Genomic DNA, 144179 nt, shown 5'->3' on the forward strand with positions numbered 1-144179 from the left:
AGGTGGTCAGAGACTGGGGACACGGTACAGGAGGTGGTCAGAGACTGGGGACACGGTACAGGAGGTGGTCAGAGACTGGGGACACGGTACAGGAGATGGTCAGACTGGGGACACGGTACAGGAGATGGTCAGACTGGGGACACGGTACAGGAGATGGTCAGACTGGGGACACGGTACAGGAGATGGTCAGAGACAGAGGACGTGGTACAGAAGATGGTCAGACTGGGGACACGGTACAGGAGATGGTCAGAGACAGAGGACGTGGTACAGGAGGCATCCCCCATTGCAGGCCAGTGTGCCCCATTGCAGCCAGTGTGCCCCATTGCAGCCAATTGCAGCCAGTGTGTCCCATTGCAGCCAATTGCAGCATGTGTCCCATTGCAGCCTGTGTCCCATTGCAGCCTGTGTGCCATTTTGCAGCCTGTGTGTCTCATTGCAGCCTGTGTGCCATTTTGCAGCCAGCCTGTGCAGGGAAGAGAGCCGCCTCCGCCGCCTGTTTGATCACAGCGCCGGGAACATCACAGCTTTCATTTCAATAGCTGTGTGTTCCCGGCCGCGCGCCGTCACACGCAGCCCCTCCCCCTTGTCCGGGCACTTTGATAGACAGATCATCCGTCCAATCCTGCTATATACACCCCCCATGATGGGCGTCACCAGGGGCGGGGGCGGAGCCCCGTCCCCACCCAGGCCACCCCCCATTTTCGGCTCCATTATCGCCCGTTTTTCTCTTTCGGCAAATTGCCGAAAAGGGCATTTTCGGCCGATATGTTTCGGCGGACGAAATTTCGGTGCATCACTAGTTATTACCAGAGGGACTGCCCCCTGGGTGGAACTAAAAAGTTCTGTTGTTTTTCACATGTATTACCTGTTATGCCAAGCCCAACAAGAATTCTCTTCCCTTTGTGGCTGTGTGTGTAGAAGAGATGAGCTCGGGTGTGTTATTTGGATATACCGTATTTATTGGCGAATAGCACGCACCTTCACTTTAAGAGGGAAGTTTCAGGAAAAAAACTTAAAATTTGAAATAAATAAAGAACTGTGAAGCAAAATAAGGGTCAGTGCCCATCTGCGAGCCCACCATTGCTGGGAATGCAGCACCCACCATTAGCCGGGAATGCAGCACCCACCATTACCCAGGAATGCAGCCACCATTAGCCAGGACTGCACCCACCATTGCCAGGATTTCACTCGCTATTGCCAGGAATGCACCCACCGTTAGCCAGGATTTCACTCACTATTGCCAGGAATGCACCCACCGTTAGCCAGGATTTCACTCACTATTGCCAGGAATGCAGCCACCATTAGCCAGGAATGTACTCACCATTGCCATCAGTGCAGCCTTGGAGGGGACGTGGAGGGGGCAGGACGAGTACCAAAGAACACCTCCTATCTCCGAGGCAGCCAGACTATACAGTGATGTGAAAAAGTGTTTGCCCCCTTCCTCATTTCCTGTTCCTTTGCATGTTTGTCACACTTAAGTGTTTCGGAACATCAAACCAATTTAAACAATAGTCAAGGACAACACAAGTAAACACAAAATGCAATTTGTAAATGAAGGTGTTTATTATTAAAGGTGAAAAAAAATCCAAACCATCATGGCCCTGTGTGAAAAAGTGATTGCCCCCCTTGTTAAAACATACTATAACTGTGGTTGTCCACACCTGAGTTCAATTTCTATACCCACACCCAGGCCTGATTATTGCCACACCTGTTCACAATCAAGGCATCACTTAAATAGGAGCTGCTTGACACAGTAAGGTCCACCAGAAGATCCTTAAAAGCTACACATCATGCCGAGACCCAAAGAAATTCAGGAACAATTGAGAAAGAAAGAGATCTATCAGTCTGGAAAGGGTTATAAAGCCATTTCCAAAGCTTTGGGAATCCAGCAAACCACAGTGAGAGCCATTATCCACAAATGGCGAAGACATGGAACAGTGGTGAACCTTCCCAGGAGTGGCCGGCCGCCCAAAATTACCCCAAGAGCGCAGCGACGACTCATCCAAGAGGTCACAAAAGACCCCACAACAACGTCCAAGGAACTGCAGGCCTCACTTGCCTCAGTTAAGGTCAGCGTTCATGCCTCCACCATCAGGAAAAGACTGGGCAAAAATGGCCTGCATGGCAGAGTTCCAAGGAGAAAACCACTGCTGAGCAAAAAACATCAAAGCTCGTCTCAATTTCTCCACAACACATCTTGATGACTTTTGGGACAACATTCTGTGGACCGATGAGACAAAAGTGGAACTCTTTGGAAGGTGTGTGTCCAAGTATATCTGGTGTAGAAGGAACACTGCATTTCATAAAAAGAACATTATACCAACAGTAAAATATGGTGGTGGTAGTGTGATGGTCTGGGGCTGTTTTGCTGCTTCAGGACCTGGAAGACTTGCCGTGATAAAAGGAACTATGAATTCTGCTGTCTACCAAAAGATCCTGAAGGAGAATGTCCGACCATCTGTTCGTGTACTCAAGCTGAAACGAACTTGGGTTCTGCAGCAGGACAATGATCCTAAACACACCAGCAAGTCCACCACCGAATGGCTGAAGAAAAACAAAATGAAGACTTTGGAGTGGCCTAGCCAAAGTCCTAACCTGAATCCTATTGAGATGTTGTGGTATGACCTTAAAAAGGCCGTTCATGCTCGAAAACCCTCTAATGTAACTGAATTAGGACAATTCTGCAAAGATGAGTGGGCCAAAATTCCTCCAGGACGCTGTAAAAGCCTCATTGCACGTTATCGCAAACGCTTGGTTGCAGTTGTTGCTGCTAAGGGTGGCCCAACCAGTTATTAGGTTTATGGGGCAATCACTTTTTCACACAGGGCCATGATGGTTTGGATTTTTTTTCACCTTTAATAATAAACACCTTCATTTACAAATTGCATTTTGTGTTTACTTGTGTTGTCCTTGATTATTGTTTAAATTGGTTTGATGTTCCGAAACACTTAAGTGTGACAAACATGCAAAGGAACAGGAAATGAGGAAGGGGGCAAACACTTTTTCACACCACTGTATATCGTTTGTGGCCCTGGCGCTGGGAGATCGTCGGGGGCCACAAAAGATATATATGTTTAGATAACCAGGCGGGCTGCTCAAAACCGGGCCGCGATTGGCCCAGGGGCCAGACTTTGGACATGCCTGACCTAGGTTCTCTCTGCAAATAGGAACATCTCTGCTAATACAGGCAAATTGGTGGCTCTAATGTGTATCTTATGTAGTAAGCAGTATACCGGTAGATGGTAAATCTAGTGTTTGTATCTATAAATAACAAAATCAAAAACAAATATTTTTGTGGGCTTTAAACGTAGAATTTTATTGAAAAATGTAAAACTGCATTGCATTTCATTTAATAGTTAAACAATTCTTTTTCACAGGATAGCAAGAGTTTATTGATCACACCACAACCATATCTCTCACTTATTACATATACTGTGCCCTGACAAAACCAAATATGGCAGTGTAACTATTGCTACGATCCGTGACGTTCCTCCTGAGACAACATGGACTTCTGTCTGTTATCAGCCTGTAATGCCGCGTACACACGAGCGGACTTTTCAACATCCAAAGTCCGACGGACTGAGTCCGTCAGACTATTCGATCGTGTGTGGGCTGCAACGGACTTTTGACTCGCCAAAGTCCGAAGGACTTTAGAATATGGAACATGCTTCAAATTTTCCCGACGGAACTCCGCCGGACCCGGGTCCCTTCGAAAACTCCGCTCGTGTGTATGCTATTCCGACGGACTAAAACCGACGCTAGGGCAGCTATTGGCTACTGGCTATGAACTTCCGTATTCGAATCCAGTCGTACGTCATCACGTTCGAATCCGTCGGAGTTTAGTGTGATTGTGTGTGGCCAAGTCCGCTCCGCCGAAAAGTAAGTCAGAACTCCGTCGGAACTCCGACGGAACTCCTTCGGAAGTCAGTCGGACATAAGTCCTCTCGTGTGTACGGGGCTTTAGTCTTCCATCGTCTACATTGATACTCTGCCTTTTCCAGCACATTGGTTTAAATGCCAAACGGAGCAAGTTTTATAGCAGAACAAATTCCCCCGCAAACGGGGTTTTTAGGCAGCAAGAGACAATGATAGATGCAGGTAGAAGTAATATGAAAAATATTTTAATATTTGGTAAAAAACATGAGCTCCACCTAAGCATTTAAAAAACAAACTGATATGTACAAAGTACAGTAGTATCACATGGAAGTATACTAACAGACACAGCTATAAATTACACTGTATAATATAATGACAGTAAGAATATATATCTAATCCTAACGCGTTTCAACCCCCTGGGGGGTCTTCTTCAGAGAAATGGTGGTCTGTTGATAAAACAAAATTGCACTAAATAAATATGTGTATCAAGTGTTATTCATATTGGGAATACCTCATATTAATTAATATAGTTTACCCAATGGTGTACTTCCAGCAAGGCAGAGTGGGTTGTAATACTTCTGATGGAGTTCCCCCATAGGGTGGTGCCTCGATTTCCTTGATACAGTTAGAGTGTTCCCTGGTCCATATATATCGCCAAAATGCCAAGGGGAAGAAGGGCAGCGTCAGAGACCCAATGGCGTGGCTCGCGGGAGGTCACACACATGCCACACCCCCCATAAATCTGGGGGGTGGGTGCAGATATGGGTACCCGGATACTGTGGTGAGTCACACCTGCAGCAAAATCCCGACAATAAATAGAAAAGTTATATGTTATTTAATATTTGAACATAGGGTGTGTATATGGCATGAAATTATGAGCGTCATGCCCTTACTCTATGTGTATAGAGAATACACCCCTAATAGTCTAAATACCTATATAAAATGCTTTATAAGAAAAAAGCAAAATAGGAGAGAAGACCTTACCCGGATGGTGTCTGAAGTACCTGGAAGGGAACCAAGAGTGTGTGCGTGATACTGGTGGGGCCAGTGCATAAGAAATTGCAGACATGGTGTGATAAGTGAATGGCTAACAGGAAAGTGAGTGTGTGATAGATAAATGCAGGGGCTGACAAAGAAAGTGCACAAAAGGATGGCAAGAACTATAAAAGGGGTGCAAATAGTGAACAAGTAAAAGCTACAAGTGAGAAAAATGAAAAATGGAAAAAACACAAAAACTACATGCAAAAAAAGGATAAGTGGGAAAAGGGGAAAGAGAGGATCAGTGAAAGAGTGATGTAGCAGACACAGATCTTTTTTTCGTTCCCGTTTTTTCTTTCTCATTTTTTATTTCTAACCATTATGATTATACAAGTTTTTGATAAGGTGCCATTCATGGCTGCTTTGTAATATAATGTATCCCTATATTATCAGTTACACAGAAATGTCATTCATCTAATTGTTATATATTTGCTGTAATTGCATACCTACTATGTTCGTGTTCTAGATAGAGACATGCACCTGTATGTCAATAGATGCATGCTAATCAAGTGAAGTACTATATAATTATATAATGTGATTGGTGAATTTGTTGTAGCTTTTTGTAATGGTGTACCTTGACCCGCCGCCTGCCCTCCTTTTCCCCCCCCCTTGGACTTCCTTTTCCCTTTATCCCCCCCTTTTTTTCATTTGATTTATTCATTTTTTTTTTCCCCCATGTCCCTCACTCCCGCACTCCCCATCCCATTCAAGCCTTGGTGGCCCTTGGGAGGGGTTTTGGGACGGACGCGGCGTGTCTCGGGATTTGCATCGCATAAGTTTCTTCCCCCCTGGATAAATGCTTCCCTTTAACCAGTATGGTCCTTCCGCCAGTTACACTCAAATGGTGGGGGGGAGATGGCTGGGTCGGCGCCCTGTCGTGACTCCCCGGCAAGGGTAGGATGGGCTCTTGTGTGCTTTACACACGAGCCTCTCCGTAGGTCCCTCCTCGTTTCAATGGGCGGGCTGGTCCCGCCCACGGATGGGGGATACTTATTCCCTTGCCGGCGGCATCCTTGGACACTTCCGGACGCATACCTCACGCACGTCCGCATATTTTGCGGACGTGCGTGACGCATTGACGTCACGCATTTGCGACGGAAGTGACGTCATTTCGGGGCCGCTCTGCGGCCTTCCAGGACGCCGGGGCGGCCACACACGGCTGACCAAATCAGGCGGCCAGCGTGATTGGGTACATACCGGCTGAGGGGTGGGTGGTGTGCACCTGCAAGCAATCCACAGGCTTTATATAGAAACACCCTTCCTTACAGGAAGTACACATTCACTTTAGGTGAAAGGATCGTTTGAATTTCCACCTGTCGGATGGTAAGCATGGCTATTTCCCTTTTGTCTGACCTGTATTTGCTGATTTATTGCACTCAAGTAAGTCCTCGAAATTTGTTGACCAGCATTCTGATTGACTTACTAAATTACAGATTGGATGACTCTAGAGATTACGAGTCATTGACTGCGCCAGTTACTCCCTTTGGGCTAACCTTTTGGTCGCTGTCTTTCCCTTTTTTACTTGGACAACCTCTGATCGGGTCCAACAATTCAGGTAATGGCCGCTAATCTTACCACTGACGCGGTCTATCTAATTAGGCTAGCACACCTGCTCGGCGGTGTCTCACGCAATCATCATCTACATATACTTATTTTTCACGTATGCACATCAAGGTAGGCACATGGTGGTTTGTGTCTGCTACATCACTCTTTCACTGATCCTCCCTTTCCCCTTTTCCCACTTATCCTTTTTTTGCATGTAGTTTTTGTGTTTTTTCCATTTTTCATTTTTCCCACTTGTAGCTTTTACTTGTTCACTATTTGCACCCCTTTATAGTTCTTGCCATCCTTTTGTGCACTTTCTTTGTCAGCCCCTGCATTTATCTATCACACACTCACTTTCCTGTTAGCCATTCACTTATCACACCATGTCTGCAATTTCTTATGCACTGGCCCCACCAGTATCACGCACACACTCTTGGTTCCCTTCCAGGTACTTCAGACACAATCCGGGTAAGGTCTTCTCTCCTATTTTGCTTTTTTCTTATAAAGCATTTTATATAGGTATTTAGACTATTAGGGGTGTATTCTCTATACACATAGAGTAAGGGCATGACGCTCATAATTTCATGCCATATACACACCCTATGTTCAAATATTAAATAACATATGCCTTTTCTATTTATTGTCGGGATTTTGCTGCAGGTGTGACTCACCACAGTATCCGGGTACCCATATCTGCACCCACCCCCCAGATTTATGGGGGGTGTGGCATGTGTGTGGCATGTGTGTGACCTCCCGCGAGCCACGCCATTGGGTCTCTGACGCTGCCCTTCTTCCCCTTGGCATTTTGGCGATATATATGGACCAGGGAACACTCTAACTGTATCAAGGAAATCGAGGCACCACCCTATGGGGGAACTCCATCAGAAGTATTACAACCCACTCTGCCTTGCTGGAAGTACACCATTGGGTAAACTATATTAATTAATATGAGGTATTCCCAATATGAATAACACTTGATACACATATTTATTTAGTGCAATTTTGTTTTATCAACAGACCACCATTTCTCTGAAGAAGACCCCCCAGGGGGTTGAAACGCGTTAGGATTAGATATATATTCTTACTGTCATTATATTATACAGTGTAATTTATAGCTGTGTCTGTTAGTATACTTCCATGTGATACTACTGTACTTTGTACATATCAGTTTGTTTTTTAAATGCTTAGGTGGAGCTCATGTTTTTTACCAAATATTAAAATATTTTTCATATTACTTCTACCTGCATCTATCATTGTCTCTTGGTGCCTAAAAACCCCGTTTGCAGGGGAATTTGTTCTGCTATAATCTGTTTGGGGTGAGCAGCACCCTCCTAGCTCTGTGCAGCAGTGTGTTCTTCTTAGATTGGTAACGGAGCAAGTTTTTGGCCTGACCACAATTATTGCCAAGCCCAACATTTTATTCTGTAAAAGGGACACATAAAAAGTTGTGAAGGCTGAAATTAGACAAGTTCTATATTTCACAAAAAATATTTACCTCATAAAATAATATACAAAGGTTCATACGCTCCCTGGCGGAGTGAGGCTCGGGGTTAAAATTTCAGTACCATTGGCGGTAACCCCCGAGCTCCACTCAGGATTGCATTGCAGGATCCTGGTTCAGTGTACTTACCTTGTCCCCAGGATCCTGAGCTTTCCCCCCGCTGTGTCCCTGGGCTCTGTCCTCTGTCCGATGCCTCTCTGTGTCGGGCTCTGTTCCCTGTGAGCATCGTGACGCACGGGGGCAGAGCCTGGCGGCAAACTCAAAAAAATTTTAATTCATAATACATAGAGATTACTTTATGAAATTATTTCACAACCCTTTTGTCCCCAGTGCTTTTTCCAGTGCTCTGCATGCAATTTTATATTAGATATACTGTTCTTTCTGCCTGGAAACTTGAGATTGTCCATAGCAACCAAAAAGTATCCCTTTACGTCAAAAGTGGTTTTAGACCAGCTAGAAAACAGCGATAGTAAATTAGAACACTTGCAGAACTGAGCGATAGTGAATCATGGGGAAATTAATTTTATTATTATTTATTATATTATAATTTATGATTTTGTCTTTCAAACTTTATCATACCCGGGATGTCTTTAAAATTTGGGGTCAAGCGACTCATATCGCTTTTCAAAACTATTTTTGCAATTTACAAAAACATGCTACTGAAATACCGCATGCAGTATTTCATCAAAATATGCAGCATTTATCTCATGAGATATCCAGTGGAATGGATACAGTGGAGAAGAATTAGAACCCCTGTCAATTTTTACTGCTAATAAAAGGGTAAAATGGTTTAAAGCATAGAAATATACTAACTCACTATGTATGTCAGTGCCGTCCCTGCAACATATGTAATAATACAAAATAAAAAAGGAGACTGGAATACCAATCAAGGCTGGATGTGTGTCTATCTCTCTGAAGATCATACAGGGTAAGTCCCCTCTCCACACTCGTTTATGACACTATGTATGGATTTGTATCCATGTGTATCCTGCAATGGCAGTCATCACGGTGGATATACATGTATCCCACATCGCTGTTCATATACACATATTTTCCAGTGTGGACTCGCTTTTTGAGCTTGGAAATACTGATCACCTGGCATCATCATCACCAAAAAAGTTACTCAGGACTATGTTCAGTCTGGACTATGTCGGTGCAGTATTTTTCTGCACTATACAGTGTTCCTACTGCTAGGTACTTGTTGAGTCATGGATGATTTTTTTTATGGTATACATGTTACCATGCATCTGCATATTTGGGTGCATTAACACATACATTTACATGCCATTTCCCTTTAGATCCAACTTCCCATTTGGGGTTATATCCATCTTCTATCATCATACAGTCCCTGTCTCTTCAGACCGCATCCTGGGGGAATCTCTGTGGGCCTGTTCCGAGTGTTCACATCGGGCTGGGTGTCAGGGAACAACAACGCATGGCCCACTGATGCATGTTCTTAAGCTTCACGATATGATTTATCACTCAAAAATCTGGTTGAGTTCAGTCGCATTATGTTTCTGCTCGTGTATATGCCGATATGCATTATATTATATATAGATCTATATATATATATATATATATATATATATATCTCTATCTATCTATCTATCTATCTATCTATCTAGATAGATATAAATATGTACTTTTATCTTGCAGAAAGTTGTATGCACTGTATATTGAAGACACTCTGAAGACGTCCCGAAACACATTAGTTGTCTGTATCTAATCTTTCCAATGCTCATGTATGGTTGTTATACATCATTTAGTACCTTTTTGACTTTAATCTACCACTGCCGCTATAGTCCCACCCCTTGAGGGATTTCCTCATTACCAATTAAAGGGAAGCTGCTTTCACAGGACACACGTGGTGTATCAAACAACTAAGGCTCCTTTCACATTAGTGTGACTTGGGACTGCAAAGTCACATGACAAGTCGTACTCCATGATTTCCAATGAGTACCATTCATATATCTGTGCGACTTCAAATTAGTCCCTGTACTACTTTGGTCCAACTTTGATGCGAGTTGAGGTTCATAGATCTCAAGTTTACACAGGCATTCCCTGAAATCGTGGCCACAAAATCGTGTGACTTTCAAGTTGTGGTAGTGTGAAAGGGGCCTAAGTTCAATTACGTAAATACAAAATATCTTTAAAAATGTCAAATATTGAATGAAAATAGTACCAAAATTACACACCTACAGTATCCCACAAAAGTGAGTACACCCCTCACATTTTTGTAAATATTTTATAATGTCTTTTCATGTGACAACACTGAAGAAATTACACTTTGCTACAATGTAAAGCAGTGAGTGTACAGCTTGTATAACAGTGTAAATTTGCTGTCCCCTCAAAATAACTCAACACACAGCCATTAATGTCTAAACCGCTGGCAACAAAAGTGAGTACACCCCTAAGTGAAAAATGTACAAATTAGGCCCAATTAGCCATTTTACCTCCCTGGTTTCATGTGACTCGTTAGTGTTACAAGGTTTCAGGTGTGAATGAGGAGCAGGTGTGTTAAATTTGGTGTTATCGCTCTCACTCTCTCATACTGGTCACTGGAAGTTCAACATGGCACCTCATGACAAAGAACTCTCTGAGGATCGGGGGAAAAAAAAATTGTTGCTCTACATAAAGATGTCCTAGGCTATAAGACGATTGCCAAGACCCTGAAACTGAGCTGCAGCACGGTGGTCCATATAGACCATATAGCGGTTTAACAGGACAGGTTCCACTCAGAACAGGCCTTGCCATGGTCGACCAAAGAAGTTGAGTGCACGTGCTCAGCGCCATATCCAGAGGTTGTCTGTGGTAAATAGACGTATGATTGCTGCAGAGGTTGAAGGGGTGGGAGGTCAGCCCGTCGGTGCTCAGACCACATGCCGCACACTACATCAAATTGGTCTGCATGGCTGTCGTCTCAGAAGGAAGCCTCTTCTAAAGATGATGCACAATAAAAGCCGCAAACATTTTGCTGAAGACAAGCAGACTAAGGACATGGATTACTGGAACCATGTCCTGTGGTCTGATGAGACCAAGATAAACTTATTTGGTTCAGATGGTGTCAAGCGTGTGTAGAGGCAACCAGGTGAGGAGTACAAAGACAAGTGTGTCTTGCCTACAGTCAAGCATGGTGGTGGGAGTGTCATGGTCTGGGGCTGCATGGGTGCTGCCAACACTGAGGAGCTACAGTTCATTGAGGGAACCGTTAAAGCCAAAATGTACTGTGACATACTAAAGCAGAGCATGATCCCCTCCCTTAGGAGACTGGGCCACAGGATAGTATTCCAACATGATAATGACCCCAAACACACCTCCAAGACAACCACTGCCTTGCTAAAAAAGCTGAGGGTAAAGGTGATGGACTGGCCAAGCATGTCTCCAGACCTAAACCCTATTGAGCATCTGTGGGGCATCCTCAAATGGAAGGTGGAGGAGCGCAAGGTCTCTAACATCCACCAGCACCGTGCTGTTGTCATGAAAGAGGACTCCAGTGGTAACCTGTGAAGCTCTGGAGAACTCCATGTCCAAGAATATTAAGACAGTGCTGGAAAATAATGGTGGCCACACAAAATATTGACACTTTGGGCCCAATTTGGACATTTTCACTTAGGGGTGTACTCACTTTTGTTGCCAGCGGTTTACACATTAATGGCTGTGTGTTGAGTAATTTCGAGGGGACAGCAAATTTACACTTATATAAGCTGACATTGTAGCAAAGTGTAATTTCTTCAGTGTTGTCACATGAAAAGATATAATAAAATATTTACGAAAAAGTGAGGGGTGTACTCACTTCTGTGAGATACTGTATACAAATACCCTTCTTCCACAATAAAAAAGACAATGTTGTAATTTTTAATGGTGGAAGAAGGGTATTTATATTTTTGTGGAATTTTTTATACTATTTTCCGCTGGTAACCACTGGAGGATCCCCAGGCTTCCATGAAACCCTGGTTGAGAAACCCTGCTTGGGCCCTGGTTCACACTGAGCTCTGGAATGAAGCTGTGCGAGTTCAACTGAACTCCCGATTTCAGAGGCGATTTCAGACATCTGTTGCGGGTTTCTGCACAGATGTCAATGGAAAACGCAAAAAGTAGTACAGAAACTACTTTTTGAAATCGGTGCGGTTTCGCAAATGCAGCTTCGCACCGATTAGGATGGTGCCATTGCCGGCAAATCCTGCTGATTTAACATGTTAAAACGCACCAATGTGAACCAGGGCTTAAAGTCATTTTTGCTGTGATATTTGGCAAAGACATTGCTATATCTTTGAACAGGTCTGTTTTTTTCTTGTTAGAGAATAGCCATTGTCATTCTCCGATGTTCTTGAAAGTGTCACTCTGGTATCCATCTGTCAAACCTTCAAACTGATAACATCCCTCTCAGCTCAAGTTCCACACCCTTGTAAGAATACTTGTCTATTCAGAATCCCATCCTGCCTTGCGAATATTTGAGCCAAAGATATCTATAAAAATAATTGTGAATAAGCAAAGTATCCCCACTACATAGGACATATGTTTTAACAAGGGATTAGACCATAGTGATATGATATCTGACCTGAGCTGGCAAGGATGAGCAGTTTTGCATAGGCACCAGTGAAGCGCAGTACATTTGATGATTCGGATAAGAAAAAAATTTACCAACCATAATAACTCAAGGGCATCTGCTTGTCCGTGATATTTACACTTTACTATGTACAAAGGTGTAAAAACAAATTGCATGTCTTTGTATATGAGCACTTAAAAAACCAACTTCACATAGGAATGTTCTAGGTTACAGATAACGCCATTACTAGTGGTCAAAATGGTTTGTGGTCAGTGGCTTTAATGCAGATCCAGTGGCTTTATTTATTTCACACAGAACCTCATTTTCTTTATCAAACATCTGTTGGTAAAAAAAAAATAATATTTGATTGGTATACTATTAAAGGTTTGGATTGAACACAGAACAAATACAAAAATATGCAGTATAAAATCACTTGTCCCAGATGACTGTGCAGCTTATCACGGCGCCCTGCGCAGTGGTAGCCCGGCTGTGAAGCCACAGCTGGGTGCCCATAGTACGAATGACGGCGCCGCAAGCAGAGTGGGGAACGAGGGGGGGCTTCGTTCCCCCGTATCGCTGGACCCTGGGACAGGTAAGTGTCCGATTATTAAAAGTCAGCAGCTGCAGTATTTGTAGTTGCTGACTTTTAATTTTTTCTTTTTTTTTTCTTTTAGGGACACCCCACTTTAAGAGACTTTTGTGGCCTAAGTTGCTGCACATAACAAGCAGGCAGAATGTACTTCTAATGAACTAGGATGTGCAGAAAAAAATAAAATAGGGTTCAACCTGAGCTACAACAAAGTGTGTATCAAGCTGGCTGATATCATAGTACACTGTGTACACATACACTTTTTTTGTGCTGTAAATTGTTACATTTCAGGATGTGCCATTTTCATGCTTTTTGTATTTTTGTGTGCATACACCAACCTGTCTCCAGTCTTCTTGTCTGTCGTGAGTATAGCCAAGAAGATGACAAAGGCCATGTACTGCTGTCACCTGACAGAAAAAACACCCAAGAAGTATCAGTCATATGTCATGTATTTTTTTTTTTTTTTTTTTTACGTATATGTGAACCCTTACCCGTTCAATTTAAAATGGCAATGAAAGACAAAACATTTGTGTATAGATAAACAATTTTATAAATAACTTTTTTCCTTTTTATAAGTGATCATATAACCTCTGTTCTTAGCTGCATAAGGAGCTTAGAGGTGGAGGTGGAGAAAGAGCAGTACACTGATCTTCTCAGTGAATTGCTGTGCAGGGGTGGGGCATGTCAGCACAAGTTTGATTACTGGAGGACAGGCAGGCTGAGCTCCTGGCACAGTCAGCAAACTGACCATGCTGAGATAGGTGTGCTCTTATGTCTAGCGTGGTCAGTTTGAGATAGGAAAGCAGGGGGACTGGCAGGAACACCAGGTATTTCACACAAAGGAAGAAATACAAAGAGAACAAGGTACTTTTTTCATAGAAGTAGACACATACCAGGTATATATGGGGGTAGCATACTCTTAAATGACTCCAAATTACATTTAGTAACATGTTAGAAGTAGTAGTATTTACATTATACAACCCCAATTCCAAAAGGGGGGGGGGGGGTGCTGTATAAAATCTACATAAAAACAAAATGCAATGGTTTGCAAATCTCATAACCCATATTATATTCATAATAGAAAACCTATAAAATGTTTCAACTGAGAAAATTGAATTTTTTTTTGTAATTCTTTATTTAGACATTGTGCATTTACAAAAGAGTGTGCCATTACTACAATAAACAATAAGGCCTCATGCACACTGGACACTTTTACAGCAGCTGTTTTTGGCAGTAAATATTTTTTTCTACAGTTATTAAACTCTCCATCATGTTATCCTATGTGTCCATGCACACAGGCTGTTATCAGCAGTTTTGGGCAGTGGCGTTTTTAAGCACACATAGGCTGTTATCAGCAGCTCTGAGAGACGTTTATCAGCTATAAAAAACGCTCTAACGCTGATAAACTTCGATAAACACTGAAAAACATTGCACAACAGCGTTTTTTTACTTTTTGGACCAGTGGAAAAATAAAAAAATAAATAATGTTTTTCTTCAAATAAAAAAAAAACACACGCTAAAAAAACGCTAATGCAGAAAGATGCTAAAAAACTCTAAAGAACGCAGGAAAAAAAGTTGAAAAACTCACTGCAAATCTACTGGCGTTTTTATAATGTTATATAATGTTATATTTTTAACATCCCGTGTGCATGAGATCTAAATGTGAGCAAGAGTTCTACAAAGAACCAGCAATAGCTCGCAAGAGCACAACCTGACGGTAATTTTCCAGTATCTTAAAACACTAGACAAAGTACATATTGGGGTTTATTTACGAAGGGGAAAACCCTTTTGCACTACAAGTGCACTGCTGTAAATTTAGCTTGCACATGATTAGATGATAAAATCAGCAGAGCTTCCCCTCATTTCAGATCTACCCCTCAGATTTACAGCGACTGCACTTCCAAGTGCACTTGTAGTACAAAGTGGATTTGCCTTTCGTAAATAACCCCCAATGTCTACATAACAGACTGGCAAGATAGCAAACAAATAAACTGAAAATGAGGGGTAATGATCCCAAAATACATAATGTACGAGGTTGAACATTTTAAAAGAGACCATTTTAAGAAAAGAAAAGGTAGGTAATTTAGAAATTGATGGCAGCAACACATCACAAAAAAGTTGGAAAATAAGTTTACCATGGTGTAGCATCCCCTCTTCTTTTAACAACACTCTGTAAACATTTCGGAACTGAGGAAACGAATTGCTTGAATTTTGTGAGAGGAATGTTGTCCTATTCTTGCCTAATATAGGATTCTAACTGCTAAACAGTCCTGGGTGTTCTTTGTCGTATTTCTGTTTAAAGATGAGCCAAATATTTTCAGTTGGTGAAAGGTTTGGACTGCAGGCTGGCCATTTAAGCACCTGGACTCTTCTACAATGAAGCCAAACTGTTGTCATAGATGCAGTGTGCAGTTTAGCATTGTGCTGCTGAAATATGCAAGACCTTCCTTGAAAAAGGCATTGTCTGGATGGGAGCATATGCTGCTCTAAAGCCTGGATTTATCGTTCAGCATTGATTGTGCCTTTGCAGATGTGGATGCTGCCCCTTTCATATGCATTTATGCACCCCCATAGCATTGGAGAAGCAGGCTTTTGAACTGAGCACGGTTAATAAGTTAGAAGGCCCCTCTCCTCTCAAGTTCGGATGATGCGGCGCCCATGGTTGTCACAATGAATTTCAAATTTTGATTTGTCTGACCACAGAACAGTTTTCCACTTTTGTAACAGACCGTTTTTAATGAGCTTTGGTCCAGAGAAGATGGTGGCATTTCTGGATCATATTCAGATTGACCCCTACTGAAGAAGTCAAGGCTTTGACGATACGCATCTAGGGGACGGAGCCTGCGTATTGAGGTTACATCAAGGCCATCTTGAGACATATTGTATCTGAAATGTGTTTTCAGCTTGCAAGGCTTACAGTGCCATCTTTGTGAGTTTTATACCTTACTTTTTTTTTATATATTAAACATTTTAAACGGAGAGCACTAGATTCTGCCTTCCTACTTTTGAATATCAATCCTATCCGGTGAGATGATTAGGGTTTTTAATCCATGGAAATAAGCGATTTGAAGGAGGAAAGTGATTACCAGCACCACGCCAGCCCTCTATTATCCCCAGAGGGGAACACTGCTGATTTGACTCAGATTGAGGTGAGCAGCCTGTGAGACTGGTGGAGGAAAGCACAAGTATTTTGGATTTTTGCACTGTTGATGTATTGATTTTTTTAAATTCACTTCAGTCACAGATATACTATACAATTTTTCAGCAATATCAATGACCATTTTTAGTTCCACTTCTATCATTATTGATTTTTTTTATAGCGTAGCACTATTGATTATTTGCACCTTTTGAGTGAAGTGAGCACACTTGCTAGTGATAGCAGCTATTATTAATTATTCAAAATGTGTTTATACCACTTCATTTCACGTGATTGGGCAGATTGATATTCACTTTATACTCTATTGTAGTGAGCCCTTGTAGAAAGCCAACTTGGCATTAACCAGAGCACGTGGTCTAAGCCCCAGCCAGCTTTATGACCGGGGCTCTTGATGGTGGTGGTGGACTTGCAGCAAACTGGGTTGCGGCACCCAGGTACGCCCAGCTGATAGTGTGAAGATCACTGGCGTGTGTAGAGTACAGATGGCATGAGACAGAAGGGGATATGGAAAATGAGCTGAAGTCAGAACAGACAGCAGGCAAGTGAAAACGGTAGACGAAGCAGAGGTCAGTACTCGGGTAATCAGGCTCAGAATGCAAGTAATACAAGGCAAAACGGGAGCACAGAGAATCTATGAAGTTGCGAAGGCAAAACAGGCTGCACTAAGCATGTCTATATATTGGGAAGCATACTAGGAGGCAGGCCTGGAAGCGATAGAAGGGAAAGGGATACAAATCCACAATAGATCAGGCGATGCCTAGAGGTGAACACAATGGCCAGAAGCACATGTGAATGGAACCTCTGCAGCACGGAGGTAAGAGTTAAGCAAACAGAAACCCGCAGGCTAGACCATGACACAGAGATGTCCTCATCTTTGCAAGACAGAGCTTTAACTTGCACTTTTGGATGGTAATGTGAACTGTGTTCACAGACAGTGATTTTTGGAACTATTCCCGAGCCCATGCAGTGATGTCCATTACAGAATTAATTTAAGTTTTAATGCAGTGCCATCTAAAGGCCCCAAAGATCAAAAGCATCCAATATTGTGTTTTGTCCATGTCCTTTGCGCACAGAGGTTTGTCCAGATTCACTGAATCTTTTGATATTATGTACTGTAGATGATAAAATATAAAGTCTTTACAATTTTACATTGAGAAACATTATTCTGAAATTGTTTGACAATTTATCTATGCTACTTTTCACAAATTGGTGAACCTCTGCCCATCTTTACTTCTGAGACACTCTGGGGATTATTTACGAAAGGTAAATCCACTTTGCACTGCAAGTGCACTTGGAAGTGCAGTCGCTGTAAATTTAAGGGGTAGATCTGAAATGAGGGGAAGCTCTGCTGATTTTTATCATCCAATCACGTGCAAGCTAAAATGTTGTTGTTTTTTTTCCTTACATATCCCCCTCGGATCTACAGCGACTTTACTTCCCTTCCAAGTGCATTTGCAGTGCAAAGTGGATTATCCTTTAGTAAATAACCCCCTCTGACTCTCCAAGATGCTCTTTTTATACCCAATCATGTTACTGACATGTTGCCAATTAACTTAATTAGTTGCAAAATGTTCTCCCTTGTTAGTACCACTTATGCCGTGTACACACGATCAAACAATCGGGTGGAAAAGTCCGGCAAACTCAAGTCCGCCGGACAATCCCCCCGTGTGTAGCCTCCGGCATACTTTTTTGACCTGAAAGTACGGCGGACTTATAAAGTAGTTTTGCACTCCAATCTTTCTGCCGGACTCGCATTTCGGTGGACAATCCGGCCGTGTGTATGCCAGGCCGCCGTACTTTTGAAATGAACTGACTCGCCCACACGCGCGGAGGAAAGTCCGCTCATTTCGAGTGGGTCTCCAGGTAGGCGGGGCCTGCGAAGGAGATGTCACCTGGTATGGACTTAAAGGGGAACCCCAACGCCGAAAAAAAATCGGCGTGGGGGTTCCCCCCAGGTCCACATCAGACCCTTGTCAGAGCACGCTACCCGGCCGGCCAGGAAAGGGGGGGGGGGGGCGAGCGAGCGCCCCTCCTGAGCTGTACCAGGCCGCGTGCCCTCAACATGGGGGGTGCCTTGGGAAAGGGGTGGCCGCGTGGCCCCCCCACCCCAAAGCACCTTGTCCCCATGTTGATGAGGACAAGGGCCTCTTCCCGACAACCCTGGCCTTTGGTTGTCGGGGTCTGCGGGCGGGGGGCTTATCGGAATCCGGGAGCCCCCTTTAATAAGGGGGCCCCCGGATACCGGCCCCCCACCCTATGTGAATGAGTATGGGGTACAATGTACCCCTACCCATTCACCTGTAAAATAAAGTACAAAACAAACACAACACACAAGATAAAATAGTTTATTGCACAGCTCCAGGGGTCTTCCGGGGTCTTCTCGCCGGACTCCTCCGCTATCTTCTTGTAGCTCTTTTGCTAGCGGAGGAGCCCAGCTTTCTTCCTCACCGCCCCCTCTTCTTCCGACTTCGGGGGTCTTGTCCCCCTCTTCGGTTCTTCTGCCGGGCCACCGCGCCTTCTTATAGCTCTTTTACAGGCGGTGGCTCGGTCTTCTGTTGCCGCCGCCTTCCGTTCTTCTTCTCCTGGAGATGTTGACTCGATGCTCTCTCCGGCCACAATGCCAGGGACGCGCTGCATGGCGACTTATATAGGGACAAGGAGCGGGGTCATCGGTTGATGTCACATGGGTTGATGTCACATGGTGACCCCGTCCCCTTACGATGTCACAGTCCCGGAGGATGCTGGGACTGTCGCCATGTGACATCAACCCATGTGACATCAACCAATGACCCCGCCCCTTGTCCCTATATAAGTCGCCGTGCAGCGCGTCCCTGGCATTGCGGCCGGAGAGAGCGTCGAGTCAACATCTCCAGGAGAAGGAGAAGAACAGAAGGCGGCGGCGGCAACAGAAGACCGGGCCACCGCCTGTAAAAGAGCTATAAGAAGGCGTGGTGGCCCGGCAGAAGAACCGAAGAGGGGGACAAGACCCTCGAAGTCAGAAGAAGAGGGGGCGGCGAGGAAGAAAGCCGGGCTCCTCCGCTAGCAAAAGAGCTACAAGAAGATAGCGGAGGAGTCCGGCGAGAAGACCCTGGAAGACCTCCGGAGCTGTGCAATAAACTATTTTATCTTGTGTTTGTTTTGTTCTTTAATTTACAGGTGAATGGGTAGGGGTACATTGTACCCCATACTCATTCACATAGGGTGGGGGGGCGGTATCCGGGGGCCCCCTTTCCTGGCCGGCCGGTTAGTGTGCTCGGACAAGGGTCTGATGTGGACCTGGGGGGACCCCCCACGCCGATTTTTTCGGCGTTGGGGTTCCCCTTTAAGTCCATACCAGGTGGCGGGGCCAGCGTCGTCTCCTTCGCGGGCCCCGCCTACCTGGAGACGCGCTCGAAATGAGCGGACTTTTCTCCACGTGTGTGGGCGAGTCCGTTCATTTCAAAAGTAGGGCGGATAGGACGGCGGACTTAGTACGCCGTATTAGTCCGCTGAAAAAGTGCCGTGTGTGGGCAAGTAGCCCGTTCGGAAAGTCCAACGGACAGTCTGGCGGGAAGTCCGCCAGTCTAAGTCCGTCGGATAGTCCGCTACGTGTGTACGCGGCATTACAAGCTTTTTTTTTGCCTTGTTCCAGCTTTGAGATGTGTTGCTGCCATCAATTTCAAAATTACAATTTTTTCTTAAAAACAGCACATTTTCTTAGATGTAAACATTTTATGTTTTCTATTGCAAATAAAATATGGGTTTATGAGATTTGAAATCATTGCATTCTGTTTTTTTGCATATTTTACACAGCATCCCAACTTTGTCTTTGAATTGTGTTTGTATATCAACTACAATTCAGTCACCTTGCCTTTCTAATATCTTCTTAGATTAAACGGGAGGCCCCACTTTTACAGCAGCTCTCAAGCAGCACTGTACTAATGCCCAACAATTTTTGTCATGGGGTGTTAAGCAACACTGCATAACAATGCATGTATGAAAATGTATGCAGAATCAAAGGAAGCGGGGGATCAAGTATTTAAAGTGAACCTGTGCTCACACTATGCACAATAAAGCATTTACATTTTCTTAACAAGATGTAAAAGCATTTCAAAACAAGCTCTTATTAGATGTGGTTGTAACCCTAAACAAACAAAAAAAGGATTCTGTTCCTTTAAGGCATGCTGTATACTGTAGTACAGTGCTTGTGCTTTGTAATTTTTCTCTTCCTAACTTGTAAAAAAAACCTGGTTGATCCTGCCAATTCCCATGTCCCTTGGCCTCTGCTGACCACGGTAATCAGGGCTGCTGAGCCCCGATTACCGTGGTCTGTTTATGTGTCTCCATAATCCGCTGCTGTGCTCTGACAGTCTCTCCCCTCTCCCCCTCCCTCCCTGTCATCATGAGAGTGGCTCTCCTGCCACCCCTCCAGCTGTTATTCAGCTGCATATTGCAGCTAATATACATGGATCTATGGAGAGAATTGGGAGGAGGGGAGATCCCCCTGTGCTGGCCGGCTGATGTCAGGGGAATCTCAGCCCCTCCTGCTTCTCTCCATAGATTGAGGCTGGCCAGCACAGGGGATCACGTGACCACACAGCTGCAGTGTGACAAAAGGTATTTAGCCTTTTAATAAAAAAAAAACAAAAAACACTGTAGTGTATTGCAGCAGGGGATACATATAAAGTCCACATAGTGACTTTAAAGTGGATGCAAACCCAATTCATGAATTTCAACCAAGGCACATCTATCTGTAGTGTTTACTTGTCTCTCTCCAAAGAGTCCTGTGTCTTTCTGCCGATTCATTCCTCTGTTATCAGCATGATAACGTCTGACAGGAGATAAAATTAATCTGAGATTTGTGTCGGGAAGGTTGCTTGAAATAGATTAGCAGAGAGTTTGTCTTGTCAAAGCACAGCTCTGAGTATCTTCGTTCTTCTGCCTATATGGGGGAGGGGGGGGGGGTGTCTTTCCTCTAATCAGCTGTCACACAGTGTAAGCCAAGAATCCACACCCAGTGCTGAATGATGAAGTAAAAATTTTAACACAATGTAGGAATTCTAAAGAATATATAAAGTTGAAGACAGATATACATGTAAAACTTTGGTAGGGAGATTTGTTTCATCCCTGTGTATCCCTCGGAGGCTGTTCACTTCACTCTGTATGGGCAGGGCCGGTGCTACCACTAGGCATACTAGGCAGCCGCCTAGGGTTCACTGCTGCCTAGGGGCGCCCAGCCACTGGTGTTTCTACTCTCTTGTCTCTGCAGCAAGCAACCAAGTCTCAGCATCAGCAGGCAGCCGCCACTCCGTTCGCACATACTGTCAGAGGTGCAGCAGCGGCAGAGGACTATGTCTGTGTCCCAACTCCCAAATTAATGGAAGCAAGCAAACATTCATTGATGGGCACTGGTGAGGCTGCATTGAGGGGCGCTGGTGAGGCTGCATTGAGGGGCGCTGGTGAGGCTGCAAATTGATGGGCGCTGGTGAGGCTTCATTGGTGGGTGCTGGTGAGGCTGCATTTGATGGTGCTTCATTAAAAAGGTGGGGTATACATGGGCAGGGCAAAGGGGGTGGAGTCAGGGGTGGAACCAGGGGGGGTGGTTTCAAGTTAAAATCATTTTTTGCTAGAAAATTACTTAAAACCGCAAACACACACATTATATAGATATATATTAGTAGACACCCTAGAGAACAAAATGGTGATTGTTGCATTATTTTATGTCACACTGTATTTGCGCAGTGGTCTTTCAAATGCATTTTTTTTTATTACTTTAATGAATAAAAAAAAAAAAAAAAAACTAACCAGTAAAATTAGCCATTTTTTGTATAATGTGAGATTTTACATCGCAAGAATCGTGATCTTTTTATTCTAAGCAAAAAAAAAAAAATTGTGATTCTCATTTTGGCCAGAATCGTGCAGCTCAGCTACAGAGGCACTGAAATCTTAGCTTTTTTCTATGGGGGGGGGGGGGGGGGGGGGGGGGGGGTTTCAACAGCCTGCCAACCTTATATTGTAACAATTAGCAGGTGTTTCTAATCTTTGAGAATGAATAACTTCATAATACAGGCAGCTAGTGATGGCTTCTTTGAAACTCTTAGTACTTGTTAAGAATATGTAAATAAGTCAATATCCACAAACTGGGCACCGGTGCAATTTAAATTCAACCGTCAGCCAAAATGGTTTATTTTTTTCTATTTATGGACCTTCATCCAATCCTGGAGACTGAGGATGGCCATATTATACATACATGCTTGATTGACCTGTTAGGTCTTTGGGTGGCCTTAGGTTTTGCTGGCTATAATGCTGTAATAATCCCTTCAGTGTTGGCAAGTGTTTCCATTCACATCTTTATCAAATGCTCCCCATTTATGAATAACACATTAAATATAATTCACCGTTAGGATGCTGTTAAAAGCCTCTTGTGTTTCTTGACATTGTTTATATATAAATTCAACACCGAGGTAGATATCGCCCAGATTATATTCATCTTGAAATGATGGCTTGGGCAGAAATTCAGGATGGAGATCCTACAAGTGTGCAAACACAAAATACATATAGTATAGAACAAAAATGGAAACTATCAAAATAAAATGTCTGTGATTCAAGAAAATGTTGCTTAGTTTTGTACCTCGTGAAATGGGAATGACAGTACATCTGTTGCCGTGTCTTTTTTTCTATAAGTTTTATTCAGTTGTCTAATCTTGGCATCATTGACACATATCACACCCACATCAAAATGCCTCACACTAAGGCAACTTCTAGCAATCTCTAGATTCTTACGCAACGGAGCTCTGTGAACATGGACCACGCGCTGCAGATTCCGGATGAGGAGAGACATCTTTCTATAAGAAACAAAAAAGCTTATTGTAGAATAGCCACACTACATACTCTACTAAGTAGAGTAGTTGTCACAATCTGAATGCTACTGACATTGACAACACCTTTTGAACGTTTATGGTCCTTGTGGCCCGAGTGCGCCTCTCGAGTGGGCATCAACTGAGACCCATACAAGTCCATAAAGAGTTTTTATAAACTAGATATAAAATTGTGGCACAGGCTTCATTTTTAAAACAAACAAATACAAGCTTCCTAGCACACTAAAGCCCGCCATAGACGGTTTGAATCTTGGCCGGTTCAGCAGGAACTGGCTAATGCCGGGTACACACGACCGGACTTTTTGACAGGAAAGGTCCGACGGAACGAATCCGTTGGACAATTCAACCGTGTGTGGGCTTCATCGGACCTTTGCTGTCAATAAATTAGATGAACTTTAGATTTAGAACATGTTTAAAATCTTTCCGACGGACTCAAGTCCAGTCAAAAAATCAGTTTGTCTGTATGCTAGTCCGATGGACGAAAACCGACGCTAGGGCAGCTATTGGCTACTGGCTATGAACTTCCTTATTCTAGTCCAGTCGTACGTCATCACGTTCAAATCCATCAGACTTTAGGCCCATACACATGATCAGACTTTTTGACAACAAACATGCAAATTAGCTGTTTTGGAGCAACATCCGACCGTGTGTACGCTCCATCGGACAAACTTTTTTGGTTTTCATCAGATTTTTGTTGGCTGTGCGGACGGACAAACTTTCTGGCAACAAAAGTCAGATGGAGCAAAGTCTGATCGTGTGTACAGAAAACCATAGGACTTTTGTACAAAGTACAAACAGGCATGCTCAGAACCAATGCAAAAGATCAGACAACAATACAGAAGTTGACCAAAGGTGGCGATAAAGAGCAGAAAAACCACATGATTTGGTGAAAATTGGCTGAAAAAGTCCTGCTGTGTGTATGCAATACAAGTTCTCGGCCGACGCCCTTTGTACAAAAATCCACAGGAAAGTTTGTACAAAGTCCGATCGTGTGTATGAGGCTTTAGTCTGTCGGAAAGTCTGGTCGTGTGTACATGGCATAAGATTCAAACCATGTATGGGCAGGCTAATTATACCTAAGTTGATTGATTGATCAACTTAGGTACAACCAGCCTGCCAAATTTTACATGTCATTATTGCTAGTGGCTGTTATAGCAACTGTCATTGTTTTTATTTTTTTCTACTTCCAATACTCTATTGTCACCTAGGTGAGAATGATGTATTTAGAACCTGCGCATGCACAGAAACAGCCCAGTTCTCTGCCAGTAACATGACGGCGACCACACCGCACAGCCACAAGATCTCACAAACTGTCCCCCAGGACATCCCAGGAAGCAGTTCACAAAATCTTGCACATGTGCACCCCTGTAGGGCATCCGTTGTATTGCTGCTAAGGACCTGAGCCATTTCTACGCATGTGCAGTAGATAGGGCGTATGTGCCAAAATAGGACTTTGGGACCTGGTGGAGAGACCAGCAGCGTGTCTGCTCCTGCATCGGCTGCCAATTTAAGTTGGTGGCATGCGAGGAGGGCAGACAAGGGAGAACTCTACCTATAAGCAAGGCAATACTGGACTCCATGACTATGGAAATATTTTTGCATATAGGGACAGGTGATGGGGATTTAAACTTTCCTCTTTAACACAGTTGATGGGGTGCAGCTACACTATATTATCAAAAGTATTGGGACACCTGCCTTTACACGCACATGAATGTTGATGTCATCCCAGTCTTAGTCCGTAGGGTTCAATATTGCGTTGGCCCACCCTTTGCAGCTATAACAGCCTCAACTCTTCTGGGAAGCCTGTCCAAAAGGTTCAGTAGCATGTCTATAGGAATCTTTGACCATTCTTCCAGAAGTGCATTTGTGAGGGCAGGCACTGAAGTTGGACGAGAAGGCCTGGCTCACAGTCCCTGCTCTAATTCATTCCAAAAGGTGTTGAAGTCAGGACTCTGTGTAGGCCCCAAACTTGCACATCCATGTCTTTATGGACCTTGCTATGTGCACTGGTGCGCAGTCATGTTGGAACAGGAAGGTGCCATCTCCAAACTGTTCCCACAAAGTTGGGAGCATGAAATAGGGGATGCCTAAGAGCTCCCTTCACTGAAACTAAGGGGGCAAGCCCAACCCCTGAAAAACAACCCCACACCATAATCCCCCCCCTTCACCAAATCATTTGGACCAGTGCACAAGCAAGGTCCACAAAGACATGGATGAGCATTTTGAGGTGGAGGAACTTGACTGGGCTGCACCAAGTCCTGACCTCAACCCAAAAGAACACCTTTGGTATGAATTCGAGAGGAGACTACGAACCAGGCCTTCTCGTCCAACATCAATGCCTGACCTCACAAATGTGCTTCTGGAAGAACGGTCAAACATTCCCATAGACACACTCCTAAACCTTGTGGACAGCCTTCCCAGAACAGTTAAAGCTGTTACAGCTTCAAAGGGTGGGCCAACTCAATATTGAACCCTATGGACTAAGACTGGGATGCCATTACAGTTAATGTGTGTGTAAAGGCAGGTGTCCCAATACCTTTGACAATATAGTGTATGCCATTTGGAGGCAGTACACAGATCCTGAGCTTTAGTCACTGGAGCAAAGAACACAGTGACAGAAATCATGGAGCAGGCTAGTCATGCCCAGACTGTAATAAGGGTATGTAGGCATTTTGTGCATGCACCTATGATGTGCAGCACCAAGATTTACACACATCGCTCACCATGATCTACATGAGCGAAGATGGGGGAGGGGTGGTACAAAAAGGTGGCTGAGCCGACCCCCACTTCCCATCTAAATATTAACAATACAGCCTGATAGGCACTGTGGCGTGATGCTTGGCACTGCCTGCCAAACTCGCTCATGGAGGTGAAAAAGGTCACACCACAACCACGAGTAAAATGCTTGGCTTGCAGTTGCGGCACAATTCTGTAATGTAAAATTCGCCAAATAAGGTGTTCCTGCTGGCTTTACATATACATGTGGCCTCTGGGTGGGCTTTAATATATGCATCCATAGGGAAGCATTTTCTGTGATGAGCGCACGCTCACTGCATGCTCCCAGCACAGTCACTAAAATGTCACAGAATTCCCCTGAAGCATACATGCTATTGGCAGCTTCCAATCATGTGACTGCTCTGTCAGCCAGTCACAGAGGTCACATCATTGGAATGCCCATCTCCTGTCATTTAGGTTCTCTTAACCCTTTAAAGTCCACATTTTTCAATGAGTTAGCATGACTCAAAATGTGCTCTACCAAACGGTGGAGCAGAACATTAAAGGGTTAAAGTGGTTGTTAAAAAGGCAAAAAGAAAAGATAAGATTGCGCTATGGACAAATTTACCCGTTTGCTAGACAAGTTTAAATAAGTGAATGTTAAAATGATTATAATAAAGTGAACTGTGAAGGGTTAAAGCTGCCTGTGCTTGAAACCTATCCCTCTAGATGGGAATAGATTAAAAAATGTGAAAAGTAAAATAAGCTTTGGCGCTAAAACCTAAATGGTGTACTAAAAATGCTAATACTCTACAAATTACATAAAAATTACATAAAATGAAGCCCAATGTGGGAATTTCACCAATACACTGTATACGTGATATTAAAGCTATATGTAAATGGAAATGTGTATCCGTTATCCTACATAGTAACTATGCACAAGTGTGGTAAAAAATAATGACTATGCACAAGTGTGGTAAATGATATGATAAAAATTACAACTAATCTATCACAACTAAAAATGTAGGTGCTTTGACAAAAAGTGCTTTAGCTCACGTAAATGAGCCAATACTTATATTCTAAAAAGTGACAATCAAAAGGACATTGTGAAGATACCAAGTGAAAACATCAAAAAAATTAAAAAAATCATATAATGTCCAATCCAAAATATGTTATAATGTCCAAAAAAATAACAATATTTGTTCAGAGTCGCATCATCTAGTTGCTGAAAAAACGCATAAGACTTTTATCAGATAGGAAGGTGAAGCAAGGTGACTGGTGAAAACAAGGGTTAAATTCCTCTCCGGTGCGCCACTCTGTGTTAGAGAAAAAATGTATATATGCGCTCACCAGACATTAAACCCTCAATGGGTTAACCAAGCAGTCACAGTATGAGCCACTGTCACATGTGAGGAGAGGAGGAGAACAGGAACCCGGGGACTGTGGAATGGGAAGGAGGGCAGCAGACAGCCTGGTGCGAGTGTGAGCCAACCATCCTCCGCTCCGAGTGTAAAATATCCCCACAGCTCAGCGGTGGCAGAGCCTCGAGAGAGCTGCACAGTGGCTCATACTGTGACTGCTTGGTTAACCCATTGAGGGTTTAATGTCTGGTGAGCGCATATATACATTTTTTCTCTAACACAGAGTGGCGCACCGGAGAGGAATTTAACCCTTGTTTTCACCAGTCACCTTGCTTCACCTTCCTATCTGATAAAAGTCTTATGCGTTTTTTCAGCAACTAGATGATGCGACTCTGAACAAATATTGTTATTTTTTTGGACATTATAACATATTTTGGATTGGACATTATATGATTTTTTTAATTTTTTTGATGTTTTCACTTGGTATCTTCACAATGTCCTTTTGATTGTCACTTTTTAGAATATAAGTATTGGCTCATTTACGTGAGCTAAAGCACTTTTTGTCAAAGCACCTACATTTTTAGTTGTGATAGATTAGTTGTAATTTTTATCATATCATTTACCACACTTGTGCATAGTCATTATTTTTTACCACACTTGTGCATAGTTACTATGTAGGATAACGGATACACATTTCCATTTACATATAGCTTTAATATCACGTATACAGTGTATTGGTGAAATTCCCACATTGGGCTTCATTTTATGTAATTTTTATGTAATTTGTAGAGTATTAGCATTTTTAGTACACCATTTAGGTTTTAGCGCCAAAGCTTATTTTACTTTTCACTTAAAGTGGTTGTTAACCCACTATTGTATAAGCGTGCCATCCTCTCTGTTATATAATGCTATTAGTTCCTGTGCTGTATAAAAACATTGCCGATTATACCTTATATCAGAGCGTCTCCCGACGCTCACGCGACTCCTGGGCTCTCTCCGGCTGACGGCTATAGTGGGCGGGGCCAAGCACTGCCACTGACTTCAGCCAGGAGGAGGGGAGGAGAGAGATCCGAGGAGTCGTGTGAGCGCCAGAAGACACTCTGATATACGGTATAATCTGCATTTTTTTTTTTTACACAGCACAGGCACATAGCATTATATAACAGAGGAGATGGCATCCTTATACAATAGATATGAGAGCAGCAGGAAGGGAGGATTGCGGAGTGGACGGAGCGGACAGGCAGGGAGGGGAGGAGGACAGAGGAGAGCAGAGAGGAGAGCTGCGGATGACAGAGACACATAAACTGACCACGGTGTCAGAGCTCAGCAGCCATGATAAACCGTGGTCAGTTTATGGAGGGGAGGGCATAGCCAGGCAGGATCAGACAGGTATTACAGGTGATACAGGGAGGGGCCAAATTACACAGCACATGCACTGTGCTGTATAACATGCTTTAAAGTGGTTGTAAACCCTTACAATCCACTTTTTACTACAGGTAAGCCTATAATAAGGCTTACTTGTAGCTACCCCGGATATCTCCCAAACCTGCACGGTTTAGGAGATATCCCCATATCAGCATGTACAGACGTCATCGGCACATGCGCACTGAAGCAACGGCTCGTTCGTGTCATTGCTTCAGCTTTTGTGCCGCTACCGGCGGCTCCTGCGCGGGAGTGACGACGGGCAATCACAGCGCTGGAGCCTGCGATACCCAGAAATAACTCCAGGAGATATGTCGCCGGACGGACCAGTGTACGGGGGGCGCTACGAGGGCTTCGATCTAATGTGAGTATTTCATAATGAGCTTGTATGCTATGCATACTAGCTCATTATGACTTTGTCTTGCAGGTTTTTTGTTTTTTGTGGAGTGGGTTTACAGTCACTTTAAGGGGACAGGATCCATTTTTTTTAAAGATCCAGGGGGTGGTGGCATGAAGGGGTGAAAGGAAAAAAAAAAAAACAGGTGTCAGTACTGCCTCCTGAGTGTGGCTATGCTGTCCTCTGAAAAGCGACCCACAACAGATCTCTTTTCAGAGGGAAGTAAGCATTACCACTTGTCTGAAATAACATTAGTACATTTAGGAGTTCAGCTTTCAAACAAAATCTAGAACGTCTATATTTCACAGATCTCAGTCTAAAGACCACTATGACACACTTCTCACTGGATGAATAAGTGCATTATACATGTTTCTTTTGTATTTAGCTTATTATTTTAATGGTTGTCACTTAACTGTACAATAAAGACGCTTCAATTGCTCAGTGCTCCTCTCTCCGATCTGCGATCTGCAGGACTCCCTCCATCGTCTGCCAGCAGGAGGCGGGAACGTTCTGCCACCGGAACTTTTGTTGCAGCTCAGTAAGCGGGGAAGACTTTATCCAGATGGACAGGAAGTGTTTTTGACGGAAGAGGAAGCGAGGCTGAGCTTGTGTATGGGAATGGAGGTGAGTGTCAGTGAAGGGAGTTACAGAGATTTTGTTTTGAAAGTTATGAATGACTGGATTGTGGTGGCTGCAGTTTGAGTTGTGAGTCCGGGGAGTGTACTAAGGATGTTTTAGTGGCCTAAACATGGTATTTCTGGTAAGATAAACGGATGTTTTCTCTGCTTGTTGAAAATGTTCTTAGCCTGATCTCTCTCTCTCTCTCTCTCTCTCTCTCTCTCTCTCTCTCTCTCTCTCTTTCTCTTTCTCTTTCTCTTTCTCTTTCTCTTTTTCTTTTTTTCTCTTTTTTTCTCTTTTTTTCTCTTTTTTTCTCTTTTTTTCTCTTTTTTTCTCTTTTTTTCTCTTTTTTTCTCTTTTTTTCTCTTTTTTTCTCTTTTTTTCTCTTTTTTTCTCTTTTTTTCTCTTTCTCTTTCTTTCTCTCTTTCTCTTTCTTTCTCTCTTTCTCTTTCTTTCTCTCTTTCTCTTTCTTTCTCTCTTTACTCAGTGTAACATTATCTTTAACAATATTAAAAAAATTGGGCTAACTTTTACTGTTGTCTTATTTTTTTATTCAATAAATTATTTTTCCCCAAAAAAGTGCGCTTGTAAGTCCGCTGTGCAAATACGGTGTGACAGACCGTATTGCAACAACCACCATTTTATTCTCTATGGTGTTAGAATAAAAAAAAAAATATATATATATATGTATATGTGTATATGTGTGTATGTATGTGTGTGTTTAGGGGGTTCTAAATAAAGGGAAGGAAATAGGCAGGCAATAAAAAAAAACAGACAGAGGAAGCTCCATTAGCATTGCTGGTTGTCATACCAACGGCCACCACAAGAGGGCGCCAGATTCCAGAAGGAATCATAGGACCGCAGAAGGCCTCAAAGCCGCGGCCTCAATTACTGGCCGCCAGCGGAACGGCCCGACGCGATCACGCCGGGGGGGGGTCCACGGAGAAAGGATACCCCCCAGCTGTGCTGCCCCAGGTCGCTAATTCTAGTCGCAAATGCAACCTGGCGCCCAGGTTTTGTCGAGCCCTGCTCTAAGTGAATAACTGTTGATTTCTTTCTGCGTTTTCAAAGATGGTGCTCAATACTGATTAGACAGTTCTTATTGTGATTAATAGAGAAACAGCTTCCACCACACGATTCACCACTTGTGATTCAAACGATCCCCCTTTGGGTATGCACTCACCAAAACGCCTGAAAAAATAAGCCTTCAGTGTACCAATAATGAACTCTTCTTTGGCCACTAGATGTCTCTGTTATTGGCATGGGGCTCCTCACTCCTGTTTCACCACAACAGAAAAAGCAGGTTCCCTCTCTGGGATACAAACCTTTGTTGAAGCACCTTTTTGATTTTATTACAGCACTCAGTCTTTTTGGGTATAAGTCTATCAGCATGGCACTCTTCTTTGCAAAAACACTCTGAATCTGCCAGATTGCAAGGGCATCTCCAGTGCACAGCCCTCTTCAGATCCACTCACAGATTTTCAAATGGATTCAGGTCTGGGCTCTGGGCTATTCCATAGCCCAGTCTGGGCTATTCCATAGCCCAGACAGAAGAATACGGGAGATTGTTGTCACATGTACCACACAGCAAGTACTTGCCAGTTATTCCTGCAGCTCCTTTAATGTTGCTGTAGGCCTCTTGGCAGCCTCCCTGACCAGTTTTCTTGTCTTTTTTCATAATTTTGGAGGGACGTCCAGTTCATGATAATGTCACTGTTGTGCCATATTTTCTCCACTTGATGACTGTGTTAACTGTGTTACATTGTATATCTAATGCCTTGAAAATCCTTTTGTACTCTTTCCTGACTGATACCTTTTTAACAATGAGATCCCACTGATGCTTTGGAAGCTCTCTGCGGACCATGGCTTTTCCCGTAGGATGCGACTAAGAAAATGTCAGGAAAGACCTACTAGAACAGCTGAACTTTTATTTGGGGTTAATCAGAAACCTGACTTCTTAACAGGGGTGTGTAGACTTTTTATAGCCACTGTAAGTGTTAGTCAGTGTCCCTTACAGCCAGTGTCAGTTAGTGCCAGATTTCTCACCAAAACTATCAGTCGCACTAAACGCTGCTCACCGCCATAACTATTATAGTCTTTGTACAGATCTGTATCTTGATCACGATCAAAACTATACTAGTGTCCTCAAAAATGTTGACGTGGGATTTTCTTTTTCCGTTTTCACCATAGACATGTAGCAGAATATATTTTGGCCCAAATTTCTGGAAAAAAAAATGTCTGCATGTGTTTTCTAAAAAAAAAAAAAAAAAAGTGTGTGTGTGTGTGTGTGTGTGTTTTTTTTTTTTTTTTTTTTTTTTTTTGTAATAAAAAAAAATGGTGATTTACTACCACCAAAAGAAAGCCCTATTTGTACAAAAATATATATTTCCTATACGTACAGTGTTGTATGACTGAGCAATTGCCAGTGCTGAATAGCAAAATGCCCTGATCGTTAAGGGGCTAAAATCTTTCAGAGGTCAACTGGTTAATAATTAGAGGTCGACCGATATGGGTTTTTCTCTGGCCGATGCCGATATTTAGAAATCATGATGGCCGATATATATGATGCCGATTTTTTTTTTTTTTTTTTTTTTTTTTTTTTTTTTATCCCCCTTTATCTCAACTGGGCGTTTTTTTAGGCGCTTTTGGGCTAAAAATAGCGCCTGTAAAGTGCCTGCAAAACGGGTCCCCTGCAGTCTGTGTGAAAGACAGAGTGCTTTCACACGGAGGCGATGCGCTGGCAGGATGTTCAAAAAAAGTCCTGCAAGCAGCACGTTTGGAGTGGTGTATACCGCTCCTCCACCACTCCTGCCCATTGATATTAATGGGCACCACTGCCGAAGCGCATGCAATGCGATTTTGGCAGCGGTGCTTCACAGGCACATTTAACCTCTTCTTCGGCCGCTAGCTGGGTTATATGCGCCCCACTAGCAGCCGAATAGCACCGCTAAAACTAGCAGCATTTTACCATGAACGCCTGCCCGCTCCAGTGTGAAAGCAGCCTATAAAATAAAAACAGGTAGTTTTTGACATCCAAAAGTCAAAACTTTTGGACGAAAAAAAAATGGGCTAACTTACTGTTTTAGGGTGTTTTTTTTTTTTTTTTATCATTTAGTGTATTTTTTTTTTCCCCAAAAAAATGCATTTGAAAGACCTTTGTGCACATGCCGTGTGACATAAAATATTGCAACAACTGCTATTTTATTCCCTAGGATCTCTGCTAAAAAAATATATATAATTTTTTGGTGGTCTAAGTGATTTTCTGGCAGAAAATACAGGACATTTACTTGTAAGGCTGCATTCACACTTCAGCGTAGCGTTTTTACCGGCGTTTTGTCGCGCGTATTCGCGCGTTTGCATACAGCGTTTTCCGGCGTTTTTTTTTTTTTTTTTTTCAGCCAATAGGAAAAATATTCATCTCTTTTTTTCATCTGCTTCCTGGGTACTGTACTTGGTTATTGTACTTCCGGTTCAGCATTGTGCTCCCTGCTCCATATCTAGAACTAGATATGGAGCTAATACGCTGGCAAAGCGCCGCTGCAGCGGCGCTTTGTGTGCGATTGTGGCCCTTTGCCAGCGTTCTAGCGGCCGCTAGCAGGGCGGTTTTAACCCCCGCTAGCTGCCAAAAAAGGGTTAAAATTGCACCGCTGCAGCGGCCCTTTGCCAGCGTTCTAGCGGCTGCTAGCAGGGCGGTTTTAACCCCCGCTAGCGGCCGAAAAAGGGTTAAAATTGCACACAAAGCACCGCTGAATTAACCCTTTTTCGGCCGCTAGCGGGGGTTAAAACCGCCCTGCTAGCGGCCGCTAGAACGTACTCCTTCACCATTCTTATGAAGCTCTCCTGATCTAGGAGACATACTGTCTCATCCAGTTCTCCTTCCATATTGCTGGTCTCCATTTGAGCTAAAAATGGTGATCTGTGCACTTCCTGTGTATTTTTTATGTCATTTATGTCATTTCCTTATGTAAATTTATATTTTCTCTTGAGCAGATACAGCGACAAAACGCCCATAGAAACGCTCGTTGTCGCGCTAAACGCTTGAATCGAGCGTTTCCATTAGTTTCTATGGGAATAAAAACGCCCAAATCGGCCCGATTCGCGTGACAAAAAAGGGTCCGGAACTTGTTTGAGCTTCAGGCGTAGGGCTTCAGGCGACTTGGAGTGGAGATGTGAACCATCTCCATTGAGAATAATGGATTTTTTCCCCTCCAGCGTTTTGTAGCTTCAGGCGTCAAGCTACAAAACGCTCAGGTGTGAATGGGGTCTAAGCAACAAGTGTCAGAAAAGATTTAGTCTTTAAATGGTTAAACTGAGAACTCTACACACAGTGATGAGTTCATTCATTCAACTGTAAACATTGTATCTTTTTGCTCTTTTCTTGGCAGACTGCCCAGAGAGGAGACAAGTCGTTTCTGTGAAGACTAAGTGCCCGTTCACACAGGGGCGACACGACTTGCAGCGCGACTCACAGACGCGACCTGCACACGACTTCAACAGCGACTTGCAAAACGACGACTGTATAGAAGTCAATGCAAGTCGCCTGAAGTCGCCCCAAAAATAGTACAGGAGCCTTTTTCTAAGTCAGAGCGACTTGAGTCGCTCCTATTAGAACGGTTCCATAGTACAGAACGGAGCACGACTTGTCAGGCGACTAAGTCGCCTGACAAGTCGCGGTAGTGTGAACGGGCACTCAGGCAACTTACACTGACTTCTATTACAGAAGTCATTTCCAAGTCACGCTGTAGTTCTAAATCTGCCTTTTTATCAGCTCAATCGGGATTAATTAAAAAACGACAAATATCGGCCGATGTATCGGTCGACCTCTATTAATAATAAACCAGTCACTCCCATTCTGAAGGAGTATGCAATGATCTGGTGAAACGGAGAGCTATATCTTTGCAGGAAAAGGTAGGGATCTGCTACAAACACTGTTAAAATTCATGCAATTGGGTTTGTTCTTTTCTCAACAAAAGTAAAAAAATCAAAAAAAAATCATTATTTTATTGCACCTTACCAATCCTTAAATGTGGAGACTGTTTATCTCTTGTGGCTATTTCATTATTCCTGACAAGGTAGCTTAAAGTATATATTATTAGTTATGTTTTTTTTGCCAGTTTTTATTCTTAACTTTAATCTTGTTTTACTTTTTCTTTTAAAGGTTTTTAACATCTGTACATAGACCTGCAATACTTCTCTGCTTCAGACATGAATTCTAATAATCCATTTGGAGGACCTCAAAACACTGGTAGTGCCAGTCAGAGCGCTGCATTGTTTGGACAGACATCTGTATTTGGCCAGAGTGCTGGTGGACTCTCTGGCCCTTCATTTGGACAGTCTTCAACCATGTTTGGTCAACTCAGTACTACAAGTCAGGCTGCTCCTGTGTTTGGTCAAAATACTCCTAGCCAAACCCCTGCGTTTGGACAGACTACTGTGGCACAGCCTATTCCATCATTTGGCCAGACAAACAGTGGTTTTTCTGCTCCTATGTTTGGTCAGACATCCACAGGACAATCGGCCCCTGCATTTGGACAGTCTGGTCCTGTATTTGGACAGGCCACATCTGGAACATCTAACACTGTTTTTGGGCAGACCACATCCGAGCAGCCTGGGACCATATTTGGGCAGGCCAACTCTGGACAGATAGGATCTATGTTTGGACAAGACAGCTCTGCACAGTCTGGATCAGCATTTGCCACTTCGGGGCAGCCTTGGTCTGTATTTGGGCAGGTTGCTTCTGGACAGTCGGCACCTACATTTGGACAGACAGCCCCAGCATTTGGACAAGGAAATACTGGACAATCTGCCTCCCCTTTTGGACAGACATCCACTACCCAACCTTCTTCTGCATTTGCGCAGCCAGGTCCTGCATTTGGACATTCAAATTCTAACCAAACACCTTTGTTTGGACAGGGTGCTGGTAGCCAGTCAGCATCCCCCTTTACACAAGCAGCAACTAGTCAGCCTAATCCACTTTTTGCTCAGCAAGGTAACAATCAGTCCACTTTGTTTGCTCAGTCCAATATTAACCAGGCAGCTTCCCCATTTGCACAGACTGTTTCTAGCCAGTCCTCTACACCCTTTGGAAGTAGTGGCCCAGTATTTGGACAGGCAGCTTCAGGATCGTCTGTGTTTGAACAGTTGAGTAAACAGTCCCAGGGGGAATCAAGTCAAGGTTCAGTATTTGGACAGTCAGTGTCTGGCACTACCTTTGCTTTTAGCCAGCCAGCTTCTGGTCAGACTCCTTTGTTTGGGCAGAACACATCTGGGCAAAGTTTGGGACAGTCATCATCCACCCAGTCAAGACCAGATGGATCAAGTCAAAATGTTGCTTTTGGACAGACAACTACTGAACAGAATAACTTGTTCAGCCAAGCACCTAAATTTGGACAGCCTCCCTCTGGCCAGACATCATCCACTCAGTCTTCTAAATTTGGGACTGTATCAACCACACAAACTGGTAGAAATAATACATTTGGAGAAACAGGTGAAAAAATGTCAATCTTTGGTCCACCGCCAAGTACTTGCTCCTCTGAACAGACTAAAAGTATTGGTCTAGCCTTTGGAGCTACTCAAATGACTACCAATGCTAATGTTCCAGAATCCAAAGTGTCAACTAGCATGGCTTCTGCCCCCTTTGCACAAATGTCTAGTATAGCCTCATCCAATACAGCTTTCAAACCAATCTTTCCAGGTGCTGGTCAAACTCAGGAGTCATCGGAAAAGCCTTTATTTGGGAAACTTTCTGCAGCAACTTCATCAGGGGAAAGGCAGAAGAGCAGCTTATTCTCTTTCTCTACAGAAAATAAACTTAAAGATGAAACTGGGCCTTTTAGGCCTCCATTTGCAAGTGCGGATAGTAGTTTCACCAGTTTTAATGAGGAGGTTGAAAGACAGGAGACACATAAAGGATTAAAGCGAAAGGAAGACCCAGGCCACTCTGCTGGCAAACATGAGTATGTCCCCTCAGATAATACTCCTCCTGATCTGCACCGTGAAGACCCTTCAGGAAGGAGGTCTACCCGAATGAATAGAGAGATAAAAGCAAGTGCCAATATTTTGTATAAAAGTTTGTTTGATGCTTTAAAAAGTCAAATAAAATCCCAACAGAAGGAGTCCAAAAGAAAGGATACAGATTCTAAGTTGCCAGATCCGGACACACCATCAAGTCAGACAGCTGCAAGAAATCATCCAGCATCTGAACCTAGCCAGCATGGATTGGCTAAACCCCAATTGCCAGCTGTACCCATTCAGCTTCCACCGAACAAGCCTCATCCCCCTGCTGGCCTGGGAACACAGAGCAGGACTGTTACAGTTGTTGGACCAAACTTCCAAAGCACTGACAGAGACAGTTCTGTGGCTGGACCTAGTTCACTATTACCTGGCAGAATTCGACCTTTGATGGAACTAGTGATGCCTCAAAAATCTCCACGTATGTACAATAAATAATCCACATTGTCTTCTTCGTTACAGTTTCTTTAGCAGTTAGTAATGATCACAAAAAAAAAGGCTCAGGAAATATAAATAGTGTTGCTTCAGTAGAAGCATGCACTTGAGTGAGCCTAAGACACTTTACTGAAGTGGATTTCAGGTGTTTTAGCACTAGAAATAGTGACTAAAAACCACCTCCCATTTAATTTCAGTATGATATTTTTTTTTATTGATTTTCACACTGGGCGCTTTAGCTGGACTTTAGGAAAAGTCCTGCAAGCAGCATCTTGGGGTGGCAAAATGCCATGCCCATTGAAAAACGCTTTGCAAGCACCACAACACAGGCACTTTCAAGCACCCCGCCAGCGGCCGAAAAGCACCACTTAAAACAGCAGTAAAGCATCACTAAAAGGAGCTGTGCTTAACAGCTAATGCTCGGGCAGCTCCAGTGTGAAAGGGGTCTAACTCTAGTTTGTGGAGCTTTGAGCTATTAATGCTGATCTGTCATAGTTTACTTTTAAGTTGCAAAATAATCCAAATTCTATTTACTTTATTGCCTATTATAGGTCCTTATGTCTCTCTTAAAAAAACAAAAACAAAAAAAAACAAAGCACATATTTTTTATTTTCATCTATAGATCTACAATTATTCTCTGAGAAATGGGTATCAATGCAATTGTTGCCCATTGGCTTCTTATTCGATTTTGTTTATTGAGTTTTGAGTGTATTAGAATAAACCTGTACATCTTCAGGTGAGTTGTGCAGATTGGATGGCATAAATGCACATAGAGATTTTTTTACTTCTTCAAACATGATGCAGTATTACTGCAGAAAACCGGTGGGAGCCATAAATAGAATAAAGTGATCAACCTGATGGCTGGGGAGAAAAAGACTCAAATATTGTAGTCAGAATTAACAAAGGAGAAACTCTCCTATCCTAGATTTGACTAGAAATTGATATGGTCGGCAGAATGTGTGATGGGGGGTTACACTGTGGAAAGAAATGATTGTCTTAGTTAAAATATCAATCGAGGCCTGCACTAAATGACCTGACAAGTGTATAATGTACTTTTTATAGTATGTTGACTTTAACAGGTCCTCTATAAGCATGGTTTGCTGAAAATAACTCTTAATGTTTTGATGTTCTGTTTAGCTTCCTTTGCTAAGACGCCACTTCGCAGAACTAAGCGCAGTGACAGCACCGATAGTATCGGACCACTGTCTCCGAATGAACAAACCTGCATCCAGTTAAAGAATCTCCCTCAGGATCTAAATAAAAAACAGGTTTTGGAGAACTTCTTTAAGAAGTTTGGTAAAATTCAGCGGACGTATTGCAAGCCTGGAAACACAATGGCAATTATTCACTTTGCCCAGCATGTAAGTTTTGACCAAAAATGTACTATGTTTATATTGTTAAATGCGTATTGTGTGTGTGTGTGTGTGTGTGTGTGTGTGTATATATATATATATATATATATATATATATATATATATATATATATATATATATATATATATATATAAATTATACTTCATGCCCAAGAGGGTTAAGGCAGTGCTGGAAAATAATGGTGGCCACACAAAATATTGACACTTTGGGCCCAATTTGGACATTTTTAAATTTACACTGTTGTACAAGCTGTACAATCACTATTTTACATTGTAGCATTGTGTCATTTCTTCAGTTTTGTCACATGAAAAGATATAATAAAATATTTACAAAAATGTGAGGGGTGTACTTGTGAGAGATTTTTTGTGTGTATATATATATATATATATATATATATATATATATATATATATTTATATTTTTTTTCCCCACAGTTGTGCTCATAAGTTTACATACCCTGGAATTGGATTTATTGAATATGAATGATAACAAAAAAAACTTTTCTTTCATTTATGGTGTGTTTGATTTTTAAATCATAATAACAGAAACTACCCAAATGACCCTGATTAAACATTTACATTCCCCAGTTCTTAATACTGTGTATTGCCTCCTTTTAACATCAATATCATGAATGAAAGATGCAAGGGTCTGTGAGGAGTCCAGAAACTCATTGACCTTTTTATATACACACACATTAGTTACAAGCAAACAGATCGCAGTTGAGGTTGGTTACCTTTTTTAATTGCCATTCAAACTCCTTTGTGTGAACTTGTGTGCATGTTATCAGTCCAAAATCACTATGGTATGTAAAACTTTTGATTAGGGTAATTTGATTAGTTTCTCTAGATGTATGTTCGCAGACATTGAAGATGTAGCTAGTTCTAAAGGGGGGGGGGGGGGGGGGGGGTCACAGCTGCTGTGTCACTTATTGTTACTGAATGTCATGGCTGACGGAGGCATGCAAACTGACCACGGTGTCAGGGCTCAGCAGCCACGATAAACCGTGGTCAGTTTACAGAGGGGAGGGCAGAACCAGGCAAGGATCAGCCAGGTTTTTTTTACAGCTTCCAGAGGGGCAAGTTAGTGCAACACTGTGCTGTTTATCCTGCTATAAGGGAACAGAATATCTTACCTCTTATTTATTTTCGGGGGGTTGGGGGGTTTACAAACACTTTAAATGGCTTTTAGTTGTTTAGACGTCTAAGGTTCTTTCTTCTACTATTCTTTAAAATAGCATTTTGGATTATAATGAAATCCATTTTTTTTTTTTTTTTTTTTTTTTTTATTTATTCGGATAAATACTGTATTATCCTAATTTTGCTATTCAGAAGTTACCACGTTTGAGTTCTCATTGAGGATATACCTCAAATTATAGTGGTCTATACAGGTTAATACTATTCTGTTAAAAAAAATAAATTGATTTCCCTTTTTGTACAGAAAGCAGCAGTAAATGCTAAGAAAGCAGTGAAGAAATTCCACAAAATGTCTCTGCGTTTTGGTATCGAAAAAAGTCCAGTGAGTGAAACTTTATATTAGTTGCAGTTGTGAAGTGATTTCTATGTGGGTTTTTTTTTTTTTTTTTGTGTGTGTGTGTGTGTGTCTGCAGCATAGCACTATGGTGGTGAGTCTCTCCAGCCATTCGCAGTCAAGTGTGTTCTAATTTCCACTCATCTGGGTCACAGACCTGTTGTCTCTTTACTTGGTCTCTAGTAGAAGAAACTGTGTGCGTTGTGCTGTTGGTGGAAAATGAGTGACCGGAACCCGGAGCACCGGATTAACATCAAATTTTACGATTAGCAAAAGTGCGAGTGAAACTAGCTCTGTTGCAACAGTCCTTTATGGTGACCATTCCATGATAAAAAGTGTTTTTGAATGGCATAGGCAGTTTAAAGCGGAGTCCCGCTTCTCAGAATCCCCCCATTACAATCCCCTCTATCACATTTGGCACCTTGCAGGGGGAGGGGGAGCATATACCTGCCTAATACAGGTATTTTGATCCCACTTACGGGCATAGATACCCGAGTCACTTCCGGCGCCTCCCCCCCCCCCCCCCCCCCCCCCCCCCCCCCACACTGTCTTCTGGGAGACGCACAGGTCCCAGAAGACTGCAGGGCTTCACTTCCTGATTCCCTTACCGAAGATGGCGATGGGGACAGTTTCGGAATGGCCCCTTCCTGCTCCAACATGAGGTTCATGAAGACATGGATGAGCGATTTTGGGTGGAACAACTTTAGTCCTAATCTCAACACCTTAGGGATGAATTAGAGTGCAGACTGCAAGCCAGACCTTCTCATCCAACATCAGTGCCTGACCTCATGAATTTAATTCTGGACGAATGGTCAAGCATTCCCCTAGACACTCCTAAACCTTGTGGACAGCCTTCCCAGAAGAGTTGAAGTTGTTAGCCCACCCTCTGCAGCTATAACTCAATATTGAACCCTATGGACGGAGACTGATGCCATTGACTTTCACGAGCATGTAAAGGCATCTCCAATACTTCTGGCAATATAGTGTGTGTGTGTGTGTGTATAGATTTACATATACATATTTTAGTTTTTACATTTTTTATTATATATATATATATATATATATATATATATATATATATATATATATATATATAATATCATTTTTTTTTTCTTAGGTCCGGGCAAGAGAGAAACACCACTGCCCAAGATAGAAAATCAGCAGGAGGAAAGAATAGAAATGCAGAGTGAACAAGAGAGTAATGTGCTTGCTTCCCCTGTGCGCAAGCCTCTTTTCCGTACAATTAAGGGGTAAGGGCATGCACAGTTTGGTTTTTGTACCTGCACAATGAGTATATTGTGTTGCTTTGACCTTTTTGTGTTTGAATTTCCATAGATCTCCTCAAAAGAAATCTCACTTTGCGAAGACTCTTCAGTTTGATATTGATAATACAGATGCCCCAACAACTTCTTCTGACTCTGCAAGTCCATCTCTGCCACCTTCACTTTTGCTTCTTGTGGGAACTGTGGCAGAAACTCCTGAAGAAAAGTATCGCCTGCTGGACCAGAGGGACAGAATCTTGCGACAAGGTATAAACGGATCTTCTTTGGGTGCCCATACCAGGACATATATTAGCCGCACAGATTATTTCTTTTTACTAACAGTCATAGGTAGTGGCCCACCCAGACTCATCTAAACAATCACAACGCCTTGTCTCGTGGTGACTTTCCTTCCCAACCAGTCAGAGGTTCTGATGGACTGTACACAGACTAAAAGCTATGTTTTTATTAGAATCAACTTGTTACATTAACCACTTCAGCCCCGGAAGGATTTACCCCCTTCCTGACTAGAGCACTTTTTACAATTTGGCACTGCTTCGATTTAACTGCTAATTGCGCAGTCATGCAATGCTGTACCCAAACAAAATTTCCATCTTTTTTTTCCCCCACAAATAGAGCTTTCTTTTGATGGTATTTGATTGCCTCTGCGATTTTTTTATTTTTCTCTGTACAGATCGTGAGAGGAGAAAGGGAGAGATTGTTTGCAGCGCTTTGGGCACTACAGATCCAACCCACAGCACTGCTCACTGCCCATATTCTGCCAGTACTATGCAATGCTCTGCCAATACTCTGCAATAAATTTTAACCAAATTTTTTTTTTTTTTTTTTTTTTTTTACTGAATTTGTCTTTTTTTTTTTTTATTATTTATAGCGCAAAAAAATAAAAAACCCAGTGGTGATTAAATACCACCAAAAAAGGAAATCTCTATTTGTGTGAAAAAAAGGACAAACATTTCATATGGGTACAGTGTTGCATGACTAATTGTCATTCAAATTGTGAGAGCACCGAAAGCTGAAAATTGGTCTGGTTAGGAAGGGAGTTTAAGTGCCCGGTGGTTAAGCTATTTTTTGTGTAGAATGGTGAAAATGCATGTCTATTTTGGGATAGAGTAGACCCTCTGGGATGTTAACCCATTCCTAAAAATCTCACCTGGGACTTGGTGGGGCAAAAAAGTATTTAGTCAGCCACCAATTGTGCAAGTTCTCCCACTTAAAAAGATGAGAGAGGCCTGTAATTGTCGTCATAGGTATACCTCAACTATGAGAGACAAAGTGTGGAAACAAATCCAGACAATCACATTGTCTGTCTGTCTGTCTGTCTGTCTGTCTGATTTTTGAAATAATTTATTTGCAAATTATGCTGGGAGAATAAGTATTTGCTCAATATCAAAAGTTCATCTCAATACTTTGTTATATATCCTTTGTTGGCAATGACCGAGGTCAAACATTTTCTGTAAGTCTTCACAAGGTTGTCGCACACTGTTGCTGGTATGTTTGCCCATTCCTCCATACAGATGGGCAACACGGACTTTCAACTCCCTCCAAAGATTTTCTATGGGGTTGAGCTCTGGAGACTGGCTAGGCCACTCCAGGACCTTGAAATTCTTCTTACAAAGCCACTCCTTTGTTGCCCGGGCTGTGTGTTTGGGATCATTGTCATGCTGAAAGACCCAGCCGCGTTTCATCTTCAATGCCCTTGCTGATGGGAGGAGGTTTGCACTCAAAATCTCATGACATATGGCCCCATTCATTCTTTCATGTACACAGATCAGTCATCCTGTTCCCTTTGCAAAGAATCAGCCCCAAAGCCTGATGTTGCCACCCCTATGCTTCACAGTAGGTATGGTTTTCTTTGTTTGCAACTCAGAATTCTCTCTCCAAACACGATGAGTCATACACTAGGTTCCCCCGTGTGGGTCTGGGATTTTTGCCCACCATTCTTGTGATCATTTTGACCCCATGAGGTGAGATCTTGCGTGGAGCCCCAGATCGAGGGAGATAATCAGTGGTCTTGTATGTCTTCCATTTTCTAATTATTGCTCCCACAGTTAACCACACCAAGCTGGTTGCCTATTGCATATTTAGTCTTCCCAGCCTGGTGCAGGTCTACAATTTTTTGTTTCTGGTGTCCTTCGACAGCTCTTTGGTCTTCACCATAGTGAAGTTTGGAGTGTGACTGTTTGAGGTTGTGGACATGTGTCTTTTATACTGATAACCAATTCAAACAGGTGCCATTAATACAGGTAATGAGTGGAGGACAGAGAAGCCTCTTAACCACTTGCCGACCGCCGCACGACGATATACGTCGGCAGAATGGCACGGGCAGGCATATGGGCGTATATATAAGTCCCTGCCTGCCCGCGGGTGGGGGGCCCGATCGGGCCCCCCCCCCAGTGCCTGCGGCGGTCGGCATTCCTTCGAGAGCGATCCGGGATGAGGGGGCGGCCATTCATTCATGGCCACCCCCTCGCGATCGCTCCCGACGAATAGAAATCCCCCGTGACATCACTTCCTCTCCTGTAATGTAAACACAGGAGAGGAAGTGATGTATTCTCTCCTCCGTGTCGGTATTTTTCGTTCCGACACGGAGGAGAGCGGATCGGTGAGTTGCACCAACACTCTACACACACAGTAGAACATGCCAGGCACACTCACACCCCCCCTTTACCCCCCGATCACCCCCCCAATTACCCCTGCCCCCCAGTCACAGTGACACCAATGTCTTTTTTTTTTTTTTGCATTGGTGTCATTTGTGACTGTAATAACTGTTAGGGCAGTTAGGGTTAGCCCCCTTTAGTTCTAATGTACCCCCCTAACCCCCCCAATAAAGGTTTAACCCCGTGATCACCCCCCGTCGCCAGTGTCACTAAGGCTGGGTTCACATTGCAGCGGTTTATGATCACGAATGTGATTCGCACCGCACTGCAGTGCAAATCACATCCGATCTCTGTGCGATTCGAGTTCAGCCATTCGCCGCACCCGCCGCAAATTCGCACGGGACCCTTTTTTTGGCCCGCAGCAGAATCGGATCGCATGGGTGTTCACACCATGCGATCCGAGTTTGCAGATCGCACTGCGATATGCGAACTGATCTGGGGGTGTCAGTAACATTTCACTGACACTCCCAGCAGTTCGCATAGGGCAGTGTGAACTGCCGCCGGGAGGCATGCGATGCGGGAACCCGCCGCGGATTCGCGGCGTTTCCGCATCGCTCCAGTGTGAACCCAGCCTAATAAGCGATCATTTTTCTGATCGCCGTATTAGTGTCACAGGTGACGCTAGTTAGGCAGGTAGGTATTTAGGTTCGCCGCAGCTTTTTATAGCGCCAGGGACCCCCATATACTACCGCATAAAGCCCCCTGATTGCCCCCTAGTTAACCCTTTCACCTGTGATCACCATATAACTGTTACAGGTGACGCTGGTTGGTTAGTTATTTTTTTATAGTTTCAGGGCACCCGCCATTTATTACCTAATAAAGGTTTAACCCCCTGATCACCCGGCGGGTGTCATTTGTGACTAATAACTGTTAGGGCAGTTAGGGTTAGCCCCCTTTAGTTCTAAGGTACCCCCCTAACCCCCCCAATAAAGGTTTAACCCCGTGATCACCCCCCGTCGCCAGTGTCACTAAGGCTGGGTTCACATTGCAGCGGTTTATGAGAACGGATGTGATTCGCACCGCACTGCAGTGCAAATCACATCCGATCTCTGTGCGATTCGAGTTCAGCCATTCGCCACACCCGCCGCACCCGCCGCAAATTCGCACGGGACCCTTTTTTTGGCCCGCAGCAGAATCGGATCGCATGGGTGTTCACACCATGCGATCCGAGTTTGCAGATCGCACTGCGATATGCGAACTGATCTGGGGGTGTCAGTAACATTTCACTGACACTCCCAGCAGTTCGCATAGGGCAGTGTGAACTGCCGCCGGGAGGCATGCGATGCGGGAACCCGCCGCGCATTCGTGGCGTTCCCGCATCGCTCCAGTGTGAACCCAGCCTAATAAGCGATCGTTTTTCTGATCGCTGTATTAGTGTCACAGGTGACGCTAGTTAGGCAGGTAGGTATTTAGGTTCGCCGCAGCTTTTTATAGCGCCAGGGACCCCCATATACTACCGCATAAAGCCCCCTGATTGCCCCCTAGTTAACCCTTTCACCAGTGATCACCATATAACTGTTACAGGTGACGCTGGTTGGTTAGTTATTTTTTTATAGTTTCAGGGCACCCGCCATTTATTACCTAGTCTCACTAGTGTACCCCTAAATTTAGGGGTGTCTACTTTCCAAAATGGGGTCATTTGGGGGGGGTTTGTGCCATCTTGGCATTTTATGGCCTTCAAAACTGTAACGCCCTTAGAAAGCCTGAAGGCGGTGCTTGGTTTTCGGGGCCCCGTACGCGGCTAGGCTCCCAAAAAGTCCCACATATGTGGTATCCCCGTACTCAGGAGAAGCAGCAGAATTTATTTTGGGGTGTCATTTCACATATACCCATGGCATGCGTGAGCAATATATCATTTAGTGACAACTTTGTTAAAAAAAAAAAAAAAAAAAAAAGTTTGTAATTTTCCCGCAACTTGTGGCAAAATATAAAATATTCCATGGACTCAACATGCCTCTCAGCAAATAGCTTGGGGTGTCTACTTTCTAAAATGGGGTCATTTGTGGGGGTTTTGTGCCATCTTGGCATTTTATGGCCTTCAAAACTGTAATAGGTAGTGAGAAGTGAACTCAAAAATTTACGCCCTTAGAAAGCCTGAAGGCGGTGCTTGGTTTTCGGGGCCCCGTACGCGGCTAGGCTCCCAAAAAGTCCCACATATGTGGTATCCCCGTACTCAGGAGAAGCAGCAGAATTTATTTTGGGGTGTCATTTCACATACGCCCATAGCATGTGTGAGCAATATATCATTTAGTGACAACTTTGTGTAAAAAAAAAAAAAAAAATTTTTTTTTTTTGTCATTATTCAATCGCTTGAGGCAAAAAAATAAAATATTCAATGGGCTCAACATGCCTCTTATCAATTTCCTTAGGGGGTCTACTTTCCAAAATGGGGTCATTTGGGGGGGTTTTGTACTGCCCTGCCATTTTAGCACCTCAAGAAATGAGATAGGCAGTCGTAAACTAAAAGCTGCGTAAATTCCAGAAAACGTACCTTAGTTTGTAGATGTGACAACTTTTGCGCAAACCAATAAATATACAATTATTGACTTTTTTTTTACCAAAGACATGTGGCTGAATACATTTTGGCCTAAATGTATGACTAAAATTGAGTTTATTGGATTTTTCTAATAACAAAAAGTAGAAAATATCATTTTTTTTCAAAATTTGCGGTCTTTTTACGTTTATATCGCAAAAAATAAAAATCGCAGAGGCAATCAAATACCATCAAAAGAAAGCTCTATTTGTGGGAAGAAAAGGACGCAAATTTCGTTTGGGTACAACATTGCATGACCGCGCAATTACCAGTTAAAGCAGCGCAGTGCCAAAGTGTAAAAAGACCTCTGGTCATTTACCAGCAAAATGGTCCGGTCTGAAAGTGGTTAAAGAAGAAGATACAGGTCTGTGAGAGCCAGGAAACTTGCTTGTTTGTAGGTGACCAAATACTTATTTTTCACCAGAATTTGAAAATAAATTCTTAAAACAATTCAGACAATGTGATTTTCTGGATTTGTCTCTCATATTTGAGGTAAACCTATGATGACAATTACAGGCATCCACTGTATCTGACAGGAAGCAGACCCCACAGATGCAGTTTTTGTCCTATGAGATAAATAATTTAACTCTTTGCCACACTTATTATTCTTACTATGCACGGGAAAAATGAAAAACATTTAAACATTTTCAAAAAGTCTCCTTGTTACAAGACAGGTCAAGCATTTTGTTCCATTTATAAACACTTGTATGTTTTTTGTTTTTCTGTTTTGTAGCTAGAGTGAAGAGGACAGAGCTTGATCAAGCAAACGTGTTTGTAGGAACCTGTCCAGATATGTGCCCTGAAAAGGAAAGATACATGAGGGAGACACGCAACCAGCTTAGCATCTTTGAAATTCTTCCAGGGACTGACAAGGTATTATTAGATGTTTATAAATGTGCATCCCTGTACCTCCACTAAAGAAAATTTAGAGCGTTTGTCAAGGCAAAATGAAAAAATTAATTTCTTAATCATACTTTATGTATTCAAGTACATATGGTTGTGCTTCTCCCTTTCACTTGCGAACAAAAGCTGTGGTTCAGTATAACTACTCCCCATCATGCCTCGGTGTCCTTGGCTAAACAGATGTATTCTTTCTGCTATGTGAGAAGCAACTCCTTTCCAGTTTCTCTTTTGCTTTCGCAGGTGTGTGTTTTTTTTTTTTTTTTTTTTTTCTAGCAAGCTTTAGTTGCTGCAGTGCCACTGAGGCATGTTTTTGCGGCTTCCAGGATCGGCTACTTCTTGGCTTTGCCCTGAAGGGCTGTACCTGGATCCATCTAGGTAGAAGCAGGGCTGGCATGTAATGTTGGCCACTGAACTCTGCTTTAAGGGCTTACCTAGGCACATGGCCGGGTGCTGTAAAGGCCCAGGACTATGGTCCACCAATCTGAAAATCCCTTGGAGCGTCAAGATTGCAGAATGGGAGTGGAACATGTCCCCTATGCTTTTCTTTTCTACCTGGCTTGGACCACAGTAAGTCTTAGGTCCACCACTATGGAAAGTCAAGGCCGTGGCCGTTCTGGGAGCTTGGAGGTGCTGAGCTGAGTCCCCTAATGATTACTCTCAGTTGCTCCAGCTGTTTACTTTGATAACCTGTCAAGCAGTGTTACTGAACCACTGCCATTTTGATTTTGACACCACTTTTTGGATTGTCTACATAGTTGCATAGTTTGAATTCTGTGATGGTGAACCTTGGCACCCCAGATGTTTTAAAACATTTCCCATGGTGTTCATGCACCATCATGGGAAATGTAGTTCCAAAACATCTGGGGTGCCAAGGTTCACCATCACTGTTTTAGTTCAACCAAGAACACACTGACAGAGAAAATCCATATACACCATCCTATACACACAGTTGATCCATGGGAAAATCCCAATAAAGCATGATTCAACTTGCTCCAAGAGCAGTGAACAAATCCCTTTCCGATTCCCCAGTAGGTGATCTGATAGATATACATATAACTTTAAGTATCCAGTTATATTTTGTGCATTTATATGAATGCCGCTCCAGCGAGCCACATAAAAAAATAAATAAATAAATAAATATATATATATATACACACTCTGCACCTGACGCTGGCTCCTGCCAACTGACAGCTCTGCCGCAAAATCCACTAAGGGGTGGAGCAACCTGATGAATGGAACACAGTGGGGTTCGGGGGAATTGTCAGTCGGGAAAACCAGTGCCCTGTGTGTGTATTTTTTTTTTATTTAGTAGTATGCGACATACAATGCAGAGGTAACTTCACAGGATGTATGATACATATGGGTACATACTGACAAAAACGTAGTGTTTGGGAAACAGAGCCAACAGTAAGGAAACCGAGGGGAAGGACATATAGACAGTTGTGTGGGCTAAGTGAAATGGGGTGTGTATTTTTTTGATTTTATTTTTTTTTGTTTTTTTTAAGGAACTTGTCAAAAACGTATTTACCCTACTTTTTTTTTTTTCCTGTGAATGAGTAGGGGTGCTATGTACACTTATAGTTATTCACATATGGGGGGGGGGGGGGTGTGGGGTTTGTGAGATGGGATCTGGGGGACCCCACACCATTTGTTTTTTTGACGTGGGGTTCACCCTTTAAAACCCATTTACTTGTGGGATTTTTATGTTCCAGAGTGGGGCCAATTGCTTTAGAAGAAGGTATGGTTGAAATAATATTGGCAGTTACAGAGGTCTGTTGGTGGTTTTATGATAAAATGAGTTAGTTTCTATATTAGGATTATGTGGTGTTGAAATCAGGGAGGTTAATTAATCCGAAGTAGAAATAAATGGCTAAAGCTTCATGCACACAACTGTATAGGGGCTGTGTAATGTTTGTCCCGTTACTCGCTGATGCCACATGCATCTGCCTGTTAAAAAGCCTTAGATCAGGTGGCTATATGCAGTTGTGTATAGCATCCACATAGGCACTGACATATGATCCGAATGAAGGTAGTGTGCATTCGAAGCATATATCATACATGTAAGTGCTTACTGCAAACCCTGGCACACAACTGCGGACAGCCACCACTTCTATAGCATCTCAATAGACTGCTGTATGTGGTGACATAAGGTACTAGGAACGTCATTACGTAGACTGTGTGCACGAAGCCTAACTGGTTTAGTTATGTTTAAAAGTAGAACTTGGTACTAAATAAAGGTATAACTTGCATACTGCGCACATTTATATTTCCTTAGATTGACCACGCTACTGCCATTAAAGAGTACAGTCGTTCTTCAGCTGATCAGGAGGAACCACTCCCCCATGAACTCCGCCCTTTGCCTGTGCTGTGCATGACCATGAATTACCTCGTTACTTATATCATGGATAATGGGGAGAACAATTACAGAGATTGGTATGATTTTGTGTGGAACCGAACACGAGGAATTCGAAAGGTAAGAATGGACTAAGATTTTCAGTGACCGCATAAGTAAATATCACCAACTCAATTTTTTCAGATCAATAGGGTCTTGACTGTCATAAAAGAAATCCTACCTATAAGCATTGTTATAGGTTTAATTCTATTTTTCATTACATGTTTCCTTTGAGGATTTTGGAACATAGCAAAATCTCTTGATGATTTGGATGGTATGTTTTCTTATAGGACATCACACAGCAGCACTTGTGCGACCCTGTGACTGTATCCCTAATGGAGAAGTGTATGAGATTTCACATCCATTGTGCATATGAGCTATGTGAAGAGCCTATGTCAGCCTTTGAGCCAAAGATCAATAATGAGAACTTGACAAAATGTCTGCAGAGCTTGAAGGAGATGTACCAAGACCTGCATAATCGTGGGGAAACTTGTCCCTGTGAGCCAGAGTTCAGGGGTTACAGTGTTCTCCTCAACCTAAACAAGGGAGATATTCTCAGGTAAATCACTGCCATATTTACTGCTTCTAAAGTAGATTTAATCTTTGGCTGAATAGCATTTTCTTTTGCTAAAAACTTTGGCTTAAAGTATACCTGAAGGTAGAGGTGCATCGAAATTTCGGCAGAAAGAAAAAAAGGTGCCGATAATGGCACTGAAATGGGGCAAGTCTGCCCCGGGTGCTGCACATTGTGGGGATGTCATCCTGGCACACCACAGTCAGTCTTCCCCTCCCTCCTCCTCTACCTTGTGACACAAAGCAGCGTTCTCCCTGTCTCACAGAGCTGAATTGTTCAGCAGCTGCTATAACAAAGTCTCACCTTATGTGATAGACGGCACACTGATCCAATGCTGGCAAATTGAATCGGGGTGATGTTTATTATAGGAGTCAGGACTTTGTTTCTGTGGTTGCCTGGCCCAGGCAATTCAAATCCAGTTCCGTGACACAGTGGGAGGTCACTGCTCTGCGTGATCCAGGCACTGGTGAAGCTGCATCTGATGGGCACTGGTGAGGCTGCCTTCATCTCTTGTATCATGCCTGTAGTCTATGACCATTTCCTGTAATATGTCTACAGTCTCTGACCATCACTTGTATCATGTCTGCTAGATGTGCACCAAATTGAAATTGTGCTTGTACTATTAGCAATGTGTTAAAGTTTAAGAAAGAGATTGCAGACATGATGCAAGAGATGGTCAGAGACTGCAGACTGCATTTTTCTTGCACTAAAGGTGCCAATAATAGCCAACAATAAATTCATATTAATTTAAATTAATGAGATTAATAAAAAAGTCGAATATAATACAAATTTATATATAAACTTCTTTTTTTTTTTTTTTTTAAACACTTCAATACCGGGCACTTAAACACCTTCCTGCCCAGACCAATTTTGAGCTTTCAGCGCTGTCGCACTTTGAATGACAATTGTGCGGTCATGCTATACTGTACCGAAATTTTTATCATTTTTTTCCCCACAAATAGAGCTTTCTTTTGGTGGTATTTGATCACCTCTACGTTTTTTTATTTTTTGCGCTACAAATAAAAAAATACCAAATTTTGAAGAAAACATTTTATTTATTTTTTATTTTTTTTTCAGTTTCAAAACTTTGTAAATAAGTATGTTTTCTCCTTCACTGATGGGCACTGATGGGGCTACACTGATGGGCACTGATAGGCGGCACGGATGGGCAACACGGGTGGGCACTGATAGCTGGCACGGGTGGGCACTGATAGCTGGCACGGGTGGGCACTGATAGGCGGCACGGGTGGGCACTGATAGGCGGCACGGGTGGGCACTGATAGGCGGCACGGGTGGGCACTGATAGGCGGCATTGGTGTTATACTGTACTAATGGATGCCAATCAGTGATGCCCATTGTGGGCACTGATTGGCATCCATTATGGGCACTGATTGGCATCCATTGTGATGACTGGCATCCCTGGTGGTCTAGGGAGGATTACCTTTTCCCTGGTGGTCTGGTGGCGTCCCTGGTGGTCCAGTGTGGGCATCCTCGGGGGGGCTGTGCTGATAATCGATCAGCACAGACCCCCCCTGTCAGAGGAGCAGCCGATCGGCTCTCCTCTACTCGCGTCTGACAGACGCGAGTGAGGAAAAGCCGATCACCGGCTCTTCCCATTTACACTGTGATCAGCCGTGATTGGACACGGCTGATCACGTGGTAAAGAGTCTCCGTCGGAGACTCTTTACCGAGATCATAGTTGCCGGGTGTCAGACTGACACCCCGCAACAACGATCGCCGCGATGCGCGCCCCCGGGGGCGCGCAGCGGCTCATAATCCTGAGGACGTCATATGACGTCCGATCAGGATTATGAAACCACTTTGCCACCGTCAACTGCCTATAGGGCAGGCTGCAAGTGGTTAAACTGTCATTTTCGGCTTTTGCCTAGGTGCATCCCATATTTTCTATTTTGGCACCAACATATTCCTTCGGTACACCTCCATCAAAAGTTTTCCTTTTAGGTAAAGGGGGAGTGCTAAGACCTGAAACTCATTGGCTGTTGCAAAATATAATCTTTCACAAGACTAGACAAACTTGTGTGCTGTCCCATCCTTTCAGAACTTTGGCAAACTCCTCTGGGTGTCCAATAGGACCCCAGTTGCTGTTGAACAGCCTCCATGACTGCAAACCACCCACCACATTCTAATGTAACTCCATAAGGTTCAGCGCTCCTACATCACAAAGACTACTGCTGGGGAGTTATCGCACTGAAATCGAGATGTCCTAATCTCTGAATATTCCATTACTACTCCTGCCACTGAAGTCAACAGTGTAGTTTGGCTGTCAAATGTTACTTATTGTAGTGTTTAAACTGCCTTCATCTGAAAATTGTATATGTTGTAGAGCAGTAAATTATGATTTTGGAAAGAACTGTACATTCATTAACAAATGCATGGTCATGAAGTAAATTCTCTTGGCAAATCTGACAGCCAGAATAATTAGTTTTCCAGATTCACAGGCTCCGCCTGCTTAAATGGTCGAGCCACGATTATGTCATTCCCACGCATATGTACGGGAGTCACGGTCGCAGCACAGCACAGCACTCTGGATTAATGGCACATGTACTGTGCCCTCAATTCAGCATGCAGTGCAACGGAGACATCACCTGCTGCAAAACATGTGAATGTTTCCTAAACGGTGTACATTTAGGAGATAGTCATTTTACCTTCAGGTAAGCTTTACTTATATGAAAAAGTTACGCAGCAGAGTTTATTGCCACTTTAAGATCTTTGTAAAACAACCTAAATGAAGACTTGCCCTAATGTCTGTCATTAGGCAGAGATTCATATATTAAAACTAACATTGCATGAATGTGTGTAGGGGTGGGGTGAACATGGAATACTGATACTTCTACAGAGCACCATCCCAAGAAGATATGCAACTATGTTTTCAAACAATGTGGAACAGGATGGGACTTTAGTTGTGCCTCTGAGAAGTGTAGACAAATAGAATACAAACATTTTGATTATAGAAAAAAACAATTTTATTATAAAACAGTTGAAAACACATTACAGTCTGTACAATTAAGTTTGAATTCAGGATGTGCAGATCTCCAACAATTAACAAAGATTTGGCCTGCGTGTTTCGCGTATAGTACCGCTTCGTCAGGGCCTTGAAGATTGCACAATATGACGTGTGAATTCTACAGATGAAACCTCAATTAGTACTGCATAAATTATGTGATTACGTAGGAAAAAAGATGGATGATATGTTACAGGCATTGATGCATGGTACCTTTTTTGCATAAGTTTATATTGATAACCTAACGCTATACAAAATTATTAATAAAATCTAGATATTTATAAAACATTGACTGTACAAATGCAGTCACATTTGCCACCTATCAATGTATAGCGTGCTTCTTACATGCTGTTTGTTGTCTAAATATGTTATATATTAAAGCTTCCAGATATAAAACAGTGTTTCAGTAGCATGTATTCCTCACTCACCAGAAGGCTGTAATCTGAGGACACCGGCTCAGCAGGACAATGAGGCCTAGGACCCCATGGATATACTCCACCCCACCTCACCCAAGGAGAATAGGTGGGCCCCTATGTATACAAATGATAGAATTTACTAAACCAAGTGGTCAAAAAGGGGCCTCAAAAATCTAGAAAATGGCCAAAATAAAAGAGAAAAATAAGGTGGATGAAAATAGTGAGAAAAATAGGAAGGTGATGCAACATGGTGGGAAGAAAAAGGGGAGCAGGGGGGAAAAAGAATGGGAGCAAAGAGAAGAGAGGGAATGGGGGGGAGGGAAAGCACAAAAGGAAAAAAAGAAAAGTTTAGAAGGGGGGGGTTAGAAAATACAAAGGGAAAAGGAATGGAATAAAAGGGGAGGGAAAGGAAAATAAAAGGGGGGGGGGGAGAGAAATAAAGACCAGCATGTAAGAAGCACCGCTATACATTGATAATGAAACTTGAGTTAGTTGCACGCTAATATGGTGTGAAATGTGAAACTTAGAAAAATATATAATGGTGTTACTTTTTACTGCAGCTGTCACTAATTTGCTCCCGCAGAAATAAGTAAAAAAAAACAAAAAAAAACAATAAGTGATAGCGCTGTAAAGGTGAAATTAACAATTATGGTGATAAACACTGATATTGCAATAATATGAAAAAAGTCCAAAAACATAAAATGAATGAATTTACGTTGTGCAAAAAATAATATAAAAAATCAAAACAAGCTTGTGTGATATCTTCAGACAACCCCCACGAATGGAGTGCTCCCACCACCTCATGCAATGCTCGCTAACCTCCTTTAAGCGACCCTGTAAGGGGTCAAGTACGCCTTGCATCCCGGGGATTGTCAGAGAATCCTGGTGGCTGAAAGTAATCAAAAGAAGGAAGGTACTCCTTCCATTGTGCTGCTTCAAGCTTTAAATCTACAATGACTACCAGTAAGTTCAGCAAAACATGAAAAAAAACTAAAGAAAGTGCCTCCTATAGTGCAGTATCTGAGGGGTTAAAAACGAAACCACTCCACCCCAGATAGTATTGAACTCTCCTTTTTAAGGAAATTTTAAAAGCATTAAACGTGACATGACCGTCTCACTCAGTAGTAGTAGTAGTAGTCCCCTGCCAGGCTCCACCTCTACTAGTTTTACCACCTCCAACGTGGCTTCATCTGGAGGAATGAGCCCTGCGGCTATGGCGAGTTTCATTTATAGTGTCCGATATAAAAAAAATGTAAATTACCTTATTTGAATACAGCTGCGGCATTTGAAAGACGCCCGCACATGCTCAATGTAAGGCCTCATGTTAGCACTACTCATTTGAAAGACTTGCGTTGCGCTATTATGACACTTCCGGGTTAAACCGGAATTGGTCATTGGGCAACTACTTCCAGTCACAAATATAATACACACGCAAGAGCTTCAACAAAATGGCTGAATTTAGGGGACATAAAAATGAAAAGTAGAGGTAAAACCTTCAATGGAATATAAAACTCACCAGATAATTATAAAAAAACAGACAATAGCAATAAGATATGCTTAGCATCATCAACGGCTAAAAATATACACGGCATCTAGTAATATGATCCTAATATATAATAGGATACAGCATTGTATAGCAGGATCACCAATCAAAAATGTCCATAATCCCTATATTAAAATGTCCTTTTGTCTCTAGGAAATCAATTATAATAAAAAATCAGGATAATATGCAGGTGAAAAAACTTGTATATACATCCTAACAGAGAGGAAAATATAAAAATACCGATAGTAGAAATGCTGGTAATTTTTTTTTTTTTTTTTTTTTTTTTTTTTTTTAAATGCTTGTTAATTTTTTTAAAATATGACCTTAAAAATCGTTTATAAAGCAATTAATGTCAAACTCCATGTTGTGGCTGTAATGTTTGCATCTCATGTATCCAAAAAGACTCGCACTGACTCAGACCTGACCTTATTGGTGCCCCTCCATTGTGGGTGGTATTTTTCTATCCCCCAAAATAAGAGGGAGGAGGGTTCTTTATTATGGTGGGTTGCATAATGCCTGGATATGCTATGCTTGGGATACCTTTTAATTATATTTTGTACAATTTGGCAAGGACGTTGTAGGGGGTAAACTACACCCTCAGTACTGCATGTATTGCAGTCCCTTATTTTGTACTCCCTCCCTGTCACTGTGGCTAAAAATGTATCCTTTTTTGGTATTTAATCTTTTTGTCCAAACTCATGCATAACACTGTCTGCACATACAAAAGCCTTTACCTGAGAAGAAAGTAAAGGGAGGGTCTACTACATTCTTAGTGATTTTTTTTTTTTTTTTTTTTTTTTCCCTTAAAGTTGGAGCTCTTCTATATGTAAATTTTGGGTTAGATGGTAATATTTCTTTAAGATGCTTATCTGTGTTAAGTATGGGCCAATTTTGTTTTTTGAATACCTTTTCTACTTCAGCCTCATAAATTGACCTTTCGGTACATTTAGTAACCATGGAGCAAAATGGCAACTTTTCATAGGTATATAACCGTTCCTGTCCACCGTTTAAAAAAAAAAAAAGGTTTTAGTTTAGAATTTTCCTTCTGTCACCTGATATTGTGAGATCCAGGAAATGGATTTGCTTTGTATCGTGTTCCCATTTGAAAAATATGCTCTGATTATTCTGATTGAGCTTGTTAAAAATTGTATTGATGCATTGATAGGTGGCAAATATGAATGTATTTGTATATTCAATGTTTTATAAATATCTAGATTGTATTAATAATTTTGTATAGCGTTATGTTATCGATATAAACTTATGGGAAAAAATGTACCATGTATCAATACCCATTCATATTTTTTTTCTACATAATTTATGCAGTACTAATTGATGTGTCATTTGTAAATTCACACAACGTCATATTGTGCTATCTTCAAGGCCCTGACGAAGCGGTACTATCCGCAAAACATGTAGGCCACATCTTTGTTATTGGGGATCTACACTGTAATACATTTTCAACTGTTTTTATAATTGATCAAATTGTTTTTCTATAATCAAAAAACATTTGTATTCTATTTATGTATTCAGAGGCGCAATTAAAGTCCCATCCTGTTCCACATTTTTTTAAAACCTGGTTGCATAACATTGCATGAAGATGTGTATGAACATAACAGGGCAAAATAATTAAATGGAATTACTAGGGTATGAGAAGGAAACTCTATGCATGAGAGGTTCCAAATTCCTATTACATAGCTTAGGTCACATTTCGGCTTATAAGAAGGTCAAGTCTCATTGATCAAGTATGTCAAATCTGAAATAGACAGATTTGTTGTTTCAATTTAAAGAGGATCTCTTTTTATTTATTTATTTATTTATTTATTTTTTTATATGGTTTAAAAGATGAGTTGTTTCTTTGAAGTTGCATTGGAAGGGGGACACACACACACTTACACACACTTACACACACTTACACACACTTACACACACTTACATTTTTTAATTCAGTTTGTTATAATGCCATATCGATTTGTAATTGTTATGTTCATATTGCTATGTTTATTTTTTATTTTTTTTGTTTATTTATTTTTCATCTGTATTTAGAGAAGTGCAGCAGTTACAGGAGTCTGTTCGTAACTCAGCAGAAGTCAAATTTGCTCTACAGGTCTTCTCTGCATTCAACAGCACAAACTATGTGCGTTTCTTCAGACTGGTCAACTCTTCATCGTATCTTAACAGCTGCATATTGCATGGCTACTTTGGCCAGGTATGGAGAAAGCTTTTATTTTGTTCACACGTTCATTTTAATATATAATGTAAATTATGTTGACTAAATGAGGATATGTTTACATCACAGTACAAATATACTATTTTTGTAATCTGGTCACTTGCTTGAGGAGATTTTACTGGTTTCCTGGTCTGGGACTAGTTGAGTCAAGAAGGGTTACCCTCCTTAACCACTTAAGGACCGCCGTATTGCCATTATACGTCATCAGAATGGCACAGGCAGGCACAAGCACGTAGATGTACGTGCCTGCCTTCCAGCGGGTGGGGGGTCCGATCGGACCCCCTCCCGCTGGATACGGCGGTCAGTTTCCCTCCGGGACCGATCCGTGATGAGGGGATGGCCGTTGGTTTCTGGCCATCCCCTCTCAATCGCTCCTGGCCAATGACGAACTGCCTCCCACTGTGTACTGTTTACACAGGAAGGAGGAAGTGATGTCATTCGCCTCGGAGCGGTCTTTTTGACCGGACTACGAGGAGAAGACTAAAAGTAAGTGCACCAAAACACTACACTGACACATAGGTACACATAGGTACACAAACCCCCCCCCCCCCCCCCGATCGCCCCCCGATCCCCCCCCCTCCCCCCCCAGTCACAGTGTCACTGATTGCATTGATAATTTCTTTACTGATCAATGCATTCAGTGTCAGTTGTAAAAGTAAAAACTGTCAGGGCAGTTAGTGTTAGGTCCAGGGTAGCCCCCTATCACCCCCCAATAAAGATTTAACCCCCTGATTGCCCCTAGAGTTAACCCTTTCACCCCCTTTTGCCAGTGTCACTAAGCGATAATTTTTCTGATCGCTGCATCAGTGTCGCTAGGTAGCTAGTTATTTTTTTAGGTTCACCGCCAGGTTTTTATATCGCTAGGTACGCCGATATACTACCCAATAATGGTTTTAACATCCTGATTGCCCCTAGTTAACCCTTTCACCCCCTTTTGCCAGTGTCACTAAGCGATCATTTTTCTGATCGCTGCATTAGTGTCGCTACTGTCGCTAGGTAGCTAGTTATTTTTTTAGGTTCACCGCCAGGTTTTTATATCGCTAGGTACCCCGATATACTACCCAATAATGGTTTTAACCCCCTGATTGCCCCTAGTTAACCCTTTCACCAGCGATCACAGTATAAGTGTCACTGGTGACGCTGGTTAGCCAGTTAGTTATTTAGGTTCCCCGTCAGGTTTTTATATAGCGCCAGGGACCCCCATATACTACCTAATAAAAATTTGAACCCCCTGATTGCCCCTAGTTAACCCTTTCACCACTGATCACCGTATAAGTGTTACGGGTGACTCTGGTTAGTTTGCTTTTTATAGCATCAGGGCACCCACCATTTATTACCCAATAAAGGTTTAACCCCCTGATCACCCGGCGGGTGATATCAATTAGGTTTTAGGGTCAGGGTCTGCCCTGCGATCGCTAACAGTTTTTTTGGTAGCATTTTATATTTAAATCCGGAAGGCAGTGCTTGGTTTTCGGGGTCCCGTACGTGGCTAGGCTCCCAAAAAGTCCCCCACATGTGGTATCCCCGTACTCGGGAGAAGCAGCAGAATTTATTTTGGGGTGTAATTTGACTTCTGCCCATAGCATGTGTGAGCAATATATCATTTAGTGACAACTTTGTGCAAAAAAAAAAAAAGTTTGTAATATTCCCGCAACTTTTGGCAAAATATAAAATATTCCATGGACTCAACATGCCTCTCAGTAAATAGCTTGGGGTGTCTACTTTCCAAAATGGGGTCATTTTGGGGGGTTTTGTGCTATTTTGGCATTTTATGGCCTTCGAAACTGTGATAGGTAGTGAGGAGTGAAATCAAAAATTTGCACCCTTAGAAATCCTGAAGGTGGTGATTGGTTTTCGGGGTGCCGTGCGCGACTAGACTCCCAAAAAGTCCCACACATGTGGTATCCCCATACTCGGGAGAAGTAGCGGAATATATTTTGGGGTGCAATTCCACATATAACCATGGCATGTGTGAGCAATATATCATTTAGTGACAACTTTTTTAAAAAAAAATTTTTTTGTCATTATTCAATCCCTTTAGGACAAAAAAAATAAATATTCAATGGGCTCAACATACCCATCAGCAATTTCCTTGGGGTGTCTACTTTCCAAGATGGGGTCATTTTGGGGGGGTTTGTACTGCCCTGCCATTTTAGCACCTCAAGAAATGAGATAGGCAGTCATAAATTAAAAGCTGTGTAAATTCCAGAAAATGTACTCTAGTTTGTAGACGCTATAACTTTTGCGCAAACCAAAAAATATACGCTTATTGACATTTTTTTTACTAAAGACATGTGGCTGAATAAATTTTGCCCTAAATGTATGACTAAAATTTCGTTTATTCGATTTTTCTTATAACAAAAAGAAGAAAATATCTTTTTTTTTTCAAAATTTTCGCTCTTTTTCCATTTATATCGCAAAAAAAAAATCAGAGGCAATCAAATACCATCAAAAGAAAGCTCTATTTGTGGGAAGAAAAGGACGCAAATTTCGTTTGGGTGCAATATTGCATGACCGCGCAATTACCAGTTAAAGCAGCGCAGTGCGAAAAAGACCTCTGGTCCTTAAGGTGTTTATTGGTCCGGAGCTGAAGTGGTTAAAGTGGGACTTTACCCATAACAACTTGATAAAAAAAAAAAAATGTTCTTTTAGGAAGGAACATACATTCCACATTAATAATTGTGCTCCCAAAATAACTGTACTTTAAATTGTAGGGTTCCAACACTACTTTTTTTCCTTTTCATTGCGACTTGCATAAACTGCAATGAAATTGGAGGTGAAATTCGCACTGCTCTGCAGTTTTGAAATCACGCTGAAGTATCGCAATTTCAAAGCTGCACCAATATGAACAAGGGCTTAAGGCTGTCGGCAGATTGGCCTCTACAAACTCTGCAGTGTTTAAAAAATGCCTAAAAATAGATTGCAACTAAGTGTGTGCAGAGTGGGGTGAAACAGTGTTTTACTGGATAAATAGTACAGACTTTTTTTAATGTTTTACGTAGCTATACCTGCAAAAGGGGCCAGCCTAACGTGATCTAGCAGGACTTAATTTTCTGACTAAAGTTCCCTTTTAATGGGGGGGCACAGCAATTTAAAACTGACTGTTTTTAATGCCCTGTACACACAACAAATCCGTTGTTTTTTTTTTTTTTGACCGATTTTGTCCTAAACTGATGTTGCATACACACGGTTGGACAAAGTTGTCGGAAAATCCGATCGTTTGGAACGTGATGACGTACGTTCGTTAGGATGGGACTACGTTGAGGCTACTAGCCAATAGCTTTGGTCGCGTAATTTGATCTGAGCATGCGTGCCACTTTGTCCGATCGGAATCTCTACAAATGATCGGAAAAAGTCAGATTTGATTTTTTATTTTTTGGTCGGAAAATTTGTGATCCTGCTCTCAAATTTTTTTCAGTCTAAATTTCCGACGGAAAAAGTCCGATGGAGCCCACACATGATCGGATTTTCCGACAATATAATCCGAACGGACCTTTTCCGTCTGAATTTCCGACCGTGTGTACAGGGCATAAGTCTTCTTTCCTATACTAAAACAATGTTAAACTAGTTTAACCGCTTGCCGCCCATCCACCATCAAATGACGGAGGGACGATGTGGCTCTCGTTCTGGGAGGACGTCATATGACGGCGTCCCTGAATGGCTGCTATGGACGTGCAGCACGGCGATCGTGGCCATGTCGCGTTGCTATGACACAGCGCGGCCCTGATCTCTGTAAAGATCCACGGCTTTTTAACCAAGTGAAGTGCGTCAATCCGCTCTACTCACCTCACACTGACAGAGTGTGTGGCAAGGAGTGCCGATCAGCCACATCTCCTCGCAGGGGAGACCTGAGCAGATAATCGGCACTGATCATCAGTGCCCTGATTACAGGAAAGCCCCATCAGTGCACACCACTGCTGCCTATTCATGCTGCCTATCAGTTCCCACCAGTGCCACCTTTAGTGCTGCATATCAGTGCGGAATATTAGTTCCGCCTTATCAGTGCACATAAGTGCCGCCTTATCAGCATACATCAGTGAAGGAGAAAAAGAACTTATTTACAAAATTTACTGACAGAAACTAAAGAATTTTTGTATTTTTTTTTTTTTTTTTTTTTTTTTTTTTTTTTCAGTCCTTCTTTCTTTTCTTTTTTTTTTTTTTTTTTTAACAATAAAAAAAATCCCAGCAATGATTAAATACCACCAAAAGAAAGCTCCATTTGTGTGGAAAAAAAAAAGAATTCATTTGGGTACAGTGTTGCATGACCACACAATTCTCATTTAAAGTGCGACAGCATTGAAAGCTTAAAAATGGTCTGGGCAGGAAGGGGTGAAAGTTGCCAGTATTGAGGTGGTTAAAGCAGTATTTGACTCAAAAACAAAAATGTCATATATTGCAACTTACCAGTTAGATGTAGTAGCTGCAATTGTGTGTGTTTTTTTTTTTTTTCTTTAGGTAGGTATATATATATATATATATATATATATATATAATTTTTTTTTTTTTTTTGACATGGCAATTAAGCCAAGATGCACACTACAGTTTTTTTTTTTTTTTTTTTGGGGGGGGGTCTTTTCTTTTTTTTTTTTTTTTTTCATGCAGCGGGTTGCGTGAAAAAAATAAAACGGTTGGAGCCGCTGTACTAACCATGCGAGGTTAGTTTGACACCGCCCCCCCCCCAGAACACTTAGATCAGCACGCTCTGCCATTGGCTGAGGGTGCTGATTGGGAGTCGGTTGGCTGCTTGTTTTCCATCATGCACGTCCCGATAGAAGCTGGCTAGACCTACACACATGGGCAGAATGTCAGACATTTTTTTTGTTTGTTTACCGACAAATTTCTCCCAACGTTCTGCCCATGTGTACGGGGCTTAAGTCTGGCACTCTTCTTCGCCAGGTGGGGCCTGCTGTCCGAATACAATCGGCACCGTGGGAGATTTGTTAAACCGCACTTATACTTAGAATTGGTCTTTTAAATAGAGATGGCGTTCAGTAAACTCCGTCATCGGCTGGCTTTTATATATCTGTGTAATAGAACATAAGTACAAATAGCAGGTGGGCAGACCTGTTAAAACACGTGCATATCTTGTCACAGGAATGACCAGGAGTAATAAACTGTTGCTAAAGTGGTTGTAAACCTTAGACATCAAATATGAACAAAGTATATCCCTCTATAGTGTGTTCTTTGTCCCAATCCAGAGCACTGTCCTTTCTGTCAGCTGTTTTGTTCCTCGGGGAATGATCTCCAGCTGATTGACAGCCTCAACTCTGTTCCTGTGAAGGGGGAACAGAGTTCCTCCAATCAGCTCTCAGAGCTCTTTCAGCTCTCCGCCCCCTGCTTTTCAGAGTGCTGAGATTTTTTATAAATTCTTTACTTTGGATGTAGGGGAATATGGCGGTAAATAGACAGGTACAACTTATGTAGGAGCATTTGTTTAACCACCTCAGTACAGTGCAGTTACACCCCCTTCCTGATCAGACCAATTTTCAGCTTTCAGCGCTCTCACAGTTTGAATGACAATTACTCAGTCATCCAACACTGTATCCATATGAAACTTGCGTCCTTTTTTCCACACAAATAGAGCTTTCTTTTAGTGGTATTTAATCACTAGTGGGTTTTTTATTTTTTGTGCTATAAATAAAATAAAACGTAAATTTTGTGAAAAAAAAAATGCCTTTTACTTTGTTTCTGTCATAAATTTTTGCTAATTAGTAATTTTTCTTCATAAATTTTGGCCAAAATTTATACTGCTACATATCTTTGGTAAAAATAACCCACATTAGTGTATATTATTTGGTTTTTGTGAAAGTTAGAGTCTACAAACTATGGTGCCAATCGCTGAAAATTGATCACATCTGATCAGGCCTTCAAGAGGAAGTAAACCCTGATGGGTTTACTTCCTCTTTTTTTCCCTGCAAAGGTAAAGCATAATGGACTACTATGCATCGCATAGTAGCTCATTATGTGTCACTTACCTGACACAGGAGCCAGCGAAGTCGCCGCTGATCCCTGTAGTCCGCCGCGTCCATCTTGCTGGTGGCGTCTCGCAGCTCCGACCAATGACAGCGGCGAAGCCGCGATGACGTCACTCCCGCGCATGCGCACGGGAGTCGTGTCTCGCAGCTCCGACGCTGCCATTCGGCGAAGCCGCGATGACGTCACTCCCGCGCATGCGCACGGGAGTCGACAAATTAGGCAAATCCATTCTTGGACTTGCCGCATTTAGTGCGCCTGCGCGCCGCTGTCTACGGCGCATGCGCCGTAGACAGCGGTGCCCATTTTCGGGCAAATATCTCCTAAACCATATAGGTTTAGGAGATATTGCTTGGACCTACAGGTAAGCCTTAATCTAGGCTTGCCTGTAGGTCAAAGTGGTTTGAAGGGGTTTACTTCCTCTTTCAGTACATCAGGTGTATCTCATTTCTTGAGACACTAACAAGTCAGGAAAGTACAAATACCCCCCAAATGACCCCTTTTTACAAAGTAGACATTCCAAGGTATTAAGTAGCATGATGAGTTTTTTTAAGTTGTAATTTTTCCCCACAATTCTTTGCAAAATGAAGATTTGTTTTTATTATTTTTTTTACAAAATTGTCATATTATCAGGTTATTTCTCACACACAGCTTATGTATACAACAAATTTCACCCCAAAATACATTCTGCTACTCTTCCCGAGTATGGCGATACCACATGTGTGAGACTTTTACACAGCCTGACCACATACAGAGCACCAATATTGATGTAGTACCTTCAGACGTTTTACGAGCAAAAATGACACATCTCATTTCTCATCCACCTATTACACTTTTGAAGGCCCTGGAGTACCAGGACAATGTAATTTCCCATAAAATGACCCCATTTTGGAAAGCAAACACCCCAACGTATAATCTGTGAGGCATAATGAGTCTTTTGAATGGTTAATTTTTTTTTCCAGAAGTTTTTGGAATATGTGGAAAAAAATTAAAACGCATTTTTTTTTTTTTACACAAAATTGTCAATTTATAAGATATTTCTAACACATAGCATGTATATAGCAAAAATGACACCCCAAAATACATTCTGCTACTCCTCCCGAGTATGGCGATACCACATGTGTAGGACTTTTACACAGCCTGGCCACATAGAGGCCAAACATTGAAGTAGTACGTTCAGGCGTTCTAGGAGCATAAATGACACATCTCATTTCATTCCTACCTTTCACACTTTTTTGAAGGTCCTGGACCACCAGGACAGTGAAATTACCCACAAAATGACCCCATTTTGGAAAGCAAACACCCCAACGTATATTCTATGAGACATGGGCTGAAAATAAGTACTCGGGTACTCTGATGGCCTGGTGACAGGTACTCTGGTACTCTGATGGCCTGGTGACAGGTACTCTGATGGCCTGGTGACAGGTACTCTGATGGCCTGGTGACAGGTACTCTGGTACTCTGATGGCCTGGTGACAGGTACTCTGGTACTCTGATGGCCTGGTGACAGGTACTCTGGTACTCTGATGGCCTGGTGACAGGTACTCTGGTACTCTGATGGCCTGGTGACAGGTACTCTGGTACTCTGATGGCCTGGTGACAGGTACTCTGGTACTCTGATGGCCTGGTGACAGGTACTCTGGTACTCTGATGGCCTGGTGACAGGTACTCGGGTACTCTGATGGCCTGGTGATTGGTATTTGGGTACTCTGAAGGGCGGTGACAGGTACTCATATGGACTGTGACAGGTACTTGGGTACTAAGATGAACCGTGACAGGTACTCGGGTACTCGGATGAACCGTGACAGGTACTCGGATGAACCGTGACAGGTACTCGGGTACTCGGATGAACCGTGACAGGTACTCGGATGAACCGTGACAGGTACTCGGATGAACCGTGACAGGTACTCGGATGAACCGTGACAGGTACTCGGGTACTCGGATGAACCGTGACAGGTACTCGGGTACTCGGATGAACCGTGACAGGTACTCGGGTACTCGGATGAACCGTGACAGGTACTCGGGTACTCGGATGAACCGTGACAGGTACTCGGGTACTCGGATGAACCGTGACAGGTACTCGGGTACTCGGATGAACCGTGACAGGTACTCGGGTACTCGGATGAACCGTGACAGGTACTCGGGTACTCGGATGAACCGTGACAGGTACTCGGGTACTCTGATGGCCTGGTGACAGGTACTCGGGTACTCTGATGGCCTGGTGACAGGTACTCGGGTACTCTGATGGCCTGGTGACAGGTACTCGGGTACTCTGATGGCCTGGTGACAGGTACTCGGGTACTCTGATGGCCTGGTGACAATGGCTGTTTACCACCGTCGGTGACGAGCAGTGTTCCCGGGGAACACGCCGCTACCGACGTGCACGCGCAGCGCGCTCACGATCGCGCGCATGCGCCGTGCACAGTCGGGGTGTGACCATCTGTGATCGGCCATGACTTCATCACGGCCGATCACGTGGTAAACAGCCATAACCAATGGCTGTTCACCCCCTTCGGTGGTGAGCGGTGTCTCTGTGACACGCCGCCACCGAAGAAACAGGGATGCGCACGATTGCGCGCATTCCCTATTTAAACGGGAGGCCGTCATATGATGGCCTCCCGCCACAATAGGTGCGCCACCTGGCCGTCATTTGACAGCCGGCGGTCAGCATCTAGTTAATCTCTGTATCACCCAAGACTAGCTGCTTCACTTGGGTGTATGTAAGGGTTTACAACCAATTTTAAATTTACCTCTCCAGCATCAGACAGAAAATTATCAAACCCTCTAAAGTCTCATTTTCACGTGTTTACTTTCTAACAGGTACGTCGAAGGGCTCTGCAGGTTATGAATATTGCTTATACGTTTAGTCCCCAAAGGCCCACCTTATTTCCATTAGAGAAAGTTGTACATCTTCTGTTATTCCAAGATGCTGATCAGGCTGCAGAATTCCTCACAACTTATGGCTTAAGCGTGTCAGATGGGTAAGTAGATTAAATATACAGTACAAGTGATATGTTTTTTGACCTGACGTGAACTGCCGAATTATGGACAGCATCGTCTGTGCTACATCTCTGCCATTTAGAGAAGTCTTGTATTTTTATCAATGAATACAGGCTTCCCCTGATTGGCCAAGGTGGGCAGATGTAGTCATCAGTCTCTACCTCAGCCAATTGGAGGAAGTTTTGTACTGTTAAAAATACAATCCTCCTCCTACATGCTTAGGATACAGTAAGATGACTCTCTAAATCTGGCATTAGAAAGGAAGTCGTTGGTGCTACTGTCAGAACACAACACCGCTTACTGTATATAGCAAAAGCTACTACAGTAGGTTACAGTATAAGCATCAGCAAGTCCAGTCTGGCAAGCATATAATTAATTTTGTACAAGCTTGCTCAAACGAATTAAAGTGGCGGGAAACCTGGAATTCTCTCTCAACCACTTACGGACTACCCACCGATGATATACATTGATAGTTTGATGTTAAATACTGTTATGGCAGTAGATAGCTGCCATAACCTGCTATTTATAAAAAAAATTTAAACGGTGGGTGGTCCGCTTTAACCACTTCTCGACCGCCCACTGTGGATTTACTATTTTGATGTTCAATAACGTTGTTATGGCAGCAGATAGCTGCCAAAACCCCACTATTTTTTTTCAAAGGCAGATGGTCCGCTTTAAGACAAAAGTTGTCTCCATGGCAGATTTGCCACAAGATCACTTTTATGGGCAAACATGAAAGGTGCCCACCCCGCCACGTCCCGGTTGTCTCCGTCACTTACCATAGCAGTCGGTAGTGGTGGAGACGATCCAGAGCTGTCCCCTGAGAGGCAGGAAGTCGAATGAGGGACTGATGGGCCCCCACTTGACTCAATGCTATTAGATGATTGAAGTGCCCAATGGGACATTTTTTTTTTATTGAAGTGTAAATGTGAGATCTGAGGTCTTTTGACAACTGGGAAAAAAACCTTGTCTGGAGAAGAAAAGGGGAGCGTTACCATCAGTCCTGTGTCACGCCAACTGTAAAGAATCCTGAGACCATTCATGTGTGGCGTTGCTTCTCAGCCAAGGGAGTGGGCTCGCTCACAATTTTGCCAGCAATGAATAAAGACTGGTACAAAAACATCCTCTTAAAGCAACTTCTCCCAACCATCCAAGAACAGTTTGATGATCAATGCCTTTTCCATGAGGCAAAAGTGATAACTAAGTGGCTTAGGGAACAAAACATCAAAATTTTGGGTCCATGGCCAGGAAACTTCCCAGACCTTAATTCCATTAAGAACTTTTGGTCAATCCTCAAGAGGCAGGTGAACAAAAAAAAAAAAAACCCACAAATTCTGACAAACGATCCAAAAATGGGCTGCCATCAGTCAGGATGTGGCCCAAAAGTTGATTGACAGCATGCCAGGGTGAATTGCAGAGGTCTTGAAAGGGTCAGCAGTGCAAATATTGACTCTTTGCAATGTAATTGTCATTTAAAAGCCTATACTAAAGGTAACCATAATAACATTGGACATAAAAGATCTAAAAACACTGAACCAGCAGACTTTGTGCAAATTAATATTTTTGCCATTCTCAAAACTTTTGGCCATGGCTGTACAGTCAATTGTAACATTTGTGTGTGGGGTGCTTACCAGCAGTCTTATCTGACAGCTAAATAGATGTTTTAAAAAGTGAGGCATTTTTGATAGATAACTGCATTCCAGCACGCTTTGTCCAGAATTTATAGAGCTTATAGGGAAATAACCTTTGAAGGCTCACCTGGACCCCAAGCTGCTTTTCAGTTGCTCTCACTCCCCTCTTATTTCTTCGTTTACCCAACCTATGTACAGTATGTTATAAAATAAGGTCCTATTGCATCGGTCCAAGTGGTAATATTTTACGTTCATCTTTATCTTTTTCATCAGTGAACTTGGTTATTGAAAACCTATAAAAAAAGGAAACATGTTGGTTGAATAAAGGAAATCACTAATCTAGTTTTCAGATATAAATATTTTCTTATGGTTTCTTTAAGCTTTGTAGAGCTAAACCGATCAGCTTTTGCCGAGCCTGAGGCTCCCTTACAGCCGAAGAAGAGTCCATTGATCAGCCACAAACGTAATGTCTCTGTGGGACAAGTAGTAAATGGAGCCCCGCTACCACCATTCCCTTTGCACACACCTGTGTGTAGCTTTGATGTACAGAACAGATATACTGGATTTACCAACTCAACCGAAATAGCAGTTAAGTCGGGACAAGAGCCAACAGGTTAGTCACAAAAAAGTGAAATTTCTCTACAATTTGCAATACACTATAGCTACTTAGAAGTAGAGCAAACCATTGAAACCCAACTTCTGATTAACGGCTATGGCTTGCAGCACATGTTTTTCAGTTGTATGTAAAGTGTATCCAAACCCAAAAACAAAAACTATCTATTGCAGCTTTCGAACTATTAGATATGGTAGCTGCATTGGTTTACCTTATTTTGCTTTTTGTTACCTGTTAATCCTGCAAATAACACACTTCTATCCTATATGCTCACGCCAATGTAGTAGTTTACAGGGGGAGGAGAACATTGTTTGTGCTTTCAGTTCTGCTCACAGGAAGGGACAAGTACACCTTCTTTTTCATCTACAAGTATTTTCTGTACTCGCTGAAAATGTTATTGGCCTAAAAAAAAAAAAAAATTAATGCAGCCACCGCCACAAGGCTGGGTAAGCTGCAATATTAATATAAAAAAAAAAAATTTACACACACACACATTTTTTCACATTTTTTTTTTCTTGGGTTAAACAGATTATCAATGCCCATCAGTGCGGTTAGTGTTCTGGCAGATGATCTGGGAAAGGATAGCTTAGCCCAAGAAAAAAAAAAGTGTGTGTGTGATACTACAGTGTTGGTTTGTCTACGACCAGGATGTAGTAGGCCGCTGGTGCTTGCCAGTTCACCAGAAGGTTGAGGGGCACTAGTACTTGGCTCTCTGCTCCATACAAGAGCCCTGCAGTTGTTGCACCTCAGCAACAGAAGAACGGGGTCGGTACACTTGGGGGCCACTACTGTCATCAGAGCTATCTGTCAGGGTGCCACTGCTCTCTACTGGTTGGTATACTGAGCCTGAATCTGACAGTGAGGCTTCCCCATCGCTCTCATCTGTTGTGCTCGGCAACGTGTAGGCCTTTTCACTAGTGTACCTCTGTTTGGACATTTTCGCCACTAAATTTATAGGTACAGCTAGTGCAACTCGTAGGCAAAACAGCCCCTGGCTGTCAGAGACTGCTTCTGTCACTACCAAAAAAATTAACTGTTAGTGTTCACTATACTAGTGACACTGTGACAGGGGGTGAAAGGGGTTAACTGGGGCCAATCAAGTGGTTAAACCTTTATTAGGTAATATATGGCGGGTACACTGACGCTATAAAAAAACTGACGGACGCTAATTAGCATCTCCCGTGACACTAATACGGTAATCAGAAATTAGATCTATACACTAGACTAGTGACACACTGGTGACAAGGGGTGAAAGGGTTAACTGGGGGGGAGGGGGTGATCAGAGGGTTAAACCTTTATTAGGGGATTAATGGGGATACCCTATATTTACCTGGTCCTAATACTAACTGCCCTGACGCTGATTACTGTCAAAAGTGACACCAGTACAGTGATCAGTGAAAAATCTGAAAACTGCACTTGGTGGCACTGTGACAGGGAGTGAAAGGGTTAATTGGAGGGGGGGGGGGGTGGGCCATGCGATCTGGGGGTTTTGACGGAATGAAAAGAACCTCAAAATAAAATTTCCCTTCAGTAAGGTCAATTGGTTTCAGCATAAATCACACAAATGGGAAACATAAGGGGAATACAAAGACACTGAATTTCAAAAGAGCCAACTTCCCTAAACTATGATCCTTGCTAGAAGATACTAAGTTGGATAAAATCTTAGAAAAAAAAGTCTCAAATTCTTTAAGTACATAAATAGTAAAAAAAAAAAGGAGGTCAGGTCACATTGGTCCCATAAAGAATGATGAAGGGAATCTGGTTACTAAGGATGGAGAGATGGCAAAGGTATTGATTTTATTCTTCTCTGTGTTCACAAGGGAATGGGGGGGACACGTCACAGGAAGCACCCTCATGGCTAACAGAGGACAGAATTAGAAATGGACTTGAAAAACTTAACATTAATAAGTCATCAGGACCAGGTTTGCTCCCGAGGGTCCTTAAAGAATTCGGTCAAGTAATTGCCAGACCATTGTTCCTAAAAAAAATTTTTATTTTTTCCACAAGAAACTTGTTTCTAATTTTTACAAACAGTCTACTGACTGGAATGATACCAGCTGATTGGAGAAAAGCCAATGTAGCACCAATGTTTAAAAAAGGGATGAGCTTTATCCCTGGCAATTACAGACCAGTTAGCCTAACCTCAATTGTGTGCAAGCTCTTGGGGGGGATAAGGGACTATATACAGATTTTAGTAATGACAACTGTATCATTAGCAGTAATCAGCATGGATTCATGAAGAATCGTTCTTGCCAAACCTATTAACCTTCTATGAGGAGGTGAGCTGCCATCTAGATAAAGGAAGGCCTGTAGATGCGGTGTATCTGGATTTTGCAAAAGCATTTGATACAGTTCCCCATAAATGTTTACTGTATAAAGTAAGGTCTGTTGGCATGGACCGTAGGGTGAGTGAATGGATTTAAAACTGTCTACAGGGGTGAGTTCAGAGGGTATTGATAAATGGGGAGTACTCAGAATGGCTCAGGGGGAAAGTGGGGTCCCCCAGGGTTCTGTCCTGGGACCAATCCTATTTAATTTATTCATAAACGACCTGGAGGATGGGATAAATGGCTCAATCTCTGTATTTGCGGATGATACTAAGCTAAGCAGAGTAGTAACTTCTCCGCAGGATGTGAAACCTTGCAAGAAGATATGAACACATTAATGGGATGAGCAGCTACATGGCAAATAACGTTTAATGTAGAAAAATATAAAATAATGCATTTGGGTGGCAAAAATGAATGCAATCTACTCACTTGGGGGAGAACCTCTGGGGGAATCTAGAATGGAAAAGGACCTGGGGGTCCTAGCAGATGACAAGCTCAGCAATGGCATGCAATGCCAAGCTGCTGCAAGCAAAGCAAACAGAATATTGGCATGCATTAAAAAGGGATTAACTTCAGAGATAAAACAATAATTCTCCCACTCTACAAGACTCTAGTCCAGCTGTACCTGGAGTATGCCATCCAGTTCTGGTCACCAGCCCTGAGGAAGGATGTGCTGGAACTGGAGAGTGTCCAGAGAAGGGCAACTAATAAAGGGACTGGAGGACCTTCGTTATGCGGAAAGGTTACGAGCACTGAACTTATTCTCTCTGGAGAAGAGATGCTTGAGAGAGGATATGATTTCAATGTACAAATACCGTACACGCCACAATAGGGATAAAACTATACCGTGAAAGTGACTTTAATAGGACATGCGGCCATTCACTAAAATTGAAAGAAAAGCTGTTTAACCTTAAACTGCTTAGAGGGTTCTTTATTGTAAAAGTGGTAAGGATGTGGAATTCTCTTCCACAGTTTGGACTTTTTTTTTTATTTTATTTTTTTTTCAACCTCACCTGCTATGTAACCATGTGTGTGTTTTTTTTTCAGTTGTTACAGATAAATCAGAGGTCAAAGACTCAGTGCCTGAAGATAGGTCTATCAAACGTACGATTGTGCTTCTAAAAGACAACCAGGAATCCTCGTCTATCCCTTGTCAATCAGTCTTCCAACCCATAGTGCCACCTGAGGTCCCTCCATCCCCACCTAAGCCAGCTTTTACTGATTTGGTACATTCATATTGATTCATATCTGGTTAATAACATGCTCTCTCATCTTTATTGCATAATTTTACATTTTATTTATAAATATAGGATGTTGCTGCCGTGCTTCATGATATTGTGGAAGATACAGTGAAAGAATTTAGTGTCGAAATCAGCCAGACAGGAGCTGCTTACATTTCTGCTGCACTTGGGTAATAAAAAAAACTGGTTAAATTATTTCATGCTTCCAATAAAACTTTAATGATTAAATATAGATCTCTGCGCTAGTCTGGTATGGAACAGCTGCAATTCAAAATTTGGAAGAGCTAAAGTAAATAATAATGACAAATGGTGTGCTGTTTCTTTAAATAGTGAGCTGATGTAATGATAAACAAAATAAAGTGAATAAATCAAGGATTTGACCTAAATGCTCAAACTTAAAAATTGTGTCAGTGTATGAACAAACCATGATCACAAATTAGTGATGCAAAATGACACAACCAGTGCATTAATCAAATATCTGTATACAAAAGATTGTTAAAGTGGTTGTAAACCCTTACAAACCACTTTGACCTACAGGTAAGCCTAGATTAAGGCTTACCTGTAGGTCCAAGAAATATCTCCTAAACCTGTATGGTTTAGGAGATATTTGCCCGAAAACAGGCACTGCTGTCTACGGCGCATGCGCCGTAGACAGCGGCGCGCAGGAGCACTGAGCGCGGCATTCTCAACGACAGAGCTGCCACGCGTGTCGGCTCCCGTGCGCATGCGGGGGAGTGACGTCATCGCGGCTTCGCCGAATGACAGCGGCGGAGCTGCGAGACCCCACCAAGAAGATGGATGCGGCGGACTACAAGGGACAGCGGCGACTTCGCTGGCTCCTGTGTCAGGTAAGTGACACATAATGGACTACTATGCGATGCACAGTAGTCCATTATGCTTTGCCTTTGCAGGGAATGAAAGAAGAAGTAAACTCATCAGGGTTTACTTCCTCTTTAATAGAATTGAAACCTGCCAACTAGCTCAAATGGCATTGCAAGTACTCTCTGATCCTGTTTGAAATCTCCACATTTTTTTACAAAATTTTGGCAACATTTGTGTACTTTTGAATATAAAGATACTTATTGTTTTGAAAGCTGTTTTAACATCCTGTAGAAGAAAACATACAAATTTTCATTTTCCTTTCCTAAAATGGCAGCTTATGTATAAGACTGAGCAGCTAAGCTATACAAACTTTGGTTATCTTTTATTTCAGTGTCAATAGTTTTGTGTTTTAATACAATGGGTAATATGTCAAATTAAAAAATATTTTAGATTCAAATATTTTTTAAAGAGGATCTCTTTAACCCATCAAGGAAATACTCATACAGAACATTTATAGCAAATTCCTATTAAAACCACACTTTAATTTCTTAACCAGTGTCTTAGTTTCTCATTAAAGTCAACAGCTAAAAATTGTAAATGATATTACTCTTGTTACAGTATCCAGTTGCCTTGCTGAAGAATTATTATTTTTTTCACGTTTCTGCTATTACAGAGAGTCATCAATGGTGGCTGACAGGCTTCTTGCAGATGTAATCTTGGATTTGTCAAGCACTATTACAAAAGAAGAGGTGAAAGCAGAGACTGAGAGAGTGTTGGAGGAAAAACGAAGAAAGGCAGAGGAAGCCAGGCATGTTTTATAGCCATTATTAAAAATAAATATATAATCTCTCAATAAAAATTAAAAGAACACTTTAAAAAACACATCATATCTCAATAGGCAAAAATATGGATATCTATACTGATATGGACTGGGTAATGTGTTAGGAACGAACGGATGCCACATCATTTGATGGAAATGAAAATTTACAAGCTAAGGAGGGCTGAATTCATAGACACCCCGAAAATCAAAGTAAAAAAAATGATGCAGCAGGCTAGTCCATTTTGCTGAAATTTTATTTTAGCAACTCAAAATGGTACCCAGTAGTTTATATGCCCCCCACGTGCTTGTATGCATGCCTGACAACATTGGGGCATGTTCCTAATGAGATGGCTGCATACTCTCACCAAATGAGGCCGGGCAATGTGGTGCTCCAGGAGGAACCCCGACCCACGGCACCAGTGTAGGGTCTGACAATGGGTCCAAGGATTTCATCCTGATACCTAATTGCAGTCAGGGTGCCATTGTCTAGCCTATAGAGGTCTGTGTGTCCCTCCATGGCTATGCCTCCCCAGACCATCACTTACCCAACACCAAACCGGTCATGCTGAATGTTACAGGCAGCATAATGTTTTCCATGGCCTCTCCAGACCCTTTCATGTCTGTCATGTGCTCAGTTTGAACCTACACTCATCTATGAAAAGCACAGTGCGCCAGGTTTTCAATGGCAAATGCCAATTGAGCTCCACGGTGGACAGTGAGGATGGCCCACTAGAGGACATCCGACCCTCAAGCCACCCTCATAAAGTCTGTGTCTGATTGTTTGGTCAGAGACAGCCACACCAGTGGCCTGCTGGAGGTAATTTTGTAGGGCTTGGGCAGTGCTCATCCAGATTCCTCCTTGCACAAAGGAGCTTATACTTGTCCTGCTTAAGGACCTTCTACGGCCCTGTCCAACCGTCCTAGAGTAACTGCCTGTGTCCTGGAATCTCCACAATGCTTTTGAGACTGTACTGGGAAGGAGTTGGAATGCCTGTGCAACATCTATAGGGTCCAGGTATAGCCTCATGCTTCCAGTAGTGACACTGACCCTAGCCAAGTGCAAAACTAGTGAAAACAGTCAAAAAAGATGAGAAGGGGGGAACAAAATCAATGGCCTTCACCTGTAAAACCATTCCTGTTTTGGAGGTCATCTCATTGTTGCCCATCTAGTGCACCTTTTGTTAATCCATTACAGCTGCTTTGGTTTTAATGAAATTAACAGTCCCCTCTGCTACTTAACTGACCAGATCAATAACTCAGGAGTTTAATTGACTTGATGCTATACTCTGATTAAAAAGTGTTCCTTTACTTTTTTTTTGAGCTCTGTGTGTGTGTGTGTGTGTGTGTGTGTGTGTGTGTGTGTGTGTGTGTAATATATACAGTTATAGAGAGATATATTCAGCAAGAATACTGTATAGCCACCAGCCTTTATCTACATCCAGCAGCCATTATTTATAAAATTTGACTACTGTGCCCTGGGCTACTCCAAGTGTCATTTGCAGAAAGTCCTGGCAACCTCTTGGTGCAAGCCATAGTGGTTTAGGCACTTCTAACTTTACTGATTTTAGAAAGGAGAAAGGTTTGCTGTGTCAAAGAGGCTTCTGGGTGCACAGAACTGTGGAGGGGGGTAGGGTCGCATCCAGATGTGATGGTTGGAACATAGGGTATATTGATGATACTGATATTTTCTAATGAGTCAACTGCAACTTCTTCTTTAGTCCCAGTGTTTGAAGTAGTCCTAAAACTCACGCCTGTTTAATAGGTAAAAGTCTTTTAAAGATTGAGATGTCGGTTATGCAGAATGTAGGTTTTGTCTTCTGTCCTCTTAAATGAGCTTCCCACCCACCCCTTTGAAATTCAGGATCTCTTTTCTTTGCCAACAGGTGCATAAATAGAGCACATTAAATGCAGCATGTTCCAGACCATTGATATTGAGCAACAGCTGTATGAGGGCTTGTTCACAACAATTGCAGTGTGGGAAGCGCATGTTTTCATTGTTAGTGGTACTCCAAACGCATGTTGCGGCGACCAAACCACATGGTACCATCGTACTATGCAGTTTTGGTGTGGCACAATAATAAAAGTGGCATCTTCCATCATTTTTGCACATTCCTGTGTTTGGCAGCCCATTGAAATAAGTGGGTAGTCAAAAACATACTACACAGGAACGCACAAAAACTTGTGTGTTTTCTAGTGTGATCTTGCTCTTAAGTATTAAAATGTTGAAAGAAAAAATGCTCTCGAGACAGGTAGGGGATTAAAGGACTGGGTAAGGGATAAGGTCACTGCTTCTGGTAAACCAATAGTTGGTGGCTACTCTTACCTCATTGTATAAGGTGTCAAGTATGGTGAAAATCGTGTGCATTTTGTGACTTGCATTCCTTGCTCTTCACCATCCTTTGTCAATTTTTTGACCCGTTTTAATGGTTTGGCAATTTTCAGATCCCAATGCAATAAGTAAGCTACTTGTCTGTTATACCCTGGAGTAGAAGGTGTTAACGCTTGATTATAGCTGGCTTTGCTTTTTTTTTTTTATTAAATTTTATATCCACATTCATAGAACAAATAATTAGAGCAGTTGTATGCAAATTTTTTTTTTCTTTTGTAAGATACTATTGTCTGGAGGTTATTTTGATGAGGTAGCATGATAGTACAGAACTTATTCCTTCTGTGGTCATTTTACTACCCTCCAGTTGTTCATGTACTGGGAAAGGTGAGATTAAATGAACATTCTGTGTTTTTCATCATCTTCCTTCATGGGTACATCTTCATCTGGGTGTTCTTTCATGGAAATTTTATGAGACGCAATTTGGTTATGAGTTATGTTTTTTTTGACTGCTCTAAGCTTGTAGAAGTTGATTTGTCTACTGCAGTTGCACCTCATCATTTGTCTTTAATCGGTCTTATTTAAAAAAAAAAAAAAAAATCCATGTTTTTAAATGTTTTATTCATTTATTATTCATTTTTTTTTTTTTTTTTTTTTTTTTTTAAACAGGCAAATTCAGGAAAGGGAGCAGTTGCTTTCTGAGATAAGTCAGTGTGAGTGTGACAGTCTTTTAAAAATAGTGCTTCAGGAAAACATCCAAAAAATATCAAGTGAAGAGCTGCAGTGAGTATTACCTGTGATTCCTTTATTATACTTTTTAAGATCTAACACCGCTTTTTCATAAATAATACTTTTTTCTTTTTTCCCCTAACCAACATCCCGTCTGGCTGCTCTTTGTTTTTAGGCGATATGACTTTGTTTAAAGCCTCTCTAAAATGTTACCCATCAAAACCCTGTCTAACTGATCGGTGTAGTTAAAAAAAAAAAAAAAAAAAAAATCGAAATTCCTTTAACTTACCTGAAGCCTTGATCACATGACATCACCAGCCCAAGTCTACTCTTCTGTTCCCTTCTTTGCGTGTCCACATCACTACCTCTGACACTTCTAATTGGTTGGGTGTTGGGGGGGGGGGGTAGTTTGATTCAAGATAAACTTTTTACATGAGGAAAAAGAGTAAAAACACAACTAGTATAACTAAAAATGTGAATTTCTTGACTTCAAACAATGATAATGATTCAGCTCTTAATTTTTTTTTGAAAAAAACAAAAAAACTTGTCAATTGATTGTGACATCAAGTGTTTTTTTTTTTTTTTCCTTGCAGGAAAGCCATACAAAAGGATCACAATGAACGCATTAGCCGATGCTCTCAGCATGTCAGTCAGCAGTTTGTGGATCAGTTTGTGAAAGGAGAACTCAACCAAATAGCCAAGGAAACGCTCCATGAGATGCAGCTCTGCCAGAAATACTTTCAGAGGTCTCGCGTGCAAGCCTATATAAATCTATAATAACATTTTTGACCGTTATATGTTTGGAATTAATCTACTGTTTTGTTCTCAGGTGGCGGGAAGTTTTGGCTGCTAGGAAGAAACTAAGGCGTCAAATGCGAGGATTTCCAGCTGCTCCTGGTTTAATGGGGCATAATGGTACACTGAAGGCATTGATTCCCAGTGCCATGCAAAATTTGCAAAATCAACCCAAAGGGATTGTGAATTTAGGGAATGCGGGGAAACTGTTTGTTTCTTTTATTAGGTGAGCCTTATGTTCTTTTTTTTTTTTTTTTTTTTTTTCAAACTGTATTTGAGATTTACAGATTATAATTGGTATGCTACAAAAGATGGCTAGAGAATATGGACTTTGCCTTCATTTTTTGAGTGTTTTGAAAAGTTGGTGCTTCACCCCTCTGTTAAACCTGAGCCCTTATTAACCTGCTAAACATATGGATAAAATGAATCTGAATCCATTAATTAAATGGTGAGAGATCTCAACCGGTAATAGGGTGTAACCAATTTGTCAGTTGGGATGGAATACCTCCAAAGTAAATCACTGGAATATAGGAAAGGGGTTTTGGGATAAAGAGATATCCCAAGAAAGCAATAAGGAGAATCCACCAAGGTATATCTTTGGAAATATTTTATAAGCTTTATTGATCTTTAAATAAAGTAAAAAACTTGATACACACCTCAAAAATTGCCACCTAAGTGTATCACCACTGCGCCAACAACCCCTCTCCCAGCTGCTACTTAAATGTATGAATAAATAAACAAGAAGGTGAATGTAGCTAAACCCATCCAAATAACCATAAAATATCACCTTGTAGCGCTAAATTAGTGTAAAAGTAATCAAATTGAAGTTACCCCTCAAACAACAAATTGTGTTACTCACAACAAAATATCTCTAAAAAAATGGAAAATATATATATTTGTGAAAAGACTCAATGTGATAGTCTTAAAATAATAATACATAGATGAAATCAATAGTCCATAAAAATAAATTTTAAATCCTTTTCATGTGCATTATATGGACACTGATAAGATTTGCACATGAAAAGGATTTAAAATTTATTTTTATGGACTATTGATTTCATCTATGTATTATTATTTTAAGACTATCACATTGAGTCTTTTCACAAATCTATATATTTTCCATTTTTTTAGAGATATTTTGTTGTGAGTAACACAATTTGTTGTTTGAGGGGTAACTTCAATTTGATTACTTTTACACTAATTTAGCGCTACAAGGTGATATTTTATGATCTTTAAATAGTATGTTTAAAACCAAAAAAAAAATTACAGAAATGGCATTAATATGGAGTAGTTTACCTAAATACCCAACAGTGTTATTTTATGGTGTTGCTTTGGTATTGAGCCAACAATATTATATAATTTATTTATTCTCACATGGTTAATATGGAAGCGAGATATCCATTAAAGACTAAACGTTGGGACCAGTGTCCGTTAGTTGATGGGAGGCCTGGAGAGTTAATAAATTAGAGTTGGAGCAAAAAGATACATTTAGTAGTTGTAGACTGATCGAATTTTATGCATAGATAAGCATCCCGGATCTAGGACAAGCCGATCAGAAAATGAGATGAACAAGTCCTTTAAGCACAGTAATGCATGCAGTACTGCAAGTATAATTAGGCACATTAACACAGCTGATAGGTGCACGGTATATATGAATGTATCTCCGTGATCATTTCATATGGGAAGGGACAGCAAACACATGTCACAGCCCGGAGGCTCTCACCACTCCGTTGTAGTGTCTGAGGCCATCTCCATTCGGTCCGGTCCGTGATTCCCCAAGAATCACTGAGATGAAGGTGAATGCTACTGCATTAGTTGAAATTCGTAAAGTGCCCATGCAAGGCTGTGCTATCGTGATCTGTAGTGTCCCGATTGTGCATAGGAGTTGCCGATCAGCTGACAGAGAAGTGAACTATGGTGGCTTGTGAGTTCTGTATTTAGCAGACTTGTCCATAGAAAGCAGAGGAAGATGACGGTGCGGAGAAACCACACAAAATTGCTGGGGCGTATGGCAGAGCATGAGGCTAGTCTGGCGCTACCTCCGTCGATGCATTTCGCGCACACACACCTGTGTGCTTCAAGACATATGACATGAATTATCCCAGTTAGGGATGAGCTCAGGCGTAGTCCACGTGCAGAGCCCGCCAGGAAGCTGGCGCAGCGCTGCGCTAATCACAGGCAGTGAGACATTGCCTGATCTCTGCAGCCGCGCATTGGGGGCAATGTTTCACTGCCTGTGATTAGTGCTGCGCCGACTTCCTGGCATGCTCAGCACGTAGATCATGCGAACACGCCTGAGCTCATCCGTAATCCCAGTCATTTTATAGGACCCAATGTCCAATCAGCAGTTACCATGTCATAATACTGTTTAGAGGCCATCTTGTGGTGACAAAACATATTGCATGATTTAAAAGCAAGAAAAAGTAAATTGATGTAAGTATTTTACCTATTTGCTTAGTACATTCACCTAATACCTTTTATCATGTAAAGACCATGCGAATAAATAATGCTAAAATCACAATTTTACAACATCACCCATGGCTTTTGGTGAAGGATCGTAGTTATAATTAAATTTTGATTGTGAATTTAGGCTAAATGAATGGGAGTTATAGGTCCCAAAGTTACCCTCCGGATTAGTGACTGTGTGTGCCAAGGAAAACCTTGAGACTTAGCTCATTATTTAAGCCATTAGACTGTAAAGTATTAATCCTAAAAATCCAGGATTTCTCCTTTTCAAGTAGAACATCGTCATAGTCACCTCTACAGGCTGACAAATCTAGGGCAACAAAAACCCCTTGAATCTCAGGCCAGTGGGTTTACCTTCATGGCACAGTATGAAATGTTGTGCCACTGGTGTCTTCTCCAAGCATATGCTTTTTAGGTGTTCACTGATTCTGATTTGAAATGGACGTTTTTTTTCTTACCAACATATAATTTGGTGGAGCAGTTCCTGTGAATTCACAGGAACTGGCCCACCAAAATGCCTTTGACAAGTGATCTAGGGTGGTGACTATCTGCCAATAGTAAAGTTTTAGCAGCTGTAGCTTTCCTGTAAGGTTTGGTTAACAGTCTACCATTCTCCAACTTAATGGAGAGATCAAGGAATGATATCTCTCGAGTGTCCACCACAAAGGAAAGACTTATGTTCCTGGAGTTATGCCTTAACTCATCCATAAATGCCTTCAGTTCAGTAGTGCCATATCATGAACATGTCATCGATGTACCTTAGCCAGGTGCGAGCGTGGCCAAGGTACACCAACGTATATAGCATCTCCCCTCCCACCACCCAAGGTGGAGGCAGGCATAGGTGGGTGTCCAAGCTGCTCCCATGGAAGTGCCACATCGTTGCTGATGGCCCAAAATTGGAAATAGTTGTGTTTTTAAAGCCAAGTCCAGAAATTCGATAATAATCTCGTTTTGAGCACCCATGGTGGGGTATTTGTTTTTCTAAAAAGTGAAACACCGCAGAGATACCCCACTCATGTGGTATGGAGGTATACAGTGCCTCAACATCTATTCCTACCAGAAGGACTTCCCCGGGGAAGGCCAAGTTCTCAATTTTATTGAGCACATCTCCAGTGTCATGTATATATGAGGGTAAGGCATTTACAAGGTCCTTTATAAGGGAGTCTCTATATTTACCGACTTTCAAGTGGACCCCTAAATGCTGAGACCATTGGCCGCCCTGGGGGGTCCTGCTGGTTTTTATGAATCTTGTGGATGACGTAAAACTTGGGAATGTTGAAGTCCTCCACTCCCAGATAATTGAACTCCCTTCTTTTTTTTTTGTGATTAGATCAGCCTCGAGCGCCCAAGATAACTTATCATTGATAAGGGCCAAAAGTGCTTGGAAAGGATTTAAATCCAATTTGCTATAGGTTGAGCTATCTGACAACAGTCTACGTACGTACGTCTCGTATCTCTTGGCCATCAAGAGCACCACATTACCTCCTTTCTCACTTGGCTTGATAATCACACTCTCATCATCTTGAAGTTCATTTAGAGCTTTACGTTCCTCTTTCGTAGGACTATTGCCGTCCAGTTAGCTTTTTGGAGGTCCTCTTGGACAAGGTCAACAAACACCCCTATCCACTTGTTTTTACAAAATTGGGACATGGATGTTGATCTTATTTTAAGATTAGGGTTCCTTCTTGAAGGCAATATGGCTAGGGGTTCATCTTCCGACAATGGTCCACCCTCCATCTAATAATGATACCAGTTGATCCAAGGCTTCTTGGTCAAGCTGATTGTCCTCATGGGGGGGGGGGGGGGGGGGAAGGACCACTGGCAGGTTTACCTGAGTATAACATTTTATAGTGTACCTTTCTCAAAAAAAGGATAGGCCCCTTCTAAGGAGATTCGGATGTCTATCCTCAAGTTGGAATTCAGAAAGATTGATGACTTTCATGTCATTAATTGGAATAATTGCGGGCATAGGACTATTTAGTAGGAGTTTTTTTTTTTTTTTTGACTCCTGGTGGTCGTCCGGTTTGTTTTCACCAGGTCCCTTCTTTCTCTGTGCTTCCTTCCATTTTCCTTTTCCCCTTCCTCCCTCTATGGTGTCTACTCTACCGCCTTTTAATATTAAAACAACAAATAGTGTAGCGCTAATTTAAATAATAATATAATCACAAGAAAAAATATCTGTGTATGAATAATCATGAATACTACTGAGAACAGTGAGTAAAGTCCTCTATAATATAGCTGGTGCACAAAAGTTGTGATAAATCTTCAGAAGGAATAGACGTTTCACTGATCAGGTGTAACCAAATGTATCAACTTGTCTGAAGTGATCTAAAAGGTAGGTAGAATACTCTTACCAGATGAGGTGGACTCGCCAGTCTTACGACAGTTGAGTCAAAAACGCTTGGGATCCAAACATGGGACCAGATGATGGATTGAAGGTAGTCAGACCGGATTCCAGGGAGACTCCAAATGACGAAAGACCATGGGGGGCATCTCTCGGAATGTTCCTCAAGTTGTCCGAATCAGGTGTGGCCCAATTGGGATCCCAGCCCCGAGTGCAGGGGGGGGGTTCACGAAAATTGTAATAGAGAAAAAAGAAAGCTCCAAATGGTGCAGGTCAAAAAATAACCGTCAGGTTTTATTAAAAGGTCATAAAAATGGACATAAATTATGACAAGTGATCACAGAAGAACAGGATAAAAGCAATGTGGGGTGCCAGATGCGAGATGCCCCCCATGGTCTTTCATCATTTGGAGTCTCCCTGGAATCCGGTCTGACTACCTTCAATCCATCATCTGGTCCCATGTTTGGATCCCAAGCGTTTTTGACTCAACTGTCGTAAGACTGGCGAGTCCACCTCATCTGGTAAGAGTATTCTACCTACCTTTCAGATCACTTCAGACAAGTTGATGCATTTGGTTACACCTGATCAGTGAAACGTCTATTCCTTCTGAAGAAGATTTATCACAACTTTTGTGCACCAGCTATATTTTAGAGGACTTTACTCACTGATCTCCGTAGTATTCATGATTATTCATACACAGATATTTTTTCTTGTGATTATATTATTATTTAAATTAGCGCTACACTATTTGTTTTATATTGTTGAACTTTGTTTGTTTGAAGTGTTGGCAGCTTTTTTTGCACGTTATTGTGCTAGTTAGACATAGCGCGGTGTGTTTCCCCCCTACTTTCGCCTTTTAATATTCCCTTGGTTTGGGGAAGGTCCTCCTGGTCCTGTAGGTCCTTCTCTAAAAAAAAAAAGTTACCAAGTGATGTGACTCGCCCTCACTTCCAGAGGATTGGGTACCCACACTCGTGCCCTGTTGTGAGGGAAATCTGCGTGGCCGAGATCTACTCTAACTGCCTCTAGGAGTAAGGTCAAAGATCTCACCCCTAGCCCAGTTTTTTAAAGAGATCTTTGAGTTTATCAAATTCAGGCTTTTCTTTGAGGGGTTCAAACTTGTTGCTGCTTTCAGCAATCTGTATTTGTAGTGTCTCCAATTGTAGCTTTTCTTCCTGAACAATAAGTCTCCTGACCTCCAACCCATGATCAATACATTGTTGCCCCCATTTATCAAGAAATCTCTTCGTTTTGCAAATGGGTAGCAGGCACCACCCATTCCCTTAGGCCGCGTGGAATTATTTTACTGCAATTTGCATGGCTTCGCCGCACCGTCATGTTCCTCCTGCTTTTTATGGACAAGTCTGCTGATTACTGAACTCACAAGCCACCGTAGTTCACTTTTCCAGGTCAGCTGATCGGCAACTCCTATGCACAATCAGGACACAGACACTTTTCAAATTTCAACTAATGCAGCAGCATTCACCTTCATCTCAGTGATTCTTGGGGAAGCACAGACCGGACTGAATGGAGACTGCCTCAGACACTACAATGGAGTGGTGAGAGCCTCCGATCTGTATCATGTGTTTGCCGTCCTTTCCCATACCTGTTCCTCCTTCCCATATGAAATGAACACTGAGATATATTTAACTATATTGTGCAACTATCAATGTGTTTGATTATACTTGCAGTACTGCATGAATTACTGTGCTTAAAGGACTTGTTCATCTCATTTTATGATCGGCTTGTCTTAGATCCCGGATGCTTATCTATGCATAGCATTTGATCAGCCTACAACTACTACTATATCTTTTTGCGACAACTCTAATTTATTAACTCTCCAGGCTTCCCATCAACTAACGACACTGGTCCCAATATTTAGTCTTTAATGGATATCTAGCTATGAGCATACTGGCATATAGTTCCATATTATCCACGTGAGAGATATATGCATATATATATATATATATATATATATGATATTCTTGGCTTAATACCAAAGCAGTGCCATAGAATAACATTGTGTATTGGGTGCGCATGTGCAGTGTGCATGGGGTTTCAAGTTCTGGCACCATTTTGTGACCACCTTGTCCAATTGTATGTGTGTGTTTTTATTCTTGGGTATTTGGGTACATTTCTCCACATTAATGCTATTTCTGTCTTTTTTTTTTTTTTTTTTTTTTTTTGTGTTTTTAAACATACTATTTAAAAATCAGTAAAGCTTGTTAGATATTTCCAATGATCTACCATGGTGGATTCACCTTATTGCTTTCTTGGGATATCTCTTTATCCCAAATCCCCTTTCTTATTAACCTGCTACCCTGATTTCCTTAAAGTAGAACTAAAGGCAAAGGTCTTTGTGCTGTTAGGGAAATTTTCTTTTACTTCTCGCTGATGGGCACAACAGGAAGTGAGAGGAAACCTCCACAAAATTAAATGCATACTACTCAACTGAGTTAGCAGAACTTGTGTCCCTTATTGAAAGATTTTCCCTCTGTTCTTGTGTTGGTGAAAACTCCCAATTTTGTGTTTTTTTTATTTATTTATTTTTTTATTCACTTTTTGGGGAAAACAGTCACCCAGACAAATACAGGGTGCTCCCTAATGGGAACACAGGCAGCAAAAGAAAAAAAACTGACAGGTGTTCTAATCCCTGTCCACTCTAAAAAGCTATTAAAAATCTATATATATTTTGTTTACAGGTATACTTTATTGACAAGATTTTTTTTTAGTGTGATTGTCCTTTAGGTAATCCTCCTTGCAGTCCCTACTGTGCAGCCCTAATCTGCATTGCATGCCCCCTGCAAAGAAAACGTCCTAGATGGTTCCTCTCTCTCTTCTCCTTTTTTTTTTTTAAAGATTTTATTGCCTTATGCACAAAACAAGGATAAAAAAAGTTTACAGAGCATAGGTATGCTAAAGTCAGCCTCAAGCTATCAAGAAGAGTATGGTTTATAGTAGTGAATGGTGCCATGATGTGCTTGTACAGTTAAGATCGTTGGAACAGATGAACTGCATTCATGGTAGTTGGGATGGTTACTGAAGGTGAAGTTGTCCTTTTTGTCCTTTTTGAACGAAGGCTGTAAGGGTGATGTTTCGCATTCACACTTGCATTTTTGTGCACGTTTAATGCATTGCTATACACTGATCAACCATTGCATTATGCACAAGCAGCTATCCATCCACATGAAGTAAAAAATATGTGATTCAGCAGATCAGGCCACCTTCTTCCATTATATACACCTACATTGAGTGTGCAGCCACACAAATAAGTCCACAAACATCAAGTTAAAACATTAGTGATGTGCAAATTTTCTAAAAACAAAAAAGTAGTCCCGTAACAAGTGAAAACGTTCAACTATCCACCAACTTCGTGAATGTATCCTGTAGAAACTACCAAGACACTCCTGGCCTTCACCCCTTCACCACAAATGAGGTTGGCTTCTTGCCAAATATGAAAGATCCCCACCACAGAGATCAGCTAGGTATGTAATTAACAGACCTTCAGACATTCATCAATGGCAATAGCAGGACATCAACTTCCGGTTTCAGTGATTCTGAGGATCAGCATGTCAGATCAGGCTGCACCACCTTCTATTACTCAGTGGTCCAGTTCTGATGCTCCCGTGCCCATTGTAGGCACTTTTAACTATGATCGTGGATCAGCATGGGCACCCTGGCCAGTCTGCAGATACGCAGCCTGTTTTGCAACCAACTGCAATGTACTGTATGTTTTGCCACCTTTCTGTCGAAACCAGCATAAACTTTTTTCAGTAATTTGAGCTACTGTGGCTCTTCTGCTGGATCAGAGTACACGGAGCAGCCTTTCAACACCACGTGCAAAAGTGAGCCTTGACCACCCAAGGTTTTGTTTTCTTGGAGAATTTTAGGTAGGTCCTGACCACTGCAGACTGGGAACATCCCCCAAGAGCTGAATTTGTGTGGAGTTGCTGACCCAGTCGTCTAGCCAATACAAGTTGACCCTTGTCAAAGTCTTTCAAATCCTTATTCTTGCCTGCTTTCAAATCATCATCTTCAGGGTCATGCCCAATTTTCAGGTGCCGTTGTAACAAGATAGTCAATGTTATTTACTATACCTGTCAGTGGTTATAATAATGTTATGGCTGATTCATGTATTTCACTGCTTTAAGCAACGGCAGTGTTTACCTTACCTATCATCCTTGACAGCTATGCGTTTACTACTAATGGTTTGTTTCTCTTTATTACAAGAAATGGGCCATATTTGCATCTTATTGCTCTATAGTCTGTCATGATTTTTTTTTCTCACTTTATAGCCCACAGCAGCGCACGGAACAGATTCTACACAAAATGAAAGTCCAGCATTTCTTTCAAGAGCTGCTTTGGTTTGTATTATGTTTTTAACTTTTTGTATGGATTCTTTGGATTATGTGTACAGTTTTTTTACAAATCTGTCTGTTCATAATCTCAGTGATGCTGCCTGGATGCCACTGGAGCTGCCGTATTTGATTGCAAACAGCCTGCCTTCATGGAAAAACTGCATATTCTGGAAAGTAGTTCTGGCTCTGCCAGAAACGGGTCAGCCTGATGATCTTAACAGGTAGGAGGGTTGTTTCATTTACCCTATGATGGCATTGCAGAGTATATTTAATATACTAATATAACTTTTCTATTCCAGTGTTCTGTCTAAGTGGTTGCAGGCAAAGTTCTGCTGGGCTGGAATTCAGCCGGAAGATGCCCAGAAGCAGCAACTTCAAACACTAGCACTCTACAACACGTTAGTGTCACAGGAAGGATGCCCTGTGTCTTTAAACGTTTGTGTAAAGGTGAGTGTATTTGTTTTTTGTTTTTGTTTTTTCTTTCAAATAAACTGCTTTTATTTATATATTTATTTTTTTATATATTAAACTTCTAGTGAAAGCAATTACTAGATCCTTCCTTAAGCCCTGGTACACACTGAATGAAACTTTGAAATAGTGCTACTTCACTTGAAGTAGCATGATTTGTCAGCCACAGATCAGTGTGATTTTAGGTTCGACTTGCCTGACATCTGTGCGACTTGATGTACAGACATCTATGCAAGTCGCATCTGAAAACTAGTGCAGGATCATTTTTTAAAATTGGTGCGGCACCACAAAGGCAGAGTTGTGCCAATTTAAACGATTCCTTTGCCGACAATAGGGTGCGACTTGTCATGCGATTTGGAGCTGTCAAATGACAAGTCGCACTGGTGTGAACGGGGGCTCGCTGTCAATAATCCTGTGAATTATTTTTTTGTTTACGTATTTTGTCTTATGGCAGGCAGTACATGGACCTCTTACAGATTCTGAGCTAGACAAAGCTGAATGGCAGAATGAGTTATGGGGAACCAACAGCCTTGTTTTTCTCTTACCTTTTACATCTGAAAAAACTGAAGAGTACTGGATTTCAGCAATCTTGCAGCTAAAGCAGCTACTGAATTGTAAGCCCTTTTGGCCAGCACCAAGCCTTGCTGTGCTGGTGCCAGGATCTTCTCCAAATGAAGAGCAAAATATCGAGGAAGGTCAGATTTTTTTATTTATTTTTCTGTAGTATGATGATAACTGTTGGATTTAAATTCTTAACATGCCTTTCTTTCCACAGAACTTGGCCTTCAGGACCTAGTGTCATGTGAACTCATCGCGGATTACATAGTGCTGTCAATACCAGAAACTGTGACTAACATGAAAGGAACTGAAGTGGTAAGTTACACTGTGCATTTTTTCACATTCTTATTAAACTTCCCCAATGTAATTGTTAGCAATAAAGATGAGCCTGCCATACCTTTCTCAATATATGCCCTGTTTCCAGCTGAATCATTAGTTCTCTGTTTCTTGGACAAAGGCAGCTGCTCAAATTGTTTGCGCACGTCGTAATATTCGATCTATATATGAAAACCCTAGAACTAAAAGTTTACTGATTTAAAAACTTTTTTTTTTTATGGCCGTGAGCATTAGTCCTAACTGTATTTGTTTTAGAATCTGTTTCTTATTTTTAGCAAGTATGTTACAAGGTACAGACTGTTGTGCAATTAAGGATGAGTACAGTACGTGTGATTTCCCTATGCTGAAAATATAAAATTATTACTTGACTTAACCGGTTCCCGACCAGCGCACGACTATGTACGTCGACAGAATGGCAGGCATATTGGCGTACAGTTACGTCCAATCTTCAATGCCGCCCTGCCATCGGGAGCGCGCCGCCGGCGGCGCGCTCCCGCGCTGGTCGGGACCCCCGTGAGTTCGGTCGCTGGACCTGCGGACTCGATCGCCGCGGGCATCCCCGCGATCGTCTCACGGGACGGCTGAATGGAGGAAATGCCGTGTAAACAGCATTTCTCCATTCTGCCTAGCAACTAGTGACGCTGATCTCTGCTCCATGTGATTGGAGCAGAGATCGGTGTTCACTAAATGTAAGCCCAACCCCCCCACAGTTAGTAACACACCCCTAGGAACACTTAACCCCTACACTGCCACCCACTGGTTAACCCCTTCACTGCCAGTGTCATTTACACAGGAATCACTGCATTTATATAGCAGTGATTACTGTATAAATGACAATGGTCCCAAAAATGTCCGATGGGTCCCCCACAATGTCGCAGTCACAATAAAAATCGCTGATCGCCGCCATTACTAGTAAAAAAAAAAAAAAAAAATTATTAACAATGCTATAAAACTATCCCTATTTTGTAAACGCTATAACTTTTGCGCAAACCAATCAATAATCGCTTATTGCGATTTTTTTTTTTTTTTTTTTTTTTTTTTTTTTTTACCAAAAATATGTAGAAGAATACGTATCGGCCTAAACTGAGGGGAAAAAAATGTTTTTTTATATATTTTTGGGGGATATTTATTATAACAAAAAGTAAAAAATAATGCGTTTTTTTTCAAAATTGTCGCTCTATTTTTGTTTATAGCGCAAAAAATAAAAACCGCAGGGGTGATCAAATACCACCAAAAGAAAGCTCTATTTGTGGGAAAAAAAAGGTCGTCAATTTTGTTTGAGAGCCACGTCGCACGACCACGCAATTGTCAGTTAAAGCGGCGCAGTGCCGAATCGCAAAAAGTGGTCTGGTCTTTGACCAGCAAAATGGTCCGGTTTGTAAGTGGTTAAACTACATTGTATCAAAGATAAAAAGAACACTGTTCAGAGTACAGAATCAAGTCACTTAAACTCCTGGGATATTGATCTGGTCAGTTAAGTAGCACAGGGGGTTCTTAATCAGCTTCAGCTGCTATGGTGTTAATGAAATTAACAGGTGTACTAGATGGGCTACAGACAGACGACCTCCAAAACAGGAATGGTTTTACAGGTGGAGGCCACTGACACTTTCTTTTTGACTGGTTTGGATATAGATATATATATCTATATCGCTTACAGTGGTGTATGAAACCTACAAAAACTCTTACAATGTGCTAAAGTGCTCCAAATATAGTGTATACAACACTTCAATAAAGATGAAACAATAAAAAAGCATCAATATATTGTGCTTAGCGCTCCAAACAGATAAAGTGCTATAGTGCTCAAATAAATTGTGGTGTCGTGAGCCACACTTCCCTCTTGTGACCCCACTCACCAGAGATTATGAACCCTCAGCTTTGCAGTCTGTGGGTCTCTTGATCTGGTATTTATGGGGTAAACGGGGGACTCCTCAGAAAGCTCTCCATATTTGAAATGGTCTCGGGGGTGGGTAAATTTGGATCCACCAGGCTCAGAAAAATGGGGAAAAAAATGATAGTGAAATACTGTTATGTAAATTAATTTGAGCCTGGTGGATCCAAATTTAGCCACCCCCAAGACCGTTTCAAATGTGGAAAGCTTTCTGAGGAGTCCCAATCTACCCCACAAATACCACATCACAGACTGCAAAGCTAAGTGAGTGGGGTCACAAAAGGGAAGTGTGGCGCACGACACCGCAATTTATTTGAGCACTATAGCACTTTATTCGTTTGGAGCACTAAGCACATTGCAAGTGTTTTTTTCAATATATTGATGTATTTGGATTGTTTTACTTTTATTGCAAGTGCTGTATACACTATATTTGGAGCACTTTAGCACATTGTAAGAGTTTTTGTGTAGTTTCATATTTCCACTCAATTTATTTACCACTGTAAGCAGTGTGTATATACAGTTGTGCTCATAAGTTTATATACCCTGGCAGAATTTGATTTCTTGGCCATTTTTCAGAGAATATGAATGACAACACAAACTTTTCTTTCACTCGTAGTTAGTGTTTGAAGCCGTTTATTATCAATCCGCTGTGTTTACTCTTTTGAAATCATAATGACAACAGAAACTCCCCAAATGACCCTGATCAATAGTTTACATACCTTGGTGATTTTGGCCTGATAACATGCAAACAAGTTGACACAAATGGGTTTGAATGGCTACTAAAGGTAACTATCCTCACCTGTGATCAGATTGCTTGTAATTAGTGTGTGTGTATATAAAAGGTCAATGAGTTTCTGGAATCTTGACAGACCCTTGCATCTTTTCATCCTGTGGGATGCAAAGAAAACCCCACAAATAACTTCAGGTGAAATACAGGACTTTATAATTACATGTGGTGTGGCTGTTTCAAGTTGCACAATAAGGAGGCACTTGAAGAAAGATGGGCTGCATGGTCGTGTTGCCAGAAGAAAGACATTACTATGCAAATGCCACAAAGTATCCCGCTTACAATATGCCAAACAGCACAGAGGCAAGCCTCAAACCTTCTGGCACAGTCATTTGGTCATGAGACCCAAATTGACCTTTTTGGCCACAACCATAAACACTACATTTGGAGAGGAGTCAACAAGACCTATGATGAAATGTACACCATTCCTACTTGGAAACGCGGAGGTGCATAACTAATGTTTTGGGGATGTGTGAGCTACAAAGGTACAGGAAATTTGGTCAAAATTTATGGCAAGATGAATGCAGTATGTTATCACAAAATACTGGAGGAACATTTGCATGCATAAGCCAGGAAGCTGCGCATGGGACGTACTTGGACATTCCAACATGACAATGATCCAAAGCACAAGGCCAAGTCAACCTGTCATTGGCTACAGCAGAATAAAGTGAAGGTTCTGGAGTGGCCATCTGTCACCTGACCTCAATATCATTGAGCCACTCTGGGGAGATCTCATGCGTGCAGTTCATGCAAGACAACCCAAGAAGTTACAGGAACTTGAGGCTTTTTGCCAAGAGGAAGGGGCAGCTTTACCATCTGAGAAGATAAAGAGCCTCATCCACAAAATACTTCAAGCTGTTATTGATGTTAAAGGGGCCAATTGATGGTATTAAGAACTGGGGTGTGTAAACTTTTGATCAGTGTCATTTGGGAGTTTCTGTTGTGATTATGATCTAAAAAGAGTAGACACAGTTGATGATAAATGGCTTCGTACAAACACTAACCATGAGTGGAAAAAAAGGTTTTTGTGTTTTTAATCATTCATATTCGCCAAGAAATCATAAATTCTGCCAGGGTATGTAAACTTATGAGCACAACTGTATAATATATATTCAGATTTTTGAGGTTGTAGCACCTTGTGGACAGCTGCTGCAGGTTCTATTTAAATTTTTTTCACTTTCATCACGTAGCACGTGTATGTATGGGTTATCTTCTTTTCTGGTGGTTTTTCATTTTGGCTAGTATCAGTGCCACTACTGGTAGCATGAGGAGATACCTGAACCCTGTAGAAGTTGCACAGGCAGTCCAACTCATCCAGGATGGCACATCAATACGTGCCATTGCCAGAAGGTTTGCTGTGTCTCCCAGCACAGTCTCAACCGCATGGAGGAGATTCCAGGAGCCAAACCCAACAACATGACCGTTCTCTGCTCCTTTTGAAAGGAGGAACCTGGATGAACACTGCCAGAGCCCTACAAAATGACTCCCAGCAGGCCACTGGTGCGAATGTCTCTGATCAGTCAGAAATGGACTTCATGAGGGTAGCCCGATGTCCTCTAGTGGGCCCTGTGCTCATTGCCCGGCACCATGGAGCTCGATTGGCATTTGCCATTGAACACCAGAATTGACAGGTCCACCACTGGCAACCTGTGCTTTTCACAGATGTGAGCAGGTTCACCCTGAGCACATGTGACAGATGTGAAAGGGTCTGAAGAAGCTGTGGAGAACGTTATGCTGCGGTTGTTAAAAGCGCCCCGCTAGCAGCCAAAAATTGGCACAAAAACTATGGTAAAGCACCGCTAAAAATAGCAGCTCTTTACCACCGACACCCCCAATGCCCCAGTGTGAAAGTAGTCTGCAATACATTCACATGTTTTCATGTGTTATCCCTTTAAAGCGGGAGTCCGCCTGGAGTTCCGCCGTTTCTTTTTTTTTTTTTTTTTTAAAGCCAGCAGCTACAAATACTGCAGCTGCTGACTTTTAAAATAATGACACTTACCCGCCCAGCGCGCCCGCGATGTCGGCACCTGAAGCCGATCTCTCGATCGTCTCTCAGGTGCTGCCGCCGCCATCTTGGGTATGGGAATCAGGAAGTGGAGCCTTTCGGCTTCATTTCCTGGTTCCCTACTGCGCATGCGTGAGTCGCGCTGCACAATAAGGATGGTCCCTACTGTCTCTGGGATCCGTGTGTTTCCCAGCAGGCAGCGGGGGACTTTCGGAAAGGGGTGTAGATTCTGCGGAAAGGGGCGTACCGTCTGCAGAATCTACAACGGAAGTGGGTGCAGATACCTGTACTGTACAGGTACCTGCACCCCCCTCCCCCCTGAAAGGTGCCAATTGTGGCGCCAGAGGGGGGGAGGATTCCAATGAGAGGAAGGTCCACTTTAGGGTGGACCTCCGCTTTAAAGACCCTACAAGTGCAGAAATGTACCAGTCAGTCTACCAGAAATGCTGATATCCGGATATGGACTTTTCCCCCCAAAATACCGTACATAATCTTTCTGCTTTGCACGTCTGTGAAAAATTCATGAATGTTGGCTTCCACAAAATCAACTGGTTAATTAAACTAATTTGGGACAGGATAAAGATGCAGATCACTGCTTAAGCAGACACAGAGGGCTGATTTTATTAGGCAAATTGCTTTTAGTTATTATGTTATAACATCTGATACAATTCTGTTGACAATGTGTGGCAATTTTTCACACCTTCACATATTCTCACAAAGCAGTGGGCATGAAGGACTGCAACCCATTTATTATACTGAACTGTTACATTATGAAAAAAATAAGTTTTAATTGATGAAAAGCTTAGAGCATTGACCACATATGTTTAATACAAACATCTTTATTGTACATAAATATCACTTCAAAATACTGAATTACTCAAGGAACCCACAAAATTATCATGTTCCCAAATCTAAGAAATAAACATTTGGAATGCTATAAAAACATCCCTGTGTCTACCAAAGCAACCATCAAATCCTTATAAATTATTTGTAAAGAAGAAAATGAAAAACGAAATAAACAAATGTACATAAACCTACAGTTAGGTCCATATTATATTTGGACACCGGCAAGTATTTACCAAAACATATTCAAGCTATAGTTCTATAATGGATATTTAGCAGCTCACATGGTTGATGATTAAAAGAGGCACATCGAAGTATACAGGCATCCAAGGTGAAGCTGTCCACATAGACTTCCCTCACTGCAATCAATGTCATCCCTTCCATGCTGTGCTCCACGAGGAGTTCAAGCCATGCTTTCACATCGCTCTACTGCAGTGTAGTGTTCCTGGTCATGATTCCAGACTGACAGCGGTGAGAGCCGGCGGTGCGGGGGATGGTCTATGTGGACAGCTTTTACCGGATGCCTGTGCCACTTGTCTTTTAATCGTCAACCATGCAAGTTGCTAAATGTTGTACCTTCATTAAATGTAACCATATTGCTACACTCTCTTCTCTTTTATATTTTGTAGCTCCTGCTGGATTTTGCTTCTAATGCCTTTGTGGAGGCTTTCATTTGTGGATGGAAATTTTATGGTTGCGCAACCTATCACTTGCTATAATCTACAACCAGTTCAACTCTTCTGGGAAGGCTGTCCATAAGGTTTAGGAGGGTGTTTTTTTTTTTGAATGTTTGACCATTCTTTCAGAAGCGCATTTGTGAGGTCAGCCACTGATGTAGACAAGAAGGCCTGACTCAGACTCCACTCTAATTCATCCCAAATGTCTTCTATTGGGTTGAGGTTAGGACTCTGTGCAGCCCAGTCAAGTTCCTCCACCCCAAACTTGCTCATCCGTGTCTCTATGGACCTTGCTTTGTGCACTTGTCCAAATCTGGGGGGTTCTTCAAGGGTTGGGCTTGACTCCTCCATTCCAGTGAAGGGAAATCTTAAGGCGTCTGCATACCAAAACACATTTTGGCAACTTCATGCTCCCAACTTTGTGGGAACAGTATGGAGATGGCCCCTTCCTGTTCCAACATCACTGCGCACCAGTGCACAAACCAAGGTCCGTAAAGACATAAATTATCGAATTTGCGGTGGAGGAACTTGACTGGTCTGCACAAAGTTATGACCTCAACCTAGTAGAACACCTTCTGGATGAATTATAGCACAGACTGTAAACCAGGCCTTCTCGTCCACATCGGTGCCTGAGCCCACAAATGCGTTTCTGAAAGAATGGTCAAACATTCCCATAGACTCACTCCCAAAAATATATATTATATACACACACACACGTATATACATCAAAATACTTTTGGTAATTTAGTGTATATGCAGATAGAATCCAAATAGTGCAATGGGATCCTGACAGCGCACACAGCTATTCACAGCAGCTCACATCACTCTTATAGCAATTACATAAAGATGATTGGACCTGGACGTGGACTGTCTTTGTCTGTGGCTGATCATCCGCAGGTAGTCGCTGAATGTGCCACCCACCTTTTGAACTGGTATGGAATGTTTAATGTCTGCATATTCACAGGAAGTTACACAAAATGTCCATTTAGGACTGTTATAATTCCCATATATGTTTGGTCTTGCATTTATAATGGGTGCCTCATATTGGCGTATACATGAACAGAACACATTTCTAATTCCTGATGGTATATCAGGATAAATTAGCGTGTCTAGATATCAGTTTGGCTTGAATTTAGAATAATTTAGGAGAGTTCAGTAAGTCAACTTCAGCAGATACATGGATGTTTTTACAATATTTTGATTGTTTTTACGGTAGATCTGGGAACATCATTTAGTGGGTATCTTTACTAATTCCATCCTTTTTGATGATACATTTTTGTATTCGGAAACATATGTTGCTGTAGCAAATTGGATCATGCTTTGCTGGGGTTTTTCGCCTTCCTCTGGATCAACTGTAGGTATAGGATTGAGTATATGGGATTGTTTGATATTATTTTATGGGCGTCTTTTTTTCAACCTAACTATGTAGTTGACGCACTAAGCTTTTTTATTTAAGTCGCTGTTTATTTTGAAGTCTTTGCACCCCAGTTGCATAAACGTAAACCTAAATTTGCCAGGAATTTTTCACTTCTGGAGGTAATTGCCCTCCCTATGAATAAGTGCAACACTGTACCTGCCATTGGTTTTGGTAACCACAAAATAGTTTTAGACCAAAACAGTTATCATCCTGTCCATTGAGGGTGCCCATTACTAGCCATTGAAGCTTTTTTTTTTTTTTTTATTGCACAGGCAAAACAGGGCTTAGCCCAAAAGCCAGAACATAGGAGCAGCACACAGAAGGGGCTATTTTATCTATTAACCACTTCCCGGCCGCCTCACGACTATATACTTTGACAGAAGGGCACGTACAGGCAGATTAACGTGCCTGTACGTTGCCCTTTGAGGGGCGGCTTGTGGGCGTGTGTGCCCGACGGGAGCTTCGTGAGCCCGCTCGTGAGTCCCGTGGACCATGTCCGCAGGGATACCTGCAATCGTCTCACAGTGAGGAAGAACCGGGAGATGCTAATGTAAACAAGCATCCCCCTGTTCTGCATAGTGACAGTCACTGATCACAACTTCCTATGATCGGGAGCAGTGACATGTCTCACAAAGCACTTCCCCCTACAGTTAAAATCGCTCCCTAGGACACACTTAACCCCTACAGCACCACCTAGTGGTTAACCCCTTTACTGCCAGTGACATTTTTACAGTAATCAATGCAATTTTTTTAGCATTGATTGCCAATGGTCCCAAAAATGTGTCAAAATTGTCCGATATGTCCGCCATAATGTCGCAGTCACAATAAAAATTGCTGATCGCAATCAATAAAAATGCCATAAAACTATTCCATATTTTGTAGACACTATAACTTGTGCAAACCAATCAATAAACGCTTATTGCGATATTTTTGGTTAAAAAAAAAGTAGAAGAATATGTATCTGCCTAAACTGAGGAATAAAAAAAAAAAAAAATGTGTGTGTGTGTGTATATATATATATATATATATATATATATATATATATATATATATATATATATATATATATATAATTGTTGCTATTTTTTTGTTTAGAGCGCAACAAATAAAAACCAGGTAAAGAGGTGATCAAATACCACCAAAAAGCTCTATTTGTGGGGAAAAAAAGAAGTCCATTTTGTTTGGGAGCCACGCCGCATGACCGCGCAATTGTCAGTTAAAGTGATGCGGTGCAGAATCGCAAAAAGTGCTGTGGTCTTTGGCCAGCGAAATGGTCTGGGTCTTAAGTGGTTAACAGCAGTTTGTGTTGCCAGGTTATGGTCAGAACTATTACAAATCTAAAATGCCTAACACGTTTTATTATTGTCTATATACTGTGTTGCTGAAGTGCAGACATACAAAAAATTTACTTTTAGTTTCTTCAGATTGTTTTAGTGTGCCCAGGATGCTACTGTTTGCCAAATCCTGCCCATTGCAAGGCCTTCATCCCATCCAGTCATTTAGCAATACAGTGCCAGAAATTCTACTGGGTTCTGGGATGAGGTTGTTAATTGATGGAATGCATTGATCGATGGTGATTTAGGCTCCATGCACACTGGAGCTCATAAACTGCGGCGTTTTTTTTTTTTTTTTTTTTAAAAGCCCATAAACTCCACTCTATGTTAGCCTATGTGTCCATGCACACATGGAGGTTTTTTAGCTTTAATGGGCTTTTTTCTGAACGCTTATAAACGCTCATAAACACTCGTTAATTAGTGTTCGGCATTCTATTTTTTCAATGGATTGTGGGAGTTTGGAATGCACTGTGGGATTTTTGGAGTGTCCTCTGTGTATTTTTATTGAAACCGCCCATAAACGCTAGTACAAAATGCTGTTAAAAGCAAGTTTTTCAACCAGCGCTTTCTGCCAGCAATCTGGCGTCCAGAAAAACCTTTTTTGAGCTTCAGTGTGCATGGAGCCTTAGGCCCCTTTCACACTGGGGCGGTTTTCAGGCGTTACAGCGCTAAAATTAGCGCCTGTGTAGCGCCTGCAAAAAACTGGCCCCTTTCACTCCAGTGTGAAAGCCGGAGGGCTTTCACACTGGAGCGGTGCGCTGGCAGGACAGTGAAAAAAAGTCCTGCTAGCCGCATCTTTGGAGCGGTGAAGGAGCGGTGTATTCACCGCTCCTACCCATTGAAATCACCCCACCCCGCTAGCGCCCGCAGACCGCCGCTAAAACGACGGTAAAGCGCCGCTAAAAATAGCGGCGCTTTACCGCCGACGCCCGCACCGCCCCAGTGTGAAAGGGGCCTTAAAGAAACTGTGCCATTCAGGTTTATATATCAATCTACATATTCGATCTTTTCAAAGCTCAGTCATTTTCTCATAATTTGATTTCCTGCATTTGCTTTTTGCATATCATAGTAAAATGTGCATTCAATCACTGTTTATAACCAGAGAAAAAATATATTTGTTTATTTAACAAACTCATTCTCACTCTTTCTTACACAGGTCACTTCTGCTGTACAGTTCTTGCTTTCCCATAGTCCTCGCTCACCGCAGCTACATGCACTTCCATTGCGACAGTATATAGAGGATGGGGTATATCGTGCATTCAGTGATCCTTTCTACCATGACATGTCGAATCGCAGAAAGTTTGGCCTTCCCTCTCAGGACCCTGCAGCGATCATTGATTTATATAACAGCGCTATTGCTTATCTGGCAAAGGTGGTCTCATCAAGCCGTCTTGTGGAATTGTCCTGGCCTTTGACAGAGTTCACATCTTCAAGGGGAAGCTTTGTCATGCCACCTATGGACTGGAACAGTCTAGAACACCTTTCTTGGCTGAAGAAAGCTGTACTTTCCTTTCAGATTCCAGAAATGGACAAGCCTCCAGAGGGAGGTGAGCAGTTCACGTTTAAAAGTGCATTTCTTTTTAATGTTGCAAGCTGGTAGCTTGAGCTATTTAGTGATGCTAAACTCTGGTTAAAGTTTTTTAATGTTTTTTTCTAACAAAAGTACCTTATGTTCTCGGCCTCCTCCAACCCTATTAATTCCTTTCTATTTGCTGCTTTGATCTGACTTTGCTAGAGGATAGCTACATTTGTTCTCCATGGTCCAAATATAAGTAGGAACATAGGCACCTCCTTTTGGTCATTTCTGAAATGGACTATATGGAGTGCATAGAGCAGTGCACATGACAACAATGGATGTTCACTGCTCGTTCCAAACAGAAGCTGTGGGGCGGAGAATTGGGAGCTTAAAGCTAAAAAACAAACAAATTCATCAAAAATGGATTACAGAACCATTAACTAGTGGATGTGTATGGATGATTTTTGGAGAAAGATGGATTTGGTTCAGTGTCACTTTAACAACTTATTTAACCTTTTGATCTCCCTGCTAGAGCTCCCAATACTTCGGCAACAACACACTGGGAACTTGTAGACTTGTATGTGTAGTCCAGATGAAGGCAAACCTCAAACAAGCTCAATAGCCTTAGTGAGGCAGCTCCCACACAGCAAGGCTTCATTTGTGGGCACCCGATGGTAGCTCAAACCATAGAAATACATAAAGGTGGGCCAAACACCTTTCATCTGTCATCGGTCTGGCGCTCGTTTCTGGTCATGTACAGTGCATTGAAAAAGTAATCGTACCCCTTCAAATTTTTACACATTTTGGAAGGAAGGTGTAAGGAAAATGATAAATGGTTTTCCAAAGGTTTTATAAATATCTGAAAAGTCTGAGCATTTTTATTCAACCCCCTTTACTCTATAAGCTTAAAGGGATAGTTCACCTTTACCACAAAACTGCCTATGCAGATAAGGGGCATCTGTAGATGAAAACTGTGCAGCTCTGACTGAAGTTGACTAATGCCCTTGTTATAGGTGTAGGCCATTCACATACTTTATGAAGCCCGACTGGTATACTCCCAGGACGTTGCTAAGTGAGGCATAGTCGTCACTGCTCACCTCCACCACCACAGGAGAGAGCTCTTTCTCTGATTCAACCCCCTCCCCCCCCCCCCCCCATACTTTCTCCCCTCTGATACAGCATCTAAGAGCTCACTCCTATGATGGGGTGATCAGTGACGACGAGGCCTCACTTAGCAACATCCTGGGAGTACTGGGTAACATTCTGGGAGTATTCCAGTCAGGCTTCATAGGTATGTAAATGGCCTACACCTATGGCAAGGGCTTTATTCACCTTCAGACAGCTGCACAGTTTTTATTTTATTTTTTTTAATCTACAGATGCCCCTTATCTGCATAGGAAGTTTTGTGGTTTTAAAGGGATAATTCACCTTTACCATGTCAGCTTTAATTAAACTGCATATACATTTATTAAAATTAGACCACTTGTTCCTGCCTTGATCTGCCCAGTGCAGCAAAGCCCCTCCCACCAACAACCTTGAAGTGGTTGTAAACCCTTACATACACCCAGAGACGTGACTGGCCTCGAGTGATACAGAGATAAAACTGCTACATAAGTTGTACCTGTTTATCTGCTGTATTTTGTTTTCTTTTCTACATCTGTTCAAAGTCTAGAATTTTTTAAAGCTTGTCCTGAGCTTTCAGAAATTAGGGAAGGAGAGCTGAACTTACTCTGCAGCGCTCAGTGGGTAGAGCTGTGAGGGAATTGAAACGCCTCCCAGCACACAGGAGCAGAATTGAGGCTATCAATCAGCTAGAGCTCCCTCCCGTTAACTTTTTTTTTTCGGTGTCGGAAAAACTTGTCAGAAGTCATTCATACTGATAGCAGAGGAACAAAGCATCAGAAAGAAATTACACTTAGTGCTCTGGATTGGGATACATACACACTATAGAGGGATAGACTTTCTTCATATTTTAGGTCTGTGGTTTACAACCACTTTAAGCATCTTTTTCTCCCACTATGTCACACCAGTGTAAGTTACCTCTGTTACTGCCCACAGCTCTAACGGGCCTTCTCGGAACCTATGCACACATGCCGTTGGTGGGCTGAAGGATCCTGGGATATGTAGTTCTACAGCATGCACTATGTGCACAAAAACTGGGATGTAGTGGTGGTGCAAAGCCCTTCTCCAGGATACAGGTACAAGGAGCTTTTTGGCCAGTGACCGATTTATTTCACTGTCCCAATAAAGGAAAATGTGCACTATATTACCAAAAGTATTGGGACACCTGCCTGTACATGAACTTTAATGGCATCCCAGTCTTAGTCCATAGGGTTTAACATTCAGTTGGCCTACCCTTTGCAGCTATAACGGCTTATATTCTTCTGGGAAGGCTATCCATAAGGTTTAGGAGTGTGTCTATGGGAATGTTTGACCATTCTTCCAGAAGCGCATTTGTGAGGTTGGGCACTGATGTGGATGAAAAGGCCTGGCTCGCAGTCTCCTCTTTAATTTATCCCAAAGGTGTTCTATCTGGCTGAGCTTAGGACTCTGTGCTGGCCAGTCAAGGTCCTCCTCCCCAAACGTGCTCGTCTATGTCTTTATGAACCTTGCTTTGTGCACTGCTCCAAATTATTTGGTGAAGGGGGGATTAGGGTGTGGGGTGGTTGTTCAGGGGTTGGTCTTGGCCCCTTATTTCCAGGTAAGGGAACTCTTAAGGCATCAGCATACCAAGGCATTTTTGACAATTTCATGCTCTCAACTTTGTGGGAACGGTTTGAGGATGGCCCCTTTCTGTTCCAACCTGACTGCGCACTAGTGCACAAACCAAGGTCCATAAAGACATGGATGAGCAAGTTTGGGGTGGAGGAACTTGACTGGTCTGCACAGAGTGCTGATCTCAACCCGGTAGTACACCTTTTGGGATGAATTAGAGCGGAGACTGCGAACCAGGCCTTCTTGTCCACATCGGTGCCTGACCTTGCAAATGCACTTTTGAAAGAATGCCCTAAGCCTTGTGGGCAGCCTTCCCAGAAGAGTTGAAGCTGTTATAGCTGCAAAGGGTGGGCCAACTCAATATTGAACCCTACGGACTAAGACTGAGATGCCATTAAAGGTCATGTGCGTAAAGCCAGGCTTCCCAATACTTTTGGTAATATAGTTTGTGTGTGCTTTTTTTTTTGTAAATCTTATCACTGTGCACATACAAAGGAAGGATGGGGTGCATGAAAAAATAAAAAAAAATAAAGCCTGGATATGAACTTAAAATGTAGCAGGGGGAATCAACCCACCAGCATCTAACTATAGTCAAAATATGCTGTAGTTGATTTTCTAACCTTGTTTTTTTTCATCTCTTCCTCATAGCTCCCTGGCATCCTGTGTGTTCCATGATTAAGGGTTATGTATCTCAGATCTCCAAGTCTTCAGAGGCTTTGCCTGTGTTGTACTCTGAAGTACAGATGCTTCTTGGAAGTGTTTGGAACCATTGTCTGGAAAATGGTGAAAGTGAAGGGTCAGACTCTGAGCTATTTGTACGTGAAATCCCTTGGGATGACTTAATAGCTCTTTGCATCAATCACAAGTTGAGAGACTGGAGTCCTCCTTTTAATGAACATGTTAAAGGTATAAGTATATGTGCCCATATTTTCATAGAACGTATATAGACAGTAGTTGGGAGATGCATTTATCTCTCTGTATATTTCTACTTTATCAAATTCTGACTTGACCAGTCACATGTCACAAATTGCAATTACAATCCCCTGTTTTTCGTAGATGAGCAAACTATCGTGAATTTGCCAGGAGTGTCTGTTTTGTGATAAGCTGCTCACTCAAAATATTTCAGTTTGCAATGTCTTGGATGTAGTGGCTGCAGCAGTTTTAATTTTTCAGGCGAAGAACCATTTTCAGCTAGTACAGAAAATGAAAATCTTTTCTTGAAGTCCAGTAAAACAACCCTTTAGCTTTTGGATTATACTGCCATCTACAAGGGGAATTGGAAACTGGAAAACAAACTTTAGGAACCAACTAGTTTTTTAATGCCGTACTGAGAGCATGATCATCAACAGAGGGTGGGACCTGTGTCCCCCAATAGACCCCATAAATTTTTTTTTTTTCCAGTGATTACAGAAGTCCTGTTTTCCTTCTCATTAATTGAGGAACAGTCTTTAAAGCGTTCTAAAGTCTAATAACTTTTTACCTTTAAAGCATTTCTTGCATTAAGGAAGCAATGTCCCAGTACTTGTGCCCCCTCCCTAAACACCTACCTTACCTTACTAAACACTTTACCAATCTAGTGCAGTCTGATGTGCAGCACTGCTGCGTTCTTTTGAAATTGGTGCTTTTAACCTCTCTAGTACTGATGCGGCCACCACATCTAAAGAATTGTGAGCTACAATATATTATGCTTTTGTTTTTGATGAAAGTACTTTCCATCAGAGCCCTCTTGCACAGCTATTTTGCTTTGTGTCCCCTTCCCTTTAAGATCCAAATGTATTTTCAGCATTTCTCATACTAGCATTATATTTTGCTATATTTCCAAGACTATAAAAATAGCTACTGACATTCATATTATTGGTTTGAGTTGTAAATGATCTTTTATTTGCCTTTTTTCCATAGGTTCCATTGAGGACCTTTATGTTTATTTCTTTGAAAAGGATTTGGAAAATTTCAAATTGCCAGAATCATGGCAGAAGGCTTGTCACACTACAGATAAGGATGTACTGTTGCCTAGTGAGAGGTGATTATTCAGTTTTTTGGGGAACCACTGACATTACAGTGATCAGTGTTAAAAATATGCACTGACATTGTACTAATGGCACTGTTAGAGAAAGGGTTAACATCAGGGGTGATCAAAGGATTAAATGTGTTTCTGTGTGGGGGGGATGGGCTGCCTGCATAGCAGGAAGACAAGATCCTGTGTCATCCCCTGTCGGAACGGAGATGTGCCTCGTTTACACAGGCAGATCACCGTTCTGTGTCTGCGGGGAGCGATCTCGGGCGACTGGCAGACATCAAGTCTGCCGGACCCACTGATTGGCTCTACCGCTGGCCCACAGAACCTCATGCACGAACAGACATAAACCTACGGCGATTCGTGCAGCCGAGCCAACCTGCCACAGTATAACTGCGACAGCTGGCCGACAAGAGGTTAAACTCAGGTGGCCAGACCATTTTTTGAAATTTTTTCCATTTGCCTTTTTTATTTTTCCCTTACAGCTTTCAGAGTTTGTGAGAGACCCCCAAACCATATATATTCTGAAAGCACACAACCAGTAGAAATAAAAACAGGTGCTACTGATTGTTTTAGGCACCATGATATTTGTGGCAATGTTTATCAACCAATATTTTCGTTGAAAATACTCATTAGCTGATAAAAACACAGAAAATTTTACAAAATTCCTGATAAATATTTTTAAATCAATACAGGATAAGCTTTCATATTTATCTATTAAATTTTAAATTGCGCCTTTTTGTGAAATGGTGAAAATCGAACATATGCAAAAATGTAAATGTCCAAATTTCTCTTTAATCTAGAGGTTTTCCTTTTTTCTCTTACGCAAGCACATACACTGTAGAATTAAAAATGGGTGCTACTGATTTTTAAGGCCCTGCAATATTTGCGCAAATGTTTATGAAACAATTTTTTTGCAAAAAATACACTAAAATCATTATTAGCAGATATAAACACAGCACATTTTGCAAAATGTCTGTTAAATTCTTACTAAATAATTAAAGCTTAACCTGTGCTGAGTTAATAAATCACAAATATTTGTAAATTTTAAAATTGCGCCTTTTTTGAAATGGTGGAAATGGAACAGAGGCAAAAATGTCTCTAAAATTCTGGAGGTTTTAATTTTTCACTTACAGCTTTCAGAGTTTGTACAGGACCCCCCAAATCATATATTTTCTGAAAGCACATGACCAGTAGAATCAAAAGAAGGTTCTAATTATTTTTAAGGCAACGCAACATATATAAAAATCGCTCTTTTCACTATAAAAAAACACTAAAATCCCTATTCTCAAGTGAATGTTGGTGTTTCAAGCCCTTTGCCATAGGTGTGGGATGCAGGATGTAGATCCTGGTGTTCTGATTCAAATACAAACTGGGCAGGTTTGCCACCAGGTCCGGTGAGTATGGGATTAGTACAGCCTAATCTGTGCCTTTCTCTCTCTCTCTACCCTTCCCCAGAATCTCCCTTACCAACTTCTCAGAATTGAGCTAGAGGGTATTTCATTGATCCATATTGAACCAAATTAGTGCAGAAGAACATGGTACTTGAATTCCTAGCCAATGTTATGTGGGCCCTTCTGGATTGTCCGGGCCTCCTGTCCCGTAGATCTGCGTGCAATCTAGCTTCTAAGTCACTGTCTTTAATGGCATGGCTGTTGAAGCCATTGTCCTGATGCCAAGGGCCTTTTGGATTCAGTCATCTCTACCTTTTTAAAGACCAGGAAGTCAACTTCTTGTAAAGTCTACAATTGCACCTGGAAGGCCTATTTTTTGTGATGTGTGCTGAGAAACTTTTATCCTGTTAAATAGTTTGGGTTGTGTTCTGTGATTTCCTCTATGCCCATCTGAACAAACATCTGGCTTTGAGCACCATCAAGACAAACTTGGCCTTGGCCATTTTGTTTCAGAGATCCTTGGCCTCTCACTCCCTAGTTAAGACCTATGTTCATGGCATGGAAAAAAAGTCTATTTGTGGCCTCAGTAAGAAGGGCATGTCTGCTATTTGGTTTCACAAGAGCATCAGCAAATTATTCTTCTAGTTTATTTTTTAAATTGTTTGATTTACAAAAATAATAAAATAAGCATACATCTCAGATTCTCCATTTTGTACTTTAATATGATGCAGGTGATTTTAGATCAGTGTGTTTCCATTACACACTATTACTCAAACAAATTAAAACTTTACTCTTCCAGTTTCTTTAACACGGTTATATTAAAGTGGTTATAAAGTCTGAAGATTGTTTTCCTTAATGCAGTCTATTCATTAAGGTTAAAAAAAAAAAGCCCCACTACCTGTTCTCCCCATCCCTAAACACTTACCTGTTTGCTTGCCAAAGAAGGCCCTTCGAAATGTGTAGCCATGCCCACTGCTTCGCCCACATGTGTCATCATCTAGGAGATCCCCTGCAACACACACTAAACAAAGCAGATGGTGCCACCATCTAAGTGTATCCGTTTATAAAAAAACTGTTTAAAAAATGGTTAAAAATTCACTCGCAAGAGTGGAAGAGACAGGCTCATCATCAGTCGTCCTCATCAGTCCTGCTCGCTTTCCATCGAGCAGAACTCGATGGAAGGCGGCCAAATGCTGGCAGATGGAAGCAACTGTGTTGTGCAGGAGACATCTAGCTGAGGAGGGATGCAAGGCTTGAACAATATCCACTGTCCTTCCTTTTTTTTTTTAAAGTAATCCTTTACAGTCACTTTAATATTTTTTGCCAGGGAATTGTAGCCAAAAAATACAGGAAAACGAGAGTTTGAGAAAGTTGAATTTTGAACTATTCGCTTCACAGTGGCCAGTGAAAATAAAGCAGAAGTGACAAAATCCTCAAAATTCTGAGTTCTTGGGAGAGAACCATGAACAGATATTCTCTGGTCTCCCTCCCTTCTACCTGGCAACACCCGCCATGTGAGTCACAGGCTTGCAGGTGGGATAGCAAAGGCTTAAAACTTGGGATGAGTGTACTGGGGGTCCATAGAAGAAGTTGGACAGCTGTATAGCTGCCTGATCACTTCCACCTAAAAGCCAACAGTCGGTTTGTTAGATTTACACAGTCCTGGCTGCTGCAGCAAGCAGGAGTGTGTGTAAAACCCCCAATGCCATTGATGTATAACATACATCAGTAGTAGCAAAAGTTAAATGGCATACTGCAAGTAAGGATAAACTCGAGGCGGATTTAAGACACAAAGCTCTGCAATTATTAATGCAACAGTAAATTTGTTAAATGCAAGCAGTGTCAGCACTTGAATTTGACCTGTGCATGTGACAGAGCTATTTAAATCTAACTGGATGGATGTAAATCCAAATGCTTTGGCTCCCTTTTTATATATTTCATCTGTGAATGAATGAATGAATGAATGAAATACTTGTATAGCGCACAATGCGAACTGAATCGCCTCTGTGTATTTGATTGCTTGGAATTCAGTTTTAAAAATTTTAGATTAACACTTTAATATTGTGATTACAAATGGGTGACTGAAAGGGTACCACTGTCCTCTGCCTGGGTATACGCTTTTTCCATAAAAATATCTTTGTAGAATATAGTGATGCAGATGCAAATTGTGTACATACAGTATTTAAATATCTGATCTAACTACTGTGCTATGCTAATTTCTAGTTCATCATGCAGAAGGAAACGTAAACTGCAGCCATCTCAAACGGCACCGTCTTTTCTTACCTGTGAAGAAAATACCCAAAAAGATGTTAAAGACTGGATGTCTCTTCACTCACATCTCAGTCAGTTTCCGCTGGAGGAGGAGAATGAAAGGTAAATGTTTTTTGTAAGCTGTAGTGAAATAATTGGCTGGGTACATCACTGCATCAGCAGATTTCATGTAATAAGAAAGGATAAAGGAAACTTGTACTGAGAGGATTAAGTGGGCTGACCTTCTTACCTCTCATTTCTTTAGGGTACGGATTTAGATGATTCATGCATGTTCTTGGTCAATTACAGAGAAAGTATTAAAGCCAGAGACAGCGAGACAACTAGAAGGCCAACAGTGACCAGGGGTGGCTGCAGACATTTTTTCCAACCCTGAATCTAATGTTCTAATAAAAGCAGTCATACCATAATGAGAAATGCTTGGTCAAAAATGAAATGCTTATTCAAAAAATGAAAGCTGTGTGTGTGTGTGTGTGTGTGTGTGTGTGTGTGTGTGTGTGTGTGTGTGTGTGTGTATGTATGTGTATATATATATATATATATATATATATATATATATATATATATATATATATATATATATATTATATATATACACACACACACACCATTTACAGTGCAATAAGAACACAGACGATTGCTGTCCCACGAATTCAGAATGAACATAGAAATAACGGGGTTTATTTACTAAAGCTGGACAATATAACCACAATGATCCTCAATGAAAGAGCTGAGTGATTATAGAAGTCTGTACAGCCACAAACCAGTGTTGTGAAAACTGGTGGCTGGAAGTTGTAGTTCCATATAGATGAAGGACCAAAACCACTGTTAATGCAAACATATGTTTATTGGTCCAACAAAAAACTTAAAAAGGTTAAAAAAGGCTCCAGTGTAAACAGACTTGACTGTAAGCCGTTGTACACATCGGACCGTGTTGTCGGATAATCCGACTGTGTGTGTGCTCCATCGGACTGTTTCCGTCGGAATATTCGACCGACAAAGTTTTAGAGCTGGGCTATAAAACTTTCCGACAACATGATCCGATCGGACTTTGTCCGATTGTGTGTAGAGGGATCCGCATGCCACGCATGCTCAGATCAAATTCCTAGACCAAAGCTATTGGCTACTAGCCTGAACGTAGTCCCGTCGTAACAAATATGTGTGTATGCAGCACAAGTTTTGGACAAAATCTGTCGGATAAAATCCAACGGATTTTGTTGTCGGAATGTCCGACCATGTGTACAAGGGCTAAGTGTCAATAACATGTTGCTATAATCCCACATAGACATGACTTGGAAGGTTGAAAACCCATATTAATCAAGCAGGTGCTGGAGGGGAGAGAGGAGATGGTCTTCTCAGGTAAAACCACTCGTTCTCCCCAGATGGGGAAATAAAGCAGATGCTGTGTAAAGGATATGGTGAAGAGCCCAATGTGTATGGCTGCGATGGACTGCTGGCACAATGTGGAAAAGCCAGGGAAGTGTTTTGCAATCAAAGATGCATAAAATCAAGGGATGTATTTGGCAGCAAAAGAGGACATAAAACTGTAGAGCAAGAACGTGGGCTCGCCAATTGATCCCAGGACAATCCTGCGGATTCGTTGTGTGAGACACCAGGTGATCGTAACAACGTTCTGTGGCACAATCTCTCAGGCTGTCGTTATGATGTGTTTTAGGCATCGCCCATCTTCAAGTCATTTTTTTATTATTTAAGAAAATAAATCAGAATGTACATAGAAATAATGGGGTTTATTTACTAAAGCTCGAGAGTGCAAAATCAGGCTCACTTCTGCATAGCAACCAATCCGCTTCTAACCTCAGCTTGTTCAGTTAAGATTTGGCAATAAAACATGGAAGCTGATTGGTTTCTGGGCAGAAGTGAGCCTGATTTTTGCACTCCAGCTTTAGTAAATAAACCCCAATATGTCATACAGAGGCAAACAGCCTTACAGATTTGTAAACCATTCAAATCATGTTGGATAGAAAGACAATAGAACATAACAAAAGTGCCCTTGGTAACTATATAGTGTGCATTAGCAAAGTATCTGTCATGATTACAATAATCATATGGAGTATACATCCCAGGATGCTAATGATAAAGAACAGTGTCCTAATGTGTTAAGCTATAAAGAGGAGTAGCAATAATAAAACAAAAAAAGGCTTCTCTTGAATATTTGAATAACAAAAAGCTATGGTTCCCCAAAAAGAAAAAATGCTAATGTATGACTAGTGCACCTTTTAATCGCATTTAAAACATGTTGGTTTAGAAGTGTGTAACCACTAGTAAGTGTCCGGACCAGCAGTGACAACCCCCAGAAATGTCAGAACCTGCAAATGACATTCTTCCGTGAGTGTTGTGGCAAGCAATAACCCCCAGCATCGGTGTTCTGAGAACACACAGCAGTAACAGCAGAGATGAGCAAAACCGTACCACTAAAAACCGTACCACAGGAAAACATGGTACTTGCAAAGGTTCAGTCTTCCATCCTGCTCTTTGGTTGCTGGCTTTAACAACTAAAGGCAGAGGTATGTCTGATGTTCGTTTTTTTTTTTTTTTTTTCTCTTTTATTATGCCTATGCTTCTGAGGACTAGACAGGTGAGTTTGCAGAAGATTTACCATTGGACTTGGAAGTCCTTTTTTGAGTGATGTGAGGCCCAAGTTCACCCTTGGGACACATTGTAGCTTTTCTGCAAATATGAGTAGACAAGTTTTTGATCCGGAGTACCATCAAGGGTCAGAGTTCTCGTTTGGTGGTTCTCTTCCAAAAACTCAGTACCTACAATTCTTTAGTGTGCCTTTTATACAAGATGTCGCACATGTTGGTCCACTAGTCTGCACTCTGTTGGCTCAGTTGAACCTCAATTTGGTACTTTGTGTTACAAAAGTCTCTTTTAAAGCCCATCTGAGATTTTCTTATAGTCTCTTATAGTTCCTAATGAGAAAGGTTGTATTATTGGTTAATATTACTTCAGTTCACAGAAGTTTGTGGCTCTTGACTGTATCTCCAAAAATGAAGAAATAGTGGTCTTATGACCTCCCCCTTTTTTTTTTTTTTTTTTTGTCCTTTTTGCCCAAGGCGTTTTTTTGTACCATCTCAATCAGGATATTTTGTTGCCTTCCTTCTGTCCTAACTTCAGACAGTAGAAGACAGATCTTACTTACATTCAACAATCTGATTTCTATTTCTGCAGCTGGCGTCACTCTCTAGTCCAGAAAGGATTAGAGGTGGAGTGCACTTGGTATCGCTCCGCTGCTAGCTCACTGCACTCTGATGTTCTGGGATGGTGGGCCAACAAGCCCAGATCACAATCATTGGGTTGCCAACCCCAGGCATGTGTTTCCCTGGTTTGAGGTCACTGGCCAGATCAGAGTGCTCTGCAGTCCATGGGTTGAGCACCCCTTGCTTTATTTTGCCCTTTTTTACCCTGTCATGTTACTGACCTGTTGCCAATTAACCTAGTTAGTTGCAGAATAATCTTGCAGCTCTTCCTTGTTAGTACCACAGACTTTTTCAGCAACTTTTGAGACCTGTTGCTGCCATTCATTTCAAAATTACTTTTTTTTTTCTTAAAATGGTAAATTTTCTCAGTTTAAATCTTTAATATGTTTTCTATTTCCTTTTGGGAATAAACTATGGGTTTATTAGATTTACATATTATTGCATTCTGTTTCTATAAGTAGCTTCCCAACTTTTTTTTGCAAATCGAGATTTACATCACAGGACACCGGGATTCCACTCTCTTCCAATATTCTTTGCTTGCGACAGAAACGCAGAGTGTGCCTTGCTGGATGGGTATTGTCTGGAAGGGGATTACTGTCCCTGTCCTGTCCCCCCTTTTTTTCCCCACTGTTAAATCACTTGAAATTGGCAGCATAACCATATCATAATCTCCAAGAAAAGGATTTGCATGTAAACCAAAAATCCAATTTTTGTTACACTAAGCTGTTGTATTTTGCTGTCTGCAGTTCTTCAAGCAAAAAAAGGACAGTGTTCGTGCCATCTCAGCCTTTGGAGTCTTCCATTGTGGCACATATGGAAAATGCACAGAAGGATTTAGACCATCTGAAGTCTCTTCAGTCACAACTGAACCATGCCTTGTTGGCAGAGAAACAGGAATCTGAAAAGTAAGGTTTTGTTATATTGTAACTGTTTTTGTTTTTGCTTGTATCCAACAGAGAACCAGCTTTCAACTGCATTGGCTGTGCAGGTATGAAACACTATGGCTTGTAGTAAATAGAGTAGGGCTGTTACTGATTAAAAAAAAAAAAAAAAACAATTAATCGAACACGAAAATTTTAATCGACTAATTTTGATTAATTATAACGCACATACAGATCCAACTACTTTTAGCTGATCTCCTTGCATTGCAGCTCTGCATTAGTCAGTGGTAAATGTGGTATATACAATCACCCGACACTAGTTAGTTTCCACAATCCATGACTTAACGTCACAGTTCACACAAATACGTTTTAAATTCAAACTGTAGCACTGATGTAAGTAATTTTTTTTTCCCACAGTACTGTGACAATCCCTCCACCTCTGGTCTAACTTATCACTCACCTTTGGCATGGACCCCTGTGCAAACAGGTGGTCATGCAAGCGGGTATCAAAAGGGTTAACACGGACGATAAACTTCTCTCGCGTCTCCTTAGATCTCAGCAAGGACGCCAGGTTATGGGTAGAAAGAAAAGATCTAAGTGCTCACCGCTTAAGTATAATATTAAATTTGTGTTCAAACACAAACTACTCACATAAAGATGATAAAAACACAGCATGTAAAGCCGACAATCATGTTGGTTCCGTAGGGCAGCAGTGGGTGATGTCATGCGTAGCTCCCCCCACCCCCATACGCGTTACGTTCAATGAGAACTTCAACATCACCGGACTCCTCCCCCTTCTCTTCGTTAGCAGACGGAGGCACTTGGGGAAGGCGGGAGGAGTCCACTGACATCACTGGATCTCTGACGGAACTCCCTGAAGACCTGGAAGCCAGCGGAGAGGTGAGTACCGATCAAAAGAATTTTGACCGATCAAAAAAATGTATCTATCAATCGAGGAATTAATCTTTAATTTCCACAGCCCTAAAATAGAGGTCCCTTTTTATCAGATCAGGACATCGTATCTCCTTTCTTCCTGTAGAGCACAATGCCTGCCCTGTACTAATAATATAGTCCCATACTAGCTAATAATATAGTCCCATACCTGTTGGGAACAAAGTTATGTTTTAAAAGATGTCTGAGGCCAGCCATATAATATTTTTGTTTGTTTTTTTGTTCAAACAGATTAACCCCCCTGGTGGTGTTCCCGAGTCTGGCTCGGGGTGGAAGTTTTGTACCAAAAGTGGTAACCCCGAGCCAGACTCGGGACCGCATTGCTGTATGCAGGAGGAGGTTTACTTACCTTCTCCCTTGGATCCAGCGATGTCCCCGCGCTGTACGAGCGGCTCGACTTCCGCTCGATTCATCACAGAGCCGATCTCCTTTCCCTGCGAGCATTGTGAGGCACGGGGACGGAGATCGGCGCCAAATTCAAAAAGTGAAACACACATATTACATACAGTATAATGTAATCTTACAGATTGCTGTATGTAATAATTTCACATCCCCTTTTTCCCTAGTGGTCTGCCCAGTGTCCTGCATGCAGTTTTATATTATAAAAACTATTCTTTATGCCTGAAAACTGGAGATTGTCCATAGCAACCAAAACTGTCCCTTTACATCAAAATTGATTTTAGACCAGCTAGAAAACAGCGATAATAAATTAGAATCACTCGCAGAATTGAGGGATATCGATTTGTGGGGAGATCTGTGATCAAATATTGAAAAGTAATGACAGTGGCAATTCTGCAACTGAGCAAATTTCTGTTTTAGATTTTATTACATTATTGAATAATTTTTATTATTGTTATATTATTAATTGGTATAATTTATAGTTATTTATTATATTATAATTTATGATTTCATTTTTCAAACTTTATCATACCGGGGATGTCTGCTAGACTCTGGTTTGGACAGATTTAAGTGAGTTATTCCTAAGAATTACAGGACTACAATATAAAACGCCAATTTTTCATGCAAAATAATTGTACCGCTTTTAACACCTAAAATCCGAAATAATCATACCGCCAGGGAGGTTAAACAAACAAAAAAAAAAAAAAGCCAATTTCCCCATCCACACATTCAATATGGGTGGGGAAATCTTTCCCGCTAAACTATTGTATTTTGCCAGTGGAGAGCCTTCCCTGTTAGCAAAATACAGTGGTCAAGGTTGCTGCTTATAGTCGGCAGCACTGATCGTGGGGATAAAACACAACTTGAGTCTAAATTTGGCCAATCCCCAGTGAACTCATTTCAATTCCATGTATGGCCGGCTTAAAGAGGGATTCCACCAAAAAAAAAAATATTAAAAGCCAGCAGCTATAAATACTACAGCTGCTGACTTTTAATAAATGGACACTCACCTGTCCCGGGTTCCAGCGATGCCGCCACCATTCTAGGTGAGGGAATCAGGAAGTGAAGCGAATCGGCTTCACTTCCCGGTTCCCTACTGCGCATGCGTGAGTTGCGCCGCGCAATAGGAAATCTTCGCGCTGTCACTGGGACCCGTGTGTGTCCCAGCAGACAGTGCGGCAGGGCAGGAAATGGCGTAGACTCCCACGGGTGTCTATGCCCGGAAGTGGGTGTAAATACCTTTCTTTGACAGGTATCTCCACCCCCCTCCCCCCTGAAAGGTGTCAATTGTGACACCGGAGGGGGGGAGGGATCCGATCAGTGGAGCTTCCACTTTAGGGTGGAATCCCGCTTTAAGGCAAAATGTTTTATTAAAGTAGACATGTAATTTATGCGCTTTTTCTTTTACTGCACATCCTTCACAGATGAAAACAAAAGTGCAAACAAAGGACAATGATATGGCTGCTCATGCAATGCTAGGGACCATAGCAATTGCAGAGAGTGCGAAGTTGTGAAGGTTTCATTGTTTCTGGGAAAAAAAAAAATTTATTTTTAAAAAATTTTTGGGGTGAAAGGGAGCCAAGAGCTTCACTTACTAGCCAGATATGAAAATACGAAATAGTCATATTAAATATACTTTATACCTAAAATATATAAATAAAACTTTTAGTGGTACTTTTCAGTTCTGGCCATAATAAAGAAAATAAACCAAACCACAAAACTATTCTATTTGGTATTTCCTTCTGTACACTACTGTGCAAAAGTTTTAGCAAGGTGTGAAAAAATGCTGTCCATTAAGAATGCTTTCACAAATGTAAGTGTTCATAACCGTTAACAAAATGGAAAGTAAATGAACAAAAGAGAAATCCAAATTAAATCAATATTTGGTGTGACCCCCACCTTTCCCTTCAAAAGAGCATCAATTGTTCTAGGTACACTTGCACACAGTTTTTGAGGGAACTCGGCAGGTAAGTTGTTCCAAACGTCTTGTGGAACGAACCACAGATCTTCTGTGGATGTAGGCTATCTCCGATCTTTCTGTCTTTTCATGTAATCCCAGACAGACTCTATTTTGAGGGCAGGGCTCTATGGGGGCCAAACCATCACTTCCAGGACTCCTTGTTCTTTATTATGCTGAATATAGTTCTTAATGATATTGGCTGTGTCTCAAACCAGCGTGCTGAAAATTATATAAAACCAGACCTATTTGCACACTACTCAGCACGATATTAGCTGTGTGTTTGAGGTCATTCTGCTGCAGAATAAATTTGGGGCCAAGCACATGGCTTCCTGATGTATGGCATGATGGATAAGTATCTGCCTGTACTTCTCAGAATTGAGCACACCATTGATCCTGACCCAATCTCCAACTCCTTTTGCAGAAATGCAGTCGCAAACTTGCAGGGTGTCAGAAACCATGAATCAGACTGAGACAGAAGTACAATTAAATCACACTTGTTTGTTAATAAAAATAAAAAGGTAAATAGAAAAAGCGTAGTCAAGCCTAGCCAGAGTCCAGTAACCATAGTAGTCAGCCAGGTCAGAAGTCAGGGATCCAAGTAGAGCAACAGCAAGCAGGATAAGGAGCCAGAAGGGATGTCAGCAAGCCAGTCTTTAAACAAACCGCAGGAGATGGTTTCTTGTGATGTGACCAAGGCGAAGGCAGAGGGGAAGTGAGCTGGATGGCTTTAAGTAGGCAGGTCAGACGAGCATCATCAGGAACAGCTGGGAAATGTGGAGAGAGAAGAGAGCTGGCAATTAGCTGACAGCTGAGCAGCCAGCCCAGAGAAGGAAGGGCTAAGCCCAGCCCTGACACAGGGAACCTCCATCACGCTTCATTATTGACTGCAGACACACATTATTGTACCGCACTGCAGCCCTTCGGTGAACAAAACTGCCTCCTGATAAAGCCAAATATTTCAAATTTTGACTCATCAGTCCAGTGCACCTGCTGTCGTGTGTGTGTGTGAGAGTGTGAGAGTGTGAGGTGTTTTTTTTTTTTTGTTTTGTTTTCTGTGCCCCAATTTTTATGTTTGTGTATGGTTGTTCCATGTCAGAGATATGACTTTTTGGCTGTAATTCGGGAGGGACCCTATTCTAAGACCTGATTCACATCTATGCATTTTTCGTGCTTTTTGCATTTTTCAGATTTGCACTACAGAACGTGTTTCATAGGAAACCATGTTAAATGGACTGTAGTGCAAAATGCAAAAAGCACTAAAAATGCATAGGTGTGAATCCAGCCTAAAGGAGATTACTAAAGGGATTGTAAAGTCATTTATTATTTTTTTTAAAATAACAAACATGTTATACTTACCTCCACTGTGCAGCTCATTTTGCACAGAGTGGCCCCGAACCTGATCTTCTGGGGTCCCTTGGCGGCTGTCTCTGCTTCTTCCCGCAGGTACTTCTCATGTTAATGCTCGCTCCCATGATGCAGCCGGCGGCTATAGCCGCTCGCTGTATCACACGGCCCCGCCCCCAGGCACGCCGCGTCATTGGATGTGATTGACAGCAGCGCGAGCCAATGGCTACGCTGCCTTCAATCCATCCACTCCAGCCAATCAGAGATCGGGCTGAGTGGTGAAGAGGACGGTGGGGGTGAGCGCGGGACTTTCGAGGGGTGAGGTTAGTAAAACGGGGGGCTGGGGGCGCCGGCACTGTGAGATGTTTTTTCACCTTAATGCATGGAATGCATTAAGGTGAAAAAACATTTACCTTTACAACTCCTTTTAAGGCACATTTTCATCTATTTGTGCATGCTGGTGGAGGCTCACAAGTGTTGATTTGGTTTCATCACACCTGGTGGAATACACTTGTTGATAATGCTGGTATTGCATAAAGTTCTGGTGAGGGCATATGTGAATGTCAACTGTTCACTGACTTCTTATTTGTATACCTGGCAGGGACTCAATCCTCACTTAGAACTGTCACTTTTAGCCACTTCGCGCCCAGGCTAATTCTGACATTTCTCTCCTACATGTAAAATTCCTAATTTTTTTGCTAGAAAATTACATAGAACCCCCAAACATTATATATGTTTTTTTAGCAAAGACCCTAGAGAATACAATGGCGCTCGTTGCAACTTTTTATCTCACACGGTATTTGCGCAGCAATTTTTCGAACATGTTTTTTTCAGGAAAAAAAACAGTTTCATGCTTAAAAAAAAAAAACTGTAAAGTTAGCCCAATTTTTTTGCATAATGTGAAAGGGGAGGATACGCCGAGTAAATTGATACCCAACATGTCACGCTTCCAAATTGCACGCACTCGTGGAATAGCGCCAAACTTTGGTATTTAAAAATCCCCATAGGCGACGCTTTAAATTTTTTTACTGGTTACATGTTTTGGGTTACAGAGGAGTTCTAGAGCTAGAATTATTGCTCTCGCTCTAACGTTCGCGGCGATACCTCACATGTGTGGTTTGAACACAGTTTTCATATGTGGGCGGGACTTGCGTATGCGCTCGCTTCTGTGTACGAGCTCATGGGGACAGGGGCGCTTTACTTTTTTTTTTTTTTTTATTGTTAGTTTTATTTTTATTTTTTTAGTTTGACACTTAAAAGTCATCAATTTTTTTTTTATTATTCCTATTACAAGGAATGTAAACATCCCTTGTAATAGGAATATGGCATGATCGGACATATTTACAGTGAGATATGGGGTCAATAAGAACCCATATCTCACCTCTAGGCTGGGAAGAATAAAATAAAAAAAAATAAAAAACGATCCTGGTTTCCTAGCCAGATCGGCGCCGTTAATTTGAATACAGAGGCCGGGCGTAATGTCATAACATCACGCCCGGCCTCCGAACGATCATGGAGACTCCGGGGACGATCTGGTCCACCGGAAATCTCTATGGTAACTTGCTGGGGCCGGCGGATCCTGTGACCGACTCACCGATGGAAGCGGTGAGTCGGTACAAGCACCGGAGGGCGGCGGGAGGGGGGGGTGTCCCCTCCCGCCGCCCGTAAGAACGATCAAGCGGCGGAACAGCCGCTATGATCGTTCTTATGGTGCAGGGAATCGCCGGCTGAAAACTGCAATATCTGAATGATGTCTTTGGCCTCAGGCATCATTCAGATATAACCACCAAAAGCCCATGACGTCAATAGACGTAGTATGGGCGCCAAGTGGTTAACCATCATATTGGGATAGCTTACGATTTGGAATGTAAGTAATCATCATGTTTCATCTACTTGATTACATTTCCTTGGCTGACCACTGTGTCTACAGTCCTCAACATTGCTTGTTTCTTTGTGCTGCTTCAAAACCGTTTAAACAGCACATCTTGAAATATTTGGCTGGGAGAGACCTTGCTTGTTGCTTTGCTCAGTCTTGTCATTTTGTATGACCTATGATATGAAACTGTCTTCCACAACCTCACTGTAGCAGCAGAGTTTGACTGTTCCCCACCCTCTTTAAATCCTCCTACACAGCTGTTTCTGTTTCAGTTAATGACTGTTTTCAACCTACATATGAAATTAGAATAAAAAAGACAAATGAAGTGGGGGCAAGTAGGGTTTTTTGCTACTGTCACTAGACATTATAACAGCTTTGTTTAAAAATAGTTTATTTACCATTGGGATTAAAACTTATATACATTAAAATTTACATAAGTCCCTCTGAAATGGTCAATACACCTCTAATATGAGGTTATTCAAACCTAAGCATAACTCCAAGAGTCGTATGGACATTAGAATAGTATATATTTTTTAATCACAATGTTAAAAAACGTTTTTAGCAAAGCTGTCGTAATATCTTGTGACGGTACCAAAGAAGCCTACTTGCCCCACCCCTTTTGTCTTTTATTTTTTTCTAATTCATGTAGCTTTTACTATACATTTTTCTGAGCAGCCATTGACGATCAGTAGCAACGGCTTGGTATAATTGGTTAATTATACACCTGACTGTAATCCTACAAAATCCCTGATTTTGTGTACAAAGTGCGTCAGTGTAAAGCCTCATACACACGATCGGACTTTGTACAAACTTTCCTGTGGACTTTTGTACACATAGTCCACAAGTTTGTATTGCATACACACGATCTGACTTTTTAAGCAACAAACATGAACGTAGTGACGTTTCAACATACTGACGACACTTCAAAAGAGGACGTTCAATTACTCCAGCGCCACCTTTGGTCAACTTCTGTATTGTCTGATCTTTTGCATTGGTTCCGAGCGTACACACAATCGGACTTTGCTCCATCTGTCTTATGTTGTCAAAAAGTTTGTCCATTAGCACAACCAACAAAAGTCAGATGAAAACGGAAAAAGTTTGTTTGATAGAGCATACACACGGTTGGATGTTGCTCCAAAACAGCTAATTTTGCATGTTTGTTGTCAAAAAGTCCGATCGTGTGTATGGACCTTAAGAATTGATGCTGGTTTGAAGCCAAAGGGTGCTCACACCAAATATCGATTTCGGTTTTTCTTCTGTTCGCTTATTTTTGCATCCTGTAAACTGCTAAAAATAAATGATTTAAAATATCAATTTTTGAAAGCATTCTTCACACAGTACTGTGCAGATTTTGCTGTCTAGGAAATGATCATGGTAATCGATAAGCTTTTAACATTGTGCTATCTGTTTTCAGATTCAATGAAAAGCTACAACACCTGCTTGAAGAAGAACCTCTAGATATATCCCTTAACCTTCCTCTGTATCTTCCCAACACATCTTTACAAGGGGCTCTAGAAAATGCTATAGTAGTTCGTTCTCAGCATAAGCCTTCAACAGACAGGACCCTGCATTCCAATTCCCAACCACTGAGTGATGTACATTCTCACTCATCTCTAAGAGATCTCATGAACAGCTTGCACACAAGCATAAGAAGGTATAAAGATGAAGATATCGCTTTCAATTTGCACATGAGCAACCTGCTTGATGTGGCAGAGCTAAGCAGCTCTCCAAATTAAAACCAACATGTCGTAGAGAAAATGAATTAACCAATGTTTAGTGTTTTTCATAATAAAAAAACAAAAACTTACGGTATGTCTGTAAATATCCTGTGTCATTTATTAAATGTAAAAGCTTTGTTTGCATATAGTAAATACATAAACAAAACCAGCAATAGTTTAAAACCTTGGGCATCAAAGATAATTTTTTTGGTATTTAATTTCTTGTGTCCGAATTAAAATGTATGTATGTATTTTGTTTAAAAATAAATAAAAATAAATACTGCAGTTTGACTAAAAAAGCTCTCATGAAATTAAGGTCTCATGCACATAGGAAGTTTTGAAAATGGCAGCTCCACAGCAGCGCAAAAACACCCATTTTCTTGCCTTTAGCCTCATTTTTACACGTGTTGTGTGATTTCCTGTGTTTCTTTTTTATCGTTTTTGGTCGTTTTTTCATTAAAACACCCTCTGTAATGTACAAGCGCCTAAAAATGCCAAATGTGGTTTACAGCTTGTTACAGCGTTTTTTTTGTTTTTACTGCTGGACGCACAGGTTGTCGTGTGTGTGTGTGTGTGGAGGGTCGTTTAGAGGCAGTTAAAAAAAAAAAAAAAAAGACGCCCCTAACAGCAGCTGGAAAAACGTCCTGTGTTCATGAGCCCTTAGGCCAAATGCACACTGGATGTTTTTGGCAGACATTTTTTTTTTTTCTACAGTCAATAAACTCCCCATCATGTTATCATATGTGTCCATGCACACCTAGGCTGTTATCAACCGTTTTGGGCAGTGGCATTTTTGAGCTGTTAAAAAACAAAAAAACAAAAAAAAAAAAAACTAGTGGTTTCTGAGATGCATTTTTCAGCTGTAAAAACGCTCCATTGTCAAACATTTTGTAATGTTTTTGATTCATTGGGAAACAAAAACTCTAAAAAACGCTAATGCAAAAATGTGTGCATGATGCCTTACGATTAAGATATAAAAAAAAAAGCAATGCAGTCATGCCGAGGGAACTCTATTACATATATTCTGGGATTGTTTGTTATTACGCCTTTTTTTGCCAAACATCCAACCGGAGTAGATCTGGGAGGGTGACCCTTCAGCTTTTCTTTCTAAATCCCAATATATAAATAAAATCACTGCTCATCCACCTTAAAAACATGGTGAGATCTTGTATCCCACTGAAAAGAGGATTCCCTTACAGTGGGTTTATACATTTCCAGGGTTAATGAGATCAAAGGAATGCATCCCTGAAACACAGGGAAGATAAATGTTGCTCAATCTGGTTTTACTGGCATGATTTCATTTTCACAGAGGAATACCGTATTTACCACAACACCTCCTGTGCCTACCAGTTGAACCGCAGGTTGCCTGAGCGAGTACCCCTAATTTCCTTTTACTGAAGCTGGTGGGCTTCTTGGTTGGTGGGAGACGTCGGAGAGGAGGCCGAACCTGGTTCTTTCAACTCTTTCCTTTGCGCACCATGTACCCATTCTACTACTTTTTTTTTTTTTTTTGTTTTCCTCCTACTTCCCCTTTTTTTTATATATATATATATATATATTATATGTGTATATATATTTTTTTTCTATAACAATTGAAAATTCAGTCCACACTGTGTATGAGAAGTCACATTTAACACACATTTATTTATGTATTTTTCTTTTTTTGTGGATTGCATAAATAAAGAATTAAAAAATAAATAAAAGCAGTTGAATTTGTTTATAGAATTTTTTTTTTTTTTTTTTTTTTTGTATACAACTAGTATAGATCCAATTTGGTCTATATCAGCTTCCTCTAATCTCCTGTACTGTAGCATTCAAACTGGGATAAGGGACAGCACTAGAAGCTAATCGGACTCTGCATACAGAAGATAAGTACTATGGTGCAAAGTCCATAGAGATACAATAACATATACAGTCCTTTTAGCATACGCTAGCAAATTCATCCGGTACACATGACGTGTGAATTGCTTCTGTGCAGTATCCATACATACATAACAAATACTGAAAAGTACACATAACATACACTACAGTATATGAGAAGTGGTACTGTGTGGGACACTGCAAATTACATCCAGCACATAGGACATGAAAAGTGCTACTTTGCAGTAATTAGATATACTGAATACAACTCGAAGCATAGGAGACATTGACATAAAAGTGCTACCATGTAAAGTAGATATAACATAAAACCAGGGTGTAAAAAGTGCTATTGTGCAGCTTCCAAACAGATATAAAACATACTGAGATTTAGACCCAGTAAAAAACATAAGCGTAACTCTCCAACAGACATAACATGTACTGAGGAAAACTGCTGACGGCATGAGAATTTCACCTAGCATATCTGACCAAAGTGATTCTGTGCAGCAGCAGTACAGTCAAATGCTGAAAATTTCACCCAGCATACTGGACCTTTAGAAGTGCTACTGTGCATTTTGTATGCAAACAGCATATTGAGAATTTCAACCAGCATGAAGGATATAAGTGCTACAGAGCAACATCTATGCAGGCATACCGCATACTGACAGTTACACTCTGTGTACTGCACATTAGAATTTCTGTGTTGTAGTGCCCATATAGACATAAAAATAAATATTGTAGATCGTAGAACCAACATGCAGAACATGAGAAGCGCTACAGTGCAGTGTCCCTATTGACCACAGGTGGCAAACACAAGGCCTGTGGGCCCGAATCCAGCCCGCCAGGCCTTGTCAAGTGCAGCCGATCTCCATGACAATAAGAGTAAACGTCTCCTCTTCGCTCTGTCTCCACCCCTGCCTCAGCTTTGCGTCTGCTGCCACTCTGTCTCTGCCTCCACCACTGCTGTCCCCGCCTCCGCTCTCTCGCCTCCCCAGTCCCTCCAGCGAGTGATTGCTGACGGCTCTGTTTTTTTTTTGTTTTTTGTTTTTTCCATCCAGAGGACTGCGTCCCGAGGGCATGCTTTTTAAGCACTTGGAGAGAGTGTTGTGCTGCTTATTTAGTACTGATACTGAACACAGAGATCCGCCCCCTAGAGGGAGGTACTAACTTATAGCCCAATACAAAGGGAGGGAGCAGCCTATACTGGGAGGTACCAGAGCGGGGAAAGGTAGGAGAGAGTGCAGATGTGAGGAAACTTTGGGGGGGGGCATGCGAAGGCAGATGTGTGGGGGGGGGGTGGGAGGAGAGTGATGGGTGCTGAGGTCAGAACCAAGGAGGAGTGGAAATGAGATGTGGCACACTGTATAGTAAACGCCTGACCCTTCCACTCTGTAAGTAGCGCAATCCTGACCCCTGCACTCTACATGGCGCACTCCTGACCCCTGCACTCTGTACGTAGCGCAGTCCTGGCTCCTGCAATCTGTACGTAGCGCAATCCTGATCCCTGCCCCACAGATACAACTGGCCCTTTGAGGGCAACCATCCTGCCGATGCGGCCCCCCGATGAATTTGAGTTTGACACCCCTGCTATAGACAGAATAGCTTCCACTGAGAAATGCACCCAGCCTACAGGACAGGAGATGTGCTCCTGTTCAACATCTATACAGACAGCACTGGGAAGATATTACTACTTTCTTTCCTCGGGTAATCCACCCAGTAGGACACCGCAATAAAAACCTAGCAAAGGCTGTAACCCACCCTTGCTCTATCCTAGGTAAACCATATACCTGGGGCAACTTTTACCAAATAAAACTGGGTTTCCATCACCTATGTTACCCGGGACAGCAGTGTCAATCCTTCTGCCAGCTAGCAGCCGGAACAGGGAGCTGGAACTGTAGAGGGCCAATAGAGGAGTCGTGGTCTGTGCTGTCCTGCTCCTTCCTGTGGCCACTGGGGATGCATGTGGACAGAGGGAAATGAATATCCCTGCATGCTGCATCCTGGGGTAAAGGTAACAATGGGGGAAAACAAAGGTAAACTGAGCACAATTTATAATTATTATTATACAGGATTTATATAGCGCCAACAGTTTGTGCAGCGCTTGCAATGATGCTTTGTTTATGGTCCATGTATTGTAACATGCTTATTTAATTCCTGGTTTGTGTAAAGATTAGCATTATTTTTTTTTACCAAGGTAACATCAAATCAAATCAATATTACTATAATGTTTAATCTTCTGGAGCCCTGTGATCATCAAACCACTATTTGCAACACCACTAAGGCACCTTTCATTTTGTGCGACTTGGGATTGCAAAGTTGCTTGACAAGTCGTTCCCCATGATTTCCAACGATAACCATTCATATATGTGCGACTTCAAGTCATCGCTGTACTACTTTGGTCCGACTTTCATGCGAGTTGAGGTCCATAGACCTCAAGTTTACATTCAGGTATTCCCTGAAATCATAAAATCGCGCAACTTTTAAGTCGCAGCATCGTGAAAGGAGCCTAAAACTGCTTTTATCCCCTTGGTAGATGGGTTTTAAGTCACAGGTCTTGCTGTACAGTTACACATCCGTTGGCATGTAAAACTACAAATCTATTTGTCAATTTAATAGTAAAAGACTACTATAGTAAAAAATATTGTTTTTTAGACTTAAAGTACAGGACATGGGTACTTTTAGCCTTTAACAATGGCTTAACGTATTACTAAACTCACAACTTTAAAATCAGCCTGTATATGCAGTAAAGCATGCTAGTCATACTCTCTGTGGAACCTAAGGGATTATTCCTTTGCACTATATAAAAGGCTGTTTGATCCTATCCTCCCCTTCTTCCACTGTCCCCAATTCATCTCCTGATTAAATAAAGAATAATGTGGGAGAAGGTTTTGGGACTTTCTCCCTGGCTGCATACTTCATATAAAGTCCCAAAACCTTTACCTACATTATTCAGTAATTCGGGATGGAGGCACTTGGTCTCTCATGCCCCGCATATAAAGACCCAAACCCTTGTTTTCTCCTCATCACCTGATTAGTACAGAGCCTTGGGGGCACTCTGCACATGCTCAGTTTGATGTGTATTGCTAGTTATTTTTTATTTTTATTTTTTTTTTTTATAATTGGGAGGGTGATTGTGATTGGCACAGAGCCAATCAGCACTGTTTAGACAGAGGGTCAGGGGTCCTGCAGCCTCATAGGACAGTTGGAGGAAAATGAAAACCCCTCCTACAAGCTTTAACCAGACACTGATAGAATTTAAAAGACTGAAATATACTACTGATGAGAAAATGTATTTAGCAGGTACTGTGGGAAAACCAGATATAGTGAATGCAGGGTCCTGGGTTTAGTAACACTTTAAATGCAGCTATTGTTCAGGTGATTAGGCACTGGCCAAAGAGCTGCTTTTTTGTTATTGTCTTAAGGTAGTGGATGTCTCTACTGAAAGACTGAGAGAATCTTCTTTTACATGAAGGTTTTTTTTCCATTTTTTAAAAAGATTTGTTTATCACGTTTTTTAACTGCACCTATAGCCACTGCAGGTTCTTGTTTGACCCAGATCTCACCGGAATGAAGATGCAGGGCAGGCCTGTAATGTCGGTGCAGACATTGGATCCTTCTTCAGTATACACCTTGGCATGTGGTGCATCTGTTGTGTTAGCTGCAGGGTTTTATTTAGGTTCAGGGCTGTGTTCTGTCAGCGGCGAAGACCCTATCAAGAAATGCCCATTGTAGAGGGCAAAATCCAAAAGAGTTCTGGTCCCCCAAAATCCTGACCAGAAGTGAAGACCTCTTCCATGGGTAAGTACATGGCCCTTAAAACTCTGTCACCTTCTATGCTTGGGCTACAGAGGAGCAATGTCTGCAATGTGTCAAATGGTATGTTGCAGCGAAGGAGCAGGAGTACCAGCCATTTAAGATTGCAGCTATTTTTATAGTTGGTTGTTTCAAGAACTGCTACTGCTTCACTGTGGGTGTCCTGGTAGACCCCTTGCACACTGGGGCATCAGAGGTAAAGCGCCGCTATTTTTTAGCTGTGCTTTACTGTTGTTTTTGTGGGGTTTTCGGCCACTAGCGGGGTGGTTTTAACCCCCGCTAGTGGCTGAAAAAGGGGTAAAACCACCCACAAAGCGCTGCAAAGTGGCGCTTTGCCAGCGGTTCTGCAGCAGTGCCCATTCAGTTCAATGGGCAGGAGCGGTGTATACACCATGCCTTCACCGCTCCAAAGATGTGGCTTGCAGGACTTTTTTTAGCGTCCTGCCAGCGCACCGCTTCAGTGTGAAAGCCCTCTGGCTTTTACACTGGAGAGGCAGGAGAGGTGCTTTACAGGTGCTATGCAGGCGCTATTTTTAGCGATGTAGCGCCTGTAAAGCGACTCGGTGTGAAAGGGGTCGTAACATTATGGGATAAGATTGAACTGACTTATGCCTTTCAAATCATCCAGTTGCTCTGCAGGATGAACCTGCAGGGCATTCTGGTGATTTTCATTGCACCGAACTGGCACAGGAAGGATGTGCTATTCGAACATACTAACATTCCTGGTGGGCACTCTGTGGGCCCTTCTTGATAACTAGAACATTTGTCCCTGGGGCCAGTTTTTTAATTCTGCTTCTTGGTTGCTGGCCTTACAGACATGGCTGTTGAAGCCCAGGTCCGAAGGAACAGGGGTCTATTGGATTCGGTCATCCCTACCCTTTTGAAGGTTAGGAAGTTGACTTCTTGCAGTCTATCATTGCACCTGGATGGCCTATTTTGCATGCTGGGAGAACATGAATCTTCATCCTAGGAAGTGGAAATCTATGCCTTGGCTGTTTGATTTAGTGACCTCTGGCCTCTCTCTCCTTAGGGTCTTTATGCAGAGGGTTGCATACATTTCTCCCCCCTGTACGTTCTTCTACAACTCCATGGGATCTTAACTTGATTCTTTTTAGTCCCTCAGAGGCTGATTTTTGTACCTATTAGGAATGTTACCTCATCTGATCTCTCACTCGCAAGGTGGACTTTCTAGCTGTTCTCACTTCTGCGTGGAGGGTCTCCTGAGGTAGAGACTTATGCTCAAAAAAAGCCTTTAGGACAAAGTTTTCCTGGGATCAAAAGCCCCTTTTCTCCCTAAGGTGGTTTTTCTTCTACTTCGACCAGGCCATCGTCCTCGCCTCCTTTTATGTTCTGCTCCAAAACATCCCAAGGAATTTTTTTCCATAGTCTTGACATGGTATGCTATTGTGAGAGCCTACGTCTTGGCTACAGCCTCTTTTAGCCAATCTGATTTTCCCTTTGTGCTTTCCAAAGGTTCCCTGCATCTTCTTTCATCATTGCTAGGTGTATTAGACTAATCATCACTAAAGATAGGGTTCCTTCCTTTACTGTTAAGGCGCACTCTACCAGATCCATTAGCGCTTCATGAGCTTTTCAACATCAGGCATCTGTTTCTGAGATATGCAAGGCTGCCATCTCATCTTCTGTTCACATGTTCATTAAAGGCTAACTCCAGCTTTAGTAACATATTACATGTACCTATATATTACATGTTGCCTGCAAAGCCATGTCTCTCATCTACGGATTTCTGTAAATAAATTAACAAGGTGTTCTAATTTCACTGGCTACACCTCTCCCTTTCCCCCTGACTTCTGTTTATTTGGAATGAGCAGTGCACATTGGTTGTGGTCATGTCGTGCTCAATGCACACTACACACCCCAAAGTCCATCTTAGAAGCGAGAAAGGTGGCTCTTCTCTTACATACACTGGAGGAACTTTACTAAAACTGGAGCACACAGAATCTGGTGCAGCTATGCAAGGCAGCCAGTCAGCTTCTAACTTCAATTTCTTTAATTAAGCGTTGATAATAAAACCTGGAAGCTGATTAGTTTCCATGCAGAGCAGTGCCAGATTTTGCGTGCTCCAATTTTAATAAATGAACCTCAGTAAGACCAAGGAGAACCCACTAACAGGAAGTCATATCACTACAGCAAAAATAGGAATTTGGAGATCTGGAGGAGGCTGAGAACAATAGAAGGTACTTTTTAACCTCTTAACGCCAGCACCTCCTGGCCTTTATGAGGTTTATGACGGCGGGAGGTAGGGTGGGGCTTAAGACCACGATTGGCTGTGACAGTGGTCACGTGATCCGGAAACTCCCGATCGCAAGCTTTCGGTTAGGAGCTGGTAACTGTGGTGGGAGCGTGCACGCGGCACAGCTGTATTGACGGAAATCCACGCAAATATGCGGTCCCTTGGTGCCAAGGACCAGGCACCTAGTGGCTGCATATCTGCATGCGGCCGGCACCAGGGGGTTAAGTTAAGTATAAATACTTGAATGGAAATGTATTTTTTTAAACTGGAGTTTAGTGTTTACTTTACTTTAATTCCTTCTGAGTCATGGATTGCTCAAGCAGGTAAGTCAAAGTCAAGTGATAACGCCTGATCTGCTGCTTATTCTGTATTATTAATTCATAGCCATTAGATCAGCATGACACTCAAGAAACTAGTATTTTCAGAAGGCGGGGTCAGCTATATTAGTCATTATACTGTATATCTTGCCGTATCAATTTCCTTTTCTGATCTGTGTTATCAATTTTTATCTTTGCAAATGAGGAAAAAAGAGAAGAATCTGTCATTCTAGTTGACACGTCCTATAAGCTGCAGAGCAGCATATTTTCCATTAGAAACACTTTTATTTGGAGTGTGAATTATGGGAAAATGGCTACACATTATACAGGCTCCGCTTCTGCATGTGATTTCAGGATTCCTGATCTACAGTAATGCAGTATTTGTTTTTTTAAAATCTTGTACATGTGAAAACCTGTTTGACCAGAATGAAGAATAATCACCAGTCTGTGAAGCATCTGGCCTGTTTCATATATTCTAGGTACCATCCCTGCCTGCAGGCTCTCCCACTCACCTGATAACACAGAACATGACTAGCACTCTCAAAGATGTGTTTTCTTTTGGTTAAAAAGAACACTATAGCAACTACTGGTGCCCACCTGCCAGATATTGGGTGGATAGTATATGAGCTGCATCTACCTTCAGCTGTACCCAAATCTGTTGAGTGGTCAATAAATCCAAGTATAGGAATTTACAGATTTTACTATAGTCATATTTAGCCAAAATGTCAAAGTAATAAGCTTATCACACACAGTAATATTTTAGGTCATATTAACACTTGTGTACATCAACACGCAGTGTATGTGCTATGGAATGCATGCCCATTTATTTTCGAAGAGGCCCTGCCACTAGGGATGGCCAAACTGTTCGCCCGGTGGTCGGTTTGCGGCAAATTTTGGCTGTTAGCGGTCCGCCCGGCGGACTTACGTGTTTACTGTGTAAAAAAAACTTTGACCTATGATGACACATCCATCATGTGGTACAGGACAGCCAATTGAGACATTGCAGCACATGGACACTTGGACATTCCCCCTAACTTATAAATAGACCGGATCCGGCGGCCATTTTACATTCTTTCTACTGTCACTATAGGGAGAGGTTGCTGTGTGGAGCAGGGAGAGACTGCAGTGACCCAAATCGCTAGCTATTAGGTCCACAAAAGTCCTTTTAAGGACTGGTATGGTATAGGTGTAGTTCAGGATATAGGTTTGAGGCACTGCTATTCAAGTCATTGTTGCAGCAGATTGTCTTTTCTCAGTGCAGATAGGGACAGACAGGACGCTGTGTGTTGCAGAGACAATCAGTTTAATCGTTAGCTGTTACTATTAGGTCCACAAAGGTCCTTTTCAGGACTGGTATGGTGTAGTAGTACAGGATATAGTTTTGAGTGCAGTGCTATTCAAGTTATTGTTGCAGCAGCCTGTGTTTTGTCAGTTTAAATAGGGACAGACAGGAAGCTGTGTGTAGCAGTGAGGGACAGTCAGTTTAATCATTAGCTGTTACTATTAGGTCCACAAAGGTCCTTTTCAGGACTGGTATGTTAATAGGGTTGTACACATATAATATTCTTTCTTCCAAATATAGAAAGAATATTATACTTGACTGCTGCCCTTTTGCTGCAGTAGTCCTTTAGGAGTATAGGGACTGAGGTACAGTCTGCTAATCACAACCTACTAGTTCCACAAAGGTCCTTCTAAGGACTGGTAAGGTATAGCGTACTAGAGTATATAGGGTTGAGTGAGGTACAGTCTGCTAATCCTTAAGGACTGGTATAGGTCCACAATATATAGGGTTGAGGTGCACTACTGCTGACTGCTGCCCTATTCTGCAGCAGTCCTTTATCAGTGTAGGGACTGAGGTACAGTCTGCTTATCACAACTAGGGATGAGCTTCGTGTTCGAGTCGAACGCATGTTCGACTCGAACATCGACGCGGCAACATTCGTGTGGCCCACAATGCACTGCGATGGCGCAATGCATTGCTGTCTCACGATTGGCCAAGCATGCACTGTGACCCCGCATGCTTGGCCAATCGCAGCGCCAGCAGCGAGGAGAGCCATGGTTGGCCACAGGCATCCTGCCTGTAGCCAATCATAGCTCAGGCTGTGTAGTGCACGCCCCACACTATATAAGGCCGCCATTAAGGCAGCCTCGTGCAGTGTGTTAGCATCTGAAGCAGTGGGTGTTCTGTGTACCTTCAACACAGTTACACACCAATCGTTTTTGGCTGATTTACTATCTTGCTCTTGTGTAGTGGTTACTGTCTGTGCCCTGACCGCAGTATACACCACTATATTCACCTCACCTATATAGCTAGTGATCTAGCTTTAATAATAGAGCTTGCAGTCAGTAGTGTTAGTGCGTGCTGTCTGCGTGCTCTGTACCCAGTACATACCACTATATACACCTACATAGCTGTTCTCTATTTGAGCCCGATTGTCATCTGCAGGAGTTATTGGAAGTTGTGTGTGCTTCCAGCACAGCACAGTATACATCTGTATATACCCCTTTAACTCTGCTGTTTTCTGGTTATTGTCTGCGTGCCCTGACCGCAGTATACACCGTGATATTCACCTCACCTATATAGCTAGTGGTCCATCTTTAACAATAGAGCTTGCAGTCAGTAGTGTCACTCAGGAGATAGTGCGTGCTGTGTGCGTGCTCTGTACCCAGTACATACCGCTATAATCCACCTACATAGCTGTTCTCTATTTGGGCCCGATTGTCATCTGCAGGAGTTATAGGAAGTTGTGTGTGCTTCCAGCACAGCACAGTATACATCTGTATATACCCCTTTAACTCTGCTGTTTTCTGGTTATTGTCTGCGTGCCCTGACCGCAGTATACACCGTGATATTCACCTCACCTATATAGCTAGTGGTCCATCTTTAACAATAGAGCTTGCAGTCAGTAGTGTCACTCAGGAGATAGTGCGTGCTGTGTGCGTGCTCTGTACCCAGTACATACCGCTATAATCCACCTACATAGCTGTTCTCTATTTGGGCCCGATTGTCATCTGCAGGAGTTATAGGAAGTTGTGTGTGCTTCCAGCACAGCACAGTATACATCTGTATATACCCCTTTAACTCTGCTGTTTTCTGGTTATTGTCTGCGTGCCCTGACCGCAGTATACACCGTGATATTCACCTCACCTATATAGCTAGTGGTCCATCTTTAACAATAGAGCTTGCAGTCAGTAGTGTCACTCTGCTGTTCTATAAAAAAGTCATCTGCAGGAGTTAGTGGGTGTTGTGTGCCTCCAGCACAATATAAACTACCCAACTACTGTTTTACCCAACTCCCTTCAGGCCATTACCATGTCTGGAAGGCCAGCAAGGAGAGGCAGACAGGCGCGAGCCGATAAAAGAGGGCAAGCAGGCTCTGTGTCTAGAGACAACAGTGCTGGTCGTGGACGCGGTGCATTGTCATCAGCACGTGTCCATGGGACATGCTTGTCCTTCTTTTCTGCAGCTGGACATGTTGAACCGCAACATGCCAACGACTTGGTAGAGTGGATGACCAAGCCCTCTTCATCCTCCTCATCCTCTCTCACCCAGTCTCAGGGTAGTAGAAAAGCAGCTGCCAACACATCGTCGTCCCTCCTCTCAATGTCATCATCAGTGACTCCTTCCCTAGACCCACCACGTCCTCCTGAGGAGTCTCCTGAACTCTTTGAGCACAGTGTTGGGTACATGCTCCAGGAGGATGCCCAGTGTTTGGTGGGCTCTGATGATGACACTCAGCTAGAGGAAGGCAGTAACGTGAGCGCAGAGAGAGAGGATGCTCAAGAAGCACAGCAATCTGGCAGTCATGTTCCACAAGCTGCAGCATACTGCCAGGTTTGCTACAGCGATGAAGAGGGAGGGGATGATGAGGGCACTGACTCCACGTGGGTGCCTGGAAGGAGGGAGGAGGAGGAGGAGGAGGAGGAGGCACATGTCCAACGAGGCAGGATGCCCTCCGGGGGCCAGCTTAGGGGCAGCACACCGACTGAATCACACCGCAGAGCTCCGCCTGCGCAGAGCGCTTCCTCTGCGCGTTATTCTAAAAGTTCTTTGGTGTGGGCCTTTTTTGAGACGAGTGCATCAGATCGCACCGCTGCTATTTGCAACATATGTCTCAAGCGTATCTCACGTGGCCAAAACATCAGCCGCTTGGGCACCACATGCTTGACCAGACATATGTTGACCTGCCATGCAGCTCGTTGGCAAGCATACCTCAAAGACCCACACCAAAGAACAAAGCGGACCTCTCCTTGCTCCTCATCAGCTGGCATCTCCAACCCCACTAGACCTTCAGTCCTCTCTGAAACCTGCTCTGAGAGGAATGAAGGTGTAGAATTAGGTGTGTCACAGCCAAGTGCTTCCGGGAACTCTGCTAGTGGTACATCCACGTCCGATTATAGCAGGCAAATGTCCCTGCCCCAGCTGCTGGACCGGCGGAAGAAATTTACTCCCAGCCATCCACATGCCCAGCGGTTGAATGCTAGCTTGGCTAAATTGCTAGCACTTCAACTGCTGCCTTTTCAGTTGGTAGACTCGGCCCCCTTCCGTGAGTTTGTACAATGTGCGGTTCCTCAGTGGCAGGTCCCCAAACGCCACTTTTTCTCACGGAAGGCGATTCCAGCTCTCTACCGGCATGTGGAAGGCAATGTCCTTGCCTCGCTGGACAGGGCGGTCAGCGGTAAGGTGCATATTACCGCTAACTCATGGTCCAGCAGGCATGGACAGGGACGTTACCTGTCTTTCACAGCCCATTGGGTCACTCTTCTGGCTGCTGGGAAGGATGCAGGACAAGGTGCAGTAGTGTTGGAGGTTGTTCCGCCACCACGCCTCCAAAATGCTACTATTGGTTGTGACACACCTCTCTCCTCCACCCCCTCCTCTTCTTCTTCCTCCATGGCCTCTTCCAGTGCTCTGTCCTCAGAACCAGCGGTGCTCCGTAGGCGTTGCAGGGGCTACGCAAGTACGCAGGCAAAACGATGCCATGCCGTGCTTGCGCTGGTTTGTTTGGGGGACAGGAGCCACACTGGGGCGGATGTTTTGTCAGCTCTGCAGGGGCAGGCCGAGAGGTGGTTGACGCCACGCCAGCTTAAGCCAGGAATGGTGGTTTGCGACAATGGCACCAACCTCCTCTCCGCCCTCCGACAGGGACAACTGACCCATGTGCCCTGTGTAGCTCACGTCCTTAACCTGGTGGTGCAGCGGTTCTTGGGCAGGTACCCCGGCTTACAGGATGTCCTGAAACAGGCCAGGAGAGTCTGTGTGCATTTCCGCCGATCATTTAATGCCTGTGCTCGGCTGGCTGAGCTCCAAAAGGAGTTGAACCTGCCCAAGAACCGCCTTATATGTGACATGCCCACCAGATGGAACTCAACATTGGCCATGCTGCAGCGGCTGCACACGCAGCAGAGGGCCATCAATGAGTACCTGTGCGACTACGGCACCAGGACAGGGTCAGGGGAGCTTGGTTTTTTCTCACCACGCCAGTGGGGCATGATCAGGGATGCATGCACTGTCCTGTCACCGTTTGAGGAGGCCACAAGGATGGTGAGCAGTGACAGTGCATGCATCAGTGACACTGTACCTCTTGTCCACCTCTTGGAGCATACGCTGCGTGGAATAATGGACAGGGCACTTGAGGCAGAACAGAGGCAGGAAGAGGAGGACTTCCTTGCCTCTCAAGGCCCCCTTTATCCAGACAGTGTTCCTGCTGTGCCACCCATCACACAGGAAGAGGGTGAGGAGGAGGAAGAGGAGGAGGAGGATGATTGTGTCAGCATGGAGGTGGAGGCTGGCACTCAGCATCAGCAGCAGCAGCAGCAGTCTTATAGGGATGATTTACAGTCCCAAGAAACACGTGGACTTGTACGTGGCTGGGAAGAGGTAGCTGCGGATCATGTTGTCCTTAGTGACCCAGAGGACTCCGGACCGAATGCCTCAGCTAACCTACGCTGCATGGCCTCCCTGATCGTGCAAAGCCTGCGGAAGGATCCTTGTATTCTTCGGATCAAGGAGAGGGACCATTACTGGCTGGCCACTCTCCTTGATCCACGGTACAAGGGTAAGGTTGCCGACCTTATCTTGCCATCGCAGAGGGAGCAGAGGATGAGACATCTCCGGGAGGCCTTGCAGAAAGCTCTGTGCAACGCGTTCCCAGAGACTGGGAGGTCACAAACTCCTGGTCCTGGACAACGTGTTGCTGAGGCATCAGTCAGAAGGAGCGGTGGAGAAGGTGGCCGTCTGACTGATGCTTTCAGACAATTTTTTAGTCCGCAGCCCCAAGGTATGATTGGTTCCAGCACCCATCGCCAGCGTCTAATTTACATGGTGCAGGAATACCTAGGGGCAAGGTCAGACTTGGACACCTTTCCCACTGAAAATCCTCTGGCTTACTGGGTCTTGAGGATGGATCACTGGCCAGAGCTTGCACAGTATGCAATTGAGCTACTGGCCTGTCCTGCATCCAGCGTTCTTTTGGAACGCACCTTCAGTGCTGCTGGTGGCTTCGTTACCGATCACAGGGTGCGCCTGTCCACCGAATCAGTTGATCGACTGACCTTCATCAAGATGTATCAGTCTTGGATCACCCACAGCTACCAAGCACCTGAAGCTGATGTAACCGAATAATTTTTTTTGAAATACCACATCCCTTCAAGACTGCCTATGCTGATGCTGAGTGACTGTCCTGTTATGTTGATTGTCTATCCTCTTCCTCCTCCGCTGATATGTTGGAAGAACATTTTTGGTTCTGGGTGATGCCAGCAGCCCAATTTTTCTGCCCCTGTTTAACAGGGGCGTTTAAGTACAATTTTTGATGCAATGCTTTGCAGCAGGGCTAATTCCTGCAATAAAACTAGAGTATATGGCAGAGGTTGCAGTGTGATGGCACCAGTGCCTAAGGCCCAATTTTTCTGCCCCTGTTTAACAGGGGCGTTTAAGTACAATTTTTGATGCAATGCTTTGCAGCAGGGCTAATTCCTGCAATAAAACTAGAGTATATGGCAGAGGTTGCAGTGTGATGGCACCAGTGCCTAAGGCCCAATTTTTCTGCCCCTGTTTAACAGGGGCGTTTAAGTACAATTTTTGATGCAATGCTTTGCAGCAGGGCTAATTCCTGCAATAAAACTAGAGTATATGGCAGAGGTTGCAGTGTGATGGCACCAGTGCCTAAGGCCCAATTTTTCTGCCCCTGTTTAACAGGGGCGTTTAAGTACAATTTTTGATGCAATGCTTTGCAGCAGGGCTAATTCCTGCAATAAAACTAGAGTATATGGCAGAGGTTGCAGTGTGATGGCACCAGTGCCTAAGGCCCAATTTTTCTGCCCCTGTTTAACAGGGGCGTTTAAGTACAATTTTTGATGCAATGCTTTGCAGCAGGGCTAATTCCTGCAATAAAACTAGAGTATATGGCAAAGGTTGCAGTGTGATGGCACCAGTGCCTAAGGCCCAATTTTTCTGCCCCTGTTTAACAGGGACATGTAATTACAATTCTTGATATAATATTTCACAGGAGGGCCCCTTCCTGTGCCCACCCAGAGTAACGGTGAAGACTTATAGTGTTGTGGCACCAGCACCACAACCACCAAAGGTCAATTTTTCTACCACTGTTCAACAATGGCATGTAATTACAATTCTTGATATAATCGTTCACAGCAGGGCGCTCCAGCGCCCACCAAGAGTCACTTTGAGGGCTTACAATGTTGTGGCAAAACCAACACCTTGTTCCGCCATTTCTGCAGAGCATATAGGGCAGGCCCCTACTTTCAAACATCCAATTTACAAACATCTCCTACTTGCAAACGGAAGGAGACAACAGCAAGTGAGATGAAAAAAGATGGACGACAAAACAAATTATACAGGGGTGATAACCCTTCCCTATGTTTTCCAAAAAGCTTAAAAATAGTTTTTTTGACTGGAGCTACACTTTAAAAATGTACCAGTTGAAAATTACAAACAGATTCAACTTAACACAACAAACCTACACAGTCCCTGTCTTGTTTGCACCACCTGTATACTGCTGTTCTGAGTATATAGGGCCTGGGGGCCACACACATTTCCTTTTTTTAATATGGGTACGGGGTTCCCCTTAATATGCGTACAAGACCCAAATAGGCTGGTAATGGGCAGGGAGGGCTACCCATGCCATTTTTCTGAATGATTTTCAACCATATTGCAGGAACCAGATATAACATTAAAACCGCAAGCAGTTTTAAATGGTGTTATTTCCGTTTAATGTCATTTTGTGCAGGGACTGTTCTAAACACGGGAAACACGTGGCACTTCACAGGCATACTACAGACACCCCCCAGGCACCATATTTAAAGGAATATTTCATTTTTTTTTTTCACTTTAATCGTCATTAAAATCAGTGTTCCCGCCAAAACGGCCGCTTTTAAAACTTTTTATTGCATTGACCCATGTCCCCTGAGGCAGGAGTCAGGTCCCCAAACCCTTTTTAGGACAGTATCTTGCATATCAGCCGTTAAAATTAGCACTTTCCATTTCGAACGTTCGAGTCCCATAGACTTCAATGGGGTTCTAACGTTCGTTACGAACGCGGGGTCCGTTCGAAAGTTCTGGTGCGAACCGAACCGGGGGGTGTTCGGCTCATCCCTAATCACAACCTACTAGTTCCACAAAGGTCCTTATAAGGACTGGTAAGGCATAGTGTACTACAGTATATAGGGTTGAGTGAGGTACAGTCTGCTAATCACAACCTACTAGTTCCACAAAGGTCCTTATAAGGACTGGTAAGGTATAGTGTACTACAGTATATAGGGTTGAGTGAGGTACAGTCTGCTAATCACAACCTACTAGTTCCACAAAGGTCCTTCTAAGGACTGGTAAGATATAGCGTACTACAGTATATAGGGTTGAGTGAGGTACAGTCTGCTAATCCTTAAAGAGGAAGTAAACCCTGATGGGTTTACTTCCTCTTTTTTTCCCTGCAAAGGTAAAGCATAATGGACTACTATGCATCGCATAGTAGCTCATTATGTGTCACTTACCTGACACAGGAGCCAGCGAAGTCGCCGCTGATCCCTGTAGTCCGCCGCGTCCATCTTGCTGGTGGCGTCTCGCAGCTCCGACCAATGACAGCGGCGAAGCCGCGATGACGTCACTCCCACGCATGCGCACGGGAGTCGCGCCTCGCAGCTCCGCCGCTGTCATACGGCGAGGCCGCGATGACGTCACTCCCGCGCATGCGCACGGGAGTCGACAAATTTGGCAAATCCATTCTTGGACTTGCCGCATTTAGTGCGCATGCGCGCCGCTGTCTACGGCGCATGCGCCGTAGACAGCGGTGCCCATTTTCGGGCAAATATCTCCTAAACCATATAGGTTTAGGAGATATTACTTGGACCTACAGGTAAGCCTTAATCTAGGCTAACCTGTAGGTCAAAGTTGTTTGGAAGGGTTTACTTCCATTTTAAGGACTGGTATAGGTCCACAATATATTGGGTTGAGGTGCACTACTGCTGACTGCTGCCCTATTCTGCAGCAGTCCTTTATCAGTATAGGGACTGAGGTACAGTCTGCTAATCACAACCTACTAGTTCCACAAAGGTCCTTAAGGACTGGTATAGGTGTACTATTTGGTGTGCAGTATATAGTTGTGTAATACACGTATAAAATACTTGCACATATAGAAAGCATAGTATAGTGCGTTTCCACTTTGCAGCATTGTGACTGCTGAGCGGTTCTGCAGCGATACTACAAAGAGTGACAAACGCAATCCAAAAAAAAAGTATTGTAACTGGTGTGATAGACCAGTGGCCCCCAAAGACAACAGATTGAAGCGGGGTGTTATATACCTTCTTCCACATACATACTGCACTTCTGTAGAGAGTTTTGTCACAGGGTCATTTAAAAAATGACAGGCAGAGGAAGAGGCAGGCCCTTCTGCAGGGGTGGTAGGGGTAGGGCAGGAGAAACAGGCTTGAGCCAAAGTGGGAAATTGCAGAAGGTGCGTGCGATTACGTCAAAGGAAGCACCAGAATTGGTTGAGTGGCTCACTCAGCCTTACTCTTCTGCACCCTCCTCATCCTCTCGATCTGCACCCTCTTCTTCACTCTCTGCTATGTGCACCCCCAAAGACACTACCACCAACAACACCACCACCACCACATACCTTCCGCTTGAGTCACAGGAATTATTTTCCGATCCATATCAAGACATTTCTGATGCGCAGCCACTCTTGGCATTGGATCAGGAAGAGGAGGTAGCAACAACTGCCACTCAGCAGTCTGACAACAGTACCCAGATCAGCCCAAGGAGGAAGTTGGTCCCCGGTGTTGCTGCCTACTCCGAGATCTCTACTTATAGCGGTGGGGAAGGTGACGTCGATGATGACGTGTCTAGTGATGCCACGTGGGTGCCCACAAGAGAGGAAGAGGAGGGGAGTTCAGAGGGAGATATGGACCATCAGATAGGGAGGAGAAGCAGGAATAACTTACATTGCACAGGAGGGCCAAAGCAGACTGCAAATGTAGCAGGAGCGAGTCATCGACCATGTACGGTCACATCTGGCGCTCCCAGGACACCGGCACATGGCTCCGCAGTGTGGGCTTTTTTTAACGTGTCCGCTGCTGACAATAGCGTTGCCATCTGCAATCTTTGCAGTCAACGCATTAGTCACGGTAAGCCCAACACTCACCTAGGGACGACCGCCTTAAGAAGGCACATGAGCAGCCATCACCGAGCCCAGTGGGAGCAACGGAACACAAAGCCACACTCCAGGCTCTCACTGTCCATCCTCGTCTTCTACTTCTCCTTCTCCTCTCTCCTCACAATTGTCCTCCACTCCACCTTCCATCACGCCAAGCTCATGTTTTTCTGCAAAAAGGCAGGCTTCCGTGGGCCTAATGTTCGAGTGTAAAAAAATGATGATGCCGGATAACCCTCTTGCCCAACGGTTGACGGCTGACTTGTCAGAACTGATAGCCCGCCAACTACTGCCATATAAACTGGTGGACACGGAGGCCTTTCGAAAATTTGTGGCCATTGGAACACCACAATGGAAGGTCCCAGGAAGGAAGTATTTCTCACAGAAGGGCATCCCAGAGCTATATGGCCATGTTCAGCGGCAAGTGAATGTATCTCTGGCACACAGTGTCGGTGCCAAGATACATCTGACCACAGACACGTGGTCTAGCAAACACGGGCAGGGAAGGTATATCACTTTTACTGCCCACTGGGTGAACCTTCTGACGGCCGTCAAGCATGTAACCCGTGGCACCCGTGTAGATTTGGTTTTACCACCACGGATTGCATGCAGGCCTGGCCCTTCTTCTCCTCCTCCTCCTACTCCATCCTCCTCCCTCTCCTCCTCGGCTGACTCCTCCTTTTCCGCTGCTAGCGTCTCTTCCACTGCGCCGCCAAAGCTCCCCAGAACCTATTCGACATGTCGGGTGAGATGTTGCCATGCCGTGCTGCGTCTGTTGTGCCTGGAAGCCAAGAGCCACACTGGCCTGGCACTCCTTTCAGCTTTGCGTTCACAGGCAGATCAGTGGCTAACACCGCTCAATTTGACAGTTGGTAAAGTGGCGTGTGACAACGGTGCCAATCTGCTTAGCGCATTGAAACAGGACAAAATCACGCACGTGCCATGCATGGTACACGTCTTAAACTTGGTCGTGCAGCGATTCGTTGTCAAATACCCTGGGGTCCAGGACATCTTGCAGCAGGCAAGGAAAATCTCGGCCCATTTCAGAAGATCTTACACGAATGTCAGCAATGTCACCTTGCTGACATTCAGCGGCGACACAATCTGCCGGTCAGACGTCTTATTTGCGATTGCCCGACGCGATGGAACTCAACCTTCTATATGCTTGATAGGCTGCTCCAGCAGAAACGTGCAGTTAACGTCTACCTGTATGAACTCTGCGGCAGAACAGGTTCTGGGGAGCTGTTTTTTTTTTCACATTGCCAGTGGCTGCTCATGCGCGACGCATGCAGACTTCTGTGCCCATTTGAGGAGATCACCAAACTGGTCAGTCGCAGCTATGGCGCCATCAGTGACATGGTACCTTATGCCTTCTTTATGGAGCGTGCATTGCGTTGTGTCATTAATCAAGCTGTGGAGGAGCAGGAGCAGGAAGATGAGGAAGTCACAATGCTGGATGAATTCCCAGGGGGGGCTACTCTATCTGAGACAAGTGAACAACAGGAGTCTGAAGAGGAGTCAGAGGAGGATGGTGCCGGGGCGGATGAGGAGGAGCAAGAAGAGCATGCTTTAAACCTTTCTGGGATCCCTGTTGTGCGTGGATGGGGAGAGGAGAATGAAGAGGACGACATTATCCTGGATGATGAGCAGGAGCCAGGCCACCACACCGCTTCCAATTTAGTGCAAATGGGGGCCTTCATGCTCCAGTGTTTTAATAGGGACCCCCGTATAAAAAGCATAAGGGTCAAGGACCAGTACTGGGTGGCAACGTACTTAGACCCCCGGTACAAACACAAAATGGCGGAAATGTTACCGCCGTCACAGAGGGCTGGCAGAATGGAGCACTTCCAGGCCTTGCTTCGAGAAATGCTGCATTCTGCTTTTGCGTGCGCTGGCAGAGGAGCAATTCCCACTGCCAGAGAAGGAGTTGGGGGTACCAATCCAACAGCGCTTGCAAGAAGAGGCCGGTTTGAAGATGTGTTGGTGACTTCGGATATGAGGTCATTCTTTCAGCCGACCTATCGACAGGTGTCATCCGGATCCAGCATCAGGGAACGCCTAGACCGTCAGGTGTCCGACTACATCGGGTTAACGGCCGATGTGGACGCTCTGAGGAGTGATGAACCCCTGGACTACTGGGTGGGCAGGCTTGACCTCTGGCCAGAGCTTGCCCAATTTGCAATGGAACTGTTGGCTTGTCCCTCGTCCAGTGTCCTGTCCGAAAGGACGTTCAGCGCAGCAGGGGGGATCGTGACCGATAAGCGTACTCGCCTAGCTCACGACAGTGTTAACTACCTCACATTTCTAAAAATGAATGAGCCTTGGATCTCGGAGGAATTCAACACATGTGACCAGTAGACCATGTATATGTCGATAAACAATTTTTTTAATCGAGCACACAGACCTTCTTTCTTCATTTGGCTCATTTTGTGAGGGGCTCCCACCATCCCTGTGCTATGCTCATTATGAGGGGTTCCCACCATCCCTGTGCTATGCTCATTATGAGGGGCTCCCACCATCCCTGTGCTGTGCTCACTATGCTGACTTCCTCCTGGGGCTGCTTACGGTGCTGGTGTTAGTGCTTTATGTCACGCTGCTGATGTCAGTGCTCTCTATCACGGTGCTGCTGTCAGTGCTGTATATCACGGTGCTGGTGTTAGTGCTTTATGTCACGCTGCTGATGTCAGTGCTCTCTATCACGGTGCTGTTGTCAGATGACTCTATCACGGTGCAGGTGTCATTGCTGTATGTCACGCTGCTGGTGATCATCTCCTGCACCCTCTTTGCCTACCCTGACCTTCCCTCCACAGTCCTGAATTGTCACAACAATTTCCCATATAAAAAAAGAATGCTTGTAGTTGTCGATCCCAGATTCACCTCATACATGTGTTATGTCATTGGCCATGTGGTGGGACTATGTTTGCACAGCTATTAATTATTTTGTGGCTGCAAATTTGACCTGTAGGTTTGCAAAGTTCGCCTCCCATTGAAGTCAATGGGGCCCGTTCGCGGTCCGCATTTGCGAAACGTCCCGTCGGAAGTTCGTCCATCACTAGTGGCGGCTGGTGAAGTTTTAGGATGGGGGTCGCCAGACCCCACCCTTCCTTTTTGACTCTGCACACTTCTCATAAGCCCTACCCTTTATAGAATCCACCCACTCCGCCCCCTGTATTCCACTTGCTTCCACCCATAGTGTCAGGACTCATATACAGCTCAGCATCACAGACACGGTATGTAGATCATCACCACAGATAGTATATAGCACCCCCCCCCCCCGACTTTCAGCACACTCACAGCAAACCCTACACCCCCCCCCCCCCCCCTCGGGTGGTTCGCAACCATCACAATGGAATATTCTTCTGTAAATAGGCCCCGTGCGATCCATCCACTAAGCGGGGGCCTCACTTCCAGCTTTTCCCTGGCACAGAGCAACCGGGAGTGACTACGTGGAAAAGCACCACCCATGTCCTACAGTGGTGCCAATCAAAACATAGAATGACATGGAAGGGAAAAAATGGTAGTGTTGCGGCGCATAGCAATGCTGCACAAAACCCCGCAAATGAAGTGTCTTGTGCACTGTGTCCTGCGCCCGAACACAGTGCACTTAAAAGAACCTTTTTATTTATTTATTTAAAGGTCCTTTTTTTGTCACTAGCTGTGGCGGGGCGGGGCGGCGCCCGTGCGCCCCCTATGCATGGGCCACCACTGTCTTAGGTGCACACATAATAGTAAATATCCTCACTTCCAGGTAATAGCCCTTGTTTAAGACAGAATGGTTACAGGTGTAAATTCTGTTTCATATGGTGCCTTGAAAAAGTATTTATACCCCTTGAAATTTTCCACATTTTGTCAAGTTACAGCCAAAAAACGGAAATTTATTTTACTGGTATTTTATGTGATAGAACAACACAAAGTGGCACATAATTGTAAAGTGGAAGGAAAATGATAAACGGTTTTCAAAGTTTTTTTTACAAAAAAATATCTGAAAAGTATGGCTTGCATTTGTATTGAGCCCCCTTTACTCTGATACCCTTAACTAAAATCTTGTAGAACCAATTGCCTTCAGAAGTCACCTAATTGGTAAATAGAGTCCACCTGTGTGTAATTTAATCTCGTTATAAATACAGCTGTTCTGCAAAGCCCTCAGAGGTTTGTTAGAGTACCTTAGTGACCAAACAGCATCACGAAGGACAAGGAACACACCAGACAGTGCAGGGCCGGCGTAACCATTAGGTGGAACAGGCAGCCGCCTAGGGCGGCGGGATAGGAGGGGCGATAAAACCCTTGCTGACAAAGTGACTCCGCACTGCTCCCTGCTATTACACACCCGCAGAACCGAGCAGATTGGCGCTCTATTGCGGTATGCGGGGTGACAAGCCACAGGATGAGCCGGACAGTTATAAGGATGAACAAGCAAGCGGAGCAGGGGGCGGAGTCTATGTGGTCAGCTGCGGGAGGAGCATCTTCTCCCCCAGGCACCATGACTTGTAGTGTGGACACGGAGAGCAGGTATATCTCTATCTCAGGCGCTCCACAGCCTCTGGCATCCTGTCATTGTCACACAGTGAGAACGGGAAAGACAGCTTACACAGGAGTCGGGCTGTGTTCTGTCTCTACTGTTCTCCTAACCCCGCCCTCACTGCTGCTTCTCCAATCCAATACACCGCCTCCCATTTGTGCCCGCCCAACCCTGCCCACACTCCATCCACATGCATGCCATGCACTTGCTCTGTGCTGGGAGAGGAGTTCTGTGAACAGCTGAGCGGTACTTTTCAAACAAAGGTTTCTACATCCTTGAGGGACACCAGACTGGATGGGGGAGACATAATTGGTGAGTGTGATTCCCATCCCCAGAACAACAACCATCCCCCCTCTGTTCTCACCACTTTGTGCTCTGCACCTTCTTCCCCCCCTCCCCCTTTCTTTTTCTCTCTCTACCCCTCCTCTCCTTCTTTTCCTTACACCTCTCTTCCTCCCCCTCACCCTCCTCTCTCCCCTCTCCCTCATTATCTCCCCCCCTCCCCCACTAGGCTAGGGCCTGGCCTGTCCATATAACACCCTGGCTATATACCACCCTGGCCAGTCCATACACTACCCTGGCCAGTCCATACACTACCCTGGCCAGTCCATACACCACCCTGGCCAGTCCATACACCACCCTGGCCAGTCCATAAACCACCCTGGCCAGTCCATAAACCACCCTGGCCTGTCCATATACCCCCTGGCTATATACCACCCTGGCTATGTACCACCCTTTCCTGTTCATATACCACCCTGGCTATATACCACCCTGGCCTGTCCATATACCCCCTGGCTATATACCACCCTGGCTATATACCACCCTGGCCAGTCCATATACCACCCTGTCTATATACCGCCCTGGCCTGTCCATATACCGCCCTGGCTATATACCACCTTGGCCTGTCCATATACCACCCAGGCTATATACCACCCTGTCTATATATCACCCTGGCCGGTCTATATACCACCCTGTCCATATACTACCCTAGCCTATCCATTTACTATCCTAGCCTGTCCATACACTATCCTAGCCTGTCCATACACCTGTGGACCAAGGCTGATGTGAGGAAGCAAGCTGGTGTCACCACTATATCCACCCCGTGACCTCCACTGTATACATGGGAAGGGGAAAGGGGGCGGAGTCAGGGGCGGAGCGGCAAAACAAGGTTTTGCCTAGGGTGTCAAAAATTCTTGCACCAGCCCTGGGTCAGGGATAAAGTTG

General features: G+C 42.8%; 2 protein-coding genes across 3 annotated transcripts; one reads left to right on the top strand and one right to left on the bottom strand.

The window, feature by feature from the left end:
• Positions 1–3948: 3948 nt before the first annotated feature.
• Positions 3949–29558, bottom strand: YBEY (ybeY metalloendoribonuclease). Of its 2 annotated transcripts, XM_077448162.1 has the most exons (6): positions 29418–29558; positions 22863–23076; positions 22630–22761; positions 13434–13502; positions 7828–7881; positions 3949–4020 (listed from the first exon to the last, which is right to left on the bottom strand). In XM_077448162.1, exons 2-6 carry the CDS (start codon positions 23070–23072, stop codon positions 3976–3978), a joined length of 510 nt encoding a protein of 169 aa, XP_077304288.1. In that variant the 5' UTR covers positions 23073–23076; positions 29418–29558; the 3' UTR covers positions 3949–3975. The 2 variants fall into 2 exon arrangements, with proteins under 2 accessions (XP_077304288.1, XP_077304289.1); XM_077448163.1 differs by lacking the exons at positions 3949–4020; positions 7828–7881 and adding an exon at positions 12629–12845 and having other exon boundaries at positions 29418–29557.
• MCM3AP (minichromosome maintenance complex component 3 associated protein) lies at positions 29491–119620 on the top strand. Its single transcript, XM_077448161.1, is given in 30 exon segments — positions 29491–29628; positions 34781–37054; positions 38206–38429; positions 39880–39919; positions 39922–39957; positions 41087–41219; positions 41305–41498; positions 47173–47312; positions 49618–49815; positions 50025–50293; positions 57333–57495; positions 66310–66470; positions 68501–68733; positions 72108–72286; positions 72371–72471; positions 73797–73931; positions 76939–77052; positions 77592–77744; positions 77828–78019; positions 86899–86967; positions 87054–87182; positions 87261–87408; positions 87884–88124; positions 88205–88302; positions 98431–98821; positions 102154–102411; positions 103405–103525; positions 107137–107286; positions 111149–111307; positions 119228–119620. Coding segments are annotated over 29 exon segments (6978 nt in total). The 5' UTR covers positions 29491–29628; positions 34781–34827; the 3' UTR covers positions 119550–119620.
• The last annotated feature ends 24559 nt before the right edge of the window (positions 119621–144179 follow it).

The sequence above is a fragment of the Lithobates pipiens genome, unplaced genomic scaffold (assembly GCF_037356315.1).
Source record: "Lithobates pipiens isolate NorthernLeopardFrog02 unplaced genomic scaffold, aLitPip1_a1.2 Scaffold_22, whole genome shotgun sequence".
Lineage (NCBI taxonomy): Eukaryota > Metazoa > Chordata > Amphibia > Anura > Ranidae > Lithobates > Lithobates pipiens.

Excerpts from the sequence above, each read along its gene's own strand:
- YBEY (XM_077448162.1), bottom strand. The coding sequence starts at position 23,072 with ATGTCTCTCCTCATCCGGAATCTGCAGCGCGTGGTCCATGTTCACAGA. Across the intron at positions 13,503-22,629 it reads CTTTTAACAGCATCCTAACG|GTGACAGCAGTACATGGCCT; the intron begins GTGAATTATATT and ends TTTTTCTGTCAG. Across the intron at positions 4,021-7,827 it reads GGCCAAAAACTTGCTCCGTT|TGGCATTTAAACCAATGTGC; the intron begins ACCAATCTAAGA and ends ACTTGCTCCGTT.